Raw genomic sequence first — 143,085 nt, forward strand, 5'->3', positions numbered from 1 at the left:
GTGTACATCCATCAGCGTGCCTGGCTCAAACATCAGTCAGCGGACTTGCGGTGAATGTGGCCCTTCATAGCTTTAGCAATGACCTCTTCCTTAAAGGAAAGACTTTGCAGAATAGAAAGGCACATCAAACAAATGGAAGAAAGACGGAACATGGATTCGGTCCCAAAGACGGATTATTGTGATTTTTTTTCTCCTTTAGGATACAAATATGTCTATTTGTTGCCTTCTTGTGTCTGTGCATTCAATTACTCATCAGAATCCTTCTGTGAATCCTTCACGTAATGAAAACTTGACCTTTATGAGAAAGGAGTAGTTCTGTTTTCCAGTGAGGAGAAGCAACCTCTAGATGTCCTCAATATCTGTAGGAATAATTACAGTAGGCCTTTCTACCATCGGTGACCGCAGTGAAAATGATAGATTGAGGGGAACACACTACTTGGACAGGCCCATGAGTAAATGGAAATATTGTACGAGAATGAGTGCATACTTTTTTCCTTCATCCTGGGCCGTTAGAGGTGATGTTTCTTTTTTTTTTTTTACAAACCAACCTCTTTTTTTTGCTCTTTCCTCCCTCCGATTGAACGTGTATGTACGTGAACGGGCAGGAAATGCCTTACAGCTCCCGTCAGCAGAGGAGAAACCCGTTAGAGGTCAAGGGTTGCAAGAGGAAGGCAGCAGGCATATATCAATATTCATTTCCTTTTCTGGTACATTCACAGACCTCTTGCTATTTTCACTCCTTTATAGAGTGCGTTATGGATCATTAGTTCCTGCTAGCTGCCTGTTGACAACATTAGCTGCTCTAATGGTCGTCTGTGGGATTCTCAGCACTGTGTTCTCCCTTTTGGTGTGTGCGTGTGTGTCACTTTCATCTGGCTCTGGTGCTGATAGATGGTATAGACCAGAAAGAGGCCAGTGTGAGAGAATAGGAAGGCTTAGGCCCACTCTGGTTATAATTTGACATCCACATAATTTCTTCATTACTGGACTCATAAAAGTATATCGTTGTCTGTTATAAAGCACCCTAGATAAAAAAAAATGCAGTTGCAATGCACTATTATTAAGTATCCACAGTTGTGAGTGCGGAAATTGATATAGTATACTTAGAAACTTTTTTTCCTCATTATAAGGGGCAGCATTTAGACAGCCAGTTTACCAACATTCAGGGGTTGACATTGGACTGAATCTCTGTACTGTCACTGTGCAAACAGCGGGCGTTCTGTTGACTGGGACATAAAATAGTGCTGTTGGGTTTTGGGTTTCCAGAGCGGGATCAGGGCTGCAGTATATTGAGTCCATGTGGGGAGTGCGTTTTTAATCTGAGCCTTACCCACAGTCCTTCCTGTTTCTAATTTGGCGCTGCAGCGGTTTTGTCCCGAGGCCAAGAGCTTCTCTTCCACAGAGTGTCTATTTCCTCTGAAGTGAATAGTAGCAGGTGTGCTGGCCCGAGATCCCTTGTAGAAGTCTGCTTATGAATGGCCCACATCTCAGTCTTTCTCACCCGTCTTTGTTTTCTTTTTCTTCTTTCTTTCTTCTTTTTCATTCTGCCTCACATTCTTTCTCTTTTTCACATTCTTTCATCCTTTCTTTGCTGTTATGTCTTCACCACTTGGTGGTCAATCCTTTGTCTGCCTCATCTCTTCTGATTTTCTTTCATTCCTCCCATTTGCTCTCTTTGCTTCCTTCAAGATCAAGGTGTAGTACTTTGATAATTCATAAAGAGGCAGCTTGTGCTGATGAAAACAATAAAAGACAACAGCAAGAACAAGGGCAGCACAATCACATCAACCGGGCCAGACATCGGACATAATAAATCACATAAAACTGTCAAAACATTCAAATTAGATTTAGAATTTGGTTTATTGGAATTACCTTTGTTGTGGCAGTCATATAACACCTTTAGCAGTTACCAATAACTATTACTATCCCAAATAAACTTAACACATACATTAATGCACATAATACATTTATATACGCAGGACAAGGAGGAGAAAAATGTGTGTGAGTGAGCGAGACACTCAATTTTCCACACATTGTAATCAGGCAAGCCTGATCACCAAGAACTCATCCAATCTGTGAGCAGAGGAGACATGCTGTCATGCTGCTTCAAGGAGGCACTGCGATTGGAATTAACCTCTAGTGACCTTCACTTCTCCTCCCCCCTTCCCCAAAACACACTCCCTAATGAGTTGGGCTTGAAGGGGTGCAGCCTTTGCTGTAAGGCAAATAAATCCTATCAAGGCAAAGTCATATTCTCACTTACCTCTGAGGAAAACAAGGCAAAAGAAACCATGTTGGTTGCCAATGATTTGTGACTTAACACAGGGGTGAAATACGGCCATGAGGAAATGAGAGTCTAACCAAAGGGTTGTTTAACTGGAACACATGAACTCTTAATGATGTTTGTGTTTATTCAATTTTGCTTCCACATCTTTTGCCAAAGTAGAATTTGGCAAATGAGGTTATGAGGAAGGTTGTAGATTCCGTTCCCAGAGATTGTGAGTCCAACAACACTTCCTAGTACGTTAGACCTATTTTATGTATAGCAAATAATAATCCAATTCATAGGATCTGTATTTTGTGGGGTGTTGCTTATCTGTAAACAAAAATTATCAACATTTTAGAACTTCTTTTAACCCTTGGCACTATGTCACCCATAATTAATCTATCCCATTTTAATGTAGGTCGTTTGTATATTGAAGAAGCAGCCTTTGACCCTTTGGTAACAATGGAAGGTCTTCAGCCTCTGTTCAGGCCTCATTCCCCTTCTGCTCTTCTGATTCTCTGCCAATTCTAACCACGGGCATTTACGTTTCCAGCCGTGGCGTTTCCGGCATCTGCACACGCTTGTGTTTACACAGGATGTTCAAACTTGGAGCAGATTAAACAAATCCAATTTGGAGGCTGAGTTCAATCACCTCCTTTATTTCAACATTAAGTAGATGAAGCTGGGGGACAGATCATCACTACCATTTCCAAGAGGATTGGGTGGGGGGAGCGATCTGTACACCAGTGAGTCCAGAAAGTATTTTGAGTGTATTTTGAGTGTATTTATATGCGGATACATGTCATCCGCTAGTTCCCACAGGCTTGCATGTGGTTGGATTTGCTCAGTGTGGTGTGGGGTATTTTTTCTTAAAATCTCCAGCTCTTTCTGGCTGAGAGTTGTGGGCCTTCGAAGAGCCCATGGGTAGTTTGGCATTGGTTCTTTTCCCACACTTATGGTGTAAACGAAGGCCTGGCTTTGTGCTCACATGCCCAGACCAGGCACACGTAGCACAATTCAAAGTTATGAACATTTCGTTTTGCCAGGACTTTTTCATCTTACATCAGATAATCGCTGATTACTTAAACTCAGGAAACACAGTATAGGTCAGACGCCAATCGTGCCAAGTTCACTTTCTCATATGAGAGAGTAGACAGCTTCACAGTTTTGTTGAGATTGGTCCACAGGCTTGCTGGCCCAATTCTTCTGTTGAAGCCAAGCTTCAGCTGCATGGGTTCAGGATTGGGATGGGAAATGCTACACAAAACTGGACGGTCTCTGACCTTTTCACAAGTACAAAGGGACCTTCTTTGTGTCCAGAAGAGTCATTTGTTCAACAGGATTTTTAATTGCTACTCATTCAAAAGAAAGTCCTCAGTTTTGGCTGGTGTTTGTGTCCTCACCTGGGTCCTCTTTCGCATATAGGAGGGGTTTAGACCTTCTGTGGCACCTGTTTGGCTAGTGTCTGGCTGCCCATCTGCTCCTAGCTAATGCAGCCATCCCACTTCTATGGCGCATTCAGGATGGCTAGCTGTCCGCCTAATTGTATCACATTTTACAGGCTTTGTCCCGGCATTCCCTCGCCAGCTAAAGGTTGCCGAAATCTCATCCGCCACATCAGAGGGGCCCTATTAACCCCTGACCCCTGGTTGGTGTGTGTGGACAAGGTCGCTCCTCACACCCAACTCCGGGCCCATTAACACGTCGCCCCACAGCAGAAAAACTATTTTGACGGGCTGTAATTGGCGCTAAGTGATGGTGGACAAAGGCCCCCTCTGTGCTGCATGCTGGACTGAGCAGTACTGACCACTCTCTGAGCTTCACGCTTGACATTTCCTTTCTGAGTCCGATGTGAGAAGAGAGGAACTGGGGAAGCCCCTTCCTGCACCACCACCTCCTCCATTTCTACATCCCTTCAGTCCCTTCTGCTATTTGCCGTGGCGCTCCTTTGAAAACGTGAGATAATGAGGTTCTAGTGGAGAGAGCTGGCCGGAGCAGAATTGCATGGTCCAGATCTGTGGAGGCTGATTAATTCAATGGCGGGCCATTCCTTTCAGAGCTAGCCTAATTAGTTTATGTTAGCTGGGGAAGGTCAGGGGACGTGTTTGACTGAGGCCTTTTCTTTAAATGCCACAATGGTGTGATGATCTGTGGATGCAGGTGCAGCAATCGGCTGCTTTAATGTTGCTAAGCTGCTTAGGGTATTGCTTGTATGGCTTAGTTGCAAACTGGCAGAGGTCATTTACTTGAGAGTGTATGACATTTATAAACTAGTCTCCAGCCATTTAGTTGGCTTTCCACATTCATTAGTCATGAACTCAAATGTTATAACGCTCTACAAATAACCAGGGAAAAACCCTCAGTATTGTATGTGGGATAGCGGTTCAAAGTCTGAAAAGATGGAAAGCCAGGACTTCCAAACAACTAAAGACTGCGAAGAATCATTTTACTGGTAGTCTTGGCCCGCACTATTGTATTTCTAACCCAGAGTCCACCCAGTGAATTACAAACCACTTAGAATGAGTCACTGTGTTAGTATATGGAAGTCCCTCATCCTTCAATCTTATCACCCTTTACCTTGACTGAATTCATATTTATGGCACTCAAATGCAAATCCCTTTAATGATTGACTGTGATCCCAAATTCCCCCCATGCTGTGTACAGCTTGTGTCCTTAGCAACACTCCAAGAAAGCCCAGCCAGGCTTCTCTCACACAAAGCTGTATACTTAAGACAGGTCTAACTCCCTTCCCCATAGGCCATGCCATGCTCTCATCCCCGTATTTAACAGCCTGACGTCAGACAGGAGCAGAGGAGGCAGCAGAGGAGACTTTAATACTAAATCTCTCCCCCTGTCATTACCGGCCTATGTGACCGCCTATCAGAGGCCCTTGAGTGATGTGGGAAACCCTGGGCCCTGTCCTCCCAACCCCTGTAGGCCAGGCCGCCTGTTCTGTCCAAACCAAACTGAAAACTACAGGACAGGCACAGCTAGGGTTGACATCAATGAGGCGCCGGGCTCTTTATGCCCACTCTGTGGTCAGGAGGAGAGAAGCCTGGATATTAATCTCTCCCTCGCTCTCGTCTTTACTCGCATGCTTTCTTCCTCTTTCCACTTCTCACCACGCAAGCCGTATTTCTGGGCTCTCCATCCCATTAGGGCTAAATCAAACGAAGGCAGAGACTGTTCATTTTGATAGCTGTTGCAATTGCAGTTGCAGCTGGAGGAAGTATCATCTAAAACACTGACACTGTGGATGGGTGTAGGTAATTAATGATATGGCTTAAGCCCACTTCAGAGTGATGAATGGTCCCAGCAGCTTAAGCTGAGATCTGGGTTATTCTTTATGTTAAACTCCCCATTAATAGTTGTCTGGACTGTTTTGTTTTGCTTAAACCTGAATAAGTCAACCACACCTTCCTTGACACTCAAGACCACTGGATACAACCACATTCTTATTAAATCCACTCACAGATCACTGACATGTAATGGTACCATAAACCACCAACAGCATTAAACTGATTGACTGACTGCATATTTACATATAGTGAAAATACAAAAATCCATATTACAACTAATAATTCAGCAAGTCTTATACTGAGCATATGACACTTATATAATATAGTCTTGATTTTTCCAACACCTGTGAGGAGGAGAAAAAACAACCCCAAACATGCCAACTCACTCAGTCAGTCAGTCCACCAGCCCATGTGATGTGGGTCTTTATGAGAGGACACCTGCAGTACCCAGTGTCCCCAGTCAGCTTTGTGAAAGCCTCTGAACTGGGTGGGGGACAGAGGGCCAGACCCAGGTTTGGCCCCGAAGGCCTTAACTATCACTCCAGTCCACGGGTTGCCTTTGGCCTTGCTAACTGTTCCATGAAATGGGCCCCAGGAACAGTGCAAACCTCCCAGAAACAGGCCGCTCACTGTTAGCCAACAGTGCTCCCTTTGTGTGAAAAAATGTCAAAGCTGGCCCTTTTCTGCACTGGTCGTGCCTTTCTTTTGAGCCTCAGCTGTGAGCAAACAAAGCTGGCTTAAAAGGTTTGCATGATGGTTAGCTAGCTAGCTGGCTAGTCGCGTTAGTGTTTGTGTCAATGAGCGCAATGGAGTTTGTGTTTCCTGTGTTCTGCAGGTGGGGCTTCAATGGCTAATGAGAGAAGACCCAGCCAATGCTTGACTGATGAGGCCGTTATAAAAACCAACAACCATATTTTATTATGGAAAGTGGAGAGTGGAGCTTAAGGATTCATAATGTGATCCAAATTAAACACTCAATGTTTTAGCAGTCTTTGGGATAATTCTTAGTTGAAATGGTCAATGCCAGCAGGTAAGTGGGCTACAAGCCTTCCAAAAATATCTAACTCTAACTCTGGTCTCTCATTGAACAGCATTATCCTCCAATGTTGGCAGGCTCAAACGGTTGTTTACGGACAGCACTATTGGTAAATACAGCAGTAACGGTCCGAAAAAGGACAGAATAATATTCCAAAAATATTCCTACAAGGACTTTACTGTAACATTATCTGTCACTCAATATTGTATTTATAGTCTGTGACTTATCCAAACATATCTGTTTTTAATTCATCACACTGTAACATACTGTATATTATTTTGTACCTACTCAACAGTGCGTTTATAGTCATTTCCTTATACATGATCAGGATAATATTACTGTTATATTGTTATGGCTGTGTATCCTTGTGTCTTTTATTGCAGTTTTTTTTTTAATCCAACTCAGTCTGTGCATCCTGTCTAGAGTTTTCCAAATAAAGAGGAAGATATTTGTTTACCAGATGGCTGTCACAGGTGGTGAAATTTTAATCAAACTGGAACACTGTGAGTGTAAACATGGCACAGCTACGTGTAGTTGCCAAACCCAAAATTGCGGTAATGTACAGCAATAACGAGTGATTGGGTTAGCTGCTATTAGCACTGTGATTGGTGTTATGCACCAATTCCATATCCACCATAATAATGCTGGCCTTTCTTTATTGCTCTACTATAAATTTGAGTAGAGAAAATAAATGAATACTTGAACAGAAGCATAAATCATCCTCTATGTATCACATTGCAGAGTCAAACATAATTACTGTTTATCTCAAATTATATTTATTGTGTTGCCAGAGCACAACATGTTCTGAGGAAACAGACAAAACATTTATTAAATGCTATTTGTTATGGGGTTTTATCTGTGGTTGAAATGGTCCACCAAGTCACCACAGCTTTGGGTTCACATGCATGAACTCCCTAGAAGATGTGCTCACTTTTAAGGCTATGTGTAACACCAAGAAGCTAGACACCACTACAAAAATGAGCAATAGCTACAACTTTTACAGCAAAGATAAATGCTTCAAGCATATTTATTAAAGAAGATAAACTTTGCTAAAGCAGATGTTTTCTTTTTTTTCCCTTTTGGATGGAAAGGAAAAACAGTAGCACTTGGTTTAACCGCGTTTCACTTTGCATAATTGTTCCCAAGGTTGCTGTTTTTTTTACTTCTAGGCTTTCTGTGCCAATATAATTCAATTTCTGTGGCCAAGCCAAATATTTGCAGCACAGCTTACGCTTCTAAACTGAGCTGTAGTTTTGGGCAGAAGAGGTTTGCCTTTCCAGCAGCACCGCATAGACAAGGCAATAAACAGACTCACTGCTCACCAACAACAACTCTGCTTCTAATCACACTGTCAATCTCATTACTTGCTCTGTTGTGCAATAAATTATTCAGCAAGTGACGAGGTCAACACACAATCTTCCTTGCATTGAAGTTTTATTACACTTCAATCTACACCTTGCATCGCACTGAGCTATGTGCTAAAGGGCTTGATAGTAAATCGACTGTTTACAACTTCTTAGGAACTGATGACACAAACTGGAGGGAGTCAGAGTCATTTACAGTTAGTTCAATTCCCTGCTGAGAGGCCCTTCTAAATGCTTCTTCCACAGACCTTGCTGGGAAATATTTGCAATGGTTTCCATCCAGATTTGGGTCACTCGGTTCCACATTCACTGCACAGGTGAGCTGGAGCAGGTTTGTTTGGCATTGGTCATTGGCTGTCCTTTCCTTTCCACAGGGCTGGGAAAGCAGCACCACGTACAGCTTGCGACAACAAGAGATGCTTTTGTCCATAGCTTACCACGGCGAAATGACACCGCTAAGCCGCCTGCTGCCAATGTTGTCCAGGTCTCCCAGGACAGTCCCCGGGGGCTACGAGACCTGCTGCGAGCCAGTCCAATAGAGGCAGAAGGAGAGTGAGAGCCCTCAGGAGAATAGGTAACTCTGTCAGCCAGCCGTGCTGCTGCAGCATGCAGATGAAAACAACCTCTTTCACATGGAGTGTGTTTTGGCTTCCAAGGCTGTAATCATGGATGATTAGCCTAAGAACTCAATTCTGAGCGGAGACTATTCCTTATTCCTGTCACACTAGCAGAAATTATATTTACCAAACACTTATCCCAACTGTCCCAAGACGTAAAGGGGGACTTGACTGATCAATGGAAATCAGGCAGGTGTGTGATATTAAATATTAAAATATTTTTTAATATAAATATTAAAAAATAAAGTACACCTTGTTTCAGAATGTGTGACGTCCAGGCACACACAGGTGCTCTCTTGACAGGTTTCAATTTAGTTCAAGGTGTAAGGGAGAAAGATTTTTGAAAAAAAGCTACATTCATTCAGATCGTTCTTTTTTTTAACATCAATGCATACCATCACAAATGTAAAAGTTACGCCTTTATATTAACGTCTTACTATTTTCCTTTAAAAGATAGTTTTTTTTTTACCATTTGGACATGTTTAGAAAGTCTAATCATATAAAAAAGAAATGGGCTGGCACTTTTTAAATATAATTTACAGTCACTCAAACTGTCAAAACCAAACCAAACAAACCAAACCAACAAAGTTGTTTTACAGACGGAAAATCCTCTTTGAAAACTTAAATCACTTTACATTAAAAATATACTGTACAAAGTTTTTTTTTTATATATATAATTTACCAAAATACATCAAAATGAACTGAGAATATATTATTCTGAAATGCGTACAAAGAGTCTTCACTGGCCTGTAGTTAATGACTCAAGCAGCGTGACACGTTACGAGGACTGATGTCACCCGTGGCCAGATCATCACCCCACAACAGGTGCAGCCTGCTCTCTTCCCTCCTCATCCTCATCTTGCTGCAGCTTGTTTTCCTTCTACATGTGGAAAACATCTGCATAGGTGGTCCCTCTTTCTTTCTCCCCCCCCCCCCCCCCCCCCCTTCTCTCTCCACCCCACTCATTTACTCCCACTCCTCTATTATGTCTCTCTGTCTCCTTATGTCCTTCCCTTCTTATGCCGGAAAAGGGAAGTGCTGATTGTAAATATGGAGAGGTGTCAGCGCCAGAAGAAACGGGGCCGTGTATTTCTGGATCCAAGCTGCGAGGTTTACCGAAGCATATTTTTATCATGAAAAGCCAACATGGAATGGGACGGCCATGCGCAGCTGCTGGTCTAATTTGCTCTAAGCATGTACAAATAGGACGGCCCACACAGACCATAAAAGTGGAGTGGAGGTTTTGCTCAACACGGCACTTTTGTCTGACCAGAGGCTAAGGGACGCCTTCCAAAGAACAAACACATCACAAAAGAAAAGAGAAAACACAGGCACACTCACTTGATAGTTTGAAACACAGTAGAATAACTCAGACGAGGGTGGACTACTATTTCATGAATAGCTTATGATAATATAATACCATTGTTCATTTTTCAGGAAGTGTGTGTCCTGAAAAATATAACAATGTAATATAAATATTCTTTGTTTAAAATTTCTAACTTCCTATGCTTGCGATACTATTTTTTATTTAGAGTCAAGGTCAGTGGCTGTCAGAACATATATATATCAAACCCTTATGTATATATTTTTTCAACAAATTCTCAAGGCTGTTTCCCACCTTCAGAGCTGGACCAATGTCCCTCCTGTTCGTTCTCCATACATTTTATTGCGCCATGGAAAGTTTTATTTGCTCTTGAGCAATTTGTTCTGGAAACCCCCTGTAGATCCTATGAGTACTGTACGTTTGTACAAGTACACATAACATGCATGACACAAGCGCGCGCACACACACACACACCTAAATATGTCTGAACCGGGTTCCCCTTTAGACACCAGATAAATAACTAACTTCAAACAGTAAACTAGGTGCTAATGAACTGGATCCTGACAGGGTTTGCTTTCCGCAAGCACAGACCCACCCCACAATGGATCCATTCACAGGATCTCAGCCATGGAAAGTGTTGGTAAAGTAATCCCGCTAGAGTTTATGCGACCTTTTCTAACTCTCAGTACGTCTTTCTCCCCTTAGGCCTTTAAGGCCTGGCCAAAAACAACACTGACCTCCATCAGCTGATACAGGCAGAGGCTACTCACATTTGCATGTTTCAAAATGGCCCCCATTCACAACCAGTTGGCAAATTGATGGGGGGAGGAAAGGAACACAACGCCCCGCTTCCTCTTACGGCGTACCTGTGAGATCAGTCACAGCGACTTCAAGGCCGGTGTCAAGGCTTGTTTCTTCCCAGTCGCTCTGTAGCCCAGGACACAGCCGGATGGTATCTCACATGTGGCCACATCACCCAACATCCTCTGCATGCAGGACCTGCAAGAAAAGGTGGTATTTTTTCTTTAAAAGAATATGGGCAGTGTTCCCATTGTGTCTCTGTGTGCTCTGACAAACCTAATAAAAGTCACGGCATTGCATATGGCTTTATTCCATACATTTGATACTCACACAGGAACAAAAATGTCATCTGCTTCAAACTATCATGCACACCTGCTAAAATTGACAAAGAAGGATAGGTTTGAGCGACAACATTTCATCATAAATTCTGCTAACAAAAAGGACAGTAAACTCCTCAGGCTTAATATCTGAAAAGGCCATCTATCTGTCTTCAGTTTTGGACCAGCAGAGTATCTGTCTGAGGTGAATGATCACCTTCCACATGGTTGTGCTCATCTATATCTTTTATGTTTCTGGGCAGCAAAGGGATGAAATACTGCCAGTGACAGGTAAAACGATACTCTGTAATGGAAGTTGTTTTACAGTAGCCACTTCAGAAAGAAGTGCAATATTTAAACATGTGATATCCTGTTCCAAACCACGGTTCAGAACAGCCTCTCCTCTAGATGTGAGGGTCACACTGCACTGACAACCTGTATTTATGGCTATCTGACCTGACAACCCAATGAAACATTTTATTTCTATCAGATGTTTCCATGCAAGGAGAAGTGAACTGAAAAAGAAAAAGCAATATCAGTCCTGGTGTTTGCTACACTTAATCTGTCGAATGGGAAGTTCAAATGTAATTGAAAATGCATGACCTTTCTGCATTTTTAACTTCTTTTTCAAAAACTTTTTTGTGTTCAGAATTATTATAGCATTTCTCCTGGCTTGGTACATTTTCTTCAATGGAAACATACACAAGCATGGACGTAAGACGCCATTTACTGAAGCACTTATCGCTCCACCCTTATAAATAAACAATTAATTTTAGAAATAAAAGAGCCTTTATACTGAGTCTTCACAGCAGGGCAAGGATTACACAGGCTATCTGAGGAGAGGTCGGTAATATTTAGGCTAATACAGGCGCTCTTGTCAACACATACCGCCGGTATTTAGTCAATCACTCTGCTCTAGGTCATAGATCCTCTTCTGACCATCACACCTGTGTGCTTGACTCTCATCACGACAGAATGTCAGATCATACTGACATTTTTAAAACAAATAACCTGCCAGGTGCAGGTTGTCCTTTCTTGAGTTTTATTATTCTATTTGAACGGGAACTGGAATGGAATTTCATGGTGGCTATGGAGGTCAGTGGTTTAAGAATAAATCAAATCCCGCAACAAAAACAATAAAGTAAGAAACCGTACAAAGGATTTTGACAGCCTTGAAGGGTGAAAATGAAGGCGCAACACTTTGCAGGGCATAAGGCAGTGTAGCCTTTTCTCCCCAGAGCCCTGTGCTGTCAAGAAGCTCTCTTCCAGTGCTGCTTCTCAGGCCTCCTGACCCCCTCAGTCCTAGTCCCACAGAACAAGACCCGAGGTTTTGTTGGGTTGTAGAGGTGGGAGCGTCCAAGGGGATGTAGGGGCTGAGGTGAAGGGGATGTGGAGCGCCGAGGTGAGCAGTGGTCGGTAACCTTATGAAAACAACACCTTTGAACAGTGTTTACCTCTGAACCCGTATTAAGTCATGAATGAGGCCTCCATCGACACGTCAAAGAAGGTGGTGAGGTAAGTTAGTTTCTTGTTGCATTCATTACTCCCTCTCGCCTATCCTACCTCCCCACTACATCCCTAGAAGAACAACCCCCCACCCAACCTCACCCCAAAAGCATGGAGCTCAGCAGTATGAATGGGGCATTGTGATGCGTCTCCGTCACGGCAGTGAATGTTTTCACTTCCATTTGATCCGTCGGCGAGGCTGCTAATTGGGTAAGCGTGTTCCCAGGTCACCAGGAGGTTTCTCTTTCCATAAATACAGAAAGTCGGCGAAGGCTTCTACAGATGTTGTTTCCCACCCGCTTCCAAGTAGGTTCAGACCAGCTTCAGGCAGTAGTTGTAATTTATTGTGTCTAAAACCACAGTCCAAAGATTTTCCCTCGCTCTCTCCTCATCACTCTAAAGACTGCATTTTATCATTCTCCCAGGCATTCTAGTAAAGCTATGTTCATATTTGTGCTTTCCTTCGGCTTGCACTGTGTGTGCTATGTTGCCATTAGGGCCACAGGTGTCATGATGACATGGACAGAGTGTTACTTTTGTCTGTACTCCATCCAGGCCTGACAGCTCCAAATGATGTTATTTTCCATGTGTCTGTCCACCAATGACACAGTTTATGAAGCTCAGGGTTTATTTGTTTGTTTTTGTCATGGAATTTACATTTCCTGTCTTACACAAGGACTCAAGACGACCTTGTGTGCCAGCAGTAAAGACTGAGTTGGAACAGAGAGCTTAGACTGACTCGCAGGCATGTTTGCTACACTTAATCTGCAGGGTGTGGTCAAAATGATCAAGTGGTCAAAGAAGCTGTGCTTCAACTGGAGCGCGGAGGTTTTAAGCCCTCGTGTTGGCATGCAGCCACCATGCTGAAGTGTCCTTACCAATTTTAGGGCTGTTCTTCTGCAGCTGACTCTGGCATTGGTCCTCCCTGGATAAACAAATAAAGAGACAAGTTCCCCACTTGATCAATAAAGTATGATATCATCCTATCAATAAGACGTCCTCTAAAATGGTTTGTGGCATCGTTTCATAATCACAATCTAGAAAGTCAGGGCAGCTAGTGATATGACACTAATTGAAAGTGTCATATCACTGCCTTTCATTAGTATTATCATCGTCCTTTAAAGGCAAATGTTCATATTGTGATAACTTACGACAGTTGGTAGCTCCTGTTTTCTTCCAGTGAGATAAATATAAAATCATGAAGTGGTTTATAAAGATGTTTTTCATTTCAATACAGAGTAAAATGTTTCCATTTAAGCACCTTTTTGGTTCAGTGCATGCCAAACACGCTTATAAAGAACTACAGAATAAGAGCAAACAGTGGTCCATTTCTAAGCCAAAGACACGAAGAGCGTCTTTCTCTCAAAACTGGTTCACAAATTTAGGATCTTTCCCTCCTCCAATTCAGGATGTGTGGACTGTGGTCTAATGGCGCCACTGTGTGGCAGCAGCAGAACGTCATTAAAGTATAATGTTCACTAGAAGTTATAGGATGTCCTTTACTTATCAGTTGATTGATCTCTGCAGGTGAATGTAGTAGGATTTCCTGAATACAAAACGACTGAAGCTTACAGTATTTATGAACATGACTGTGATGTGACTATCATTTTCCAGTTTCAGTATGATTAATAACTAATAGCTTATTACCCATTAAATGACAATTTAACTAAAAACGTATTTGTCAACCAATATTTAAATAACAGACTTGACTTGCTTGACTAAGAAGAGGCACCCATAATATCATTATCACATTTAAATAATACAAACTTATTTTCTATCCCTGTGTCGCATTCTATTTTTTTCCCTTTCTACAATTTGGAGATTACGATGAGAGTTAATGCAGACATGGTGGAGAGGTGCATAGGAAAAGGAAATCACACAAAAGAAAGCGATGTATGTAATTCAGGCAGTTGATACCTGAAGAAAATCTATTATTGAGACATTGCATTTTAAATCAACCTATTCAGTGCAGAAATAGATCACTTTCTTTCATACCTTGGAGGGTGTCTTTCATTCTAAATACAGAGTTATCTTAAAATGCCCCACCTCGCCATAGTATGTATTTTGCTCCAGCCAAGTCAAAAAGATACCGTATGATCTTACAAATGAAAACCACGGGGTGGCAGGCTTCACACGTGGGCTCCCCTCCTGACAACGTGTCTGTAACAGAAGAAAAGTCACATCACGAACAGACTGCTGAAGAAAACACACCTACACATTAAAATCTACAAAGTTGGCTATAACTCAGTGTGGCTGACTGGTTGTCAGTAGAACGCCATCTGTACAAATGATAAAAATGCTAGCCATCAGTTTTACTGTGTTATTGTAGTTTCATAAGTTGCAATATCATTATATGGAAACCAACTCAAGTGATTCATCTCGATTTACTCATTGGGCAGGGTGCGGGCATTAAATAAGGTGGGCTGATCCGTGTGAGGTAAACCATTATTCATCATGTTGTGAGCCTATCTCTTTAAATCCACTTAAACAGGAGCAACAGCCCTGCTAAGATATTTTCACTACTATAACTATAACTATTTTGAATCCCTTTGAAAGTATCCAAATGTAATCCCTTTAGGATTTTTTGTAGTTTGTGTAAACAGGTCAACATCAGATTAAAATGTTTTTAAAAAATGTACTTGCAGATTGTATAATCTACTATTGTTTGTTACTTTCTTAAAGGGGTATCCCCCCAATGCCACAGCAATCAGTAGTATTTCCACATGTTGATAAGTGCTCACTCCCAATGACAGGTAAGCTGACCTTTATGTGTAAAGTTGGAGGACTTGCCCTTTAATATGTAACGTTATGTATAAGTATGTATGCTAATGTAAATATGCATTCACAAATATGTCCAGTTACTATCAATCCATCAATCAGTGGTTACCCAGTCCCATCCAGCCAATGACAACCAAAAACAATTATATTTGTATTATACTATATAATATATATATATAAATAAAATGTATATATACACTGTATATAATATATATATATATATATAAATATTTATTTATATATATATAATATTTATTTATATATAATATTATTATATATATATATATATATATATATATATATATATATATAATATTTATTTATATATATATATATATATATATATATATATATATATATATATATATATATTTATTTAAATATATATATATATATATATCATATTATATACAGTATATATATAATTATATCATTATTATTATTATTATTATTATTATTATTATTATTATTATTATTATTATTATTATATATAGTCTATATTGGGCTGAACTACTAGTTAAAATGTTGCTTTTGGTCCAATTGTTTCTCATGTGGGTTCATTTAAAATGTCTGCTACACTGAAAGCAACTTCATACATAATATTTTGCTTTTGTAATGCTAAATACTCATTAATGTTACATTAGCTTACTGCTACGTTATCATTTAGTTACAAGACAGGCAGCATTAGCATAAACTACGTTGAGCATGTTTATGTTCGCTCATTTCTGGTACTCGTGAGGGAAGAGGAGAGTAGCGTTAGCTCAGTTACTCATAAAGAGTTCATTTGCCCTTTAATATGTAACGTTATGTATAAGTATGTATGCTAATGTAAATATGCATTCACAAATATGTCCAGTTACTATCAATCCATCAATCAGTGGTTACCCAGTCCCATCCAGCCAATGACAACCAAAACAATTATATTTGTATTATATACTATATAATAGATATATATAAATAAAATGTATATATAGCACCTGTATATAATATATATATATATATATAATATATATATAGTTAACTATTTATTATATAGTATACTATAAATATTTATTTATATATAAATATTTATTTTTATATTATCTATATATATATCTTATATATATACATATATACTATATATATTATAATATTATAATTAATATTATATATCCTCTCTATCTCTATATATCTATCCTACATCTTTATTATCTATCCTATTCTTATCTCTACTCTCTATATATCATTCTCATATCATATTATATACAGTATATATATAATTATATCATTATTATTATTATTATTATTATTATTATTATTATTATTATTATTATATATAGTCTATATTGGGCTGAACTACTAGTTAAAATGTTGCTTTTGGTCCAATTGTTTCTCATGTGGGTTCATTTAAAATGTCTGCTACACTGAAAGCAACTTCATACATAATATTTTGCTTTTGTAATGCTAAATACTCATTAATGTTACATTAGCTTACTGCTACGTTATCATTTAGTTACAGCATTAGCATAAACTACGTTGAACATGTTTATGTTAGCTCATTTCTGGTACTCGTGAGGGAGAGGAGAGTAGCGTTAGCTCAGTTACTCATAAAGAGTTCATTTGCTAGGCATTTGAATAACTGTGCTATACATTTAACTAGCAATGATACAACTTACTAGCCCTGCAGCAGGCCATTTAATTAATTATATCCTAAATATTAGAAATCGTGTGAACAACGGGTTGTGAACAAACCGACCGTTACCGACTCACCCACCTCCTCTGACGGTACCACCTCCTGCTTCTACCTGTCTGAACGGGGCGTGTTTTATACCCGAAGGAGCCTCGTTCCTGCTTCATTCCACTTCACAAGAAATACCTAGGAATAGCTCATCGGCAGTAAACTTTGAATCAAGGTAAGAGTGGTTTCAGAGTCTTTAGTTTTTTATGGGCCATTATCCAACTGGGATTGAATAAAAAAAGACTTCTCATGACGAGAAAAAAAATCACAACTTGATTGGGAATGGTCCAGTTGGGACTTGTTATGTAGGATATCTGTGGTAGGCCTACATAGAAGGAAGTTCATGCTTAATTTTCAGGACTTTATTGTACTTTTCTAAACTAAGGCTGGGCTGACACTGTAACTATTGTATTATGTGAATACTAAAACTTAACAGTAGTGTTGTTTATGGCTCAAAAGTAACCATTTGCCAAGTTAATTTTACAATAAGAGCGGTGCTTAAGTCTCTTATCAAAGTAATATGTGTGTAGTTGTACTGTAAAGAAGAGGTTGCTCTGTTTCCAGTGCTGCATTCCTCTAGTTTTCCAATATTAACACTTAGATTTACACTGTTTATATTGGCTAACTTTTACATGTACAAATTACATCATTACTCCTTCATTCACGATTTGTTCTTTTTTGCTGCTAGTGTATTATTGTGGGAGTCAATTCATCACGCTCCAACATATCTCAACAAGCCTTCCCTCAGCAGATATGCAAGCTCAAACGTTTGACTGTACCCTACAGCTGCATAGGGAGGGAGCAGCAAAAAGAAAGCAGAGTGTGTTCATTAAACCTAGCCTTGCGGCAACATAGTTTCACACAGTATACATTTCCACAGGGCTACCCAGGACAAATGAAACTATCTCTATTGATAGCCTCAGTCTAGACGTGTGTGTGTGTGTGTGTGTGTGTGTGTGTGTGTGTGTGTGTGTGTGTGTGTGTGTGTGTGTGAGTTGGCATCTCTTTGTTCCCCGCACCTTCAGAGTTCAGATGTAAAATGAAGAGAGACTGGTGCAGTGTGTGGAGATTGTTGTTTTGCCTGGTCTCTGCTCCACCAGATTCGTGTCCCTGCTCGTCACACATTCCACAGCTTTACCCTCCCTGCTCCTCCTCCGCTCGTCTCCTCTTTCTTACAATGTACCTGCCTGATGTCTTTTATCCATTCACTCTTCTCTCATAATTAAAATCCAACACATAGTTCTGCCTTTCTGTACAGAGCCGTACTGCTGTGTTATGTCTGCTGTGTTTACTGTGTGTTCTGCGGTCTCATATATTTTTCCTGCTGGCACCAGCCTGCACATCAGTGTGTTTGCGGGTATCTTATTTATAAATGTATCGGCTGAGAGGAGTACTTCAGGGGCTGCGGTATTATTGCAGAGATACTGCGGGAGAAGCATCATGAAAATCTGGACAACAGAGACACTGAGAGATCTGTGTTTGTTAACTGTTGGCCAACTTAATTTGGATGTTCCCACAGGATGTTGAGAAACACTTAAGCCTCTGACTCATGTTTTTTTTTTTTTACCAGATGTGTCCTAATCTTAAAAACAAAAGAAAGCAAGAAAAGAGTCAACACATTTTTATGGAATCCCCTCAACATATGATTAATTAGAGATAGTGGGAGGTCCTTCCAATATTCCTTGTGTTGTGCCTCTTTGATGGCCATATCTACACCTAGGAGCATCCCGTCTATCATCTATGCACCTCTTTCTTTCCAGAACAGGACCATGATCACAGCTGCAGAGTATGGAGAAACATCATGGGAGCTGTCCGTGCAGGTGGATCAGAAAGCTGGAGATGAGTCCATGAAATTTAAGCTGAGGGTAAAGGGAGACTTGCACATTGGAGGCCTCATGCTTAAACTGGTGGAGAAGATCAGTAAGTGCCTCAGATTGTTAAGAAACTGTCGGAATGTAATCTGTCACACTCAATTTTGGTTTGTTTGCCTGGTAAAAGCATACATTTACTTTGTTTTAAGTACAGTGCCTCCCCTGCTGCCACAACAGGTCTGTTAGTCAAGCCACACCCTTGTTTGCCCTGCAGCGTAGGAAGGTTCCTACGCTGCAGGGCTATTGTTTTGCCACAAAGCATTGGCTTGTGTAGCCGAGGGGCCAAAGTTCAGCCAGGATCTGATCTGATATCTCCTTATATAAATTCAGAGGAGCTTAGGTAGTATGAAGGTAACTGTAAGGTGGTTTAAAGAGCATGAGACATAATAGATGACTAAGTAGCTTGTCATCAACAGACGGATTTTAACACAGCACCATAACATGATGTCAGGTAGACTCATAAAACCACACTTTAATCATGCTCAGCCACCCACACAACAGTACAGAGTACAGGAAGTGCAAGATCCTTTAAAAAGGTGAGATATGACAGTAACATGGTAGTGATATGTTTTACTCAATGTGTGTGTGTCCGCAGAGGCTCCTCAGGATTGGTCAGACCATGCCCTGTGGTGGGAACAGAGGAAGTGTTGGCTGCTCAAAACCCACTGGACCTTGGACAAGTATGGAATTCAGGTAATTTAGTGTCCAAAGTGATTTAATCGGTGATTATAATTTTGCTGGTCTTTGATAAGTTATCATTGTAATATCTTAAATACAAGAATCTGCAAAAGGTTATCCATTTGAATGCCAATGGCACAGTAAAGTACAGTCAAAGCCATAATGATTTAATTATGTATGTGTGTGTGTGTGTGTGGGGGTCCTTAAGACAGGAAGATCCATCAGTGGTTTAATTTGTCAACCCAGTCCAAACCATTAGTTGGCTCTGTAATTCAGAATGAAATAACACATGTTGTACCGCCAAGCACTGTTCGAGCTCTAAGAACTATACAAATTATATTTCACAGTTAAGAAAGCAATAACAACGATATTAAGGCTGAGGAAGATTAGGAAAACATGTACTCAATGAGTGCAATGAATAAGTTCCCCCTAGAAATCAGGCTCACTGCCTCATTTTTGGGTCCATTACATTACATTACATTTCAGGTCATGTAGCAGACGCTCTTATCCAGAGCAACTCACAGTGAACTAACTACAGGGACAGTCTCCCTGCATGTGTGATCATCACACCCTTTGTTTATGTACAGACAGACAGGGAAGTTCCCCTAAGCCCAGCTAAGGTTGCAAAAATCTCCAAATCAGCACAATAACAAAGGAAAGAACATTATTATGGATGTTGCAGGTGTGCTTCAAAAACATATTTTTTTCTACACAGGCTGATGCTGACCTGCGCTATACACCCCAGCACAAACCCCTATTGCTGCAGCTTCCCAATATGAAAACCATCAAAATGACCGTCAGCTTCTCCAGTGTGGTCTTCAAGGCGGTGGCAGAGATCTGTCGAATACTCAGTGAGTTTCTTTGTCCTTTCTTGTCTTAGACAGAGACATCTGTGATTGATGAAAAATTAAGACTCACCTTCCTTCCATATTCTCCCTGATCCGCTCACGTCCCCTGTTCGCTCCCTCTCAGACATCAGAAGATCAGAGGAACTGTCCTTGCTGAAGCCTCCAGACGATCCCTCCAAGAAGAAGAAGAAGAAAGGCAAGAACTCAGCACATGAGGACATCTGGGACATCGATTTACTTGGCGGGGGACCTGGAGGCACAGGTACCGTTTCTTGACGAGGCTAAAAACTAAAGTTTCACAGCACAGAAGCAGCGAATCTGAGTTCAAAAGCACTCTGCAGCAGCTCTGAAAAGATTCAGGCTAAGAAAGAAATGCATCGGCTGGAAAGAAATAGAACATTTATATTAGGTTATTAAACCTAGCCTTCATTATTTTTGGTCTGGTGTAGAGTAAGCTGTATTCTAATTGTGGCCTCCACAATAATATTAACTTGTTGCATGAATTATTAATGCTTTGTATCAGTTTGTTTATTACAAGGAAAACATTTTCTAAAAGTACAATTTTACTCATATGTGGCTCACAGAAGACTTTTTAAAGATGAATTGATTTAATTGGAATTATTTGATAGATTTTAAACTAAAGTTGAATAGATGTTTTGCTGCTTCACATTCATTGCTGGAACAGAGGCATCGTTAATGTTATTAGTTACTTACTGTGCTTCGTCTCAAAATCAGCAATGACTCAATTTAGGTGAGTAGGATATTCATTATGTCTGTAATTCGATACAGTGAGATTAATCTCCAGTCCTAGAAGGGATGGCATCTTTATTTAATAAGTTACTTCTGCTGTAGGAGGAGGAGAAGAAATGAGAACATTCTCTGTATAGTGCTGCGGAGATCTGACAGGCCTCAGTTTTCATCAGTGAGATGTGAAAGAATTCTTCAGGGGTTTCCCCAACACGCTCTCGCTCACTGGTACACTGAGTATCCATCCACGCCATCCTAAAGATCACAACTGTTGATTCTTCTTTGAAAATGTTTTGCTTTTAATACGGTTTTTTTCCCCACCTCCTATGCAAGTGAGTTTATCTCAACTTCAGAGGGTATAATGAATTATTTTTGGCAAACCTGATTTTATTAATTGATCTTCCATTCTCTTTGAACAAGGCCCCATGCACAGTAAGACCATGACAGCTACGTACGACCCAGAGAACGGCATGCCGGTGTCTGCCACGAGCCTTTGGTTTGGAGAAAACCCCCTAGCCGAATCCCAGCCAAACCTGCCGCCTGCTGAGCTGGCCAAGATGTACCAGCCGCTTGAGCTGGTGAACAAAGCAGTCAACAATGCAGGGTACATGAAAATACAGCTGTTGTTTTTTGTTTTTCCTCGTAGATTTGAGTGATATTTCTAAACACTGCCCTCCCTTATTGGTTGTTGCTAATATGATTGACAGGTGGTTGGACTCGTCCCGTTCTCTTATGGAGCAAGACATTCAAGATGAGGAAAAGCTATTGCTTCGCTTCAAGTACAATGTCTTCTTCGACCTCAATCCTAAAGTGAGAGACCCCAAATATATCCCTCGGGGGAAACAAATTCGACTTGCTTTGAAAGTTTTGAAAATGATTAGCGTGCATGTTTTCGTGTTTTAGTATGATGCTGTCAGAATAACCCAGCTGTATGAACAAGCTCGCTGGTCCATCCTGCTGGAGGAGATCGACTGCACGGAGGAGGAAATGCTGATGTTTGCTTCATTACAGGTGAACAACACGCCATCACAGTTATGACACAAGGTTCTGTATGTATAACAGTATGCAGAGTCAATTCTTCAAAGCTACTGGACAGTGAGATGAAAGATATATCTTTAACACTTGAATGCATGTTTTCATTTAAGAATTAAAGTATCTTTTGGAACTCCTTATTTCAATTTGCTTGGGATCATGAACCACAGTTCTCAGAGGGGGCACGGTAAGGTGGACTAAATTAGCTTTAAGTACAGTATATGGGTGTCTTATACTCTGAATAGTATCCATCCGGAGAGCCGCTTTGGTGTCTAAATCCACGCAAGGACGTGTCAGGACTTGTGGAAAATCCCACTAGAGAGAGGGAGCATGGGAAGTAGAGGTAGAGAGAGAGAGGTATAGGAAAAGAGATTGAGTAGCGGGAAAAGTAGTAGAATTATAATTCCCCATCAGAGAAATGTGCTCTAAGGAACTAATCATTACCATGATAACTGTGGCAAAGTTTGAGCTGTAAGGACATTCAGGCCATCTTGGATCCGTGAAAGCTGTTATTTTGCTTCTGTTGGGACAGTGATTCAGAAAAAGCAGTGATTCAAAGAGAGATGTTGCACTCACCTTCACATTGGTGCAATGGCTGGCACACAGGGCTGTGCCCACACCTCCCTGACTCATGCCTTGCATAACCTCTTAAGTCACATTGACCTGTACTTGTTGAAATATTTGATCATTAGAAAAAAGTCAGTTGGAAGTTGTCTACTTATGGACAAAAACAAATCTTTCATTTCATTTCATTTTCAGTATCACATTTGTAAACTGACCATGTCGAGTGAACCACTGGACATCTCCAATGAACCAGAAATAGATGAAGTAGAAGCTGCCCTGTCCAACTTGGAGACGACCCTAGAAGGCGGACTCCCAGACCGAATTCTGGTAAACATATTTTTTTTAGACACTTGAGTGGATATTAAACGTAATTTGAAGGTGTTCAGGTCCGTTACAGTAGAACATCTGTTTTTAAGCAGGAGTGATAGGTAGGCCTCCGATGATTGTATGTCTTAACACGGTGATGTCAGGAGAAGACACGGGATAATTCACAATTGTTTGTCCCGCCCCCAGGAAGACATTACAGACATTCCAGAGTTGGCGGATTCCCTCCGGCTGTTTAGGTAAACCCCCCTTTTCTTCCTATCACATGAAGATGTCATTGTTAATAACTAAAGTACAATCTCAAATACCTCAATGTGAAATGGATATTTTACTGTCCTTTAAACCCCCCTTAAAGAGATAGTTTGGATGTTTTGAAGTCCATAGTCGGTGTATTACTTACAGTACATGGCGATCGGCATGCCCCCCCCCCCCCAGTTTGGAGAAACAGACAGGAGCACAGGCACAGCAGCAAACCAATATACTGCTGTTTAGCCACTTAAAAGAAAATATTATTTTAAGTGTACGCTATATTTAGAATATTATCACCGCCAAAGCCACCAGACTCTATCGACAATAACAGTCATTTTACGTTGCAGAACACGGGGTCTGCTAGTCTACCGCTGCCTTGATTAGTTAGTTCATTGTGTTATTGTGTGACTTTGGTGAATCCAAACTAACCAAAGTCACACAATAACACAAACAAACTTATTGATCAAGGCAGCTGTGTTTTTTTTATCAATGGAGTCTGGTGGCTTTGAAGAGAGCGTTGATGACGGCTCCTGTCAGAAAGGTTGTCTGACAGCAAGGCAAAACTATGAAAATATTCGAAATAGCTTAAACTGCAAACTTGTTTTGGGTGGGCCTTTCTTTGAGGTGGCTAAATTGTGTTTTGCTGCTGCCCCCGTCCACAGCAGTACATTACTTAGCTTCAGCGCTGTAACCGGGGGCGTGCCGGCAGGGGTATAAAGGTGAGTTGTATTGCAGGCAAAAATCAATTAATTGTTTTTCTTTCTTTCCGTCTTAAATCAGGCCCAAAAGACTAACTCTGCGGCCGTACAAAGACTACTGGTTTGTATTCAAGGACACCACCATCTCCTACTACAAGAACAAGGAGACGTCCAGTGGAGAACCCATAGAGCAGTTTCACCTCCGAGGTCAGTGAAGAAGAAGGATGTGAAAAACACTTTTCACTGTGTTCTGCATTGTTGAGGATTATTAACTCTCTGTGTAAGCATTCCCATCATGTGTGATTACGTGTTTGAAGCATCCCCGTGAGCACGAGCAGTGGTGTTCTCTTGTAAGCTTCCACAGTACCTGCAGTTTTATTCTGTGATAATATTTGCAAATCTGTTGCATCACTCCACCCTTCTTCTGTAGTTAAATTCAACACTATCTCTTCCTCTTCGTTTGACAGGTTGTGAGGTAGTCCCTGATGTCAACGTGACAGACAAGAAGTTCGGCATTAAGCTCCTGCTCCCAGTTGCTGACGGGATGAATGAGGTGTACATCCGATGTGATAATGTAAGTCCCCCCCCTCTACGTCCCCACGAGCATTTTACTGTGATAACCAGCAATTCTGCCTCTTTTCAAAAATCCCTCTGAACCGTGCAGTATATAAACATGTGCTCATATTGTAACTCTCCTGTAATTGCTGCAGGAAACGCAGTACGCCAAGTGGAAAGCTGCGTGTATCCTGGCCTCCAAGGGCAAGACAATGGCATACAGCTCCTACAAGTCAGAAGTGAGGAATATCCAATCCTTTCTGCAAATGAAGAGCCTGGCGCCCCCTCCTGGTCAAGCAGCTCCTGACCTCGACGCCATGGATATGAACGCCGAATGTTTTTTCTCCCCACGCTACACCAAGAAGCACAAGACCAAGCAGGTCTGTTTAAGGGCTACGTAAAATATACTTGACTTTGCCAACAGCGTTACAGCACTGCTCTCACAAACATATTTTCTAAATCTGCTTCTGATTGTTTGAAGCTAACAACACGTATCCTGGAGGCCCATCAGAACATAGCACGGCTGTCCCTAATGGAGGCTAAGATGCGCTTTATCCAGGCCTGGCAGTCGCTCCCAGAGTTCGGCATCAACTACTACATTGTCAGGTACGGTGCATATATTTAGGTATACAACTGGTGACATATTAGAAGATCAAAATGTTGTTTCTGAATGATAATTTGGTTATTATTTTATTTGTGCTTCAGATTCAAGGGCAGTAAGAAGGATGAGATTCTTGGGATCTCGTACAACCGCATGATTCGTATCGACATGTCCTCTTGTCTGCCTGTCACCACCTGGAGGTTTGCCAACATGAAGCAGTGGAACGTGAACTGGGAGATAAGACAGGTGAGGGATCGTGGTGCCATATAATGTGATTTCAATTCTCTCCTTTTTTGGGGTATTGCCCCCTATACAGTATTACTTCTGAGACATGAATCCTTTGTATGTCATTCCAGGTCACCATAGAGTTTGACCAGAATGTGTCAATAGCCTTCTGCTGTTTGAGCTGCGACTGCAAGGTGGTCCACTGAGTTCATCGGCGGTTACATCTTCCTCTCCACAAGATCTAAAGACCAGAACGAGACGCTAGACGAAGAACTGTTCCATAAACTAACTGGAGGCCAAGAATGAGGAAAGCTACAAGCTTGTGTTTCTTATAGTTGTTTATTTACGTATGTTACAATGTGAAAGTAAAGCGTTCATCTACTGTAGCAATGGTAAACCTAAACACTAAATCACTGCCGAAGAAAATCTAATACTGTAAATTTAACATTTTTACTCACAGAATAACAGTAGCATCACAGTTTCCTCATTATACAGTTATAGCAATTTACCATGGACTAGAAAAATAATGACATTCATGTAAATATGTAGTCAAGATTCTCTCAAAACGTGTATGCATTGATATTTGTAAGAATTCAGCTTTTTTTCAGGTGAAGAGATGTCCTCATTTCAGGCAGAACAACATTTTGTAAAAACCATTAAAGGGTGTTTTTTTGTATTTCACTTGTTTCACATTTGTTCTTTTGCTGCAACACAAACAGAACTGAGTTTTCACATTGAAGGTTGAAGTCATCTTAATTCATAGAGACATTTTATATTCTATGCTTAAAGAAAACAGAAGTCATGGTTGATTTTTCTCATTTTATTCATGTTAATTTTACTATTATTATTATTATTATTATTATTATTATTATTATTATTATTATTATTATTATTATTATTATTATTATTATAGAATGCATATACAACCATACCCACAGTGAAAACTGCTGCCACAAAGCCTGAATAGAGAAGCTTCAAATTTCACAACAACTTTGAAAATGTCTTAGATTCATGAAGAATTACATAAACTGTGAATTTAAACTTGCTTTCAGAAAATATTTCAAGGCAACTACATACTACAGTAATGCCAAGTTTGATATAACTTTAATAAAACATATGTTTGGCCTGAAATCACCATGTATCCTTTGAAAATAACATGACACATTTGCAATATATTGATACTATTTGCTGTTTGGTCCTGTCCACTAATATAATAAGAATATATTATAATTAATATCATCTCAAATGAATTCGCCAATAAAGCTGCAGCCATATACATCGTTCAATCTGTATGTAAAATACAGTAACATGTACACCATGATGAAAGTATGTCACATTGCAAACCATCCACACCTTCACTCATCTAACACTGCTGCCAAATTGCACACAATAAGTTAAACATTGACATGGACATAACTGCACACAATATAGACCTTTTATTAGCACTCGCGCTGTGTTTAAATTATGTGCTTTTTCTAATTGTGAAAGTTCCTGTTTTAGCGCCCCCTTCCTCTCATATCTATCGACGAATTCACGTTCATCGATGATTCTGAAATCTGAAATATTTTTCCACAGTCAACGCACTTTGTTACTATTGGCCAGCAGGCTCAGCGACGCATATCCAGCCAATCACAGAGCGCTATGTAGAAGCATGGCACGCTTTACAATCTGCAATTGATTAGTCGTCCTGGGAAGCTAGGGAAATGAAAGCTAACACGTGGAAATAGTGATTTGCTGTATTTTGTTTCTACTTCAGGGAGGTTTAGTGCCTTATTGAACCGTGCCTGGTCAACAGCGACTCCGTATAATTCTCTGAAGGTGACAATTACCTCTCAGCTGCCTGGTGAGCTGGTTTAATCCGCTATATTATGGCGGACAACGTAGACGATGATTCTCTATACAGAATTAAAGAGGGTGACTACGTTGTTTTGAAACGAGGAGATATCTTCAAAGCTGTGCAAATTCAACAGAAGAAGTAAGTAAAAACTGCAAGTAGCTAAACATAAAACCCAAAATGTGTACCTCTCATAATTTTGATTTCACGAGAGGCACAAACTGAGGCTAGCTAAACCATAACTGACATCTCATTAGTGAAATATTACAACAAGTATATGCGGGATGATTTTGTTGTTGTTTATTTCTGTATGATCTACTTACAGGAAGGTGGCTTTTGAGAAGCAGTGGTTCTTCCTGGATAATGTTGTGGGACAGTTGTATAGCACCACATTTGAAATTGTGTCTGGAGGGATCCTGCAGCCACGGAAGCCCAAGGACACAGAGAGCTCCACCGGTGTGTAACCTGCTGTTAAATATCACACACCAATCCATGTTTGAGTTCTACAACACTTTTTATGTCTCCAGGGCATTATAATTTGTGATGCATGTGTTTTTTCAAATTTGCATGCATGAATATTTTGAAGACTATTACAGGCTGTTACTCTTTCATTTTCGCCTTGAGTAATCTTCTTTTATGTGTTCATCCCAGATGCAAAGGGGGCAGGTACAGACAACAGAAACATTGTTGACGATGGAAAATCACAGAAGTTGACCAGGGATGACATTGAGACGCTCAAAGAGCAAGGTCTGAAGGGTCAGGTATGTAATAATCTTGCATTTACATACATATATGGGAAAGTATGACAGTAATGCCAGGTGTTGGGTCTGTTTGCTAAAGAATAATGTGATTAATATTTTTTTATTTGTTTTTGGACATACAATTTCATGAAAAACAAAAATGAATGGAGCATGCTAATAAGTGTTGTCTGTGTAGCCAAAGTCTTATGTAGCTTATTCGTCTGTGCCATTGAAATCCATTGTTGTAAAAAGAAAAACTATTAAAAGCACATAAATCAGTGTTTAAGGCATGTCCCTTTATTACGATGAACATCGTAGGTAGATTAAATAAATCCACGTACCTTCTGCACACAATGTTTTTAATACGCAGCTGAAAATAGTCCCCAATAAATGCACCATCAAGTCCTATTTGAGTAAAGTTAGCTAAAGTCGGCAGCGCCCAGCTATTACATGGAAAATAAGTTAAATATGTGTGACCCATTGTTAATGATGTAAGTTTTAATTTGGAACCAGTGCGCTCGGGGCTGAGTGCCACAGGCAGAATAGGGAAGACGAAAATGATTGAGAGATCATTGCAATGTTGTTTTTTTGTCTTGTCATGGGAACCTTATCTTTTAAATGATCAGATAAAATGTTGAAGTATAACAGAAGAGAGAGACCAGAGATAATATGTGTGTGTGCTCCACAGGAAATCATTCAGCAGCTTATAGAGAACAGCTCAACATTCAAAAATAAGACTGAATATGCCCAGGATAAGTACATCAAGAAGAAGAAGAAGAAGTGAGCCACTTCCGATGATGCACCCACACTTTGTTTCAGACTTAAAATAATGTAGTGGGCTTTAATTAGTTGTTCCCATTCCTGTGCTTTTCCAGGTATGAAAATACTGTGATGATTCTAAAACCGTCCTGTCGCATCCTGGCTATGATGTACCACGGCCGGGAACCAGGGAAGATCTGGTGAGTCAGCACATGGATTAACAGCGTGTGTAAACGTTGTCTTTTTCAGAGCATAGAGAGGAATCTGTATGATGTGTATGTTTTCCTCTGATGCAGCCACCTGCGGTACGACACTCTTGCCCAGATGTTGACTCTGGCAAACATCCACGCTGGCAGTAAAGTGTTGGTGTTTGAGACTTGTGCTGGCCTCGTGCTGGGATCCGTCATGGAAAGAATGGGGGGTACGTCAGTCCGGTGAACTGTTTGACCAAATGATTATAAACTTTTTCTATCCAAAGAATGTCTCTTTTTTTTTTCTTCTGACCAAAGCCTCTTCTCTCCCCTTTGTTTAATTACCCTGTCTTTCCTCCTCATCCAGGCTATGGCTCAGTGATCCAAATGTACCCAGGAGGTGGGCCTGTTCGGGCGGGTGTGGAGAGCTTTGGCTTCCCTTCACATTTTCACGATATGCTGCATGAGTTTCCCATCTGCCATGTCAATGCTCTGCTGGCAGGCACTCTGGACACTACTGCCAAAGATCCCAGTGCTGGTACAGCCTCTCGCCTTTTTCTTTTTTTAATCTCTCCAAGAGTGCTGCTAGTCCTGAAATGCTTTAGAGTACTAAATGTGTGTCCTCTGGTGGTCATTTTATCATCATGTTTTACCTTTTTATAAACTACTCATAGACTAAGATTCTGTGACACTTCTGTGATGTAGATTCAAAGCAGTCCAACATGGCTGCAAAGGAGGAGCAAAACCAGCCTGAGGCGGAGCGGCAGGGCAGTCCAGAGGAACAGAGCATGGAGACAAACAGTGGCGCTGATGGTAGCCATGACCCCAAGAAAGAAGAGGAGGAGAAACGCAGGGAAGCCAAAGTATGCCCACCATTCACTAACCCCATTTAGGACTACTTCATTTGTACTTGTATGTTGGATCTTAAAGAAAGTCAATGTCCTGACGTCATGATTTTGTTGTGTTTTTAGGCTGAGGAGAGAAAGGTGAAGCAGGAGGAGAAACGGAAGAAGCTAGCAGCTGCTGCTGCCCTGCTGGAAAGCAGGAATGCCGACGGGTTGGTGTTAGATTAAGATTCACATTTCTGTTCCTCTAAACCGCTCTGCTCCTTTTCAGCATCGGCCTCTTTCCCTTCCACCTCTGCTTAATCACTTGTGGATGGTGCCATGTAGTAAAAAACAGTAATTAAAATAGATCTAGAGGGAATAAAAAGTGATGAATGATTTCAAGTATTGTTAAGTATGTCCATAAAAGTCAGGATAAACCAATTGCCTTCCTCTGAGCTCACACGCGATGATCAGCACACAGTGCCCTTGCAAGGTGAGCAAAGGGATTGCTTTCCTGTCATATGAAATGAAGGACTTGCTTTATAGCTTTTTATGATGGATGGATGAATTAATGTAAAGGTGACATCCGAGCCAGAGGTACACGTATTGATCTGATTAGCCTATTGACTTTCCTCAGAGTCTTCTCTACACCATAGCAGCTATATCGTAAACTGTACCTCAGAGCACAATTTTCCAGCCTGTCCTAAATCAGCCTCTTTCCCTGGCTCTTATCCAGCGTCATAAAATCTGAAATGAATGTCTACAATAGGTACTAAATCCCACGTCTATCGGTCATAACTCGCATACAGCACCGACGAGTTAAATGCCGATATTGCCTACTTACACATTTCCAATAACAAAGTGTACGGTTTACAGTGTATTTCATGTTTGACAGGTTTGCCTGATCATCTATTTGTTTCCCACATGCAGGTTGGTCATAGCCAGCCGGTTTAACCCATGTCCAGTCCTAATGGGCCTGCTCAAATTCCTCTCTCCCTCCAGGCCTTTTGTAGTCTACTCCCAATACAAAGAGGTAAGCTCATCCTGACTACTGGTATTTACCGTGTGTGTGTGTGTGTGTGTGTGTGTGTGTGTGTGTGTGTGTGTGTGTGTGTGTGTGTGTGTGTGTGTGTGTGTGTGTGTGTGTGTGTGTGTGTGTGTGTGTGTGTGTGTGTGTGTGTGTGTGTGTGTGTGTGTGTGTGTGTGTGTGTGTGTGTGTGTGTGTGTGTGTGTGTGTGTGTGTGGCAGTCATCCTCTTAATGCTGCTTTTGCTTCTCTTCCCGCTCATATGTCTGCAGTCTCTTATCGAGTGCTACACAAAACTCAAGGAACACGGCGGCACGGTCAACCTGAAACTCACAGACACCTGGCTCAGACATTACCAGGTAACATTTAAACACTGAATTTTGTTTGAGTTGTTCTTTGTCTATAAAAAAAGAATAATAATTGGATGATTCAAATTATTAGGAATTAAATGTTCTGTCCATCCACTAATTGTTTCAGCCCTAAATAAGTATTTCATTTAATGCTAGAAGAAGAAAGTCCTTTCTGTCCTTTGTATTGGTTGAACTGTGTTGCACATATTCCACATATTCCACATCAGCATGACTTATTTGTGATAAGATGCTTCTCACCCCCTGATCCTTTGTTACCGAGACTCTCTACCGTTTGCTCTCGGGGCCTAATGTTTTTGTTGTGTGTACTATGCAGCAACTGGATGAAAACAATGTGTTCGCATACTCTCCCACCTCAGGACCAAAGTGTTATTTCTCAGCAGCCCTTCCTGTAGAATTAATGTCTCCTGACTGTATTTCTGCGTCCTCTCTCTAGGTGTTGCCTAACAGGACACATCCTGTGCTACTGATGAGCGGGGGCGGGGGCTACCTCCTCTCAGGAACAACGGTTGCTGCGGACCATTCCAAACCTTCAAGCTCCCGGCAAGATGGGGAACCAGCGGAAAAGAGACAGAAAGTGACAGACACTGAAGGATGAGCAAACACCGCGGCATCAAATCTTTTAAGGGCACATTACCAATGACCTGTAGGGGTTTTTCCTCCAGCATTGACTTCTCTTTCTGCTGAACTGATTTGACACATCTGAAATAAGGGAGACGGAGTGTCTGGTTTGCATTCATCAGATTACTTTCTCCCGTCTTGTGTATTCAGATCAGTGCAGAGGAAGGCGTAATGCGGAGGAGAAAACTTTCAGCCAGTTAAGGGCAGTATGAGCTCAGTGTATGTGTTGCGTAAGGAACTGCTGAAATGATCTTTCTTGTGTTGAGAGTAAGTGACAGAGTTGTGTCTTATGCCTCTAGACCAGGTGTACAAACATTTTATTTTCTAATTAAAGCTCTCCAGCTATTAGTTTATACATTTTTTTAATTTTGTAATCCCTTCTGAAAGTGCCATTTGTTTTATGATCCAGCTGGGTTACATCTGTATCTGCACAGAATAAAAAATAAAGCAGCACTCAATGTGTGAAGACTGAACAAACTCTTCAGAACACGATTTATTTGAATAATTTGTCTCAAGATACATATTGTAATCTCATCATTTCTCTCATATATATATATATATATATATATATATATATATATATATATATATATATATATATATATATATATATATATATATATATAAACAAACAAACATCAAAACCATTCCCATGCGGATTAATTTGATAACATCAAAATATCACAAATACGATGATAAACTGTTTTTGGCAAAGCTCCAGGTTTTTTGGCAGACATTTTTTGCACACTAAATTAGCTGACGAACAGTAAGAGAGCAGCTTTTATCCACTGATGGTGTCCGTCCTGGCTTATGCGCTCTTGTCATGCAACTTGGCAGCGATCTTCTGCAGCTCTGTGTCCATCGCTGCTAGGTTTTCCAGCTCCTTCTCCTGAAAAACAAGACGTTTAATACATCAGCAACTACATACCAACACTTTATATTATGACATTTGAACAGTTTTTTTTCCCCCCACACCATTTATGGAATAATTTATCGTAAATTGGGTTTGTTTACTCAAGTCTGTCTAATATGTGCACAGTTTTCATTTATGTGAAACATTCCCTTATTAACCCTCGAGTCGTGATGCTGTAGAACTGAGATTACTGCACCTCCTCTTCCCAGAGTTGTTTTTCTGATTCTACGTGACGATATAGGGAGGAGGTCTCTACAGGCTGTACCTCTCTTTTTTTATGGGCAAATTAGGACTTTGATTTCTCTGGGAGGTTATAACTGAGATTCTTAGTGTGATTAATGCAGCAGTGATAAATAGCCGGACGTGGAAATTGCACGGGGACAAGTGTTGAAGCGAGACGCCGTTAAGTGATTTGAACATGGCAATAAAAACTCATTCTAAATATTCAGGAATTGAACGAGTCACTGCCCATGAATGTAGCGGTTGCATTTCTTTCCTTTGCAACATGTTCATGAGGGACTGTTCTTGATGTGCATTTGCACAGATGAATATTCGCTGACGTTCTGTGGTTCTGAAGGCTAAACCCTGACATCTCCATGTCGACTAGAGATTTCCATAATAAGCATTGCACTTGATGTGCGTCATGGCTTTACTGGGTCAGCTATATATAAATATATAGGCAAAGAGTTTTATGGATTGTTTTACATTATGGATCGCAGGTGATTTTAAACAAATTAATATATTCTCGATCTGTCAGGGTGGGTTTTTGGACTTGAACTGTGATTTTTAAGATTTGCATACATTTTTTAATTACCTGTCTGAATGGCTTCTGCATATTAATATATGAGATTCTGTGTTGCACAGTAAATTACTGTATGATAATGTATTTTCACTTCAGTTGAGTGTTCTAGTTAACGCATAACAAAGTGAACATGACAGCTAATACATCCTCACATCAGACATAAAGGTCATTTGTTTTTTGCAGTTTGCGGAATCATTTGTTACCTCCTGCGGGGTGAGTGCTCTCTGGTGCATGCTCCTCTTTGGCTCCTCTTGATTAGAGTGGTTGGCCAGATGGTTTATCTTGTAGCTCAGCAACTTGGCCAGTTCATCCATCTGAACATATTAAAGGCAAAAACAGAGTATGTCTAAACTGTACAATGAAGACCAAAATAAGCATCAGGGATCAGCTAATCAAAACTTTACTGCTAAGTATAGTTTATTATTTAGAAAACCTATTTTGATAGGTTTTGAGTTAAGACTAATTAATATTACAAACACGAGTTGAAGATTTAATAGGCTCGGACAAGACAAGGACATATTAAAAAAGTTGAGATTTCCTCAATTGGCATGTGTATGATGTCTATTCTAAAGCAATTAGCAACAATATTTCAGTTTCATATGGTATATGCAGGCACAAAAACAATTCTATCACATAATGCCTACCTTGTTTGAGGTTGCAGCATGCTCATCTGAATCCCTTTTATACCATGCAGGATGGTAGAAACCTCTGAAAATCCAGGGATTGCGCTTCTCTGCCGGATACCTGGACAATGGAAGCAATTAGATGCTGTTCCACCAGCACAGGTGCACTAGTAATGTAAAGGTCAATGTCGAGATGTTGGGCTATTTTGCTTCCATAACATGTCTTCTTTCTGACTAGTGGAAAGAAAACATCCAAAATACACATTTAGGTGGTTTTACTTTGTCTATTTGCATCTGTAGATTTCTCCTAAATTCCCCAAAAGTTCCCTCCAACGGTAAAGCCTAATCTGCATATTTAAACATATAATTTCAGAAAACCTGTAACACAAAAAATAATTGTTGACTGGGAAAGTTTCATGGTGGTATATATTAGTTGGAAATGTTACCCTATTGATTGGAGACTGACATTACTAAACTCTGCTGTGTTTTGTGCTCTTGGGTGCATAAATGAAGAGTAAAAATCGATAGATATGAAGAAAGATAAAAGTACCTCATTGCTTCGTCCTCTTCCTTTCCCGGCTCCACATATTCCTCTGAGTCAGCCCTCTGTTCTTCCTCTTCTTCTGATGAGCTTCCGCCACGCTTGTGAAATTTCTTTTTATGATGGTATCGATGTGTCGGTTTCCATATACGCTTTTCCATTTCTTGCTCATCTTTTCCCTGTCTTTTGTCGAAGTCCCAGTACTCCTGGCTGCGTTCCCCCTCTGAAAGCTCGTCGTACCTTTTGTTTCTCCTCTGGTGGTACCTGCCGGCCCTCCACTCTCTCTTATCTCTTCCAGTATCAAAGTCCCAGTACTCTTGGCTGCGTTCTTCGTCAGGCTGCTCCCTCTCTTCTCCTAAAGAGTCCTCATCTCGTTTGTGTTTCTGTTGGTGTTGATACCTAGGCCTCCAGCTGTTCCTCTTCTCCCGCTCTTCTTCCTCTTCGTTCTCATGTCTCTTCTCCTTCTCGTCACCCAGACTCCAGGATTCCTGGCTGCGCTCTTCATCAGGTTCTTCTCGTGCTTCTTCTGAAAGTTCTTCATCGCGTTTGTGTCTCCTCTGGTGGTACCTGCCGGCCCTCCACTCTCTTTTATCTCTTCCAGTATCAAAGTCCCAGTACTCTTGGCTGCGTTCTTCGTCAGGCTGCTCCCTCTCTTCTCCTAAAGAGTCCTCATCTCGTTTGTGTTTCTGTTGGTGTTGATACCGAGGCCTCCAGCTGTTCCTCTTCTCCCGCTCTTCTTCCTCTTTGTTCTCATGTCTCTTCTCCTTCTCGTCACCCAGACTCCAGGATTCCTGGCTGCGCTCTTCATCAGGTTCTTCTCGTGCTTCTTCTGAGAGCTCCTCATCGCGTTTGTGTCTTCTTTGGTGGTATCTTCCAGACCTCCAGGCCCTCTTGTCAAGACCCCATGATTCCTGGCTGCGATCGCCATTTTCCTCGTCTTCTGATGGTTCATCACCACGTTTGTGGAACTTTTTCTTGTGGTGGTAGCGATGTGTGGGCTTCCATATGCGCTTATATCTCTCCTCCTCATCCTCGTCCCCGTGCCTTTTGTCCACATCCCAGGACTCTTGGCTGCGTTCTTCGTCAGGTTGCTCCTTCTCTTCTCCTAAAGATTCCTCATCTCGTTTGTGTTTCTTTTGGTGTTGATACCTAGGCCTCCAGCTGTTCCTCTTCTCCCGCTCTTCTTCCTCTTCGTTCTCATGTCTCTTCTCCTTCTCGTCACCCAGACTCCAGGATTCCTGGCTGCGCTCTTCATCAGGTTCTTCTCGTGCTTCTTCTGAAAGTTCTTCATCGCGTTTGTGTCTCCTCTGGTGGTACCTGCCGGCCCTCCACTCTCTCTTATCTCTTCCAGTATCAAAGTCCCAGTACTCTTGGCTGCGTTCTTCGTCAGGCTGCTCCCTCTCTTCTACTAAAGATTCCTCATCTCGTTTGTGTTTCTTTTGGTAGTACCCCGGCCTCCAGCTGCTCCTCTTCTCCCGCTCTTCTTCCTCTTCGTTCTCATATCTCTTCTCCTTCTCGTCACCCAGACTCCAGGATTCCTGGCTGCGCTCTTCATCAGGTTCTTCTCGTGCTTCTTCTGGAAGTTCTTCATCGCGTTTGTGTCTTCTTTGGTGGTATCTTCCGGCCCTCCAGGCCCTCTTGTCAAGACCCCATGATTCCTGGCTGCGATCGCCATTTTCCTCGTCTTCTGATGGTTCATCACCACGTTTGTGGAACTTTTTCTTGTGGTGGTAGCGATGTGTGGGCTTCCATATGCGCTTATATCTCTCCTCCTCATCCTCGTCCCCGTGCCTTTTGTCCACATCCCAGGACTCTTGGCTACGTTCTTCCTCTGGCTCCTCCCTCTCTTCTCCTAAAGATTCCTCATCTCGTTTGTGTTTCTTTTGCTGGTACCCCGGCCTCCAGCTGCTCCTCTTCTCCCGCTCTTCTTCCTCTTCGTTCTCAAGTCTCTTCTCCTTCTCGTCACCCAGACTCCAGGATTCCTGGCTGCGCTCGTCTTCTGGGATTTCTCTTTTTTCCCCCACGGATTTCAGGAGAGCCTCGATGTCTTTCACATCTGCTCCCTTTGCCTCAGGCTCCTCGGGGTAACCTTTGGCCACCTCTATCATCCCCGCCGCACTCTTCTTGTCCAGTGGGGCTTGTTTAATCCCTATGACAGAACAAAAGAAAAAGCAAAAGGGATGTGAAGATCCACTAAGTATAGCCATTAGTTCAAATCCCATCCTATATTTGATGATTTGATCAATGACATGTTTGATGTTTAGTTTGAATTAAATTACTAAATGTTTCTTATCTTTTGCATGAAAGCTGTAAGCAATCTTAATAGCTCTATTTTTGTCACCAGTTTTTTTTTTTGTGTTTGAATCTACCAGCTCCTCAATGTCTTAGCGTCCATAGTGTTGCATCAACAATGTCCTTAATGCTTTAAATATGCCTGGTTACTATCTCCATGCACAGTGAAAAACTCTGCTTGTGATACAAACCTGCTTGGAGAATGTCTTTGCATTCCCGGTCCAGCTGGGAGTCCGGTTTGGAGAGAGCTTTGGACAGGACTTCAACCAAACAGCGTGTGACCTGCAATAAACAAATCAACTAAATATGTAGCTCTTTGCTACTTTCATTTCTGCATAGCTGCTGTTTTAAACTTGATATTTAAATTGCATTAGAAAAGCATACCACATCTTCTCTCTGCCCTTCTTTTCCTACTGGAAGCGATAGATTTTCTAAATTAGGAAAAATTTTAAAATGAGTCAACCTGCACAAGGATTTCATGCACTGAAGTAAGAAAGTAGTCGGTGTCTCTGTCCATGGTCCTGAAAAACTAACTTACAGTACTCTGCAAGTAGAACAACATCACTTCATCACCTACCTGTCAACAAAGCTGCCACAGCAACAACAACATAGATAAGTCTCATCTTGGCGAGATGAAGGTATATCCAAGGAAATGTGTGAAAAAGCAACAACTCCAGTCCCTCCGAAGCTGCAGGAGAGAGCTGCGCTGACTGGGTGCCTGCGCTTCTGAAGACTGGAGCAGAGGAGAGCCTCTAATAAAGAGAGGAGTGGGCTGTAGGAGCGTGGGAGGAGGGCTTTGGGCTCTGTTAATGTCATGACTCATTAGACCTGCAAAGAGAGTGAAATTTGTTGTCAATGTCGATATTTTGCGGAAAGTGAATTAATTATTAGTGTCACAGTTTATTCAAAAGAGGGTGATAATTGAAACAGATTTAAAAGACAAATTAGGTTGATGTGAGAGTGTTTGTGTTTGAGTTGCCTGAGGACAGGGACACACACACACACACACACACACACACACACACACAGCATCAACAAGATTCGTGCATTCTTCTGCAACCCGATCCTAAAGCCCTGCAACAATACTTTGTAAAAAAGAAGATTTTGTCAGAGAGAAGTTGATTGAGCTCAGCCTACAGTTTGTTTATGCTGCTGGTGTTGTTATCCTTCTACTGAATATTAAATAAACTTCTGTTTATTGCAGGTCTACTGTATTGTATTGCATTAGATTGCAGACAGATTCATGATATTGTGCCCTGTTGTTAATTCACTTTGTCTTTCAGAAGAGGCTTTCCCCAGTCTCTGGCTGAGGTTATGTAATACCTCTGTATTATCAACTGTGAGGTTGCCCTACATTTCATGTTTGCTTAAATGATTGAATGAAGGCTCATTCTATATAATCCATTCCATAATAAAATTAAAAAGTTAACCAACCCTGCATCAGAATTTAACCTAACTGACTCCTAAATAATTAATTCAGCCTTCAGCACGTCCCGTCCAACTTCCCATGGGAACCTGTGATCTTCAACTCCAGTAGAGGAACATTAGTTAATGGATAGTTATTGTGGTTAACACTCAAGTACATCTTATTGCTGTTTCTGCCTTGTGTTCTTATGCCTTATTCATTAATCCGGTGACAGGAGTTGCAGATTTACATTGTTGATTGTCTTAAAAAGAACACAGCTGCAGAGAAACAGAAACAAATGTACTCATTGCAATGACAAGTGCAATGATTTGTGTGGGTATGCGTAAGCACAGTTATCTGATCTTAATTTCAAACTTCTTCTTTTGATTCCCAATTGTCTATGAAACTAGGCAATGCATGAACAGTATTTCAATCTATGACTGCTGCCGTCTTCATAACAAACTCTGGATTGGGATGAGTGTGCTCAACTCAGTGTGGCTCAGAACATTTAAACTGACAACTGCTGGCATCGTCTTTTTGGCACTTTGCATGTTTGTTTTTTCTTGTACAGCAATTAGTTTTTCCTCAGTGTGTGTAAAAAGTGACCTGTTTGAGACTTAAGCGATGTTCTACCATAGACAAAATGATGATACCTATGTGTGGGCCCCTGTATGCTTAAAAATGCATGATGATACAAATGTTTACATGTGATGATAACACAACAAAACTTGACCTTATATATGGCTAAGTACATTCAAATTCAATCATATCTTGAAACCTACAAGCCCAGAAAGTGTAACAGCTGTGAGCAAAATGAGAATCATGCTCCATAAATCGGCTCTCTCGTCTGTGCCTCTCGTGCCTACATGACTCGTTACTGACATCTATCTTTGTTATGCAGACAGGCTCAACTGTGGTAACTGAAATAATTACTGGACAGTACTGTATTGTACATTCAAACAATACACTACTAATCCAAAGCAAGCAGTGAACCCAGTCTTTTGTGCGAATGAAAGATTTTTCAATTTGACATGTTTTATGTACAGAGCAGCAGCAGTGTGACAGCGCTGCAGTTTCCTGTGCTGTACCCGGGGAGGAAGTCATGTCTGTGACTGAGGTTCAGCGCTCCACAGTGAACTATCCAGCCACTAGATATCAAAAGCACTGAAGCACTAAATTATACAAGCCCAATGCTCTGAACAATGTGTGTATGTCCAAGAATGCGTGTGCACTCACATGTGGCGCTGTGTATGTATTTTTTGTGCCCTTACTGCTATTCCTCCAGGCCTGATTAATATTTTAGTGAGCCATGAAGATATAGGAGCTTACAGGCAGCGATGGGGGGGATTTGAGACGAAACTCTCGATGGTGTTCAAACAGTCTCTGTGAGCACGACTCAGAATGGTTCCTGTCTGCAGTAACACCACCCCTTTCATCACAACTATTTACATGCAAGAACAAAAGGCGAGTGGCTCATGATGAGCACAATCCAATGAGCTGCATGAAAGCCTCGTCTGGGCTTTGATCGTTGTTGGGGACTAGCTTTATGTTTGGCTCAAAACTACTGAGAGACTTTGATTGTTGATATTCCAAGATCAAGAGGGGAATGTGTGCGGTCATCTGTGGTGGTCAAATGCACTTACTTTTGCTGATGTCTGTCTGAAGTGTCATTATTGACTGACATTATATAGAAACGAGGGGCAGTTTTATTTTATTTTTATTATTAGTAATTTAGCACAATCTAATGTAAGATGTAAAGCAAAGTTCGCACCAATTAGCAAACATTCATCCAAACCTAACTTGAAATATGATATCATCTTGAATAATTGCTTGATGAATTGTAACAACTTTGTGGATCCCCAACTTTTCATCTAGTGCCGTCATAAGTTAATAATTTGTCCAATACTTTGACCAAATACCTGCAAAACAAATGACATTTCCATCATCCTCAACTCTGGCCTACTTTATGCTAATTGGCAAATGCTAGTATGCTAACTAACTAACAAACTAGCTAACTAACTAGCTAACTAACTAACTAACTAACTAACTAACTAACTAACTAACTAACTATCTATCTATCTATCTATCTATCTATCTAACTAACCATAACTAACTAACTAACCAACTAACTAACAAACTAACTAACCAACTAAGATTGTGAACATGGTAAACATTGCTTGCTAAACATCAGCATGTTAGCATTGTCATTGTGAGCATGTTAGCATGTTTGCATTAGCATTTAGCTCAAAGAACCACTGTACATAAATAGCCACTAGCATTGCTGTAAAATTCTTGTTGACACAGGGACCCTATTTAACACAGGGTGTCAAGATTAAATTAGGAGGACCCACCTTAAAATCTTTATCATGTCAGTTATTACTGTGCTTTAGTGCAGCATATTCCCAAACATTGTCAATAAAATTAGAAAAAAAACACATGACGCATTATAAGACTGCATGGAGCTTTGGGGCCCCTGGGGTTCTGAGGCCCTGTGGCAGTCGCCTGCTCTCTCCGTTGGTAATCCACCTCTGCCCATCCATTAGCTGTTTGATACTTGATACACACTGCAGAATCAGTACCTTTCACTGTAGGTGAAGCAGTGTTGGACAAGTAATAAACTTTAATAATAATAAACTTTATTTGTATAGCACCTTTCATACAAGAATTGCAGCACAAAGTGCTTCACAGCAAAAACATAATAGTTAGTACAAAATTAGACAGAATAAGAGCATTTACAGTACATTAATAACAGCGTTGATGTAAATGAGTGTGAAGTAGCGTTAAAAATAGTATTAAAATAGCAGAATTAAAATAGTATAAAATAACATTGGAAATCATGCCTAGTTTCCGTATCTGTGCCGTACTTAACGACCCTCCTGCCGGGAAACCACATTCATCACACCATTCTTGTAAATGTTTTAAACTATCAGAGCCATATTTTGAAAGCATGAGATCAACAATGGGCCCCTGTGGCCCTTCAACTGGTTTACTCCCTTTGCTACCCATTCTTGGAAGTTTTATGAAATCTATCGGTTAAAGCCAGTTTTTCTCCAATAATATTCTTTAATCTTTCACTTTTCCACTAATTGTGTAAAGAAAATGCAAACACATTTATCAGAGAAACTTCCTCTTTTTCCCATGGTAACAGTCTATTTGATCTCAGGTTTTTCAAAAATACCTAGTTACCTCTACACATTCAATGTTAAACCAGTTATAGCAAAAATGAACAGTACAGAATGAAATAATTTAAATTAGTTTAAAGTGGCATAGAGTAGCAGCATTAAAAATTGTATAAAATATCACCATTAAAAGTGAAGAGATAAATAGCAGAATTAAAATAGTCTTTACAGAATAAAAGCATTTAGTAAAATATCACTATTAAAAGGCTAAAGTAAAGAGATATGTTTTTAGCTTGCTTTTGAAGATATTGAGGCGAGCTTGCCTCCCTAATGTCTGCAGGTAAAGTGTTCCATAGCTTTGGTGCATAATTACAAAAGGCTGCATCCCCAATTTTCTTTTGGATGTTTCTGGGAACATTTAATAAACCAGTAGTGGATGATCGTAATGTTCTTGGGGGCACATAGTTTATTAGAGAGTTGGCAGTGTAACTTGGTGCGGTTCCGTTTAGGGCTTTGTATACAAGAAGGAGGACCTTAAAGTCAATTCTAAAAGTTACTGGAAGCCAGTGTAGAGCGGCTAACACTGGACTGATGTGGTCTCTCTTCTTGGTTCTAGTCAGCAGCCTTCGCTACAGCGTTTTGGATGAGCTGAAGTCTCTCCGTTGTTTTTTTTTGGGAGGCCGGTAAAGAGTGCATTGCAGTAATCGAGTCGGCTTGAGATAAAAGCATGGATTAGATTTTCAGCATCCTTTTGATTTATAAATAGTCTGATTTTAGCTATATTTCTAAGGTGGAAGAAGGATGTTTTTGTCACCTTGTTTATGTGGGATTTAAAGCTTAGATCTGAGTCTATGATAACACCAAGACTTGTGACTTCAGGTTTAATCAAAGGAGTAAGTTCCCCCATGTTATTCAGCATCATCTCTCTTTTTGTTACAGGACTAGTAGGATTTCAGTTTTGTTCTCATTTAATTTTAAGAAATTATTGCTCATCCATTTATTTATTGCTGACAGACAGGTGGTGATGGAGTTAATAGCTGTAGTATCATTTGGTTCAGCAGAGATGTACAGTTGTGTGTCATCCGCGTAGCTATGGAAGCACACATTGTGTTCTCTAATGATGTCCCCCAGTGGTAGCATATATAGGGAGAACAGTAATGGACCGAGGCAGCTCCCTTGTGGAACTCCAAAGTGGGCATCATGCTTCTCTGACACATGATCTCCAAGCCTGACGAAATACTTTCTCCCTTTGATATACATTCTGAACCAGTTTAATACACAGTCAGAAAGACCAACCAGTTTTTCTAGACGATTAATTAGGATGTCATGGTCGATTGTGTCAAATGCTGCGCTCAGGTCTAGCAGGATAAGAATTGAGACCTTGTTTGTGTCAGAGTTTAGTCTGAGGTCACTAATTATTTTAGTCAGAGCAGTTTCGGTACTGTGGCATGCTCTGAAGCCTGATTGAAATTCCTCCAGGATGTTGTTTTCTTTAAGAAAGGAGTTTATTTGGACCGAGACTATTTTTTGTAGTATTTTGCTGATGAATGGAAGGTTAGATATTGGCCTGTAGTTGGTCAGCGTATTACTGTCTAGGTTAAGTTTCTTTAGCAAGGGTTTTATAACGGCTGTTTTGAAGACGACTGGGAAGATGCCCGTTAGAAGAGACATGTTTATAATATGTAGGACGTGACTTGAAATGCTGTCGAATATCCACTTGCTGTAGGTATCGGGTCAACACAAGAGGTGGAGGAGTTACATTCCATCACAGTTTTATGAAGCTCAGTTAATGTGATGCAGGTGAATGTTCCCATGGTTACATCACAATGTTGCAGATGTTCTCTGTGTCTGCATCATAAGTGATGCTGGCTCTGATTGAAGTTATTTTATTATTGAGGAATAATGCGAGTTCTTCACACTGATGCAGAGGACTGCGGAGGGGTGGGGGCAGTGTTCAGTAGCTGGTTAATAGTCGAGAATAGTATTCTAGAATTTCCAACATTCTCTGTGATAATCTTAGAAAAGTCATCCTTTCTTGCCAGCTGCATTGCTTTACCATAGGCAGCCATGGATTCTTTGTAGATATCATAGTTAACTGTGAGCTTAGTTTTCCTCCATCTTCGTTCAGCTGCTCTACAAGTCCTCTTAGTGTGAGTAACATTGCTGTTGTTTAACCATGGGGAGATTCTGTCAGTGGATTTCTTTTTGACCTTTAATGGAGCAACTATATCCAGGGTAGATGACAAGGTGTTGTTCAACCATGAGATTTAAGGAGCAGTCTGAGCATGACTCAAATGATCTCATGATGTTAGAGAGTGTAAGAGTGAAGACAATGGAAAGTGTGGTTCCAAATGATCCATGCGGGTGGCATTACAAAGCTGCTTGGTTGTTTATGTGTTCTCCAAACTGTAATGTTATTAGCAGCAGAGTGCTCTCTTCATCTTAAAATGCCTGCACAGGAATAAAATGGCCCATCAAGAGGATTCAACTCTGATTTATTTAGGATTTGAATGATTCTCATTACCAGACAAACAGGTGATGGCTAATTATATGTGTAATTCTTGATCCTTCTCAAATCCTTTATCTCTTATCTATTCTTTCTGTTGTAAATTCGAATAAGATCCAATTTCATAATTTAATATACTGGGAACAACCTGAAATGAACTGTGAAGAATAAAAGTGAAAATCAATGAATCTTAAGACTTTCTTTTTGTTTGGAAAACTGTCCGTGTGTTTGTGTGTGTGTGTGTGCAAACTACTCGAGGAACTCAATACCCCGAGTCCTTCTGCCATCACCCATGAGTATTTTATTTATTAATGCAGACTGTGTTTTAGTAAAATCTTTTTCTTTTAAGGTGAAGATGTTAATGAGTTCTTTGGGGAGAAAAGGATGATGAGTACAATTGAGGAAGGATAGATGTGAATAAATTATGAATGGGGCCGAGCAGGCCAGTCTTTATGAATATTGTGATAACTCTAAAAGATTATTGTTCTTGGCGGAGTAATGGCCATTAAGCCAGTTAGCTGCTTGGGGGACTTTGTGTGGTACTTCAAAACTGCTGCTCATACGGGTATGGCTACAGTTCAGTGTAAATACATGACATCGTAACGGTAAAAGAGAATTTGGAGGGGAAGTTTTTTGGTGCAATGTGTTTGATTTCAGCAGTCAATGGTCACATGATCATATTTGGCTACATACCCGTTTTCCCTACCTCTGTAATACCATCATCCCTTACTGTACTGTAGGACCAGCTCATTTAGTTCATGTGGTTAGCTGTTCACTGTGCTAATGAAACTCACAGTGTTATGAATGATGAGTCGACATTGCTCAGCACAGGGAGCACAGTTAGAAAATATATCAGCCTTAAGAATTTCGCCAGAGTTTGACACACAGCATGGATTAGTTTGGGTGATTTTAAAGCACTGTGTAAAATACATGTTTTATGTCGTTCTGGAGGTTAACTTTGTTCAAGGAAAGTAATGGAAAACGACCGACTTGTGGTTATGCTCAGCCAACCAGTCCAGTTTAAATCCATGTCTGTCCAAAATGGACGACGTGGAGGCTTTACGATGGCCTCTAAAAGGGTATGATTTATCCCTCATATTAAACACGATGCACAATGGTTGCTATAGTTCCATGTTTGTTTGTGTTGTGATTTTGCTTTTGCAATTTCCATTTCTATTTCGGATCATAATAGGTTTTGCTTTATTCAATTGTTTATGTTCTTTTAATTTTAGGCTGTTTTTCAAAGTTCTGTGCAACTTGCTGGTTTGTGTACACACAGGTATCTCTACAATATATACTAATATCAATGAACATTTGGGCTAATGGCACTTTGGTTGCTATAAAATAACACTTTATAATAATGGTACAAATCATATACCATTAAAGCTAATTTGGTTGCATTTCAATAAAGCATTTCTTAGTGGATAGTCTATTAATTGTGAACGAATCACATAAAGTCATACATACTTGATATGATTGAGTGACTGGATTCATACTATATCCTACATTAATTAATGCATTAAATCATCTGGAGTCATGCATTAGTTAAACATTAGTATATAATCAGTACCCTTATCATAAAGTATTGATGTGAAATTGTCTTTTTTCTTAAAATATACCAGTAGTCAAAAGTATAACCTAGAGGTAAAACTCTTCTCTCCTGTTTCAGTTTATGTTTGATCTATTTTACTTTGAATATGGCAAGGCTTGCTAGCTGTGCAGTTTTTCTTCACTTTCTTTCTGCATTTTGAGATGCTGCCCTCTATAAAAGAGTCCAACAGTCAAAAACTTACAAGCAAACTAACACACTGTCATCACATATTGATTTAAATGTTGCTAAACTCTGATTGGTTCATGGAAATCATGACTTCACCTTTCATATTAATGATTGAGAAACATTGCTGCTCTTTCCAAAAGTATTGCTGTGTCTGTTAATCAGTCCTTCATCCCCCCCCAAACATAAACAACTGAGGATGTTAACAAACCTTTTGTACAGAACCTCTGTAGTGAATGAAAATGTAATGGGACAGTATTGCAGCATATGCTTTCATATCCTTACTTTTCATCAGGAGTATTGATTTTGACGTGTTAAGGCGAGCTGGCCCCTGTCACACAACTTTGTCTGCTGGCCTCAACGTGCAAGTGTGAAGAAGAGATCAATACAACATTTCCACAGGGGCCGTCAAATGGTTTATTAACCTGTGAGGCTGAGCTGACGATTGCTTTGTAAAACTATAATCATCATCATTCTCTAATGAACTGTATTGTATGGTATGTTGTTTTGCATATTGATGGCAGATTGCATGTATTTGCACACAGATACGTCTCCAAAGCCAAGGACGTAACACCTTTTTGTTATGAGAGGCAATATAAGAGGATGAAAGTCAAAGCTTTCAAGTATTTCCTTCCTCCTTTCCTTCACTGTGTGTTAGTAAGCTTTTTGTTCTGCAGTTGTCTTTGTAGACTTGTGACAATATGACTTCAATGTGTCACATGAAAGAGCGCACAAGAAGACGTCTTCATTTTCTTAGTCTGTTTGTTTTTCATAGGAACAATAAACAATGGCAGAAATTACATTTAAACTTCATTGGAAACCTAATGAGCTTTTCCATTAACAAAACACACATTTTTATAGCTACTGCACAGACAGGCCTGTGTCTACTCGAGTCTGAGACACCGTTTCTTTTCGCTCCCTTAAATCACATTTTAGCACATGGCTTTTCATGTCATTGTTGTTTTCCCCCCGACTAATTGCCGCAGAGGAAAGGCACCTAAGACACGCGTACTGGAGTACTCCGATTTACTGGCAATCGTTTCGGTGGTCTTGGTTTGTTTTGGCCCTCTGTTTAAACACTGGGGAATATCTTTCAGTGCATAATTAGGAGTGCAATTATGGATTAAGTACTTGAAAGCCTCTTGCAAAATACCTGCAGGAACAACTTCATCTAAGAAGCGTTCTTAACAAAACATGCACACAATATATAAACATTGGTTGCAAATGACTGCTAACTTTATCACGGCTACCTATCATACATTAGACAGAGACAGAGTGATATAAAGTCTCTCACAGTGACACGATTTTAAAGATGATTGATGCTGCCTCGAAGCATCTTCCCTGCTGTGACCTTCAGCTCTTGGGTTAAATTGACACTGATGTTAAACATTGTTCACAGCGGTGATAACATCAAGTGGTATGGAGTCAGGATGGAGACAGCACAGGGAGAGAAACTGGATTACTTTGTTTAAATCCTTCCTCGGGTTCAAATGTTTAGAGGTTGTCACTTAGTGGTTTAGACTGACCGACAGATCCACGGCGCCTCAAGGGCAACTTCTCAGTGACATTCAAATGAGCCCTGCTGGTTTGAAAGGTAACCTTTGTCCAGGATTTAAATAGCAAATCTTATTATGCCAAGTAGCTCACGTTCAAATACTTTCGATTCATTTAATTAAATGTGTTTTTTAAGCCTCTCTGTTTACATCACATATCACTTTCAGAGGACCTTGTTTGCTTCGAGTCTGACCACAGAAACGGGATCAACACCAAGTGGACATCTGTCACACTTGTTCTGCTCATTCAACGAGGGAAGCGAACATGTTTGGTGTGCAAATTGATCGCTAAATATTCAAGGCACATGAGTGACGCTGATATCTGTGATGCTGCTTAGCCGAGGCTGAATTAACATTTGCGGTCCCTTACAAAAACACCCACATGTACAAAATACACAAATCACATCAGAGATTGCGAGTGTGTTTTGCTGCTTTTCACACAAATCGCTTTTCACTTGGACATAAAGGGAGAGATACTAAAAAACATAGAAAATAAGGAAAGAGATGACTAAAATCAAGAGAAGTATTCCGAATAAAAAACAGAACATTTTGTACATTTCCTGTAAAGTTTGATTCAAATGAGGGATGTTGCTCATGTTGCTCTTTGTGATGGAAATCTTGGATGGGTACACTGGTGTCAAGATCGATGGCACTCTGGGAACAAAGTTCTTCTCACTTTGACTTCACATTTGCATGGATTGGTGCTGCCACTTGTTTGCTTTGAAAAGATCTGGGCTCTTTTTTTGGTGGAGACAAGTATTAACCATGCAGCCGTTAATCTGATTTCACTCCGCTGGAGGAGTTTGGCCAAGAAACTTGTGCATGTTTGATGTAAAACTTGCAGATCGTCCTCAGGCTGAGTCCGTCTCTACTGGTTTGTCTGAGGGGAGACACGAATGCCTCCCTGCTCGCTGTGATTCCTGCAGAGATACATTAGAGTAGAGATAGCGTGGCATTAGAATACCATGAAGTCTTTGATACGATAACGCTGTAACCTCACCACACACATAAACATGGATACACGCTTTTAAAACATGTTTATTTCGTTGTTATTTTTGCACGGGCAGAAAGAATACAACCACAGAACAACACATACACTACATAAAAGTCATGAACGTTTTAAACCTGTTGCCAGGAGCAACAGCTATTATGGAGCTATTCCACCTGAGCAAGACTGGCATTAGAAAAGTTTATGCATTTGAAGTTATGAAACATACTGCACAAAGAGCGTTCCAGTCTTTTACTCCTTGTTCCCTCCGGTTCCACTGACACACAATGGCTCTTTGCTGAATACTTTATGTGCAGTGACGTCTGCTGACTGAATGTTCTTTGTTGCTTTCAAACCCCAGTGTTTACATTTCTGCATCCCACCTATCCCTGTCACAAATTGTCTATTTGTGCAAAAATGATGTGCAGATTTGTAGCGTGACTCAGTATGTTTTATATGCACCGTGTCACTTGTGGAAGTATTTTGTTTTACAGTTTGCATTTGCATTTGCAGCAGCAACTCCTAAGACAAATGCCTCCGTAGGGAGAGCACTTCTTTGTTCTAAAGAGCAGAGAGCTGAGTAAGAACTCAAAGCAGAGTACACTATCTCCCCAGAAGTTGCTGAAAAATGAACCGGCCTGTTTTATAAGTCACAAAATGATTAAGCGGCTTTATCTATGAAAATGGCACAGGGAGTTAATGATGTGCTGCATCACAGTTAATGATATTAAAGTTTAATGTTCTGCAAAGAGCGTCCTTTACAATATAAATTGACTCCCCTTTTTAAGTAATGCAACTTAGGGGCTTAGGGGAGCGAGTGAGTCGGGCTGTCTATGACCTGACATCAAACACCACTCTGATACCCAACGTGATGAGGGGAAGCATTACACTTGAACCTGTCACTGTCCTATAATTGTTAGCATCCTTTCTGTTATAGAACTGGAGGCTGTGTTTCTACATGATCATTTCCCATGATGCGTTGCAGCACCTGCCTTGACACGTTTATCAGCATCAAGCAGAGAGATCATATCAATTCTCCACATTGTCTTCCTGCTCGGAGTGAGCGAAACATCCTCTCTTTGAAAGCCTAAATCTCTTTATCTAACCGTGCTGTCCACTGGTTATGACAGTTTGAGGTAAGAGCTTAATTCAAACGCCGATCAAACGAACCATCAAACGAAAAGAGTTCTTCAGTTTATTCCTCAACATGAATTGATGCAGACTGCTCTTGTGTAAGAGAAAACATAACTTTACCATTTCTGGAGCGAATTAAGAAAACGCTCCATCCGACCACCCATTCTATTTTAATCTATCAATCTTTTCAAGCAGCCATTCTACATTCATATGTCTCATCAATGCTACAAAGGAACTTCTCAACTTTTCAAGACATACACACCCAAAAACAGAGGGAACATAAAACCACACACACACACACACACCACACACACACACACACACACACACTCACACACACACACACACACACACTAGCTACTGAGAAGTCAAAGGAAGTCATAAATTTAACCCATTTAGTGAGTTCTGGTGTTTTTGTGTTTTTTTACCTTCACAAAACAAGTCTTAATAATAACAATAATAATACCTGTCAGTACCAATTCAAAATGTGCTTTGGTGACACCCTGTGGTAAAAGTGTTTTACTTTATTATTTACCCAAAAGACATCATTCAGGGGAGTTGTTCTATCCATTCACCAAGTTTCGCCAGCACTTCCTTCCATAAGGAAAGATTCACAGAGCATTCCCATATAGCAGGTAAGAATGTCTCCTTACCGTTCCAACACTTAAAGTCATCCACATCCTAACGACTAGACCCATGTTATACATGTTGTTTAGTTGTGTGCTTACTTTATCCCAAATGAATCCCAACAATTTTCAAACCCAGAGAAATTCATAATTTTAATCAAGGTAACGGTTTGTTTCGTACCCCCTTTGCGCTGTGTTGTGGCTGTCTGCCAGAAGCTGTCATACATGGACTTTTTATTCAGTTTCAAGCCACATTTAAGCGTGTTGTGTTTAAATGTGGCATCTTTATATAAATCATTAATCACACATATACAGTATATCTCAAAAGTGAGTACACCCTTTAGATTTTTTGCAAATATTCTGTTATATCCTTTCAGGGGATAACATTATCCTACTGAAACTTTGATATAACTTAAAGTAGTCAGTGTGCTGCTTGAATAACAGTATAGATTTATTGTCCTTTGAAAATTACTCAGTACACAGCTGTTAATGTCTAAACAGCTGGCAACAAAAGTGAGTACACCCCATAGTGAACATGTCCTAATTGTGCCCAATGATGTTGTTTTCCCGCCCTGGTGTCATGTGACTCGTTAGTGTTACAAGGATTCAGGTGTAAATGATAAGCAGGGCTGTTAAATTTGGTGTTTTGGGCACAATTCTCTCTGAATGCTGGACAACATGGCACCTCATGGCAAGGAACTCTCTGAGCGGCTGAAAAAAAGGATTATTGCGCTTCACAAAGATGGCCTTGGCTATAAGAAGATTGCCAACACCATGAAAATGAGTTGCAGCACAGTGGCTAAGATCATACAGCGGTTTTCCAGGACAGGTTCCACTCGGAACAGGCCTCGCCAGGGTCGACCAAAGAAGTTGAGTCCACGTGCTCAGCGTCATATCCAGAGGTTGGTTTCCAAAAATAGACGTGCGAGTGCTTCCAGCATTGCTGCAGAGGTTGCAGAAGTGGGATGTCAGCCTGTCAGTGCCCAGACCATACGCCGCACACTGCATCAAATCGGTTTGTATGGCCGTCGCCCCAGACAGAAGCCCCTTCTGAAACCGATGCATAAGAAAGCCCGCAAACAGTTTGCTGAAGACAATGAATCCAAGAACATGAGTTACTGGAACCATGTCCTGTGGTCTGATGAGACCAAAATAAACCTGTTTGGGTCAGATGGTGTCCGGCGTGTGTGGCGGCACCCTGGTGAGGAGTACCAAGACAAATGTGTTTTGCCTACAGTCAAGCATGGTGGTGGCAGCATCATGGTCTGGGGCTGCATGAGTGCTGCCGGCACTGGGGAGCTGCATTTCATTGAGGGACACATGAATTCCAATATATACTGTGACATCCTGCAGCAGAGCATGATCCCCCTCTCTTCGGAAACTGGGCCGTAGGGCAGTTTTCCAACATGATAATGACCCTAAACACACCTCCAAGATGACAACGGCCTTGCTGAAGAAGCTGAAGGTTAAGGTGATGGACTGGCCAAGTATGTCTCCAGACCTAAACCCAATTGAGCACATGTGGGGCATCCTCAAGAGGAAGGTGGAGGAGTGCAAGGTGTCCAACATCCGTGCGCTCCGTGATGTCGTCGTGGAGGAGTGGAAGAAGATTCCAGAAGCAACCTGTGCAGCTCTGGTGAATTCCATGCCCAGGAGGGTTAAAGCAGTGCTAGATAACAATGGTGGTCACACAAAATATTGACACTTTGGGCACAATTTAGACATGTTCACTATGGGGTGTACTCACTTTTGTTGCCAGCTGTTTAGACATTAACAGCTGTGTACTGAGTAATTTTCAAAGGACAATAAATCTATACTGTTATTCAAGCAGCACACTGACTACTTTAAGTTATATCAAAGTTTCAGTAGGATAATGTTATCCCCTGAAAGGATATAACAGAATATTTGCAAAAATCTAAAGGGTGTACTCACTTTTGAGATATACTGTACCACTCCCTGCCATCTATCCCAATTTAATGAACTTTTCCCTATCTGAACCTGTCTGTATTGAGATGTCCCCATCATTTTACAAAAACCAGACCACCCCCACTGGAAGTGCTTTATTATGGGGTTTCTTCTTGTGTCTGTGACTGTATTTTATCCAATCCAAGTGGGAATCATAATCTGCATACATACAGTATAAGCACACACAAGTACATTTACCTTACTTGGCCTTTCCTCCTTTCTTATATCAGTCTGATTCGCTTAATTATTAACATATATTATATAACTAAATGACAAATGAGCTGAACCTTGTCCAAAGATGAACATGCATTAGCAGCAGAAATGAGTTACCGGTGGACTACATTTGTTCTTCCTGGTTGTTTTTCCACGGTTGTCTTTTTTTCTCCAACCATCTCTTGTTAGAAGAACTCCACCTCAAGCTACAAAACACGTTTTATCTTATACAGACAGGAGTTTTAATGGCTTCACGGAATGTAAGTAATGGACTCAACAGTCTTTTTTTTTTATTTAAGTACAATTATTCGTGTAAAATATACCATATTTTGGCATTTTTAGTATTTTATTAACACAGTCAGCAAGCATTCAGGAGAAAAACTGCTTTTGAGTTCATAAATTGTTAAATAGGGAGGATTGCACTTTACTGAGAGCTGATTAATCCTGCAACACAAGTGGAAAAAGATTCAGACAAGTGGGAGTATTTTAGGGTTAGAAGTTATGCAACTTTTACCTGTTACAGGACAGTCTAATATCTATATGTCGTCTGTGATATCTATCTACATGAAATGTCCGTCTGTTTCACGACACTTTGAAAATCAAACATGTTTTGAATGTTTTTATGGTGCCACAGATGGATGTCAATCATCAAAGAGGAAAGGAGGGAAAGACATGTGGGAGAAGCAGTGTAACAGAGGAAGACAGAAATAAACCAACGTATTGTGTGACTGATGTTCCGCCCTGGTACCTTTGTATTTTTCTGGCCGCTCAGGTGGGTGTGACAAGGAGTTCTCTTTGAATGTCTTGTGAATGTTTTGGTGGCTGTTGAACCCACATTGTAAGTGGGGCAGTGAAAAGGGACATTGTACAATGTTTTATACAATGACGTTCATGTCTTCTTCATAGGTAAATCAGCAAACAGGTCAAAAAACTAAGCAGTCACAGCAATGCACATGTATTGTGTTGATATTCATGTGTCGTCATCACAGTGTGAACATCTCATGGAATCGGATTTTTTCAATTCTGATTTTGCTCATGCGGGTCAGTTCAGAACCGAGACCAGTTCACACTGGAATTATAAAAAGTAAAGTGAACAGCCAAACAAAAAATAAATTGGATCTGAGCAATAAATGCAGAATTGAGCACAAAGACTTTTGTGACTTCATGTTTGTGACCACATAAAGTGTTGAGGTGGTCGGTCGTTAACGCTGATAAATCACACATGATTGGTGGTGGCATAGATGTGAAATCAGGTGCACTGCTCTGTTTTTGCTTGTCCCTTTAATTACATATTATAGCTGTAAAATAGTCTAAATGCAGAGTGTTCATTATTTTTGTCTATTGACATACTGTATGTGGCATAAACCAGGATTCTTAATGTTGTAGCCGATATTGGTGACTGCAACTATACATCACAGAATATTTTGAAGAGGACACACCAGCAGAAACTGAAGTAACAATATTAAGTAAACTGCTCAAGTTTATAATAACGCCATAACACATTCCTGACCAGAGATAGAGACATACCAACATTGAAACAAAGAAACTGATGAAAGTAAAAATGTACTTTAATCGATATGTTACGCTAACATGTTTTAATAACAGGAGGTTTTGCTTTAATATGATCGGTTTGATATAGGAAATACTTGTCTCACAATCTTCCCTGGTGCTTCTTAAACTCTCAACTGGTGAACGATGCATTAATCTATTCAAATGTTGTTTGATGGGTAAACAGTTTTAATAGTTTAGTTTTGTAATTATTAGTTGAATAAACATTTAATTTATAAAGAACTTGATCCTGTGATTTGTGTGTTTATGAAATATCAGGTCCCTGTACATTGGACCAGAACTCTGTAGTAGCCTTCAAATTATGAGAGTACGTGAATTATATATATATATATATTATATAAAGCTAAGTGTTTCTGATAGTTGAAGTTGAGTCCCATCACTCTCCTTCAACTTTTGTACCAATTCATGTGTTTACACTACAGAATTTTGACTATATATGTTGGTATTAATTATAGAATCTGCTACAAGCAATTCACGCTACCATGTGGCGTTTGTAGGGGTGTCAACAATACCGTCAATTCTTCACTCTCATCCCTTTTCCTCTCCTGCTCAGCATTTCCTGACAGCATTTGGTTCGATCACCGCCATCCCCCTCATCCTCTCAGAAGGTCTGTGTCTTCAGCACGACAGCCTGACCCAGGCTCGCCTCATTAACACCATTTTCTTCACCTCTGGCCTGATCACCATTCTGCAGGTCACCTTCGGTGTCAGGTAAGAACGGTGTTTCTAGTTCATTCCGCCACTAACCATCCTGTAAGGAAAGATTGGCAAGATAGTTGAGTTAAACTCTGTATACATAAGTTAGACCCTCAATGAGACCCTTCAAAAGTTGAAAACTCACTACTATAGTTACTCTGTCCATAGGGGCCGTAGTCGCCGGTTAAAGACCCCGAGCGGAACCAAGTATGGAGTGTGGACTGGTACTTTGAGAGGTACCAGTTCCCCCTGGGCACTTGAGCAAGGCACCGGACCCCCACACTGCTCCCCTGGCCATGTATATATAATAGCTGCCCACTGCTCCTAATACTAAGATGGGTTAATTGTAGAGTCTAAATTTCAATAAACAATAAAAAGAGGATTCAAAATCCTCCATTTCATAAGTAAGTCTGCAGACGGGCCAAAACACAGCTTGGTACATGTATTCTGCTGAACATGATGCTGTTTAATATTTAACTTTGTTGCTCATTTTGACCAAATACCTGCAAAACTGATGACATTCCCATCAGCTTCAACTTTGGGTTTAGTGTTAATTAGCAAATGTTAGCATGCTGACACAGTAAACTAACATGGGGAACATACAAATATGTTATATATGTTATATATGTTAGCATGCTGACACAGTAAACTAACATGGGGAACATACAAATATGTTATATATGTTATATATGTTAGCATGCTGACACAGTAAACTAACATGGGGAACATACAAATATGTTATATATGTTATATATGTTAGCATGCTGACGTTAGCATTTAGGACAGCCTCACTCTGGTGTTGTTTTGTATACTATCACATCAGTAGACATGTGGCATTCTTTAACTGCTTTGTCTAACTGTATGAATTGTTTCTGTTAATGTCACGTAGGCTTCCCATCCTACAAGGGGGCACATTTATTCTGGTGATCCCTGCCATGGCCATGTTGTCCACACCAGAATGGAAGTGCCCAGCTTGGACCCAGAACGCCAGTTTGGTCAACACCTCCTCACCTGTCTTCATAGAAGTGTGGCAGACCCGCATGAGCACAGTGAGCCAGCACAAACACTGTGCATTCACAACTTTTGATAAAAAGACGTGAAACAGCACCTCTGTGGAGCTCGTGATTAATTCAGTGAGCTAGAAGTAACCAATCACATTGGCCAAAGTGAGAGTGGTGACGTTGATGCTAATGACCTGGATTATTATGTTTCCTGTCCGCAGCTCCAGGGCTCTATCATGGTGGCCTCTCTCCTCCAGATCCTGGTCGGTTTCTCAGGCCTCATCGGCTTCCTCATGCGCTTCATTGGCCCCTTAACCATTGCCCCCACAGTCTCTCTCATCGGCCTGTCACTGTACGATTCAGTCGGAGACAAGGTTGGCAGCCACTGGGGCATCTCTGCTATGTACCTAGGCACTCGCTGCCATGGTGATTGCCTCTTTGCTCAGTTGGAAAGGGGAAATGTCAGTGGAGATGAATCGCCTGTTTCAAGTATGATGTTGGTCTCTCATTTTGCTCCATCATGCTAATGACAGTTCTTCTCATACACACAGGACCACAGTGCTGATCATCCTGTTCTCCCAGTACCTCCGTCTCATACCGATCCCTGTTCCTGCATATAGCAAAGCAAAGAAACTGCACACCTCAAAGTTATATATCTTCCAGATAATGCCTGTATGTTATGTTTATGCATGTATATACAGCCTACTTTAAACCATTTGTTGTATTATATGGTACCCGGAAATACTGATAATGCAACTAATACTAGATAATCATTAGATTCTGCTGGGGATTGCGGTCTCATGGTTAGTATGCTACCTCCTCACCATCTATGATGTCCTACCATCGGATCCATCCCATTATGGCCACCTGGCCCGCACTGATGTGAAGGGAGACGTGATGAACGAGGCTTCCTGGTTCAGGTTTCCTTATCCTGGTAAATCCACAAGAATATTATCAACCTACCTAATCTGTCAAGAGGTATAGTATAGTTAATGGCATGTAAGGGATGGCCAACCTGGTAGTTCACTTTTATAATGTGCAAAGTGTAATTACAATCACCAGAAGTAAAAAACTAACATCAGGCTATACAACTACAGCACATTGCATGACTTAAAACGTCACTAGCACTGAGTAGATGAGTTTCCGTGTTCGGCGTAGTGACGTTTCGAGGTTTTAGGACTCATTCTTGAAGAACTCCACTGCTAAAAGTATTAAGATGTTTTTACTTTTTACAGTCAACATTTCTACTACTCATTCAGGTCAGTGGGGCATGCCAGCTGTGAGCCTGGCAGGTGTGTTTGGCATGATGGCTGGAATAATATGCTCCATGGCAGAGTCTGTTGGCGACTACTACGCATGTGCCAGGCTGTCAGGGGCCCCTCCTCCCCCCAAGCACGCGATCAGTCGGGGCATTGGGGTTGAAGGGCTCGGCAGTTTGTTGGCAGGGGCCTTTGGCACAGGCAACGGCACGACCTCATTCAGTGAGAATGTGGCTGTCCTTGGTATCACAAAGGTAAGATGTGATATAGACGTCCGAACCTACAGTTTAACCTTCATTTACACTGGACTAGCGCAGTGGCGGTTCAAAAGATGCCGGTGCGGAACAGGCGGATTGCTTGGCCTCCAGTATTGAGAACAAGCAAAACTGTCCTATTTTAAACTTCCTATATTTGTGACAGGTGGGCAGCCGAATGGTGATTCTTCTGAGTGGAGTTTTCATGATTTTGATCGGGATGCTGGGAAAAGTTGGAGCCATCTTCACCACCATCCCCACCCCTGTACTGGGAGGTATGTTACTGATCATGTTTGGAGTCATAACTGCAGCAGGAGTTTCTAACCTTCAGGTAATATACAATTTCATATTCAGCCACATTGTTTCCAAATGCTTTGCTACTATTCAGAATGTTACTAATACATCTCATTTTACAGTCCACAGACATGAATTCCTCCAGGAATATATTCATTTTTGGTTTTTCCATGTTGTCTGCACTCGTCATTCCGAACTGGATAATGAAAAATCCTGATTCCATAAACACAGGTATCTAGCAGGAAATGTCATTACTCTTAACTTTATTAGGACAGCAAGTGATGCGTATCCATCTGAAAGTATTTAGCCTGTATTGCACTAATATTTATTCTCTCTTGCCCTCAGGTGTTACAGAGGCAGACCAAGTGTTGCAGATATTATTGAGCACACATATGTTTGTGGGAGGGTTTCTTGGCTTCTTCCTAGATAACTCAATTCCTGGTAAGTGAAGTGACGTGGAAGGTTGTTATTGAATCAAATAGCATTCAATGCATTTGAGTGTAAACTGTGTTATTATAAAGAAAAGTGTGGCCTAATCGTTTTTCTTATACCACTGTGTCAGGGACCAAACTTGAGCGTGGCCTCTTAGCCTTGGACAAAGTACATTGTGAGGACTCTAGCTACACCTTGGGAACTGAAGAGGTGTATGACCTCCCCTTTGGCATAACCTCTTGGCTCTCTTCCCGATCTTGGGTTCGTTACGTCCCTTTCTGCCCATGGAAGGATAACAGATCTGAGTACAGGTCAGAAGCAAGCAATACACCACAAGGCAGAGGGAGAGAACAACTGCCCAACGGCACAGGGGTCATTGAAGAATGTGCTCTATAAAGCTGAAGCAGTGGAGGTGTCATAAAGTGAAAGAATGTCAATCGTATCTGCCTCTTGTCTATTGTCAGGGGATCTTTACACTAGCTTTACTTGTTGTAAAGGCGATTACAGTAAGTGTATGTATGTTTACTGTCCTACATATAGGAAAACGGGTTTAAATGGGTAAATGAGTAAATGGGTTTACTGACTACGCAGAGAGTAAATAAAGAAATCTGTGTGAACTGAAGCTCTCACATTCTGTCGACACCAATTAAAAGAGTACTACTAAACTACTAAACGATCAAAGTGCTATTATGTTCTACTGTTACTCAGAATTCTTCCAATAACGCACAGCCGGTCACACACACACACACACACACACACACACACACACACAAACAAACAAAAAACTAGAATAATGCGTTCTTCCTTCTCCTCTTTCAAAGGAAATTAAATTTAGCCAGTGGATAAACGTATTATCACACAGCCCTATCTTCACACTGATCTAGGCAGCTGCTTAAAAAAACCCACCGCAGCAACCCTCTGGCTCTTATTGTGTTTCCTTCTGTAAAAGCAAACCGAGATAACGCATCTTCACAATCGTCCTCTTTGCCTTCATCTCTCCCTGTGTGTATTCATTTCCTCTGCCTTGCCAGCGCTGACAGGCAGGTGGGAAATGGTGTAATGCTTTGATCTGTGGAGACATCAGTTTTCCCAGAGGCACAATTGGACTCCTGGTCAACGGTTGGCTGCACACTCTAATGTCATTTCAGGAAGGTACAATAGCACGGATGAATTTGCTCTTTAAAATCTCACCTTTTTCTTTACATGTCTTTTTTTTTTTGTACGTCACTAAGAACGCATTACAGAATATCCCATTTTGAAAGTTGATGTTCTGGAAAGTGATTTTGCGCAGTGATCCACTATGAGTTTTATGTAACTCTGTGGCACCGATCCGCATTTCAATGGGAAACGATAACTCAGCAACTCTCTGTTCATCAAAGAAGGCTTCAAATTTACCAGCACCATATTTGTTTCTGTCTGTGAGACTTCAGCCTTGAGGAATTGCTTTTATTTTCACTTTTTTTAAATCCACTTCACATCATTAGTCTTCCTCGGCTTTAAGGCACTTCATGAGATCTATTGTAAGCTCTTGAAAGCCAAGTTTATCTTTTGGACATAAATATTACTGCAAATGGAGTTAGGAGACCAGGGAGAGACACAAAGAGAAAGCATGGGGGAGAGAGATTGTGTATTCATGATGGGGATTATACTGCAGACACATGTGAGAGACTGAGTCAAACACAAACAGGGTAAATAAAAAATATATCCCATGAAAGCACACATTTACTGCACACACATTCAGTCATAGGACGGATTGTTATGTGAAAAGTGTATGCACTGTAGTGGCTTTATAATACTTCCTTCTCATATTAACGACTATATTTCTAAGAAAAGTCATTTAAGCATCAAAATACAATGTAGTGCAAAAACATCAATAACAAGGATGTATCCATAACCGTTACCCAGTAACACTTTTACAACATGTATGTGGATATTATTGATATGCTCGTAATCAGTACACGAGTTCTGGCAATATGCCGTAGGACACTTAGTGTTATGCACTCACACAGCCAACATGTGACAATAGAAATGCTAGATTATTCAAATAGTAAGTCAGGTTAAGTCTCGGGCTCTTTCAGTGAGCCATAAGAATCAGGTCTGTTCAACTGCTGAGCGCAGTGGAGGGCATATCTGATACTTCAGTTCTCGGAAAATACTGGATGAATCAGCACATTTAGGGTAAGGCTCTTACGATTAAGTTCGATCTGAGCAAGAATATTGTGAGTATTGCTTCCTATGCTGAGGTAAGTCTCATAAACTCCACCTAAGAGAGGAAACTCAGACACTGGTTTCACATTAAACTCTTGAATCTACCTTAATTATGTTATTTGACTGGAGGTTGAACTTATTTTTTACAATGTGCCTTCTAATGTCTGCCTCAAAAAATATCTGTGCTTTAATATGTTAAATTCTATATTGCTTTTATGATTATATGTACATACATTTGTGGACATGGCAGCAACCCATCCTGTCATACTCATCATATGTACAATTTTTCTTGACTTTGATCAAGTTCTGTATGATGTCTGGATGCAGCTCAAGATTTCTGCATTCAGTGTTTCTAATATTATCAATTATTTTCAAGGTTAATTTATTGTCATTGTACAACACAGGGTTGCATGACTTATCTTAGTTATTTGCATTTGTAGAATACTTCCCCCTTAATTTTTTCTTCATATTTCATCATATGCGTACATTTATTACTTACATATACTTTATGTGCAGAGTTTTAATTCACGTTTTAATGTATCTACCTAACTTGGTATGCCTTAGTCTCCCGTGTTTTAGTGTTCTTATATCAATATTGGGATCCTAATGTAATCCTGTTAAGGACCACGGAATGAAAAAACATAGGATCCAAAATACACGACTCCACAAAGTGTCTGACGTACAAACAAAACATCTTTTAATACAAAGTTTACCCATTAACAATAACCATACACTTGACTAGATTTAACCAGACAAACTGGCACAAGACAAGGGGCGACAGGACTATTTATAAATGAGGCAAGGGGACACAGGTGACAACAATCAGGGGCGGGGCAGACGATCACAGAAGCGGGAAAACACATGGCGGGAAGTTAAGTGACCTGGAACAAGAGGGAAAGGTAAGTTTCAAAACAGGAAGTGAACACAAGACATGACACAAGGGAGGTGAACTCTACAAAATAAAACAGGAACACAAATGCAGAGTCATGACAAATCCATTGAAATGCACTAACTAACTAACAAACTGTAGAAGATGCAAAAGATTTAATCATTGGATGTTTTGTAGTAATATCCCAGAATAAAATTGAGTGATGTGTCTTTACTACTAAAAGAGATGCTGCATCTGTGATTCCATCCATGTGATCGATGTTATGACTGTTAACTAAAGTTCATCTTGTTTATAGAACACACCAATTGCAATTGAATAACAATCTGTGTGCTTTATCAAATATACAACGATACAAGAAAATTGATGACATTTTGTGTTTGATCAGTAGCACCGACAATAATTTAGGACAACTATGAATTATTCAAGAGGAATCATTTGGTTCTGTTTTGCCACCTGATGTAGCATCAACTGATGACTGTTACTCCATAATTAACCTACAAAAAAGACAAAGACATGTATATACAGAAAAAAACCCAGAAATTAATGAGCTTAGCAGGTTGTGACTCTGTAATGAGAGCACTGCTGGGTGCTGAGAAATAGCCTGAAATATTCATAATGCTGCAGTCTCTCTTCACTCATAATAATTTCTGTTTCCATTACTCTTTCATCAAGTTCTCACATGCCTTTCTCAATTCTTCCTTTTTTCTTGCAATCTCAAACCACTTTTCGGCGTTGATCCTCTGTTACAGCCTTTGCCAGACACTGGCAGCAATTTAGTTCTACAAACTCTTCATGCTTGAAACATCCGGACCAGAACAGAGATTTTCAGCCCTTTCCCAGGTCAGAATGATAATTCTCTCCCACGCTGAGACCTGCCCCTGCCTCATAACATCTGGGTCCCATTGGTGTTCATTAACACAGCCAGACAAGAAGTGAAGACAGCCTACTCTAAAGAACAGCTTATCCAAAAATTAAAAATATAATCATTCTCATTGTACTCATTAGTACTCCGCAGTGCCTTGTCCAAAACAAGAGGGACCCTGAAATACCTGATTCATCAAAAGACTGTATCATGCTTTGTTTCCATATTCATATTCTTATTAAAGACCTATTACGTTTCAGAGATGAGACGCAATGTTTTTGCTCCTCGCCTCTCTACAGCATGGTGTATTATGTTCATTTGAACACTAGAGGGGGCTACAGGCTAAACTTTAGTTTTCAGTCTATAGTAGATGTCAGCGAAGAAGGCTCAGACTCTGGTCACAGCTTTTTCTTTTGCAGATAAAAATGGAGGAAGGATATTTAACTAAGTCTAACATTGGTTTTTATTGTAGAATGGGCTAGTGTCTATGTGAAGGTGAAGGTGTGGATGCGAGTTAAAAAGGCTACTGATCCCTGTCTGTCCCAGTCAGCCAAAACATGAAAGATAATCCTGTTGACCTTTTGTCTAACAGCTGTGTCACTTTAACAAGTATTTCAGTTACACAACTTGACGCTTTCGTGGAATAGGTCTTTCCTCAAATAGGATTCTTGTTATTATATAATAAATCAGTCCTAATATTTAGGACATTGTGTTCTTTAAGTAGCTTTCAAGAACATTACCTCCTACTTAAAGGACCACTCCTGCCTCCTCTTCAAAATTCAGTCATATGATTACCCAAGTTTTTGCAGGTTTATCGATCGTATGCGCACACCTCTTAATACCTTGTTGCCATGGAAAGTAATTTTATTTAACGTATTTCCCTCCGCTGGATTTGCCCGTGTACTGCGGCCAGCAAACAGCAACATCAGGTCAGCAGCATGGCAAACACCTCCTAAACTTCTACACCGTTAGATTAAAGCCTGCGTGTTAATTCGTTATTATTTTATTATCTTATTATTTTCGACCCATTTGGTCGTAAATGTTCAAATGGACCTAGTAACAACACTATTTTAATGTAGGCTATGACTGTTATTTTACTCCAGAAATTGACATACAATAACAATGTAAGTCTACTGAAGTAATATAATTAGGCCCTACAATCTAATATAAAACTAATAAAAGAACCGTGTCTGAGGTTTGTTGCTAACCAATTCGCCAAACAGTATTAACTGCGCCGCTTTTACTCCCATCTGTTCGACTAACTTCTTGGCAGCCCGATATTTTTTGAAAGGTAAGACATTCCTCTTTGTTTACCATTATTCGAGGTCGAGCACGTGCATTCAGCTCGATTCCGAGGGCACGTTAATGCAGCACAACAGACCCGCCACGAATCCAGAACAGGGCGGTATGAGCCAGCTTCGTCAAGCAGCCAGCGGAAGCCAGAATACAACACGTCATGTGGAAATGATACATTCAAAATAAAAGTTCTAAATACCTGTAAAGGGGGAAGAAGTATTTTAGACAATATCTAGTAACATTGAGCATTTTGAAAATACTGAGGCCATGCCCCCAGTGCAATTGAACCTACCTAAAAATATATTTCACCTTCATAAAATCTGTGAGTCTTTTAAAAAGACGGAAAAACATGTTTTCTCAATGTATTTATTCCATGATTTCTGTGAATTGTATCCCAACGTCACAGTCTAAATTATCTTTCAAAGATACTATGCACTAATTGCAGTGGAGGATACTAGTAAACTTTTCAAAAAGATTTATATTATCAGGTACTCATTTTCCCAGAGCCCTATGTTCAACTCTCAACTCCATGCTATGTTCCCATTTAACAAGTTCCCACAATAGCCAAAGTCATATTAAGAGAATACAGAGCTGGGGGACATCTCTTTCAGGTTCCCATTATGTGTTATGTAGAGCTGGGGAGCATAAGACCCCGTAAAAGCAAGCAACCTATTTTTGGCAGAAACAAATGCACCCACCAATGAAAATGGGGGCTTCATGTGTGTGTAGCGTATGCTATAATAAGAATGTATTTGAAAATACATTGGAGTCCCCTTTTGGTGTTTTATTATTTATTATAAAGGTATGGTCATTAATATAAATTGTCTTATTGTTTACTACAAATTCTCCCTTGAAATATTAACTGTTTAATTTATTGCTACATGCACCGAAGAATGTTGGTCAATAAAGGTTTTACTTTGAAAGTACACACCGGAAGTTTTGTTTATCATTATTGGCAAACTAGATACTTGGTAGTATGTTCTTTGACTCATAACCAATGTGTAGCCAGCTCTGTTACGGTCAGGTTTTTACTGTTAGATTGTCGCTATAGTATTATACCTTTATTGTTGTAATTGTTACACCAGGCGTTATTTGTGTCCTAGGAATATTTTTTATAGTTATGGTAAAGATTTAAGGGTAAATCGCTGGCGCTGAACCAGCTGGTCCGATATGCTTTCACTTAGACTTTCTGCGGGATAACGTAAGGCGGACCTGGCTCACTGAACCCTCCATCTTAAACTGCCCAGGCCCGATACGTTCTGTTTGCTGCCAAAATCCAGAAGGTAACGTTAGCTGTCAATAACCATCTGTTAGCGAGGCCGTAGACGAGCTGGTGGTTAGCTAGCTACTTTACTTTAGTCAGAAACCAGTAAGATGAGGATACTTCTCATAACAGCTTATCAAACAAAGCCAGAAGTCACATGACGTTACTCGCACTCTGCATAGCATAACTGTTATTGAGTTAATAAAATAAGACCGTTAAAAAAAATAACGGAAACAATGTATTAATGTCTTTCAGCTTGTTCCTGCCGCCAGTCTTTCTTTGTGCCTGTGTCAACTATGGAGACCACTCAGGTGACTTTGGCTGTCAGAGGAGAAACATCCGCAGGTATGGCTGCTTAACTTGCCTGGAGACACAACTTAGGATACAGACATGATCTTTATTAACGTACATTTAGAAATAGCTCTGTAGTAAAATGTTATTATTTGCTCTTTCATAGCTGATCTATTTGTGTAGTGTAGCATTGCCAAAACATTGTACTATCTTTCCTCAAATATGGAAATCATTGTTTGAGTTGTGATGTGTTCGTATATAAACACGTTTTCACACAGTTCAGATAAATTCCTGCATCTAAACATTGTAGTTAAAACTTTAAAAGGTTGTTTTAAATGTAAACATATTTGCTGAGGTTACATGAAGTAAAAGGCCAATTTGAACATTTCTAGGGGAGGTGATTGCAGTTGTTGGGAGTTGTGAAGCCCTCGGAAGCTGGGGCCATCAAAGAGCTGTGATCTTACATCCACATGGGAATGATGGGTAGGTTACATTACATGTGTAATCACTTATTAAAAACATGTTTTTAAATTATGACATGATGCATTTTTCTACTACAAAAGGCAGTACATGGTCTGCTTTTCTTGCTATTCTGTCTGATTTAAAATATGAACGTATATGTCGACTCCCTGACAGAAATGTGTGGACTACAACGATCACTGTGCCTAAAGGAGTTGTGTCCAAGTACCGCTATCTCAAGGGCTTCTTTCTGGAGTCAAAGGTGAGCGGAGTCTCCTGTCCGTAGAGTGGTATAGCTTTAGAATGACTGATTGATTTACTCTTTGATGTCAAAGATAATCTTTTGAAAGCAGTATTGGCTAAATATAAATATTGTTAAATTCAAAGACAAAGTCAATTCAAATTAATCTTTGCATGATTTGTGATGATTTCTGGATTTATTTCAATTCATACTTTTCCTGTCGCAGCTCATCAGCAGGAAGGCTGAGAACAGGTTCTATTAGTTTGATTAATCAACTGACTTTGAAATAGTTTGTTGGAAAACACGGCTAATGCTAGGATCACTCACTTTACATACTTCTAAGTGTTATGCCTTAAGGCCAGTGTTGTGGAATAGACTTCCTGTGTATACTCTACAGTAGAGGTAAACAAACACGGGCAACCCTTCCCAGAAAAGAAAGAAAGAAAATATTGAATCAGGCTCTCTCTCAGTATTACTTCCAATTATTCTAGGTGTGTTTATTTTTTCATTATCATGGGTGGGGCTCCCATCACGTGAGATTAAACGTCTTTGTGCGATGCTTTGTAAACTAATTGGCTCAACGTTCCTGTGAGCTGAAACTTGTCTTTGGATTTCAACAGTTGATGCAAGTTTAATTAAGTTAACGTTTGCCAGTGTGGTGATTTATTGGTGACAGTCTGTGTCGTGCGTCCAATTTCCGAAATTGAAATGACTCATGAACATTTCTTAACTTAATGCACCATGTTTTTTCATAGCTGTAGAGTTGGTCAATGATGGGCGTCTGTTTCCTCCGAGTAATATTGACTTTTTTCTATTTAATAACAAGATGTGATGCTGCAAACATATTGCGTCTAAAGGTTGATCATGGCTTTGTCACAGATGAAGAGAGCAGCTTAAAGTGTAACTGAAGCCATTTTTCTTTTCTTTTTTCTTTCACTAAGAAATTCACTTTTCAGAAGTCAACCCATGGTGGCTGACTGCCCCAGCGGGAGATTGGTGACTATACCAGCTCTAAATCCTTTCTCGTCGTCGAACTGGCGGCTCTGAGACTGGCAGACTGACAACTAGTTCAATGTATCTGATTTGAAAACCCTAACATTGTACCAAACATTGAACTTGCAGAGTGCAGGTGGTCCCTTTCAAGTGATAGTCAATATGTGGGAGACCCATCAACAACCCCGCATGATGAGCCCCACAGGTATAGAACATCAAAAGATGGTGCAAAGTGTAGTTGGGTTCGGTAAAGTGCGCCATGCTCAAACCCCCCTATAGACCCCCCCCCCATTCCCTGCCTGAGCACGATATTACAGTTGTCCATTAAAACTAAAGTAGGGTCAGTTCCACTGAAGACACAAGGTTAGTATTTCAGGGACAGTCAAGTCTGGCTTTTGTTATAATGTTTTGGGCAAAGTGTATGTCAAAGTTAACATACAGTGTTTATGTTTTGCCAAAGAGCAGGGACAACACTCTCTGGAATAATCTATAGCCATAAAGGAAACACTGCATTGCACTAGATGTCGTGACCTGATATTGTAGAGCTCTCTAGTTAAATCACCATTGTGTTGGCCTAACACAGGCAGAGCTCATTTAACTTGATGGGTAGAATAGTTACAACCATATCTGCACCCGTCACCCCGTCCTAGTAAACCACTTGTCCCCCCCCCCCCCCCCCCCCAAGAATAAGAATTTGTTACAAATATGAAGTTACTTTTTATATTCAACTGTAGAAGTGTTTTGTTTGAGCTCTGAGTAAACATCCTGCTAAATTAGCTTCATAGACATGCGCATGCTCAAGAGTCGTAGTTAAAAGATTAATTTTTTTAGAATCAAATGTATTTTATTGCTCAGTTGCTTGAAGTTGAGTCAAATCAAATTCAGAGCAAACTGAGAGTTTCCTCTTTTTGCACAGGACATGCTCTGGTTTGATCTGACCTCAACCTTTAACCTCTGTGTACTGTTGATATTGTTCTATCATGTTTCTGATGCGCTTCCCCTTTATTGCAGCATCACACCAGCATATTGACGATGGACAATTTGGAATTCACAGTAAGAAAAACTATTATACCACCACTCACTGCGAACACTCAGGCTTTCATCACTGAATTGCTTGCTGGTGTGAATAAAGGAATACTTAACCCACAAAAAAAGATCATTTGTGTATCAGTTACTCTGTTACCTTGAAAAACACTTTGTTTTTCCTCACATGCCTCCACGGTGAATGAAGAAATCAAAAAATGGAGAACAGTGTTGATGAATGGCTTTTTTGTTAAAACCTTACTATTTAAAAACACTTCCCGCACTTGCACAGGCGCGCTATCTTTCCGTGCGAGTCCGAAATGTTTGAAATTGTAAGGTTTTAGTGAAAATGCGGCCCCCGTTTACTTCAGTTCAAGACTTTTGGACCTTTTTTGATTCTTCGTTCACCACCAAGATGAAAAACAAGTTTTCTTTAAGAATTCAAGGTAACACGGGATGAGTAATTGATCTGCAAATGATCGTTTTTGTTTGTGAAGTATCCCTTTAATCCCTCTGGGAAATGTAAATCCCTACAGACCACGCTGTAGTCCCTTCCTCTGTTTTGAAGTCATTCTTTACTAACGGAACAAACGGTTGTCCCCTCCCTGCTATTGTCGCTGCCACCATTTCTCTGGTCAGCAGACAAAGTGAATTTATGTTGCGTCTTCCCTTTTTGTAGACGGGGTGACTTGTGTTGACTCTGGGTGGCTCACGTGCCAAACAGAGATTCGCCTGCGTTTGCACTATTCTAAGACGTCTCCAGTGTCCATCACCAAGAAGAAATTCAAGAAGTCTCGCTTCAGGTAGGCATGACACCAAAGTGGAATATAACACCACCGAGAGAAAGTGCTTCTTAAAAAGTGACCTGAGACGGATCAGTGGGTCATTACAGAGCTGCTGTTACCGAAGTGTAACAGAAACCCTGCGTATAAGATGAGAGTAAACCGTAATGTCATCACCACGTCTGTATTTACTTAATTGTTCCTTTTACCTCCCGATACAGAATCAAGCTGACATTAGAGGGCTTTGAGGAGGAGGATGAAGATGAGGAGGAAGAGAAACTTAGTCCGTCATCTTTGCTCAAGGAGACCACCACTCTGGAGATCAGCATGATCAGTGCCAACGGCTATAAGTCGCGCCACTCGCAGCCTGAATGTGGGTATGCAATGGAGCCCTCCCAGTGGACCGAGTACAGTATCCACACCATGGACCCATACAACCTGGAGCTCACCTTTGAGTTCTTTGAGGTAATAATTATGGGGAATACTGCCTCTAATAAACTAGATAAACCCATTTATTGATAAGCAATAACAGTAACTTATCAGGTATCATGATTAGAGTGATCTGTTTTCATTTGATTAGTATTGTTCTAACATTATACATTTGTTTACAGGAGGATATGGGTGAGCACGTCGTCCAGGGGGATGCTCATCCAGGATTTGTGGGCACAGCTTGCCTCCTCTCCTCCTCTTTCGCAGAGAGCGGTAAGGACTTCGGAGTGGCCACACTTCCCATAATGGGTCGAAATTCCAGACAGACCATCGGAAAAGTCAGAGGTAAGATTTCCAGACTGGCTGTCAATGATCTGACTATGCAATAGGGAGGGAGGAACTGCTTAACCCTTTCTTTTTTGTTAATATTGTTTTGTTCTAACAGTGACCTTAGTAGTGTGTGGAATGTGGAAATACATGTTGACCTACCATGAAACTCTTTTCTAGTGGATTACCTGGTGATTCGTCCGATCCAGGGATTGCAGTGTGACATGAGCTCCTCCTTCACCAAGTACTGGAAGAAAAGAAGTACTCTGGATGTGGGCCACAGAGGAGCCGGCAGCTCACACGCTGCCAAGTGAGTCATCACAACAGCGCTTGACTTGGCACAGGCAATAGAAAAAAGTTTTGAGTCAATTAGTACATCGGTACACCCTGCGTATGTTAATAAATTATTATTGTGTTTCACAGGCATCACAGAGTCAGGGAAAACACAATTGCCTCATTCAAAAGCGCTGCCAACCATGTGAGTTACTCAGATGATTGAAGCACAAGTAAATATATACCTTTGACATCCTAACGTCTGCCTTACTTATGTGTCAATTATGTACTTGTAGGGTGCAGCCTACGTAGAGTTTGATGTTCACCTCTCCAAGGATTCAGTTCCTATTGTATACCATGATCTGACGTGCTGCATATCCACCAAGAAGGTAACATAAAGGCCCGTCTTATTTCATGATATACATATGAAAATGACTTATAAAGTGTTAAAATCTGAAATGTTATACATCTCCGTAGGTAGTTTTTATTTTACCTTAACTAATCATGGCTTTATTAACATACATTTATAAAAAATAAATAAAAGGTAAGCATATACAAATGTATGTCACTACTTCAATCAATTAATGTCAATCTTTCTATCTCCTTGACAGAAAAATGACAAGACGTCTCTGGAGCTTATTGAGGTTCCAGTCAAAGACTTGACTTATGATCAGCTGCAGCTTCTGAAGGTAGACGGCCAAAACTACGCAACAAAGACCCAAGTTTAACTAAAACCTTTATTATGCTTTAGATAAAAGTTGACAATGTTAATATAAGTTGCACCTTTTCCTGCTGTGAGACGTCAAAAAGTCCGTTGCCTCGTGCTTCTCCTACAGATGGGACATTTGCATCTTCCAAATGAATATTAAAAACATCTTAATCTGGAAGTGATATAGAGTCACACACTGGAGCTGTGGCTTCCATCAATGGAGCATTTTCTGGGATTAGTGCCTTCTAAATGGGCAAAGCTTTATAATATTCCCACAAATGAATGTTAAGAATGTAATCAAAATATTATATCAAACATATACACTTGAGGCACTGCAACCAATTCATTATTAAACCTGGAACTGAAACTAATGTGTTGAAAATGATTTGTTGACTATAAAGTAAATAATATATGTTTTGTTTTGTTGCACAGCTGGCCCGTGCAACTGCGATAAAAGAAAACGATGACAAAGGTATGCACCTATTGTTTGTGTTCTTTCACCACCGTGTGCCAGAAGAACTTAAAGCGGCACGACGTGCTGAAAATCATTTCAAGTTCCGTGTTTCATACAGTGTCCTAACTTACAAACTGTAGATCAGAGGACTGGCATGCACTTAGTTTTGATCAAAGGTGGCTCTGTATGTATTACATCACAGCAAAGTGGTGTAAGATGAATGTATACAAGTTATCCGGCAGATCATCTGTGTGATGTGCATTAACAGTCATCCGTTTGGATTGTCCTTCAGATCTTCTGGACGATGAAGAAGAAGTTGATGAGCATCAGCCGTTCCCTTCACTCACACAGGTAAATTACTTTATGTTATTAGTGGTTGTTTATCCTTTTTTACAACTACAAACACAATAAATGAGTCTTTCTGCATGTCACAGTAAAATAAACTGCATGCTTCATACCTTTTTTTTCTTTTCAGATCTTCCAAGCTATTCCGGAGCACGTGGGCTTCAACATTGAGCTCAAATGGATCAGCCAGATGAAGGTGGGTACACTTAGTCAACAGGGTTAATGATACACACATTTGCTCAATAAATGAAGCTTAAGGGATCTCCAGTAGAATAAGAAATACAGCTATTTAAATGTTAACTTGCTCAAACATAGCGTATAATTAAATGTGAGATAAAAATGTTGATTTTCATGATAATTTTTCATGACTCATGTGATTTAATGCTTTTTATTTACAGGACGGGTCATGGGATGGCAACCTATCATCCTACTTCAACATGAATACCTACCTCGACATCATTCTGTCCTGTGTTCTGCAGAGAGGCGGGAAAAGACGCATCGTCTTCTCCTGCTTCGACCCAGATATCTGCACCATGTAAGCACGGTTAGCCACTGAGGATAAAGTATGCCCAGATTAGGCTGTACAAATGCTTAAAGATTCTTAGTCTTAGGCTTTCAAGTAAAAATGGAATTAGCCAGTCAAGATGCTTTGTTTTACAGGATCTTGACTTGCTAATTAAATATTTACAGGATGTAATTATAAATGCAGTGCATGTTTTGCTGACATCTTTTTCTTGTCGCTTCCTCAGGGTGCGTCAAAAGCAGAACAAATACCCTATCCTCTTCCTGACTCAGGGAATTTCAGAGAAGTACCCTGAACTGATGGACATCCGCTGCCAGACCACTCAGATCGCCATAAGTTTTGCCCAGAGTGAGAATATCATGGTGAGCAGTTGATACAGAAAATCCATTACTTAATGTAGCCACTGAACTTTTCAGACTGTATAACTGTTTACATTTGGTAAGCACTACTTCATATGTAATAGACGACCTAGGCAGGAATTGGCGTGAGAAACGCGTTCTGCACTCTTACCAGCTAAAGTGAAAATGTAATCATTTCAGTACTAGTTGTGGTGCAACCATTGACTTAATCGGGAGTCTGTTACTGTACCAAAATACTGTTTTAAATGTAAAAATAGCTGGTTTTGTACATGCTCCCTTTTTAACAAGCATTGCTGCAGTGCCCTTGAGTAAAGGACTTTGATAAAAATAGACCACCAAGTCGGATAGAATAGCTCTGTGTCAGCTGTCTTCAAGACATACTGAGTGGTTTTAGGAAGTGCTGAAATTGACTCCAGACAGGTTATGCAGCATAATCTGACGTAACCAGTTTTGTTGAAGGCTCACAATGAGCTGAATTTGCTTATTTGCTATGAGTTACATACAATCTTTACGAGCAATTTCATTTTGAGATTAACATAACACAATGAAACCACTTGTTTTCTCACTGGACTTCCTTGCCTGCTCTTTTAGGGGATCAGTGCCCACACTGAGGAGCTGCTGAAGAACCTTTCCTACATTGGGAATGCCCAGTCTAAAGGCCTGGTGGTGTTCAGCTGGGGAGAGGACAACAACGAGCATGAGACCAGAAGGAAGCTGAGAGAGCAGGGAATTGACGGGCTCATCTATGATAGGTAGGTTAAAACACAAGAGGCTTATGTTTTGGTGCCATGTAGGTCCTTGAGACCTCGACAAAAAACATTTCTGTAGATGTTCAGCATAAAGCATGTTTGTGTTCCAAGCTGTTGCTCCACACCCCGTGCTGTAAACTGTACAGTACACTGTGTTGTTGTGTCTCTACTCATGCTGAAGTCACAGTTGTTAAACTGGTTGTTCTGTTTTCTAAATGTGTTTACTGCAATGTCAACACCGCTCCTTGTTATGTCATTGTAACCTTTCAAGGCCCTTCCTATCAGCACAGTTCTTCAGTGTTCAGGGTTCTATCGTCACGCATTGGCAGATATGTTAATCCCTTGGCATCTGCCATAGCTGTTCAGTGGAACGCTTTAGTTAATCATTAAACCTTTTGTTCCTGAATGTGAAACTTGTACACTAGACGTGCCATTGCTGTTACATAAAACTTGGGTTTTCAGCAGGTTGAAAGAGTTTCCGGTGGTCATAGAAAAAATGTTTGTTCTGCCGTTTCAGTTCTGTGTTTCAGTTCTGTGTTTCAGTAAACAGTGCAAACCAGTTTTCTTCTCCAGGCTGTTGTTGTAACTGTGCCTCTTTCTTACAGAATTTGTGAATGCTTGGTGCCATATTTTGACTCAAGTTCTGCAGATTCCAGTAATGTCTCTCTGGTTCCTGGCTGTGTTTTGTTCATTTACTCACTCTACACCCTTTGACTGTTTTTTGGGCCCCCTCCCCCTCTCATTGATACGCAGCAGGAACAAAACAATGTTTCTTGACAATGATGCACGACGGTTGACTTCTCACATGTCGACGCCTCAACAGTACAGTTCTCGATGTTTCGGTGGCAATGATTGTTATCTTTTTGGATTGTACTATACGTGGGGTTGTTTGATTGGTCAACAGCCATGTTTATCATTTTCTTGTGTATTGTTTTGGATACTCCATGAAAGGCCTCCTCATTTTATGCTTTGCATGATACTCAGTGATATTCAACTTGAAGCAAGAAAGGCATCAAGAATGAATGGCTTGTGACGTATTGGCTTCTGGATCAACAGAAATATTGATATCCATCTGCATTTTTATTTGCTAGTTTTATTGGAATTTGCTTAAAGACGACGTATGCAAGTCACATAGCACCAAACCGCATTGACAACCATGCATACTCACTATGTGTAGCTTGTAAATGTCATAAAAGTGAATGGAATGGATGATATCAAATAACATTGATCCAAGAAAGACCTGCGTTGAAGCCTCATAGCTCCCCACCTCCAGATGTCACAGCATATTATTATTATTTTTATTTTTTTTATTGAAGTTGTACATTTTCTATCATTTGCACATATTAAGCTTGTAAATGATCTGCTTGTACTGCAGTTTGGCTTCTTTACAAAAGGGTTGATTGCACTAGAACGAAACTAAAAGTTTAAAAAGAGGTCATTATGGAGAACAGTCAGCCTGGGAAGTGCGGCTCACTGGGGAACACTTATGCAATGTCATGCAACACATGAATGACCTTTGTCCTACATACTGTATAGAGTAAGCCTGCATAGCTGTGCTAAATCTACAGTACCTCCTATGGCAAAGAGGTTATAGCTTATTGGAACAATGCCATTGTCCATATAGGGTTGGAACAATGCCTTTTGTTTTCCATACTGGTGAGGATGTTGGCCATGTGATTTCACCTGGTAGCATGAACTCGCTGGCATCCAGTGCAATCATCCCCCTTACCAAAAGGAATGCATCCAATAGCACTGTTTCCATTATCACTGTTGCAGGAACAAATTGTTTCTACTTATTTTAGAGCAGAACTGGAGTAGTCTTTATGTGTTTGCATCTTGCCTGATTGATATTTATTGTTTCACTTATATCAGATAAAACTTTAAAAGAATTTGAATTATTCCATAAATCTGAATTATAGTTTAGTACTACCATAGATTTTGTTCCACTGGAGTACTTGGTAGTACTGGGAAAAAAATTTACATTATTATTTAGCAACTTTCAGTGTATTGTGATAGTATAATCATATCCCAAAGAGTTTTTTTTTTTTTTACAAAATGAGCAGCATACACTATCTAACTGAACAATGTCTCCTTCTTTCCCTTTAGTATCTGTGATGAGAAGGGGGAGGAACCAAACATCTTTCAGGTAGAGGAGCAGCACACACTGCAGGAGGTTATTACAGACGAGACCCGAAACAGCTCCACATGTTCCTGCTACTCTTTTCCCTGCTCCATGGCTCCCTGCATTGCTTCCAAGGCCCGTTCTGGCAGCGCCGAGTCCGATTCCGGCCTCAGCTCTTCTTAAATGAGATCTTACAAACAAACCACAGATTCAAACTATTGTCTTGCATCTTCACAAAGGTTTTTGTTATTTATGCTTTCTATTGAAATAGGTGGAAGTTTTGCCAAAACATTGTAAGGCAGCCATGTTTATATTTTTTCAGAATAGTCTTTACACAGTAGTGGAACATTGGGAAATCTTTCATGACGGTGGATATTTATTTAGCTAGGACGTTGCATAGCTTCATAGTCTAAGTGCTCAAATTTGAACGCATATGATATTTTACGGGTGAAACAGAACTGCAAAATTAAGTCGTAAAATTCATAATGATGAAGCGTAATGCTATTTTCTGTTTCTGCTGTAATGTCTTTTCTGTGCATGTAGCCATTACTTTAAAAGTGTTATTTTTATTGTCTCGAGTCTCAATGAGCAATTGCTACAGGTTGCTATTTCAGGTTCAGCGCATAAATCATTTGGGAGGTGCAGGTTCGCATTAATAAATGTGCACCTCTTTGTGGATAGTCTAAGGCAAGTAGAAGAAGCCTGCATGAGTGATTCATTTCCTTTTCAGTGGACAGTTAAAAGCACTCCTACTTTCTACGCCAACTGCTTATTGTCTTTGAAGAACTCATAGCTATTGTATTGTAAATGACATTCTGGATGCACTATATCCTTAATTCTTTCTATCTACTTGATTTGATGAAAAACAGACGAATGTTTCAGTTGACAGTGCACATGCATACCACAGCCTTAAGACGGGGGGGAAGGTCTTTTCCTGTTATAAAACCGCCAATACCTCACTCTGAATCCATTAGTGTGAGTACAGAATGGAACACGTACTCCCCCCATATGTCCTTTCTATAATCCTATTTAACTTCACAACACACATTCTTTGTATTGCATGGAAGATATTTTTTTGCCACGAAGAATGCTTGAAGTAATTCATCATTTGCATATTGATATGATTCATTAGTATAATGCAGCATTTTGATCACAGCAAAACAAATCCATTTACTGTCTGTATATCGATTTCATGGCACAATCTCTTAACTACAAACTAATGATTGAGTCGTGCATGGTCTGTATATCTGTATGAATCAATGAGTCCAGTGTGTAATATTAACTGCCACTTTAGGGCAGAAAGGTGTAAAAGGTAATGTAAATAAAACCTATATTTGTTTATTTGGTCTTTGACTTTTTTTCTTTCACATCACATGAGGTTTTTTTCTTTCTTTTTTTTTGTATACATTTCTTTTTGCTTCAGACTCGTGTTGGGTTTGTGATTGCCTTTCAAATGAATCCAGTAAACTGCTAAATGATCAAGATAATATTTATTTAAAGTGATGATGACAGCATTTCAATAATGCTCTCAGCCGAGTCCACAGTCCGAATCAATAAAGAGCCAGTTAGCTGTCTGTTGGTAAAAGTGAAAGTGGTACAGAAACATGAACATTTTGCTATATTCTCTTCAGAAAGGCGTCGTCTTCTCTCATTGGTCCACGTTGGCGCGGTTACGCCCCTTGGTGGGCAGTGTTGTTGTGGCGAGATGGAGGTATAACCTGAAACTCTCTGAAGAGAACCTACAGTGCTTCACATTCATAACTAATATAGTGCTCATTATACATTTGTGCAGAAATACATGTTGTGCAATAATACATTTTGATTGAGGTGGACAAGTACATGTGATAATCATCAAGTGTGAATCAATACAATCAGGAGTTTATTTACTTCACACTCGTCTTGCTGGAAGATGGTAGTTGATTCCTTGAATTGAAATGATCCGCATTTTTCTTTTACTTGAAAGCGTCACAGTAATACTACTGTGTCACCATTATCAGGACACCAAGATATAACAGTTTCAAGCTGAAACTTTCAACTAGTTCTGACATAGAATTACACAACATCTGAATTATTCACAAAAATAAGCTATCAGAATCAGAAATCCTTTATTTGTCCCATGACGGGGAAATTTATGTTGTTACAGCAAAGAGCAAGAGAGTAAAGTGGCACGTACACAATTAAACAGAATAAAATACAGTAACAGTAATATAAGTACAGAGTCATTGGAAACAATTTGTAAGAGTGAATATTGCACAAGTGGTAATTGCGGAAGTTATAAAAAAAAGTGAATATTGCACAAGGCATTGATAATTGCACACAGTGTTGGAATAGTCTGTTCTTGGTGTGGTGGTGTACCAGGGGTCGTGGTGATTGTACAGTCTGACCGCTGCAGGAAGAAAGGACCTACGGTATCTCTCCGTGAGACACCGCGGGTGAAGCAGCCTGTCACTGAAGGAGCTGCACAGTGCAAACAAGGTGTCCTGGGTGGGTGGGACATGTTGTCCAATAGAGAGGACAGCTTGGCCGTCATTCTCCTGTCTCCCACCACCTCAACAGTGTCCAGCGGGCTCCCCAGGACAGAGCTGGCCTTAACGAGTCTGTTCAGTCTCTTCCTGTCAGCAGCCGAGATGCTGCTGCCCCAGCAGACCACTCCATAAAAAATAGCTGATGCCACCACAGAGTTAAAGAAGGTCTTAAGGAGTGCCCCTTGCACTCCAAAAGACCTCAGTCTCCTTAGCAAATAAAGCCTGCTCTGTCCCTTCTTGAGCAGAGCAGCAGAGCAGAGTTATCTGACCATTCCAGTTTATTGTTCAGGTGAACGCCCAGGTACTTGTAAGATTATTCTGACAAGAATAGGTTCAACATGTTTCTGTTTCTAAATAGTCATGTTAGTGCCGGTACAAAGGTTTGGCTTGATGTAATGATTCCTTTTGTTACATAGTACAATTTCAAATTACCAGTAGGTGCACCAGTGCGAGATGTCAAGGTGTGGGCCTTATTGTGCCACTGACTCACAGGCATTGCACAGAAATATTTAAAACTATCAGCAAACTACCTAAAAGCAACAAAAGCAAAAGCACTGTTTCAGAATGAGCAATTATTTTAGATTGCTTTATAACATTGTTGTATAATTATTACTGACCATTAACATGTAGCCTAAGCGTGTTTTAAAGTTGTGGTAGTTCGAGGTGGTACTTATTTTTCCAACTTTATACACTTACTGCAAACTGGCTGTCATTAATCTTATTAGTAACACCTGTGCTACACCTGGCCAGAGGCCCCCCCAGCTGGCTTCAGATAGCTTAAGCCAGAGGATCCCCCAGCTGGCTCCAAATAGCTTAAGACAGAGGCCCCCCAGCTGGCTCCAGATAGTTTAGGACAGAGGCCCCAGAGCCTCCCCAGCTGGCTCCAGATAGCTTAGGACAGAGGATCCCCCAGCTGGCTCCAGATAGCTTACGCCAGAGGATCCCCCAGCTGGCTCCAGATAGCTTAAGACAGAGGCCCCCCAGCTGGCTCCAGATAGCTTAAGCCAGAGGCCCCCCAGCTGGCTCCAGATAGCTTAAGCCAGAGGCCCCCCAGCTGGCTCCAGATAGCTTAAGCCAGAGGATCCCCCAGCTGGCTCCAGATAGCTTAAGACAGAGGCCCCCCAGCTGGCTCCAGATAGTTTAGGACAGAGGCCCCAGAGCCTCCCCAGCTGGCTCCAGATAGCTTACGCCAGAGGATCCCCCAATTGGCTCCAGATAGCTTAAGCCAGAGGATCCCCCAGCTGGCTCCAAATAGCTTAAGACAGAGGCCCCCCAGCTGGCTCCAGATAGTTTAGGACAGAGGCCCCAGAGCCTCCCCAGCTGGCTCCAGATAGCTTAGGACAGAGGATCCCCCAGCTGGCTCCAGATAGCTTACGCCAGAGGATCCCCCAGCTGGCTCCAGATAGCTTAAGACAGAGGCCCCCCAGCTGGCTCCAGATAGCTTAAGCCAGAGGCCCCCCAGCTGGCTCCAGATAGCTTAAGCCAGAGGATCCCCCAGCTGGCTCCAGATAGCTTACGCCAGAGGATCCCCAGCTGGCTCCAGATAGCTTAAAACAGAGGCCCCCCAGCTGGCTCCAGATAGCTTAAGCCAGAGGCCCCCCAGCTGGCTCCAGATAGCTTAAGCCAGAGGATCCCCCAGCTGGCTCCAGATAGTTTAAGACAGAGGCCCCCCAGCTGGCTCCAGATAGCTTAAGCCAGAGGATGCCCCAATTGGCTCCAGATAGCTTAAACCAGAGGATCCCCCAGCTGGCTCCAGATAGTTTAAGACAGAGGCCCCCCAGCTGGCTCCAGATAGCTTAAGCCAGAGGCCCCCCAGCTGGCTCCAGATAGCTTAAGCCAGAGGATCCCCCAGCTGGCTCCAGATAGCTTAAAACAGAGGCCCCCCAGCTGGCTCCAGATAGCTTAAGCCAGAGGCCCCCCAGCTGGCTCCAGATAGCTTAAGCCAGAGGATCCCCCAGCTGGCTCCAGATAGCTTAAAACAGAGGCCCCCCAGCTGGCTCCAGATAGCTTAAGCCAGAGGATCCCCCAGCTGGCTCCAGATAGCTTAAAACAGAGGCCCCCCAGCTGGCTCCAGATAGCTTAAGCCAGAGGATCCCCCAGCTGGCTCCAGATAGCTTAAACCAGAGGATCCCCAGCTGGCTCCAGATAGCTTAAGCCAGAGGCCCCCCAGCTGGCTCCAGATAGCTTAAGACAGAGGCCCCCCAGCTGGCTCCAGATAGTTTAGGACAGAGGCCCCAGAGCCTCCCCAGCTGGCTCCAGATAGCTTACGCCAGAGGATCCCCCAATTGGCTCCAGATAGCTTAAGCCAGAGGATCCCCCAGCTGGCTCCAGATAGTTTAAGACAGAGGCCCCCCAGCTGGCTCCAGATAGCTTAAGCCAGAGGCCCCCCAGCTGGCTCCAGATAGCTTAAGCCAGAGGATCCCCCAGCTGGCTCCAGATAGCTTAAGCCAGAGGATCCCCCAGCTGGCTCCAGATAGCTTAAAACAGAGGCCCCCCATCTGGCTCCAGATAGCTTAAGCCAGAGGCCCCCCAGCTGGCTCCAGATAGCTTAAGCCAGAGGATCCCCCAGCTGGCTCCAGATAGCTTAAAACAGAGGCCCCCCAGCTGGCTCCAGATAGCTTAAGCCAGAGGATCCCCCAGCTGGCTCCAGATAGCTTAAAACAGAGGCCCCCCAGCTGGCTCCAGATAGCTTAAGCCAGAGGATCCCCCCAGCTGGCTCCAGATAGCTTAAACCAGAGGATCCCCAGCTGGCTCTAGATAGCTTAAGCCAGAGGATCCCCCAGCTGGCTCCAGATAGCTTAAAACAGAGGCCCCCCAGCTGGCTCCAGATAGCTTAAGCCAGAGGCCCCCCAGCTGGCTCCAGATAGCTTAAGACAGAGGCCCCCCAGCTGGCTCCAGATAGTTTAGGACAGAGGCCCCAGAGCCTCCCCAGCTGGCTCCAGATAGCTTACGCCAGAGGATCCCCCAATTGGCTCCAGATAGCTTAAGCCAGAGGATCCCCCAGCTGGCTCCAGATAGTTTAAGACAGAGGCCCCCCAGCTGGCTCCAGATAGCTTAAGCCAGAGGCCCCCCAGCTGGCTCCAGATAGCTTAAGCCAGAGGATCCCCCAGCTGGCTCCAGATAGCTTAAGCCAGAGGATCCCCAGCTGGCTCCAGATAGCTTAAGCCAGAGGATCCCCCAGCTGGCTCCAGATAGCTTAAGCCAGAGGATCCCCCAGCGGGCTCCAGATAGCTTAAAACAGAGGCCCCCCAGCTGGCTCCAGATAGCTTAAGCCAGAGGCCCCCCAGCTGGCTCCAGATAGCTTAAGCCAGAGGATCCCCCAGCTGGCTCCAGATAGCTTAAAACAGAGGCCCCCCAGCTGGCTCCAGATAGCTTAAACCAGAGGCCCCCCAGCTGGCTCCAGATAGCTTAAGCCAGAGGATCCCCCAGCTGGCTCCAGATAGCTTAAAACAGAGGCCCCCCAGCTGGCTCCAGATAGCTTAAGCCAGAGGATCCCCCAGCTGGCTCCAGATAGCTTAAAACAGAGGCCCCCCAGCTGGCTCCAGATAGCTTAAGCCAGAGGATCCCCCAGCTGGCTCCAGATAGCTTAAACCAGAGGATCCCCAGCTGGCTCCAGATAGCTTAAGCCAGAGGCCCCCCAGCTGGCTCCAGATAGCTTAAGACAGAGGCCCCCCAGCTGGCTCCAGATAGTTTAGGACAGAGGCCCCAGAGCCTCCCCAGCTGGCTCCAGATAGCTTACGCCAGAGGATCCCCCAATTGGCTCCAGATAGCTTAAGCCAGAGGATCCCCCAGCTGGCTCCAGATAGCTTAAGCCAGAGGCCCCCCAGCTGGCTCCAGATAGCTTAAGCCAGAGGATCCCCCAGCTGGCTCCAGATAGCTTAAGCCAGAGGATCCCCAGCTGGCTCCAGATAGCTTAAGCCAGAGGATCCCCCAGCTGGCTCCAGATAGCTTAAGCCAGAGGATCCCCCAGCGGGCTCCAGATAGCTTAAAACAGAGGCCCCCCAGCTGGCTCCAGATAGCTTAAGCCAGAGGCCCCCCAGCTGGCTCCAGATAGCTTAAGCCAGAGGATCCCCCAGCTGGCTCCAGATAGCTTAAAACAGAGGCCCCCCAGCTGGCTCCAGATAGCTTAAGCCAGAGGCCCCCCAGCTGGCTCCAGATAGCTTAAGCCAGAGGATCCCCCAGCTGGCTCTAGATAGCTTAAAACAGAGGCCCCCCAGCTGGCTCCAGATAGCTTAAGCCAGAGGATCCCCCAGCTGGCTCCAGATAGCTTAAAACAGAGGCCCCCCAGCTGGCTCCAGATAGCTTAAGCCAGAGGATCCCCCAGCTGGCTCCAGATAGCTTAAACCAGAGGATCCCCAGCTGGCTCCAGATAGCTTAAGCCAGAGGCCCCCCAGCTGGCTCCAGATAGCTTAAGACAGAGGCCCCCCAGCTGGCTCCAGATAGTTTAGGACAGAGGCCCCAGAGCCTCCCCAGCTGGCTCCAGATAGCTTACGCCAGAGGATCCCCCAATTGGCTCCAGATAGCTTAAGCCAGAGGATCCCCCAGCTGGCTCCAGATAGTTTAAGACAGAGGCCCCCCAGCTGGCTCCAGATAGCTTAAGCCAGAGGATCCCCCAGCGGGCTCCAGATAGCTTAAAACAGAGGCCCCCCAGCTGGCTCCAGATAGCTTAAGCCAGAGGATCCCCCAGCTGGCTCCAGATAGCTTAAACCAGAGGATCCCCAGCTGGCTCCAGATAGCTTAAGCCAGAGGCCCCCCAGCTGGCTCCAGATAGCTTAAAACAGAGGCCCCCCAGCTGGCTCCAGATAGCTTAAGCCAGAGGATCCCCCAGCTGGCTCCAGATAGCTTAAAACAGAGGCCCCCCAGCTGGCTCCAGATAGCTTAAGCCAGAGGATCCCCCAGCTGGCTCCAGATAGCTTAAACCAGAGGATCCCCAGCTGGCTCCAGATAGCTTAAGCCAGAGGCCCCCCAGCTGGCTCCAGATAGCTTAAGACAGAGGCCCCCCAGCTGGCTCCAGATAGTTTAGGACAGAGGCCCCAGAGCCTCCCCAGCTGGCTCCAGATAGCTTACGCCAGAGGATCCCCCAATTGGCTCCAGATAGCTTAAGCCAGAGGATCCCCCAGCTGGCTCCAGATAGTTTAAGACAGAGGCCCCCCAGCTGGCTCCAGATAGCTTAAGCCAGAGGCCCCCCAGCTGGCTCCAGATAGCTTAAACCAGAGGATCCCCCAGCTGGCTCCAGATAGCTTAAGCCAGAGGATCCCCCAGCTGGCTCCAGATAGCTTAAAACAGAGGCCCCCCAGCTGGCTCCAGATAGCTTAAGCCAGAGGTCCCCCAGCTGGCTCCAGATAGCTTAAACCAGAGGATCCCCCAGCTGGCTCCAGATAGCTTAAAACAGAGGCCCCCCAGCTGGCTCCAGATAGCTTAAGCCAGAGGATCCCCCAGCTGGCTCCAGATAGCTTAAAACAGAGGCCCCCCAGCTGGCTCCAGATAGCTTAAGCCAGAGGATCCCCCCAGCTGGCTCCAGGTAGCTTAAACCAGAGGATCCCCAGCTGGCTCTAGATAGCTTAAGCCAGAGGATCCCCCAGCTGGCTCCAGATAGCTTAAAACAGAGGCCCCCCAGCTGGCTCCACATAGCTTAAGGCCATGAGTTGATAGAACCATGAGTTGATAGAAAACTAAACATATAATTACAAATGAGCAAAACAAATGAGATTTTAATTAGATTTATTTCAAATGTAAAACACATAAAGAAAACAAAACAAGAATATGCAGCAAACTTATACATTCAACTCTCAATAAACCTAATTATGTATTCCTGAAAAGGAGTAAGAGGAAGGAAATACTTTTTTAAAAGAATATATTTGATCAATAAACGTTATGTAAAAATGAGGCAATCAAAACAAGAACAACACAATCAGAATAAAACCAAAAAAACATCCTTCATATGCTGTATGTGAGCACAGGACAGACGTGCAACCGATGCCCTGATGAGATAAATCCTCACATTATCCAATGAGTCTGAAAGGCTGTCCAGGTCCCTCCCTGGGCTCAGTCCATATGAGCAGCGCTGATAACGGCCCTGTGGCAACACTGCACCCACAAGTAGCAGTCACAGTGCCAAGGTCTTCATGCTGATAAACAAATATTGCACATATAAGCATGTTTTGTTTCACCCCAAATACTGCCATGGTTCTCAGCCATAATTAACACCTATTTACAATCGTTAGCCCATTCTGAATGTCTTGCCTTCTGCGCATAAGGCAGTCAAGCTTCTCTGATTTGTTCTTCTCTGCTGTCCTTTGTGAATGCTGCTGCACATTATTATCCAAGGTTTATATGTAATCTTGTGTCGCTTCCCTTCCTTTTAGCCCAACACTTCACGACAGGGGGTCGACAAAGTGGGATTAAGCAACACTTAATGGCGACCTACAAGATTACACTTGGTGTGATTTCTTCCCCCTCCACAAAAACACGGGATGATCATTTGCAGCTAGTATTTCCAGTCTGGCACTTGTATGACACATTTTAAATGTACAAAACTAAGACACCATAAAGGATTAAAAATGAGATGACAAATGTATTTTCTTCTTCTTCATAGCAGTTTATATATAACAGACATTCATGGAAATATACACTGCGCCTTTAGCTTTGAGTACGGCACGCATTCGCCGTGACATCGTTTCGATAAGCTTCTGCAATGTCACAACATTTATTTCCGTCCAGAGTTGCATTACATTTCCACCAAGATCTTGTATTGATGATGGGAGAGAGGCACTAGGCATTATGGGTGCATCACTCTGGAACAGGGTGAATCTGGATTCATCAGACCACATGACCTTCTTTTTGCTCCAGAGTCCAATCTTTATGCTGCCTAGCAAATTGAAGCCTTTTTCCCCCCGATTAGCCTCACTGATCAGTGGTTTTATTATGACTACACAGCTGTTTAGTCCCAATCCGTTGAGTTCCCTTCACATTGTGTGAGTGGAAAATTGTTACTTTCACTATTAAACATAGCTGTGAGTTCTACTGTTGATTTCTTACGATATGATTTCACCAAACGTTTAAGTGATCTCCGATCACCATCATTCAAGAGTTTTTCCGACCACATTTCTTCCTCGAAGATGATGGTTCACCACTATCCTTCCAGGTTTTAATAATGCGTTGGACAGTTTCTTAACCCAATTTTAGTAGTTTCAGCGATCTCCTTAGTTGTTTTCTTTGCTTGATGCAGGCCAATAATTTGATCCTTCTGAAACTGATTCACATCCTTTCCACGACCACAGGATATGTCTTCCGACATGATTGTTTAAGAAATGAGAAGCTACTCACCGCATCAGCTCGGGTTAAATAACTTGTTGCCAGCAGAAACATATTAATCACTGCAGTAATTATCCAATGGAAGGTTTGCTTAGTGAAATCCAGATGGTGACTTTTTTTTGGACGGGCAGTGTATATCCACGGTCAAGTGCAATAATCATAGATAGGGAGACCTACACCGCTCCCTGTCTCTTTCATTGATGTTCACGCTCAAGCTAAATATACACAATATGATTGCCTTCATCATTCATTCTCACAGGCATGGGTACCTACTATATCTCTGTAAAGAAATGAAGATGTAGGATAGAAAGGACAAATAAGTTCAAACCATGATGAAGTGATATACATCCATACATGGAACATGGAACATGTTTCTATGCAAACCCACTTTGACAACATGAAACATTTTTAATTCAACAATTCAAAAATGTTAAATTTTTTTATCAACATTAAAATTCAGGCGAGACAATTAGCCTACATTTAATTTGATTGGGGGCGGTAAGGGACCTGGATAATGGATAGGGCGGCGCTGGCCCGACAAAGGTTGAGAACCACTGGTCTAAAGGTTATGATTATCCTACAGGAAAAAATAATCAGTGAAGCCTCCCGATTATCACATGCACACTTAAGATGCAAAAGGATCGTCCTCTACTTTGAGCACAAGACGTAAATCCATCCGAAAACGTGTTTATCTTAGTCTAGCAAAATCAAATTGAAATCTGCAGTTAGGAATGCTTTTATTTACTTGCAAAATCAGTTTTAAACAAAAACAAGCTAAAAAGGCAGAACAAACATTATATTTCAATAAAGATACAAAAAAGATTGAGTTCATTATACCTGTATAAAAAGCTTATTTATTTACAGGAAGGTTCTGTTCCCTTTTTGGCCCTAGAAAGTTGCCGTAAATCAGATTGCCTTAATCAAAATGATTTTAGAGATAATCCTGTCTGTGCCAAGGGTGGTTAGGGCGCCAGCTGCTGGGGAGAGATGGGAGTGTCCCAGCTGGAGGCCAGAAAGCTGAACGGAATCAGGTAATCAGTCACATAATAAAAGCATGGTGATGGCCTGGTTCTGTTCTCTTGCAGTAGGCTGGGTCCCAGACAAGGAAGTCGAGCTGGGGAGCCAGGAGAGCAGGAGAGCAGGAGAGCAGGAGAGCAGGAGAAGCCCCTGTCTGTTGCAATCATTGTTATCATTAAAGTTCATATTGAGTTACACCCTACAATAAATGTATGTAAAGTCACTATAGCTGCAACCATTAGTCGACTAATAAAAAAGAAATCAGAGAAATAATAATAATCAAAAATTGGTAGCTAGTATCTCTCTCTTCCTTTTCATGTTTCATGTTTAGCTATTCCTCTGCCTTCTTTACTGATAATGGTACAAACCCCAATTCCAATGAAGTTGGGACGTTGTGTAAAACGTATATGAAAACAGAATACAATGATTTGCAAATCCTTTTCGACCTATATTCAATTGAATACACTACAAAGACAAGATATTTAATGTTCAAACTGATTTTTATATCAACAACACCCAGAAACGCCGCCGGCTTCTCTGGACCCGAGCTCATCTGAGATGGACTGACGCAAAGTGGAAAAGTGTGCTGTGGTCTGAGTCTACATTTCAAATTGTTTTTGGAAATCATGGACGTTGTGTCCTCCGGGCTAAAGAGGAAAAGGACCATCCAGATTGTTATCAGCGCCAGTAGCGGTTCTGGGGGGGGGGGGGGGGGCAAGAGAGGCCAGTACCCCCCTAACACAGAGCCTGGACCCACCTGTGGCCCCCCCTACGAACGAAGATTGTACAATAATAAAAAGTAGGCTACCGATTCTTTTTTTGTGACGATATGGCGCTGACGCAAAAGGCGGAACAAATGTGCCCCACCATTCTAGTCGGACCCTTTAGACCAGTGGTTCCCAACCTTTTTTGGGCCAGCGCCCCCCTATCCATTATCCAGGACCCTTTTTGGGGGGATGTTGTTGTTGTTGTTTTTACCTTCAATTTCCCTAATATGCCATGTACCCAGGGAGCAAAAAAAGGTTAAAGTGTTAAATGCAACGGTAAGAAGTTTGAGATTCAAACTTTAATCAGTGTCAAAGACTGCAGCCAATCAGAAATGGGTCAGACATTCAAACTTTAATTGGTGTTAAACACAGCAGCCTCAGAAATGCGACACAATTTGCACACCAACAAAGGAACAATTCTGAGGGTACTGCAAAATAGCAAGGATTCCTCTTAACTTTAAAAAGAATAAGCTAACTTGCTTTCATAGTTAGTGTGAGCCCTGCACTTGGTGTTTCTCAGTCAGTTTCTTCACTGCGGATTGCAGAGAAGTTAGTTTCAGCCGTAGTGCGCCGGAGTCCATCAAGTCCAAGCGATTTCGATACTTGGACTGCATGTGGAGGACCTGGCTGAATCCCTGTTCAACCAGATATGTTGTGGGAAAGGAAAGAAGAAGCAGCTTGATCTTCTCCCAGAGAGCCGGGTAAAGCTCAGCATATTTGACCCACATGCTGCCCCAGTCAGAGGTGAGGAAAGTAGCCTGGGCCTCATCGTCGCATTGAATGTCGATAAGATGCTCCTGGATTGCGGGCTCGCATTTGTTTACCACGTCTGCCTGAAAGGGCTGCACCACCCAGATGGGAACATCGAGGTCCAGGAGGTCCTTGAAGCGGATCTCCATGTCGGCCTTAACCATCCTCAGGTGGTCAATGTAAATGAGGAGGCGGTCATCGGTAAGTGCTTCAGACACCTGCAATGAGTATAACCAGCTAATTTTTCTTTATGGAGACCATACGATTCAATTTTATTGTATTGCTTGTTCTTTGTATTTGTAGTGCATATATAGGCCTATACAGGGTGCAATTGCTAAACTATTTTTAACAAAGTTTTGTCAAAACTGTCACTGTCAGCGGTCGTGATTGTGCAACAATAGAGCTGAGTGTTTTAGCACGCCTGGCCGACTGTTGCTTTCCATGTGACTGAAATCATTATTTAATTCTTGCATGTTTTGTTTTGCATGACTTCAGTTCATATGTTTCCACATGAGGAAAGGATAAGTCAGTGAAAATATCACGCTAGAATACTTGATGAGTAAGAAAATATATTAAAATATTTGTTAATTATGTTAGGTTTAAGTTCCAAAATTGGAGATTAATTTTCCTGAATAAAAACATTTCATGATTTTTTCACATATTACACCATGGGCCCATATTTTAGACTAGTCAATATAAACAAATAAATAATAAACAAAAATTCCTCAGCCATCACCTTACTGTTGGAGGCCCTATAGTGGACATCAGCAGGGCGTTGTTGTCTGAGGTGGTTGTCTCATCCAGCTGAATGCTGAAATAAGAGTCCTGCAGGATGACACACAGCTGCTCCTCTGTATCAGCGCCCATTTCATTAATCCTGCGTGCCACGGTGTCATTGCTGAGTGGGAGCGATTTCAGCACATGTGTGGGATCACGCTCCATCACCGTAGAGATGACCTCTTTGATGGCAGGGAGCACCAACTTCTCTCCGATTGTGAACGGCTGTCCACATTTAGCTATGAGCAGGGAGATGTTGTATGACGCCAGTAACCCACTATCACTCTGGCTGGTCTTCCTAGAGAAGAGACTGCTGATGGTGCTCCTACCATGCTTATCTTTAAGGGCCTGGAAGAAGGGACGCTCCTTGTCTGCTTTCTCCGGGTGCATCTTGATAAGGTGCTCCTGGAGACATGAGGGTTTCATGGCCATGATGGAGTGCCACACTCCATCAAGAGTGAAAGATTGGAAATATATTAAAAATAAAAGGGAGGACTTACCTTTGGTCTACCCATGGTGGTAGCACATGACTTGCTGATGTCATTTCCTCTGTGTCATGTGACTAACAGTTTTTTCACCTCCTCTGCCAAGCTAAAAAGGTTTCAGTAACAGGGTAGCACGCATGTTGTGGGACACACTTTCAGTGTAAAATTACTGTTATTCATTTTTTTTTTATTATTTAACAAATTGATTTTACCATTACAAGACACATATATTAATAGAAAAATACCAAAAAAAAGTAAATAAAAACCCTATTTTAAATGTTATATTTGACATGCAAGTTGGTCACCAAGAAGCTGGGACAAGAGAAAAATGCTATTTTAGGGGTGTTTTTAGGGTGTTTGATATTTAAAATAATATTTTGAAACAACTTTTTCTGCAACTTTATATACATTTTGTCTCAAGACAAGTATATTTAACACAACAAGTGAATGGTTTAGCTTTTTGGGCATGGATTATTAGACTTTTTATATGGGGGACATGAAATGTCCTCCAATTCTGGAATGACCCAGCTACTGTAGCGGTTAGCAAGCAAGCCCTCTGTAGCCATAGTAACTCCTATTAGCTCTCCCCCGGCAGTTCCCAAGCAGCCGGGAGACTGGGTGACTGTCGGAAAGAAGTGCCACATTTAACCACAAACCGCTTCCTGTTTCTAACAGGTTCTCCCCACTCAGCGAAACACCAGAGAGAAGTGTGAAGTAAATAAACTCCTGATTGTATTGTGTCACATTTAATGATTATCACATGTACTCGTCCACCTCAATCAAAATGTATTATTGCACAACATGTATTTCTGCACAAATGTATAATGAGCACTATATTAGTTATGAATGTGAAGCACTGTAGGTTCTCTTCAAAGAGTTTCAGGTCTACCTCCATCTCGTCACAACAAGACTGCCCACCAAGGGGCATAACCGCGCCAACATGGACCAATGAGGGACGACGACACCCTTCTGTAGAGAATATAGCAAAATGTTTATGATGTTTTGGTACCACTTTCACTTTTACCAACAGACAGCTAACTGGCTCTTTATTGATTCGGACTGTGGACTTGGTGTGTGAAAGTGTCGGCTGAGAGCATTATTGAAGTGCTGTCATCATCACTTTAAATAAATAAGTATCTTGATCATCTAGAAGTTTACTGGATTCATTTGAAAGGCAATCACAGCGCCCTTTGGGCTTCAAAACCCAACAGAAGCCAACTCTGGTTATCGGTAACTCTATTCTGTGATACGTGAGGTTTGAGAAATAGTCACGTGCATGGGCATCATTTCCACTGTGGACTTTTCAAAATCCCATTTGTGTTACCCCCCACTTTCCGTTTATTATTATTTATTTATTTTAACCGCAAGCCATCATCGCCACGGAAGAGCAGGACACACAGCCTGCCTCTGTGGACGCGCTCGCACATTCTAAAAATAGCTCACTGAATGATGATGATGAGGAGGTAATGCGGTTGTGGCACACAACAACGATGAAACGCCAACAGCAGCAGCAGAATTACTCTAATGCAGGGGTGGGCAAACTTTTTGGCTCAGGGGCCGCAATGAGTTTTTGACAGACGGGCAGGGCGAGCGTTTATATGAACTAATATACATTACAAGTAAAAGCCATTACCAAAAAAGTAAAGAAAACTTACATTTAATTTCAGTGGGAACAGTGTTGTTGGTCACCCATTTTTGACAGTGCATCAAAGTTTGGTCTCAGTTTGGTTGTGGTAATTCTCAGGACAGATCTTGAGGTGTTCATCAGTTAACTGGGATCTGTGGCGTGATTTGCTGATGTTCATCACGTCTGCTCACACACGTAGGTAGAACCAAACAACACCAGCATCCTCTGTGCCATCCTCCTAATGTTTGGAAACCTGGCTTCTCTTAGTGAAGCATAAAACTCATCCAGTTTAAGGGAGTTTAACTTCTCCTTTAAGACAGAGTCACATTGCAGATCAATCAGTTCCAATTGCAACTCTTGCGGCACTGTTTCAGAGTCTTGTGACAGGGGACATGACACCAGCTGAAGTGACTAATCAATTTTTTCAAAATCAGAGAACCGACGGCAGAATTCTCCGTGCAGGTCGTCCAGTGATTTGCTTTATTTCTTCACATGTCGAGGGGCCTCTTTCAATGTCGCTAGTGTGGGGAAATGAGCGAATGATTTGTTTGAAATTTGTCTGAGAATAAAGTCAACTTTGCTTTGAAGGCTCTCACATGTGTGTACATTTCGTGCACAAATTGATCTTTCCCTTGTAGCTTCATGTTCATGTTCATGTTCATGTTCATGTTCATTCATGTGTGTCAATGTGTCCACAGCAAAAGCAAAATCACAAAGCCAATCTGCGTCGCTCAGCTCAAGAAAATCCAGTGCTAACGAATATAACTTAAATGACTCAGCTTCTTTGTTTAACTCGCTGGCTAAGTCTTCGTCAATTAGTTCCACACGGCGAGCCACTGTTCTGTTCAAATTTGTTTTTGCTCTCTGGACCATACCTGTCAACATTAGAATTTCAAAATAAGGGAAATGTTTTGCCGGACTCCGCCCATACTTTAACAGCTCTCAGCCACCAATGTAAACGTAAACACATAAGGGACGGGTATATACATTCAGGAAATACATGTTTATTTAAAGTATGTATTACTTGTACAGACATGTTTATAAGATTTATGTATTTTATACATACACTGCGACTGAAATCATCGCAGAAGCTACATTATTTTTAGCGCAAAGCATTGACATCCTTCCCTCAGCTCTGGTCACTTGGTTTGCCTCTGAAACAGTTCTTGTCACACATGAAGTCATTGACAGTGTATGTTTCTGTGCCTCTTGGGCGTGCTTGTGCTTGGATGATTGTTCTTGCTGACTAACATTGCTTATTCCGCCGTGTGCGATGCTAACATCTGAATGGCACACTTTACAAAAAGCACAAGTTTGCCCGACTCTGCTTTTAATAAATAAGGGAAGGGCTCCTCCCATTTGTTCAGGTAGTTACATAAAGTTTTAACTTGTTTGGCAGGTACAACTGCGTCTCCATCTATCTCCCGTTCACTGTGACTCTCATCATATGTTCTTGTCTTCTTCACCTTCTGTGTTATTATTCCTGTTTTCTTCTTCTGTGTGTTTACTGGCAGATAACGTTTTTCAGCTAATGTTAAACATAATACTGCCACCTGCTCTACCGGAGGACACTTTACACTTTTTTTAATTAGGCCTTTTTAAATTTATTTTTGAAAGGTTAAAAATACGGGATAATTACATGAAAACGGGAGAAAAACGGGATGGAAGTAAAAATACAGGATAATCCCGGGAAAAACGGGAGGGTTGACAGGTATGCTCTGGACACAAGATACCGACTGTCTCTACCATGCATTCTTTCAAAAACTCCCCTTCGGAGAAAGGCTTGCTGGCCTTTGCTAATTTGAATGCTAGCAATGACTTGCTTTGGTGCTTGACTCTTGAATTGCAGTTTGTCGGAGAAAAATATTTAGCTGAGTCTGTAAATTGGCTGCCAACCTCTGAGCAGTAGCCACCCGTTCTTGCGTTGACTGTTTGCTAGCGTAGTTAGCAAGTTTGGTGGAAAACTGGCGGCTGATATTATATTCAAATAAGACATACGGTCGCACTTTGGTGAACAAATATTTAGATGTCCACTCTTCATTAAACACTCGGCACTCACGGTCGACTTTTCTTATCATTGGTCCACTCATTGTAACAGAAGGGCTCAATGTGAGGGCAAAGGTGAATTGGAGAGAATAGAACAGACTCCAGCAAAGGTCAATTGTGTCTGGAGTGCGCCATCTAGTGGGAAACGCGTGTATTGCAGGAAAAAGGCAAAGTTAATGTGGCCTTTACCATAATTTGGACAATTTTGTATCAATATTTGATAGGCCAGATTAAAATGCCAATGGGCCGTGTATGGCCCGTAGTTTTCCCACCCCTGCTTTAATGGCTTGGGTGAAAAGAAAGAAAGGAGATGTGAGTTGGTTAATTCAGTAAATTATGTCAGGAAATCATATTTTCTGTCTACACCTGTTGATGTTCAGCTAATGCTGGATTTGCTAGCTTGATGCTACCGGCAATTACCGGCAGTAACTCACCAAGTTGATGAAGTGCCTCCTAATATTTCTCGTCAGCAATGTATGACAAGCAGACTCTCTGGCTCTTAGTTTCATGTGTGACTCACACACACCAATGGCTCAATATGATCATAACGCGATTGCTTTCATATCAGAGATCAGATGATGAGGTGGAGGGGCTTCAAGACATAGCGGGTAAGGCAGAGAGAAGCAGCACAGAGTGCAGCAGGTATGTTATGTGCTGTAGTCAGGGGATTTTGATTGGTTGACAATGAGAGGAAGAAGTGTACATGATAAGAAGTAAATACAGTTTGAATTAAAGATAAAGTTGATTTAAAAATAAAGTAGGCTACACTAATAATGATACAACCAACGTGATTTATATATGGCTCCAGCTTATTAGCATTGTTGTGCCTGTGTCTACTTCTTTCATATCAGAGATCGGATGAGGTGGTGGGGCTTCAAGACAGGGAGGGTGAGACCGGAAGAAGCAGCTCAGAGTTGCAGGTATGTGCTGCATAAAGGGCCAGGTAATGTATTTCAATTATGTCTCATGTCAGCAACAGGCTAGCACATTTTCATATTTCATAGGAGAGACCTGAGGAGACAGACACAAGAAGAGAACTGCAGGCAGGCAAGCAGAAAGCTGAACCCGACCATGCTGACCTAAAGCTCATTGTAGTGCAGCAGCGTGGTACTGTGAATTTCCTTTGCTCCACCACAGTCCAAGAGTCAATGGAATCTTGTGTTTTTTCTGTGCTCAAGCTTTTGGGCATGAAAGATCAAATTTGGCCAAAAATGCAGATCCAACATTTTTCAAAACCGGTTTCTGAAACTGGAAAAAGACAACTCAAAATGTGCAGAACATGTCCAAAGCAATGCACACAAAGTTGCCGTCACTACCCACTGCCAAAAAACTAAACCAGTAGATGCCCAGTTATCTTCAGCCAAAGCTGCACAGCAACAGGAATCAAGACGGTGTCTCTTGAAAAATTGTGGGCTCTGAACATCTCTTGGCACGCCAGGGAGCTGCTCTTAGGGGCCATGCAGCTGAAGAGGGAAAATAAAAGTCAGTTACTGAAAGTAAGATGTGAAGATGACCCTGGCTTAGAGAAATGGCTGTCAACAAGAAAACATGATTACACATCCCCCAAAATCCAGAATGAAATTTTAAATCTATTTGCAAACAGCATAATTAGGGAAATCATTAGCTCAATTTACAAGCTGCCTCTCCTCCAGTATTCCATTATTATTGATGGAACACAGGACATAGAAGGAACTGAACAGGAAGCCATACGTGTCAGGTATGTAGACCATGATTTGGTCCCCCGTTAGGCCTTCTTGCTATTTTACGAAGTGTCAAGCACAACTGGGAAAAACTTAGCAAAAGTTGCCACAGATGTGTTGCTGCGCTTGAATCTTCCGCTGTCTGGTCTGCGTGGACAGACATATGATGGAGCAGCAAACATATCAGGCGACAGAAAGGGAGCACAGGCCAGGATAAGGGAGATGCAGCCATTGGCTTTGTATGTACACTGTGGCGCCCACTGTGTAAATCTGGTCACCCACGCTGCTTGTACAGCTTCAACACTAACATCTGATGCCCTGGATTGGCTCCACAAACTTGGCTGTCTGTACTAATTGTCGGGCTAATACAAAACTAAATTTGTGAACATTGCAACCACAGCATCAGGGACAGTTAGCAACCTGCAGCCCTTGTGTCAAACAAGATGGACGACCAGGTCAATCTGGTCTGTGCTACGTCAGTACGAGTCGGTGCTACTCATCTTAGAGGACGTGGCCCAAACAGATGCCTCAAACACTGGTGTGACTGCAAGAGGGCTGCAGGAGAGATTCGGAAGAGTGTTAGGACTCATGCTGGCCACTGAAGTAATTCAGGAGTTGGAGTGCCTTAATTGCACACTGCAGAAGTGGACAGAAACAGTGTCTGGTATGCTCTCTGCAGCAGATTGTGTGAGGACCACCCTGAGGGCAAAGAGAACGGAGGAGAAGTTCCAGGAGATATACAGCCATGCAACAGAGAAGATCAGCAAGCTAAATATTCAGCCCATAACCGTGCCCCACATCCACCAAAATGCTTAATTGACAATGACACTACTGCACACATACCCACAACCCCAGAAGAACACTACAGAGCTGACTTCTTCAAGGTGCTGCATACTGTGGACATGCAGCTGAAGGAGAGGTTTGATCCAAGTGGTCTGAAAACATTGGCGAAGCTGGAGGAAGTCCTCCTGACTGGGGAGCTGGACACCGCAGTGGTGGAGCAGTATCCTAAATTAAACCAAAGGTCAGTGAAGGTGCAGCTGAACATGTTTAAGCTCCAATACCCATACAAAACCACTTCAGAGGCTGCAGCTATTCTGAGGAATCAGTCGCCTGAAGTCCGTGGCCTTTTAAACCAAGTAGAAGCACTTATATGGCTTCTTATGCTTGTCCCTGCAGCCTCTGCTGAAGCAGAGAGGAGCTTCAGTGCTCTGAGGAGGTTGAAGACCTGGCTGAGAAGCACAAGGTTGCAAATTCGCATGAACAATGTAGCAGTCTGTCACATTCACAAAGAAATGCTGGATAAAGTCCGCAGGGGAAACATTTGCCAGGAGTTTATCCTTGCAAATGAGTAAAGTGAGGAAGCATGTGTTTGGTTCTTTCAGGTGAGAAGAGGAGAAAGGACAGTATAGTATACATGGAGAGATGGGATTGAAGGGATAGATGGAGGACGATGAAAAATGTTCTTTATATTAAAAGTTTGATTATTTGTCGTTTGCCTTAAACCTTCAACCTAAGCCATTTGTTTTTTGACCCGTTTGTGGTTCGTCTGGTCATATTTTGTATCAATAGTTATATGACCATAAATAAGTGGAAATTGAATCTCAATCTCAGCTTTTTCTTATACATATTTTAGTACTATTCTTTCTGGCAGAATAATTATTTTATAATAAAGTCCCTAGATGTTTGTAGAAATGCAGGAAATGGGATTCAAATCGAGAATCTTTTTCTGGTGGAGGACCCCCAGACCCCCTTGTTTTGTGTCCCCCCCACTTCTCAACCTACACCTTTGGAAACACCTAACGTACACTTGTTAGTGGTAATGTTGCTTCTTTAGGACTTTTCAGACAAGATATTGCATTTGATCTCTGCATATAAGAAAATCAAACTTGATTTGATAGTGTGTCAGATTTAATGGGGAAGAAAATGAATAAAGGGTAAATATATTGTCGCGATTCGTCATCAGACAAAAACATATAAAAGATAGCTTTAAGTTTCACTGGGAATTGTAGTTTCTTATTCCTTGAAGCCAACTGCGTTTGTCACGTAAAGCACTCAAACTCCCGCGATACCACGGTACTCGGCTAAGCCACTAGCTGGTGCACGCCTACGCTGATTAAACCCATCAACTGTAATCCTCACTGTACACAGCGGAATCATCTGCGGGTATTTTCTGCCTCACTATACATTTGTCTCAAGTAAAGCAAAGACATGGACAACTCTGGGAAGGAGAAGGAAGCGATTCAGCTAATGGCCGACGCTGACAAAAAAACCAAGTCCTCTGGCTCTTTTTTGGGAGGGATGTTTGGAGGGTAAGACAGCACTGCACCAAAGAACAAACAGCTAGCACGCGTTAACTGTTGGTAGCAAAGTTGGCACACAGCCGACCTTAATGTAGACATACATTCCAGCTATTCTCGATATATTAATTGGCAAGATATTGTAGTTTAGTTAGATATTAAACCAGTGCGACGACACGTGACATTCAGTGTAACAATTCCTGTATGTCAGTTAACGTTAGCTAAGTTAGCTGTCAGCATCATTGTAAACAAGCCAACACGACTCTCACCTGGACATAGCCTTAGCTTGGAAGCTACGCAGCAGACTGTTTTTAATTAAGGTTAAGATATCTACTTTATTTGCTACTTTTTTATATAGTTCCATCTATATTTTGATTTTTTTTGTATAATATTGTTATACTGCCCGAACAGTTGATTTCTTTATGACTACATTTAATTTAAACTGCAGGAATTTATTTCTATATTTAAGTAACGATACATCACCCAAACACATTGTCTTTAGACCAGCTTCAGACCTAACGTCATTATCCCTGAGGTAGTGCCCACACGGTTCAATTTGAATGGTTACTTTCATCAATGCACTCATCAACATATTAATAGCCCCTTTTCACAGCAGCCATTTTGACATGCATTGCAAGTTAAACACAGGTGTAATTAATAGCATTAATTATGGCCCTGTTACATTTAGGTGTACCAGTGCCCTGGTATTGTGTATGCTTGCTCACTGCCATGGCTGTGACACACTAAATAGAACAGGGCCATAATTATTTTTTTATATCAATTACACCTGTGTTTACTCTGCAATTACATGTCAAAATGACTGCTGTGAAAAGAGCCTACTAACCCCCATAACACATAGACCCAAGGTTTCAGCTTAAAAGATGAAGCAAACCTTAAATATAGATGAACCTGGAGAAAACTTCCCTGTTCTTCAATATAAATGCATTCTTTCATTAAAAATAATGTGATTCTCGTTTCCCTAGCGGTTGTCCTTACAAAGGTCTACAGACATTTTGATTCTCATCCAAAACTTATTGTCTACCAGTGACCTTGGGGAGATCGTTAATATGGTTTTATTTAAATCTAATGAATGCCTATTTGAATATTTAACTGCAATAGAAACAAGAATGCAAAGGAAGGCTTTGTATACATAGGCCCAAAATACAAAAAGCCAGGATGTATTGTCTTGCGTGACTCAGTCTTTTTTCCAACGCTCTGTCCGAGGTGACCCCCAGATGTTACTAGTCGTCAGTTATTGTGCGTGATGATTCTTGGCAGGCTTTATACTGGTAATTCTGTGACTGACCAAGCGGTGATGTAATCCTCTGCCATGATTGAATGGCCAGAGTATTATTACAACTCCAGGGAGGTCCCAGGGGTCCACTTCTTGTCATGGAGGGAGGGAGAGCTATAGTGCTTATGTAGAAGATTTATATAAGACAGTCCACCAATCTGAGCATTGCAGCTCCCTGAGAAATGCAGCAACTTTGCTTGTTACACAGTCCATCACCCTATGGTGCCATTTAGACATAGTTTATTAGATATAACTTCAATATGTAGGTCAGACTGATGTTGTTTTAACCTTAATATGCCATGGAGCCTCTATGAAAATGTCTACTATATTCAATTGTGTAAATCTGTTTTCTTTTTGTTTCTTTTCTCTGTCTAGAGGACCTCAAAAAGTGGAGGAAGCATGTGAGATGTACTGCAGAGCGGCCAACATGTTCAAGATGGCCAAGAACTGGAGCGGTGTGATAAGCTGTTTTCTACTAAAGATATATTCACCATATCAATTTCAAAACACTTGAGAAGCTGTAGGATTATGTGCTGATCTTTTGGCACTATAACTGCAAGCGCAGCACTTGTGAAGGTGCCACAAGTAAAAAAGAAAAGGAAAAAAAAGGTGGAATTATGTGCATAAATTAGTATGTGTGTGTGATGGTCTCTGTCCTTCTCTTCTTTTCTTTGTCTCCAGCTGCTGGGAGTGCCTTTTGCAAAGCGGCACGTCTCCATATGCAGCTGCAGAACAAACATGACTGTGCCACCAGTTTCATTGATGCAGGAAATGCTTTCAAGAAGTCCGATCCTAATGGTGAGACCATGTGGAAACTCAGATCCAAACCATGTCTTACATTTTAGTGCTTGAATTTTTACTTCCCTTCCCTTTAAATATATCTTTTCACTGTTTATGTTATGAAATGTGTACTCTACAGTTGACAGTTGTTGCTGTCATTTATCACATCCATTAACATTTGGTTTACCCATGGCAGTTCTCACAGCTTTGTCAGCAAATCAGTGAAGTTTACGACTAGGTCTCCAGCTATGAGCCTGTAGTTTATAACCTTTTTACAATCTGCTGTGTTTGATTTTCTGTTAATATCTGAAGCAAAAGATGAATCACAATGTGCTGGAGTTATTACCCTTGTTATGGAGTTTACCACTAGTTGGGTTATTGTGCTCTTTGTACTCTCAATGGCCTCGTTTAGTATTCTCCTAATTATAGATGTAGCAATGGGTTTATTGGATGGTAGCTGGCTAATGTATTTGATTTGTAGAAGAGGAGGGTCATGCTTATGGTTTTGTTTTGTATTACACCTGACACATGAGAACATTTGATTGTATCATTCACATCATTTCACACTGTTGAAATAACACGGCATGCAGATGGATACAGAACGAGGTGCTGTGCAATGGTCTGTTAGATTTTAACAAAACTAACATGATGTCTAATTGTTCCCTCCTCTTACCTTTATGCTGCCAAAAGAGGCAATCAAGTGTTTAAATGCTGCCATCGATATATACACAGACATGGTAAGATCACAGGGTAAGATGTGAATAGAAAGTGTCCATCTATGTTCTCATTCAGAAACTGTAAATTTGGCCATATCACTTTTATTTTTATAGCTGAGAAAGTTTAGTTGTGACTTATATTCTCCTTTGACTTCCAGTATTAGTCCTGATATCACATCATCTAGATCAGTGGGTGTCGCCAAAGCTTCACAAGAGTCGCTGGGCCTTCTTGATTGTAAGGGGTAGAAGAAAAGTTGGCACACAGTTGGCCTATATCTCTGGATTTCATTCATTTCTGTGAAGAAAACCTCAATGAAATTGTTATTTTTAAAGTTTGGATTATTATTTGAGATATAAATGTTTTTCCGCAGGATAAGGGCGCAGTTAAGACCTGAACTCATGCTGCTTTAGTAACCGTGCCTTCACTCTCTGCTAAACAGCCTGGTCATGCATTAAGAGATGTATGCAGGTTAAACAAGCAACTAGCTTACAGAACAATGGCCAAGCATCAGGTAGAAGGAAACATTGAAAAAGAAGCCTATTAAGTATATATGATTGTTAAAATAAAAACATAATACAGACAGAATTGTATTAAACATTCCTAAAAATAAGGAGAAAACGGATATCTGATGCAATTTTCACAGGAAGTAATCGGTGCAAAAGTTGCTACGTTTACACAACCTTCCTGCAGTTATTGCGTTCACTATTTGTGCTAACTGTACAGTTTATCTGTTGTTTCTCCATTAAATATGAAATATCTATAAAATATGTCACTTCAGGGGGTCGTTAGTTTACTCAACGATAGAAAAGGACTCCTTTAAGGGAAAATGTTGGGATCCACTGATCTAGATGACTGAAAATCTTCATACACATGGATGTTGTCCTTGCCTTTCCCTCCACTCCCAGATTTTATTTTTGGGCCCATATCAACATATTCATCTTAGCACATATATTTGTTTGTTTAACACTTATGCCTTGATCAAATTGTCCACTTGTTACTCCCTTTAGCAAGGAGTATTTTCAAAAGCTTAAACCTTGTAGACATGGAACCACAGGCTTCTGCTTGACCTCGCCTCTCTGCACTGAGAATGTAACGCAGCAATTTAATTGACTCGAGAGGCGTCTGTGGATAGTTCCAGTTAGTAACGATTTCTCTTCTCCTCCAGGGAAGATTCACCATCGCAGCCAAACACCACATCAGTATCGCAGAGATCTACGAGTCTGAACTGGTGGATATTGAAAAGGTAACATCACATAACCAGAGGTTACATCGTCTGTTAATACTTATCATATGAATTATTAAAACTACGACTATATGGCATATGTGTTTTGAGGAACACACAAGTATTTTTTTCTTCTTATTTTGTAAAGGCTGTTGCACATTATGAACAAGCAGCAGACTACTACAAAGGGGAAGAATCCAACAGGTAATATAAAAAATACTTTATATTCAGTCTTTTTCCAGCTCTGAAATCTCTAAAACTGATCACTGATCACCCCAAATAGTTAGTGATATGAAGACATGTTGTGTTCACACTGTGTAGGTGTTGTACACTGATTTTAATTTTTCTACAACTTCATGGAAAGATGAAACTCATTAAGAGTAGAATGGGTTTGTAAAGAATAACAAAATAGATGTTTATATAGGACCATATGGCTGCTACAGAATCAGAAATGCTTTTGTTCACAGGAGCCTTTTTCACATTTTGACTGTAGCAGAGAAAGCACAGCTGTCACTAATAACATTAACAAGCGTACGCAAGTGAGCCACCATGCACAACACTGGGGCGCAGAACACTCATAATAAATGACACCGGTGTGTTTCGCTGCTATGACGTGTCAAATTAGTGAAAATATCCTGTCTGCATAATTACATAAGTTTGCTGCTATTATGAGGCAACATTTACCAGGTGTTTGTATGAATATCAGATCTTCTCTCCCATGGCAGTGAAGAGGTTGCAGTATTTTAAAAGCTGTTAACCTTTATTTCCAAAGAGCTTGTGTATATTTAATGTTACAAAAAGTCAGAATGTGTAACCAGGGGTGGGGAACCTTTTTCCTATCATGGGCCATTTTATTTTTCACAACATCCTTCGAGGGCCATACTAATTATTGAACTCGTAACCTCTGCAATTTCTTTTAAGACACAGCCCATTCATTTCACTCTTCTTTTATGCTGTGCAAAAAAGCAACTTGTTTTATCCATGTATCTTTCTGTTTTATCAGAAAACAATCCTTTATTAGTCCCACAACGGGGAAATGTATCTTGTCACAACAAAAGAACATATGAAGTAAAAAGGCAGTACACAATAATTAAAGAGAATAAAAAGTAATATAAGTACCAAGTGGTTGATAGAACATAAAGTGAGTATTGTAAATGTCAGTGATAATTGCACAGCAGTGGTGGAATAGTCTGTTCTTGGTGTGGTGGTCTACCTCTCTATCTCTCCATGTTTGTATGTTCTGCTCTGCAGAGAGCTGCTTGTTGGGCCAAACTCCGCCGAAGAGCGTTAACTTTATCCAAACGCACTCGCTCTTTCAGCTCGTGCAGTTCAGCATGTTTCGTGGTGTAATGACGTCCTCACAAACTAGACACACTGGCCTTTTACTTCCACAAAGAAATAATCATTTGTCCATTTCTCCGTGAAAGTGCGACATTCCGCATCCACCTTTCTCTTTTTTACACTCGCCACGCTGCGTTCGCTGATGTCAATGACAGTCTTGTTTAATATTGAAGTTTCTTTACATGACGTGACCACGTGATGACACGCTCCAGTCGTGTTGTGTTTAAGGACCCCGACCGTGGCCAGGAAAAACAGTCAATCGCCCATTTAAAATATTGCTGTCTAGATTTTTTAGTTTTTTTTCTAGTGGATTTGTTTGCGTGTGTTTATGAATTACCTCGAGGGCCGGATCAAATGGTCTCGTGGGCCGTATACGGCCCGGAGGCCGGAGGTTCCCCACCCCTGGTGTACACGCATCCCATTATTTCAAAATGAGATTTCTCTGCCTCCTGCTCATAAGTAACTAGTATGAATCAAGAGTTATTTAGTGGCCTTATTCACATAGACATGTCAAAGAAGGAAAAGCACAGGTGTAAATAATGAATGAATGAAACTAAAGCAGCCACTGTAAATGTAAAACATCAATTTTTATTAAAGGTGTTTATTAATCAGTATTGTGCAATTTCCCTTAGCTCTGCCAACAAGTGTCTGCTGAAGGTGGGGGCTTACTGTGCTCAGTTGGAGCAGTACCACAGGGCTATTGAGATCTACGAGCAGGTGTGTGCACTACTTGTATTTGCATGTCATGCTTGCACTTCCTCAATCAATACTGATTTGGCGATGCTGACATTTCAAATACTTTTTGTACGATGTGGATGTATCTAGGTTGGAGCCAACACAATGGACAACCCATTGCTGAAATACAGCGCTAAAGAGTATTTCTTCAAAGCTTCCCTCTGTCATTTCATTGTCGACGAGCTCAACGCTAAGGCGAGTTTATACCTTTGTGGTTCAGTCTCAGGATTTTGGACTGGCAGTTGGTTTAACATGCTGTGTCTCCACAGCTTGCTATTGAAAAATACGAAGAGATGTTCCCGGCTTTCTCAGACTCTCGAGAATGCAAACTGTTGAAGGTAACTCGATGCTAAGAACTTGTACTTTTTTCCTTTTTAATCTATTCAGTTTCTATGAGTTACCAACATTTCTTTTTTGTCTTTACAGAAACTTCTTGAGGCTCATGAGGAACAGAACAGTGAAGCTTTCACAGAGGCAGTAAGTCTTGTATACCCTCGGAAAGTTCTCAAGTTTTGAAACGAGGCTTTTGGCGAGCACATGAATCCCTTTGCTTCTGCTGCTGTAGTTTTGTTGGATCCCTTGTGTGTTCAAGAAAGATGAAAACTGGAAGTCAGGTATCTATTCAGTCTCCCAGGACCTGTGTGTTTATATGGAACTGGTACAGACTGACTGAGTGTATCTATATATAGCTGAGTACCTCAAAGAGTTCTCAAAGTTAACTTAAAGTCAGAAAGTGAAGAGTCCTCATCTACAGTATGTTACGTACAGCAAGATTTTCATGTCAGAGGTTTGAAGAAATGCATTGCAATTTCTACAGGTGTGTTAGTTTATACATATGCAATGCTGGAGGAAGAAATTGAACTGTATACTGTGTAATTTCATCCAAATGTAACCAGTAATGGTAGAGTAAAAGTAATTTAACACAAAAAAAAAAAGTCCTTAGATAAAAGTAAAAAATGTCTGCATCAAAAAAACTGCCATAAATATATAATGTAAATGTTCCCCTTTCACTCATCATAACTACCGAATATTAATTCGTTTTCAGAATTCTGACCTTTTTAACCAGTTTGTCTTTTTTTATGGACAATGGAAGTTTCTTTATATTCATTGCTAGGGGGATTTCTTCCAGTCTGGATGTGTCGATGATTAGCAACATTGATTTTTGATGCATTTTTATTTTTTTGTGCAGGAAATCAGGAAAATAACATGTATTTGCCCCATAGGTCAAACATGAGAAAATGGCACAATCTGTTGCAAAATACAACAAATTACAATTTGAAACCAGGGCTCTAGATTGAAAGCCTGATATAATAACACTCCTGCTCTTATCTGTAAAGACTGTGGGAGCAAATGTGGTATTAATTAGTCACAATTGGGACATCTTTGTCCTTAAGGGTCTGAGTGTCTGTGTTTTGGCTACACAGTTTATTATAGACTTATTATAGGAGCTGAGGTTGAACCTCAAATTCTAAGAAAAAAAAAACATTCATGACAAAATCCCATATTCATAAATGCGGCCCAAATGATTGAAAAATGTAAAAGCCAAAAATGTTCCTCGTAAAGCACAAGTGTTAAACTGTGAGCAGAATTTTCAATTGTAATCCTAATTTGGGGGAAGAAATCTCATCTCCGTGTCTCTTGCCCGCCTGCAGATCAAGGACTTTGACTCGATCTCACGTCTGGACCAGTGGCACACAGCCCTCCTACTGCGCATCAAAAAGACCATCCAGGGCGATGAAGGGGACTTGAAATGAAAGAAACCTGAGGGTAGAAATGCAGCACAGAGGGACAAATCCATCACGCATGCTTTCACACACAGACCCACACACACACAAACACTTTCACTCACCTCACTATGTATAGAATCTGGAGAGAGTGTCTGTTGATGACTTTGAATATCTCACTGCTCACTGCTCCACTGTCAGAGTACTATCTTTGCTTTCCTTACGAGCATATCTGAATCTAGTCAGACTGTAAATCCTCTCGCCCTCACCTCTGTCTAGAGGACTGCTGCATACCTTTTCTGCTGAAATCCATCCTGGGGGATTTCAGAGCGGTACATCGTATTGAAACGGATGTTAGTATTGACAATAAGCACTGCATGTTTTGTACAGTTATTGTTTCCTAGTCAGATACAGCTTGTTTTTTCAAATCTAGTTTATTATATATTTAAACAATTATTTAAATGTTTCAGTTTGTTCTCCGTAAGATGATTGTGTGTATGAATTTGAAGAACACACCATTATATACATTTTTTAAAGTAGGTCAGACATTGCAGCCACACAGCGATTTAGTTTCCTTTTTATCACCAATGGGGAGAGACTCTTCTTGAAGAAGGGCAATGATATGCACCCAGTGTAGACTGTTAAACATTAGTATTTAATCGCTATTGTTATTTTTTCCCACCACGCATTCATACTTACATTACTGCAGGATCTTTTATTTTCACTTTAGGATTTGTTCATGTAGTAATACTTTGAATGTTTGAATCTGTAGGCTGTGATTTATAGTTTGCCTGTGAAAAAATGTAATTTTGAATGAAAAGCACTGACATGGAAACCTTTACACCTTATTTTCAGGGCAGTAATCTTGGGGGGGGGAAATGTGCTTCATTAGTCACTCATCTCATGCTGTGTTGTGATGTGAATGTATCCTTTGAAGGTTTAATACAGCAGTGCACCTTCCAAATGGCCAGTTGCTAAAGCATGTCATTGTGTATAGATTAGCGTTGTTACATTCACTAGTGTGAGCCAGACCAAAGTTTTTACAAAAGGGTCAAGTCCCCCTGCGTATCCAGCTTCTTCCACATGGAATGACAATGGACCTTGGATATGATCTGTATGCTAGTGCGAATGGACAATAATAAAGATATTATAATCCCAGCTGTGCTCTCCTGCCTTTGACCTTACCTATCAAACAGTAATGTTATATGTAATAAACTCCCAAGCTTTTATCATCTTTTCCAACATGTCATGAGGCACATGTAATTTGAGTGGGATTATTTCCATTAAATGTATTCATTGATTTAAATGACAAATACAATGCTTGTTGCTATTGTTTGAATTAATAATCAAATTCATGTTCCTTTATTGATCTATTAGGTTCCTCTGTGTGTTGTTTGTGTGCACCGTGTCCTTTCATAACAGTGATCCAATGTCACTGTGTTTAATGTGCATTTCTTTTCTCATGCTCACGTGTGACAGATTGATATGATTCCCTCTTAGAAAAGGTCCAAATTGACAACAAAATGTACATTTTCTTTTCAGGCCCTTGAAAATCAGACACTAACTGAAACAGCCTGATTTAAAAATTCCAAACTTTTAACATTTAGAAAAAAAAAAACCTTTGTCATTGGAGCCTGATAAAGTTTGAAACACAGCTGTGGGAATATGGACATTGTTACAAAGAAAGAAAAGTGCCAGAGTTTTGAAGGATTTACGCTACTTCATTTACATTCACAGCAACACAAATCGTCAGCAGAGTTGTAGAGAGTATGCCGTTATTCCAAAGGTGTATGAGAAGCTACTTCAGGATTCACTGTGGCGCTGCAGTGCAGCTGCCAAGGTCTTCTGCCAAGGTTCCCACACATCGAAGTTGTAACTCCTGCAATACATAATGTATGGGGAACAGATGTCTGATATCAATTTGATCGGTACATCTTACTGAACCTGATGTGATTTTTGGCATCATATGTAATGAATTAAACATTTACAGTCAAGCCGGAAAGTTTGCACACCCCTTTCACCTTCTCCATGTTTTACGTTATTTAGGGGTTACATATCTGTACACACCCATAGCCTAATACTTAGTTGATGCACCTTTGGCAGCGATTACAGCTTCAAGGCATCTTGGTAAAGAAGCTACGAGCTTTGCACACTCGTTTCTGGAGATTTCTGCCCATTCCTCTTGGCATATCCTTGCAAGCCCCGTCAGGTTGGATGGGGAGCGTCGACACACAGCCATTTTCAGCTCTTTCCACAGATGTTCAATTGGATTCAGGTCTGGGCTCTGGCTGGGCCACTCAAGGACATTCACAGACTTTCTCCGAAGCCACTCCTTTATTCTCTTTGCTGTGTGCTCCGGGTTGTTCTCATGTTGGAAGGTAGACCATCGCCCCAGTCTGAGGTCCAGAGCGCTCTAGAGCAGGTTTTCTTCAAGGATCTCGGTGTACTTGGCTGCATTCATCTTTCCCTCCATCAGGACTAGTCGCCCTGTTCCCGCTGCTGAAAAACATCCCCACATCATGATGCTGCCACCACCAGGCTTCACTGTAGGGATGGTATTAGCCCGGTGATGAGCGGTGTCTGATTTCCTCCTGTCTGTTTCCAGACGTAACCCTTGGCATTGAGGCCAAAGAGTTCAATCTTTGTTTCATCAGACCAGAGAATTTTGTTTCTCATGGTCAGAGTCCTTCAGGTGCCTTTTGGAAAACTCCAAGCAGGCTGTCATGTGCCTTTTACTGAGGAGTGGCTTCCGTCTGGTCACTCTACCATAAAGGCCTGATTGGTGGAGTGCTGCCTGGATGGTTGATCTTCTGAAAGGTTCTCCCATCTCAAGGATACACGTCAGAGTGACCCTCAGGTTCCTGCTCACCTCCCTGGCCAAGGCCCGTCTTCCCCGATTTCTGAGTTTGGCCGGGCGGTCAGATCTAGGAAGATTCTTGGTGGCAAACTTCTTCCATTTACGAATGATGGTGGCCACTGTGCTCTTTGGGACCTGTAAAGCTGCAGAAATGTTTCCATACCCTTCTCCAGATCTATGCCTTGACACAATCCTGTTTCTGAGGTCTGCAGATACAGATATTTTTGCTCTAACATGCACTGTCAACTGTGGGACCTTATATCGGCAGGTGTTGGCCATCCCCAATCATGTCCAATCAATTTAATTTACCACAGGTGGGCTACAATTAAGTTGTAGAAACATCTCAAGCAGTATCAGTGAAAACAAAATGCACCTCAGCTCACTTTTGGGTGTCATATCAAAGGGTGTGCACACTTGCGTATGATATTTTACATTTTGATTTTTAATAAATTAATACAAATGTCTAAAAACCTGTTCATTATAGGCTATTTTGTGGAGAATTTTGAAACAGAAAATGAACTCAATCTATTGTAGAATAAGTCGGTAACGTAATAAAACATGGAGAAGGTGAAAGGGGTGTGCAGACTTTCCGGCTTGACTGAATGTTCAATATATTTGTGCCACATTTCACCCTATGAATTATGAGATATGTACAATATTATTTAATTAATCACACTAACATCTTTGTCACATTTTAGTTTTTATCTCTGAAATGTGATGTGAAAGCGCAAAGTAATGATGAAACACCACATGGTCAGAACACATTCACACATGAAATACAGTGTTTCCCCTAGGTTTACTGCTTTTTTTTGGGGGGGGGGGGGGCAGATTGCGTGGGTGGCGCGGGAAGATTGCGTGCGCGGCGCGGTTTCTATTTAGTTATCCCCTCTCCTTTCTTCCGCTCTGTAGATGTGTGCGCACGTGTAGATGTGTGCGCACGTGTAGGTGTGTGTGTCAGCTGCGAAGCCCCGCCCTTCGCAAAACGGAGCCGAAGGAGAGAATGTTAAAGCGCAAAGTAGACAGTACAAACTGAAACGTGCACATAAATTAGATCAATAGCATAAGCGTTTAGTTTATTTAATAAAAGAGCACCTGTGAATGTGAAAAGTGAGTTGTGAATAAAAATATTATTTATTTTGAAATTCGAGAAAAAAAGAAAAGAAACACCTTGAATTTCAGAATGGTAGGGGAAACACTGAAATAACATGAGAAGCGGGGTTCAAATAGGATTTGAAATTCCACATACATTTTCTACACAGCATCTTGAGCTAGGGGATCAACTAAAGAGTTATCTGCTGTCCTCTGCTCTCCATCACTTGTGACAGCAGCTGTTTTTTCTTTTTCACAAACCTCGTCACCGATAATCACAGTCAGAATATCAGGCTGCGAAATATCCACCTTGCAAGTGTCCTTGGTGTCTAAAACTGGAGCCAAAATGGTCTGTGAGACAGCGACTTCCAGGACAGACGACGTAGAAACAGTTGGGATCTCTGATGGTAACACGTTAACAGAAACAGGAGCTGAGAGAGTGGGCGTAGAAAGAGAGGTGGAGGCTTCAGAGCACATCGACAGACTGTGAGTCAGGGACACCGGTATGGAGAAGGGGATGGCTGATCCATCCAAGGAAATGACGCTGGCCCCTGTGCTGTCAGTGGTTACAATGGGATGGATCTGGGTCCCATGTGGGATCTCAGTGTGGATGACGGTGATCCCCCCGAGGGTGCCGTGGCTGACCAGAGCAATGGCTCCATGGCTGGTCCATTCAGAAGGAAGAGTGACTGGTTCAGACGGCATCAAACAGGAGTCGGTGTAGGTTTTACCAGGAGCGCCAGCAGTACCAGAACCAGCAGCAGCAGCAGCAGCAGCACCACTTTTTCTAGTGGTGCTCTTTTTCTCCCTTGCTGCTGCTTTTTCTGTCTTTCCCTTAGAGGGAGATTTGGGTTTCTTGTCCTCCACATTTCCCTCCAGCACCACAAGGTAGGTTTTCCAGGGAGCATCCGAGTCGTGAATCTGAATGTTTAAAAAGCTCAGGTTATATTCACAGCATTCTGATGATGGGTTAAACACACAACAAATGGAGGTGATAAACATGCATTGGTAGTCATTGAACAAAAAATGTATGCCCTTATTAGGAATATTTCACCCATAAAATTACCATTTGTATATCAATTACTCACCCCGCGTTACCTTGAATTCTTGAAGAAAACGTTTTCTCTCGCATGCCTCTGCATACGACTGAATAAATGAGACCTAGATTATACTGCAAGAGGGGTGTGAGAGTTTGTAAGCGGATGTTTTGATATAGTTTTACTGTTGTTAAACGTAGCACCCATTTACTTCAATACATTAAGACTTTTCTAGGTTTTTTTGTTTCTTCGTTCACCGTGGAGGCCTCCAAGAAATTCTTCAACAACTCAAGGTAACACGGAGTAAGTAATTGATATACAAATGGTAATTTTGTTGAAGTATTCCTTTAACAATACCCCTTTTTGCTCATGGGTAAATGAATCCTGCCACAGTACAAGCTTAACCAACAGTGTACCCGTACATTTGAAATGACCCTATATGATAGTAACCACTACAGTAAGATAAGCACTGCTCACCATAGTGTGCCTACGAAGGGTGGACTTGTCTGTAAAGGTGCGTCTACAAAGCCCACACATGTAGGGCTTCTCTCCTGTGTGAATACGCTGGTGCCTCTGGAGGGCATTGAGCTGGGTGAAGTGCTTGTCACAGTCTTTACAGCTGTACGGACGCTCGCCTAACAATCAACAGAGAGGGAACAAACATACGCCAGAAAACACAGTGTGTAAACAAACAGAACAGTAAGGAAGAAAAGTGGGTTCTCAGCTGTAAAGGTAGATTATGCCTCCGAATGAACGAGAATAAATATGTCAATGATTTATACCTGTGTGTATCTTTAAGTGCTGGTGGAGGGAATTCCTCTGAGCGAAGCCTCGACCACACTGCTCGCACTTGTATGGCCTGGACCCCGTGTGGATGTTTGAGTGGTGCCTCAGGTATTCTTTAGATGCAAAGCTTTTCCCGCAGGCCTCACACATGAAGGGTTTCTCTCCTAACAGGAGAACAATATTTACAAGAGGCTCACTTTATAAAACACTTTTAACAGAGACAGGGTTAAAGAATGCAGAAATCTAAATAGTTTTGAAATTAAACAACTCTTACCTGTGTGTGATCGCTTATGATAGGCCAACATGTGCTTCTGAGTGAACCGGGCATCACACTCGTCACATGCGAATGGCTTCTCTCCTGTGTGAGTCCTGCACATAGTAAAACAAGTTAAGTCATTATTTCTCTCTGGCTTTCAGATGTTCTAGCTAGTTCACATTTGATGACAGACAGGGACCATCCTGCCTATCTCTAGCATCTACAAACCTCCCACTCCAATTTATCATCATGTTGACCATCTATCGTCAGCGAGCTCCGTACCTGCGATGCATCTTGAGTGCAGAGTTTTGGGTAAATCTGGACCCGCAGTCGGTGCACTCAAAAGGCTTTGCACCCGTGTGTGTCCTCTCGTGCAACAGCAGGGCCGTTTTGGAGCTGAGTGCTTTTCCACAGTCAGGGCAGACATGTCGCAGATTGTTACGTTCATGTACCTGAGAAGCAGCAGGGAAGTAAGACAGAAATGATCAATCAGGGGAAAACATGACGATAAATGTGACACTTTGGAAATTATTATTATTATTATTGCATAATTATACATAACATTGAGTGTATTTTATCATGTAAATAGCACTGTATATGCATTTTAGATACAGGAAGTGTGTAGAATGTAATGAATCCTCACCTGTCTTTGATGGCGGACAACATCCTTCTTTCGTTTGAAGGTCTTTCCGCAAGACTCGCATGCAAAAAGCCTCTCATTACTGTGGACGTGCTTTTCATGGATCTTCAGATTGCTGCGGTTAGCAAAGGTTTGCTGGCAGGTCTCACAGCGATAGATGACATCTGCTTTCACCCCATGGTACGTACTGGCCAAGAGATCAGTAACGGTTACAGTAAAATCAGAAGACAAATGGCATTGATGATCGTCTGACCAAGCTCAAGCTTTTGAATTGAATTTGCCTCAAAAGATTTACTCCCGTTAACATCGTAGAGCTGTGGTAGCACGAGCACGGCGCTATCGCAACTAAGCGAACCATTTGTGTATGGACACATTTCAGTATTTAGTAACTTATTGCTCAGTTATCCGCATAAGCTTTTTGTATTTTTAAAAGGCTGGGTGTATTATGAACGCCTACTAAAACAATGATAGAAGGGTATGAGACCAACAATAGCTTGCAATTGCCCTGGAATTAATCTTGTCATTTACTGCAAACCTGGCCAAATACCTGCAATACAAGATTCAGTTCAGATACTTTAGGGTATCTATGGTTTCAACCAATAAAATAAACCCAGGAGCACTAATATGTCCTACCTGATGTGCTTTAAGTAACTTCTCTCATAGTGGAAGGTCCGCTGGCACTTGTTACACTGGAACTGGGCCTTGGATGTTTTTTTAGATGTCTCCTTGGACTCTCCCCCCTCGTCCTCTTCCTCGTCCTCCTCTTCCTCCCCCAGAGATAACAACAAGGAGTCTTCAGGATCACTACTCTGCACATATCCCTCACATTCCCAATCATCCGCATCAGAAGCTGGCATTCCCAAAGATGACTTGTCCACATCCTCTGCCTGAGCCTCCGCGTCAGTCCTGTCCTCCTTCTCCTCTGCGTCTTCATTGATAACTTGGTTTTCATTTTTAAGGTCAGCCCCTCTTTTAGTATTCAAACGACTCTGAAGGATTTTCTGACCAGTCAACCTCAGTTTTAGGTTTCTTAGATGTCTTTTTTCACCCTTCACTACATTCTTTTGATTTAATCTTTTTGAAAGTACTTCTTTCTTGGAGCTCTGTGGAGAGAGCCGCCGCTTTAGAAGTATGCTTTTAGGCTGTATCTTCCCTTTTGTCCTTTTTTCTTTCTCGGCACCGTGTAAGTCACCTTTATCAACAAATTCTGATTCAGATGTTTTATTTGTAGGTTTTTGTAGGATTCCAGCACTCATAGCCTCACCACAAACCTCAGACAGATCTTCACAGTCCAAAAGTTGTGCCGCTGCTTGAACATCCCCAATCTTGTCTCGGACAACTTCAACTTTACCAGTGTAAACAAATTCCAAAAACTTGGAGAAATCATTAGAGTGCATGTTGGAGAGTAATAATTTGTCTCTGGTAGCGTCCTGCGAGAGAAGGATCTTCTTGAAGTAGCCACTGGACGCTGCGAGCATCAACTGGTGGGCCTGAAACTCCTGCACGTCTCCCTGGTAGTCTACCTGCACAGTAACATCACTCAGCTGTCCCTGCAGCCTCAGCTGATGCAGAGAGGCCAGGATGTTTTCATGGTGGCACTTAGAGGTGAGCTGGACCACTTTGAGCACCATCATTCATTTGTGCTGCTGAGAAAAACAAAAAGAGGCAAAGTGTGAACACACACATTGTACATTCTTTTTCATAGTTGGGACCATGGAGCTACAATAACACTATATTTTTAAAGAAGCCCGTTTGTGGTTTTTGTGCGTCACCATGCGTCAGGATACTTTTAGAGCAGTGAACGTTGCGTATAAACTAGCTAGTTAAAATCCGCTATGAAGTCAATTTCCTTGCTCAAAGGCAAAAAAAAAAGGCAGCTAATATTAAGCCACATACATCGCAAGTTCGTTAAAATACTATAACCTCTCTAACATGAGGTGAAAGGTGAAAACCCACCAAACCCTTAATATCTAAATCCTAACTGCAGTGGAAACAGACTGTTGGGATATGTTTGTGCTTTTGCCGTGATAACGTTATCAGGGTTAGTAACTGCTAACAGTAGCATCACAGACGCAAGCTAGGTTAGCTAACGTTGACTGTAAACAAACCAAACAAACTGCTTGGATATGCGATGATACGAGTTCAATATACCGCACACTGAGCACGGGGCATGAGGCAGGCAGCGAGCTACACAACACGAAGCAAGTGTTCTTACCGTAAGGTCGGTAAAATGGCAGCCCTTCACAAATGTTCACCACAGCGGAAGGTATTTCCTGTATAAATTGCTCCCGAAACCGACATCCGGTGCCGAGGTGGCTGACTCAGGATCAGTCCTTCATTTATGGTCGATTTTAAAGTTTGAATCCCTGAGCACAACTACTGCTCCTGGATCATTTTAGCAGATTAATTGACTACAAGCGCATAATGTTGTCGCCCGAAATATAGCGCCTCTGACATTAGTTTAAACGTTACATTTGAGGCTTTATAGGCTTTACTGTTAAGCTAGTTTAGCTAACGTTAGCTTACAATTTGTAGTTTCTTGGCTTTGCCTTACTTCTGTTCTACTATTTTTGTTATCAGGCGTTGAGCAATAACGTGTTGCACTTATATTGCTACTGTTATTGCCGTAATAAGGATTTAATTTTAAGTAAAACTCTGCTTCACCTATTTTCGCAAGCTAAGTGTAAGCACCTATCTTGTGAACGGGGTAGCCTACAGGTATACAGCAACTGTAACACTAGTGTTACATTTTTAACAGTAATTTACGAAAGTAATGACATTACCGTAACTGTGACACCAATAACTGGACTGGGCGAGAGTTTATTACTGCAGGACTGTCTTGTACCCACACTGGGGCGCCATTGCACAGAGGGAGGTGACATGATACAGCAGCTCGTGTTTAATTAAAAAGGACATTAGCATGCACCTTCAACAGCCACATTTGCATTTTCTTAAGCATTATCAGTGTCCACACTGACGACTCTCATTTAGCCGATAGTTTTACTAGGCAAACCTACTCATTATGTATTAAACTAGCTGCTTAAAAAGTAGTTGTTTAGTGCCCATACAGTAGCCTAACGTTAAGAGTCTGTTTTAGTTGTATGAGAATGGTTCCAAAAACAATACAAAATCGGCCAGCACGCTGAAGGATTTAAGGTAATTCCTTTACATTCAGACCATCATAAATCATCTACAGAGTTGCAAAAAATCATGCTGTCATTCCAAAGGTGTATGGAAAGCTACTTGAGGATTCACTAGGGTGCTGTTCTGCAGCTGCCAAGGTTTTTTTTTCTCCTTCCAGAGGAAATCCATATACCTTACATTTGTCTTAATGAATTCTGCAAGCTAGCAATCTGCTCTGTTCCGGTGACTCATACTGCTCTCTGGACCGAAGCGGTGCAGACCTCAGCTCTGACCTGGAACACTGTGTCCACCTGACTTTTATAAACCTACATGACTCTGCCACACACAATAACGTATTTGAAAGATTACACTTTTCATACAACTGCTCCTTCCTGGTTAATCATTTTATTATAGACACACAATATCTGCAGATGTAATGATCTGGAACTGCTCCTGGTAATCAAAAGTATTTGCATAGCTATTAATATGGTGCAAAGTATTATATAGTCATAGCATTTTCATTGTTCTTGTGCCGCATACTGTAATTTGACATATACTGTATACAAAAGTTCAGCAGGGTCAGGTTCTGAGTAATGTTGATGGTAATATTAAACCCAAGTTGTGGTGTGTGATGTTGTCACAGGATGCTTTGTCAGAAGGAAGATATGGCAGAGAACCAGACTTGAGGTTTCTACATGTCATCACTGGTTGACATGTGTAATCAAGGGGATGAACATATACTTCACTGAAATAACAAAAGGTCAAACAGTCATTTCAGAAACATGCCATTTTAATCTACTTTCAGCAGTGATACTGGTTGACTTTTTTAAATGACTGCGGGGCATTTTGTGTTATTCGGAAGTGCACAGTTCAGCTCGGGGGGAGAGAATGTGGATGTCAAGACTACAGCCAAAGGTTCAGATGTTGCCAGTACATGGCATGCTTGATAGCCAGCTGCATTGCCAGTCCTTACAGTAACACAATTAAATTCCCATGGATACATCATCACTTTGTCAGTGAAGAAGATGAGCTGCAAATGCTTGCTGAAAGGTGACGGGCTCAGCAAACAAAACGCTCTGCCGACGTCGGGTTGTGTTTGCTCTGCTATGGGTAGACTCCTCAATGCGACCGAAAATATCCGTGCTGACGTTCCACAGCGCACAAACAACATGACAAAATATGCACTGTGTGAGAGAAAAAGTCAAACTCAAACCCAAGGCCAATTTTAATTTGAGGCTACAGAGCACACACACTGAAAAGAAAACACAGCAGAATTGAGGAGTTTGGTGGTGATGGTAGTCTCTGGGCTCGGTTTGTGTGCTGGAGTCGTACAAACACTTTAATTTGGATGCAGTGAGGGTAGGTCAGTGTCCTTGAAGGACCTCTGTACAATTCCTTAACAGGGCTGACTCATAATCCCAGAAGAACTGAACTAGTGATGGTAAACACTAAAACATTACAGTACATGGAAGTCCAGACGGTGGTGGTCCAAAAATAACCGCAGCCTTCCCTTTGTGCTTGTCCATAGAACCACACAGCTGATGCCAGACCAATCAAAAACCAGTCCAACTCAGTTTTCTGTGGTGTCTTTAACAGAAAACATCTTTCATGAATCTATTTTTTAATGCTCTTATACTTTCAGCAGGCATCCTTTTCTTTTCTTTTTATCAATGGTGTGTTCCTAGTTTGACACTAAGGATACACTTTATTGATTGTATGCCGTATTGGAGGGTGCTTTTGGTTGTTTTAGAAAAAGGGAATGATCTCCATGCATGATTTTGTAAGGTAGTAAGTTGGGCAGGAGTCAAATAATGTTCATGTTTGTGAAGTCCTGTCAAGGCCAAGGTTCCTTTGCCAGGATACACATAGCAGTCCAGACCTGTCTCTGGTAGTCTCTCCTAACACTTCAACCTAACTTCTTTCCCCCCTCTCTTTCTTCACTGTTCACTGGCTGGATGCCACACCACACCACATTCAGTCCAGAATGTCACTGGAACCCCTAAAACCTCATTATGTAACATCAGGACATAAGAAACCAATGATTCACAAACAAATTGGTAAAAGACTCTTAGTGCCATAATGTGGAAAAGTGTTTTTTCTTGACTGATGACAAATACTATTATTTGCAGAAGGACACAGGCTCACACAGGTCCACATATTATCATAAGCAAGCAAAAAATATATTTAAAAAAATAGTTTCCACCATGCTAGTAGCATAGCATAGCATATTTATAGCATAGCAGCATAACATTTTGTACAGATATTCATGTTGCCCAGAGGTGACTTTTCTTCTAGCGCCACCATCAAGTTAAAGTTATGTTAACACTTTCTATAACGGCCCTCTTTAATGCATTGTAAACATAGTTAGTATGCATTCTAATTATATTTTTAAAAAGTTGCCAAACTGGAATACTCATGTTCTGTTGTGACTCGTTAAACAAATACATTTATTTTACGTTTGTGGTGTTGTTCTTGAAGAAAAACAGATCAGCATGTTAGCACAGTGTTTGTCTTCAGACAGCCTCACAGAGCATTGGCTGTAGACTCTTAGTCTTCTAAGCTTTACTTCACTGCAGTTTATTCCAACAAACAACTTCACCTACATGAAATAAATAGGGTGCAAAAATAAACTAAGAATGGTATCTGTCCTCTCCCCCTCAAATAGGCTCCATTTCACCAAACAGAGATCTTTTTCTTCTGGTTCGGAAAATACTTTCCTTTCATTGATGAAAAGATATACGGCATTCAGAGATGAAATTACTTTCCAAATGGCCTCTGACTCACCATCTCTATTCCCAGTGCTCTCTCGCCCTCACCCCCCCCCCCCCCCCCCCTCTCCCTTCCTCATCCCCTCATCCCCTCTCCACCTTCACTCGTCCTTGTCCATGTTCTATCTATTGTAACTGTATATGGCACTTAGCACTTCAGACGGTAGACAAAGCAGCTCAAGGACAACCTCCCACTCTTGTGATGCTCATAAATAGACTATTTGTCCAGGCTTACCAATCACCTTACCCACTGAGCCTGTGTGGGTGCTTGTGGACATTGTGTAGCTCGCACCAAAAATAGATCTCCATTGCTGCTGCGTGAGGGTGGATTCGGGCCTGCAGGCTGCACTGCGAGAGACCAGTTTGCATAGGGAAAAGGGATTGTTGTGCCTTTTGAAAATGAACAATAATGACTCACTTAGTCTATCTCTGTATAATGTGTGATTTTATCACCCGTTTGCAAACTGTAGAGCTCTAAAACAGGTGGTCTCACCTCCTCAGAGCTTCCCAGAATGCAACACTCTCCTAGACTGTGTGGGACATGACCGTCAGCACATTCCTGGAGAGCTGGATCCCCAGAAGCAACAATTCCTCCTTCCTCTCTTCCCTCCCTTCCTTCCTGCCGCCCTTGTGTCCTCTCCTTCGCTTCCGTGGATTGCATCACTCGTCTGCCTCCTGGCCTTTTCTGCTTCGACCCTTTAATCACATATGGCACAGACACACACAAAAGTAAATGTGTGCACACCACAGACACACACAAATGCAGACACACACACACACACACACACATTGTGGGTAGAAGGCACCCTCGTCCGTCCTCGTACTGGTTTTGTAGCTTCGGTTGGAATTTTATGGTTGGTTTGAGCGGAGGATTCTGGAGGCTTTCCAGCTGCCCTCCAAAGACTCCGCTCCTTTCTTTCTCTCCCTCCAACTCTTTGTTCCTTCCTTTCAGCTTTCCTCTCTTTTTTCCTTTCCTTCTCTCTTTCCTCCCCCTTCCCTGCTTCACCCGCTCGCCCTCAAGGTCAGAAATATCCTGTGGTTTAGGTTTGATCCCCTCGGATATGCCTTCGTTCTCTCCCTCTCTCTGTCACTCCCTTCCTTTCTGTGTGTTCATGCTCACACACACACACACACACACACACACACACACACACACACACACACACACACACACACACACACACACACACACACACACACACACACACACACACAGACTTACTGTAAGCATACTGCCCTAAGCATTCCCATACAGGAAACACATGCTGGGATCAGCATAGGCGGGTCTGTGTGTCTTGTAACTACACACACTCCCTCCCACCAGGGGTCAACATGTAACATTGTCTCTGAGTTCTCTGAGCTGAAGTCTTTATCACTGAAGACCTTATCCAGCTTAAATCTGATGGTTCAGTGACAGTGGATAAAAGAGACTGATCCTCAACTTCTTCCATGGCGTCACAGTGAGGGGACTGCACTGACCGCAGCCAGGTTAACTCTGTTGCTCTGGGTTCACCTATTCTCCGAGTTGTGTAACATGGCAGAGGTCCAGCACTTGTGTAATAACAGGGGCCTTGGCTGGCTGAAAGAACACTAGTTCAACCAGTCATTCATTCATATCCGCGTGTTAATGGAGGAAAACAAAGTCTTGCCCAATTAAAGCCCTGATCCCTGTGTCTCTCGAGTGTAAGCATCAGTCACGGTTAGCAGATGTTGAGTTAAGCTTTTATAATACTCTAAAACTTAGGATTTTGCCATGAAACAGGTTTTTTCCCATTACATTTTGTTTTTTTGGATCGCTATGTGCATAACACAAACATAGAGAGAGCTAAATACTGACCTTAGATCATCAGATATTTGCTCTTCACAGGGCCCATAGAGATTTCATGAACCAGCTCTCATTTTTCTTGACGAAAAGTGAGCTTGTTTGATATTGCAGTAAAGAGGGAACATGGGTGGGCATTATGCATAGCTTGAATTCCTTTTTTAAACATATGGGACTTTCCTCATTAATTTGTATCACCACTTTGCACGTACACGGGCCTCCTGGCATGCCGAACACTCTGCTGATATATCTGGCCTTGAGCTGAGTCAATCACTTACTGCGACGGGAATTTTGACAGGGATTGCCGTAGCACTGTTTCAGATTGATGCTTTAACAGGGAAGAAGAAAGACTCTCCCAGTAAAATAAACTACGAATAGTTCTCGAGAAACACTGCACCCTGCTGCTTGGTTTCAGCTTGTTGACACAATGGCTCAAGACAGATTGTTTTTCAAATACGCAACAGGTTGTCAAATATACAGCGTTAAATTAACTTCGGGGTCGCCTCCCAAACGTCTGTGTTCTCCATAATGCATTTGTCCATTTTCTTTGGGTAGTCTCCCAGAAGTGAAGGAGACCACAGATAGGAAAATACCTGAACCATGAAAATGTGAAATGAAGCCCAACCATACAGCTAATTGCCTCGAGCCATGTAATCTAGCTGGCCTTTAAATATACAGTAAGATGGCTGGACTGTTTTTCTTAAATTATTCTCGTCATAGCTTAATTCTTAGTGTTGTTTTAAATATACATTGCCTTGCTTTATTTACCATTTACCATTACTTGCTTCAGAAAAGGGCTTTCTCATACTGGGTGAGAAATAGATGAAGATGTTTTGCTGTAGTTTGCACTGTGTCCAATCCTTCAAGTAAGATCTCGAATGCTGACCTATTCCCTTTTGACTCTTTGTTGATCGCCACAAAATCCCCATTATCCCAAGAAACACAGCTTGGCTTTAAGAGACACCATTTTCTTTTTGTTGTGAACCCCTCGCTCTCCTTTAACAGCCTTTTGAAAATGTCCAAAAATGGAGAGGAGAGAGGAAAAAGTGCATGGGGGCAGAGGGGGGAGGGGAGGATCTGACAGGCTTCTCCAGCGATGAGACCCATGACTGACACATTTACTGTGGAACAAGACATCTATGTGAGTGTGTGAGGGAGATAGACACAGAGTGAGAGGACGAGATAGAAATAATGCCTCTCTCTCACACACACACACACACGCACGCACACACACACACACACACACACACACACACACACACACACACGCACGCACGCACGCACACACACACACACACATACACACACATAGACAAACGTCAGCAGAGTGTCTCTTTCTTTCAGCTGAGTGAAGTCACGGGACTGAAGCTCCAGTTCACTAATTTCATTCCATCCTTTCTGGAGAGGAATTTCGCAGGGGCACAGGCATCTCTCAGCAGGACTGCCGTCTCTTTATACCGTGACTGTAAGCCTCGCTGCAGACACTAATGTGTCACTTTTTCCATAATGAGCTCTCATTTGATCTGCTGCCATCGAAATGGCCTTCCATCCAGACAACTGTCAGTGTTTGTCCATATTATGGAGATAACAGGGCCATCTTCTGAGGTTTGGCCGTGTCAGATGTGTGTGGAGGAGATTGTCAGAGAAGAGGAGAATGATTCATTGTGTTGCTTTATAATTGAATGATCCAGCATTCATCGTGGGCATGATGGTGAGATCATCTCCCACTATTAGGCCTCGAAGCTGGACTACAGGACAGCGGCGTTGTGCACAGACATTTCAACGACCATACCAGTGGTTGTGCATGTGTTATCTTATATGACTATGACTATTTTCTAAAGCAGACCATAAATGTTAAGATGGATATCCCACTTTACAGAAAGTCACTGGTTTCCATTTAATTTGCCACCATGTGAAAGTAATTTAGAAGCAGCTTGAAACTTTATTGAAACAGCATTCAATCACCCTAGAGTACACCTTTACTCGCCTTTATTTTTTTTGTCAATGTTACTTTTACTTTCAGGAGCTTGAGATTTGAGAGCCGGCATGAACCTCAGAGCACAATTTATGTTTTCTTTATGTTGATCTTCTTGATTTGATTTCCAAGTGATAGTTTTTGAATCCCTTGCTTTTCTGACTGGAAATAATGTAAATCTTGCAATAAAGAGATACATCTGCAATTAAGTATTGCAGTTCAAAAAAGTTGGCGGTGTCACGGCCACGCCTCCTGTCATTCCTTGTGTTTTCCCTGTGTTGCCTGCTTGTTTCTCTCTCTGTGTATGTGTCTGTGTTGTGGGCGTGTCACCCCCTTCACTCTCCCTTGATTGCAGTTCAGTCAACTCACCTGCTCCAAGCCTCACTCCTGCCATCCATTGTTCTCCGTCCTCCGTCCCCTTTCCCTGGAAACCCCTTCAATAAACCTCCCACCTATTGCTCCAAGTTTGTGTCCTGCGTTTGGGTCCTTCCCTTGTTGCACACGTGACAAAATAATCTAGTCACCATGGATCCAGCGGATTATGATGTTTTGAAGACTGCAATCTCCAACCAGGGACAGCGTTTGGGTCATCAGGAGCACACGCTGCAAACCGTTGTGAATCAGTTGAAGGACATCACCTCCACACTGGCAACGCTCTGCTTCCAACAGACCCAAGCCGTGGCAGCAACCTCTGCTCAGCAACCAGTAGCTGCCCAACAAGCTCCTCATGCCTCTCCAGTTTCTGAGCCTCACATCCCACCCCCATCCAAGTATTCTGGTGACCCCAACACCTGCCATGAGTTCCCAACACGGTGTCAGCTAGCTTTTGATGCCCAGCCATCCCGCTACAGCAGTGAGGTAGCTAAAGTAGCTTACATTGTTAATCTGTTGGAGGGAGCCCCACTTAGCTTGTACAATGCCCTCTATGTGCAAGGCTCCACCACAGCCCAGTCATTTGTAGCTTTTTCAGCTGAATTAAGCCTTGTTTTTGACCACCCTGTACGGGGGCAGCTCGCAGGTCAACACTTAACGAAACTGCGACAGAGCAAGCTCAGTGTCCGTTTGGCAGTTGAATCAGGCTGGAATGATTCTGCCCTTATCACTGCATTTCAGATCGGGCTTAACAAGGATATTGGTCAGGAGGTGGCTCTCAGGGAGGAGGTTAGGTCCTTAGCCAAAGCTAACAGAGTAGCTATTAGGATATCTGACCAGGTTACTCAGTGGTGCCTTGAGCCAGAGCCCCCTAGAGCAGCTGGCTGTACCTTGGGTTTTTTTGGGGGTGCCAGTTCTAACCCTCAGCCCGAACCGGAGTTCATGCAGTTGGGTTGTGCTCGACTGTCTCCAGCTGAGAGGCTCCGAAGGATGAGAGCAGGGGAGTGCCTGTACTGCGGCCGGACCAGCCATTTCCTGGTTTCCTGCCCCTTTCAGCCAAAAGACTAGGCTCACCGGTAAAAGTGGGGAAACTGGCGAGTCAAACTTCTTCTCCACCCTTCGAATGCCTGCAGTTTCACGCCACCCTGTGTTGGAATCAAGAGTCATTACCCTTGTTGCCTTTAGTGGATTCTGCTGCGGATGAGAATTTCTTGGACAGTAAGTGCACAAGCTGGCATTCCTGTCAAATCCCTTGCTTCCCCATTCAATGCTAATGCCCTGGATGGGAGACTTCTGGCCAAAGTCACACTCCGGACCAGTCCTGTGCACCTCATTCTATCTGGTAACCATCATGAGCTGATTGAATTCCACCTCATCTCCTCTCCTCATGCTCCTATTACTCTGGGACAACCCTGGTTAAAGCGTCACAACCCCCATTTTCCAGTCAAAATGGGGGTTGGGGGTTGCAACGTGCTCTCGCTTTGCCTCCCCATCTCCCCTATGATTGTGCCATTGACTTACTCCCTGGTGCTCCCCTACCTTCCAGTCGGCTATACAACCTCTCACGTCCTGAGAGGGAGACCATGGAGAAGTACATCAAAGAATCCCTCGTTGCTGGCATTATTCAACCATCCTCTTCTTCTATTGGTGCTGGCTTCTTTTTTGTGTCCAAGAAGGATAAATCCCTACGGCCATGCATTGACTTCCGAGGGTTGAACAACATCACCATTAAAAACAAGTACCCGCTACCTCTGATGAACTCAGCTTTTGAGCCTCTCCATGGTGCCACATCTTCACCAAGCTGGATTTGAGGAACGCGTACCACCTGGTTAGGATTCCGTGAGTTACTGGCTGTCAAACTAGCTCAGGTGGTATGGAGACACTGGCTTGAGGGAGCTGAACACCCATTTATTGTTTGGACTGATCATAAGAACCTGGCCAAACAGCCAAACGTCTAAACTCTCGCCAAGCCTGCTGGGCGTTGTTTTTTGGTCACTTCAGGTTCACTCTTACCTACCGCCCTGGCTCCCGGAATATTAAACCTGATGCTCTCTCTCGCCAGCATGTCTCTGAAGAGGTCCCCGCCAGTCCTGACACCATCCTCCCTACCTCGGGTGTTGTGGCGGCAGTTACCTGGGAGATTGAATCCTTGGTTTAGGAGGCTCAACAAACTCAGCCCGATCCAGGTATCGGGCCACCTAACTGTCTGTTTGTTCCTAACTCTGTTCGCTCCCAGGTGCTCCAGTGGGGACACTTGTCCCGGTTTGCCTGTCATCCGGGGATAGGCCGCACTCTGTCCCTCCTGAAGAGACATTTCTGGTGGCCCACTATGGACGCTGACACACGTGCCTTTGTTTCTGCCTGTACAGTGTGTGCTCGTGGAAAGTCCTCTCACCGCCCACCTGCTGGTCTGCTCTGCCCCTTTCCCATTGCCAGCCGTCCATGGTCCCACATTGCCCTCGATTTCGTCACGGGTTTACCCCCCGTCCCAAGCAGGATCTGGAAGCCGCTCTTCGCGGTGTCACCGCCCGGAATCCCTCCTCCTGGATCTCCCAACTCGCCTGGATTGAGTATGCCCACAACTCTCTGTCCAGCGCTGCAACCGGTATGCCTTTTGAAGTTTCCTTGGGCTTTCAACCCCCCTTGTTTCCCGCTCAGGAGGATGACATTGCAGTACCGTCAGTCCAGGCTCATCTCCGCCGGTGCCGCAGGGTTTGGAGGGACGCTCGGTCTCTGCTGCTCCGCACTGCTGACCGAAACCAGCGCCTCGCCGATCGCCACCGGATCCCAACCCCCACCTACGTACCAGGCCAGAAAGTTTGGTCAACTATTGTCAGGAAATCGCTCAGGTAAATGAAAGCATGTTTTACAAAGCTTTCATTTGAGGGGTAAGGTTCCACTAAACTTTTAACCACAATTTAAGCTAAATTCACATACAGGCATTGCACATCTGATGTTGGCTAAATAGAAATGCAACAACACCATCAAGTATATCAAGATTAATGTGTTGCCTAGGGTTGGCCTGTGGGTTTAATGACCTGTTAATCATCTTAAGTGAGTGATAGCAGGTTGTTGTTTGGTGCTTAAAACTTTGCTGGTAGGACAACCATCATTTTGTTTACATTTTTTATCATAGATGATACCCTTAAGCACCACGCACAGTCACGATAGAGAAGGATGCAGTGACGAAGGTTCTTTGTGAGATACACAAGAATGTCCCTGACCTCCCTCGAGAAGACATCTGTATACTGTGTGTGCCTACAGCACAGACTGTCCCTGATGTTAACAAAACAGTTACTAATACTGACAGAGCTTCATAGATTAACTCTGAGATGAGAACTATGCTGTACTGCTGACCTGCTGACATAGTATAATATCTAGCAGCCTTTCACTTGTTACAACAAACAAGAAGATCATTATAGTTGGAGATTAGTGAAGTCAGATCAAGGTTTTGATTATACTTCCTTGGTTGGACGCGGTGACATTGGGATTACATGTGTGTTTGTAAAGCGGTAGCAGAAGTAGTGCGGGGGTCACCTTGACTTTGCCACTACAGTGCAAATCAGTAAGTTAGAAAAGGGCAATCTTTTTCACATTTGTCTTGCGAGTCTCACATCAGGGCACAGAGAAGCAATTTACCCTCTCAGAATTGTACAGAGTAAATACACAAGCTGCACTCATAACCTCGCCTCCTCTCTCACTCCCTCCATCCCTCCCTCCCTCCCTCCCTCTCCCCCGCCGCCTTCCTCTGTGTGCATGAGTGATAAAAGGCACGAGGAGGGGAGGAAAGACTACTAGGTACACAGGTAGATGGACAAAATGATCTAGTTTGCCTCATTAGAGAAAAACGTTATGTTCCCGGCGATCCTCGCAGAGCATGGTTGTCGTGGAAACCAAGCAGCATTGTCGCAGACTGTTTCCGCGGGGTTGTAGTCTCTCCACATTTGCTCTTCATCAGGGACACTCAGATCACTGATGTTTTACACCACGAGGCTATGACTCATACACATCTTTTTCTTTTGGCATCTGGAACAAAAAGGGGTGGGATCAAAACACACACACACACACACACATACACACAGTTGGATGCACACATGTATACTCCAAATATACTCTGAGCATATGATTCACAGAACTGTACTTTTAAATCTATTAGAGAGCATACACATCATGGGCTTTTAGGTTACAAAGGTTTTTTGCCTTTTCAGAACATGACAGATGTGCACCACACCATGTCGTCCTCATTTCTGTGTGGTTATCTTTGTGTCTGTCCGCCTTTGTGATCTGGGCTGTTTCCCCCTCATTATATATCAGGTAGATTATGTGCTTTAATCACCCTTGAGTCTCACAGATCGGCTGATGTGCTCAGTGTGTTTCCTACTTATCTAGGTCACCAGATGTCAAAGTCTGGGCCTTGTAGAAAGTCAGCATCCTGAGCACCGGGCAGGGAGAGGAGATGACTGATGTGGAGGAGAATTCCAAACTTTGTGAAGAGGATAGAATCTGTGGAGGGGTTGTGAGAAAGATGCAAGTGTTTGCCAAAGATGTTTCAGCTACACCGGGTGATTTCTATTTGAGTTGACGATAGGAGCCCAGCTTACTCGGACCGGTGTAGGACACACAATCACATCCACACACACCCGGAGGTGCAAGGTAAAACTAAGTGATGAGTGACCCAGTGTCTCATCGTTCTCCTGCCATTGCCTACAGCTGTTTCATCAAAGCCTCTCTTCTGGCACCTCTTCATGCGCCTGCCTGATGCACACACACGCACACACACACACACACACACACACACACACACACACACACACACACACACACACACACACACACACACACAGATGCACGCACACGCATGCTTGTCTCTTAGCAATTTATCTTTCCTGCCAGATTGATCTGGTCTCTTATCTCTTCAATCTTTTTTTAACTTGGATGGACACACACACACACACACACACACACACACACACACACACACACACACACACACACACACACACACACACACACACACACACACACACACACACACACTCCCCCCTTTCTTCCTCGCTCTCTTTAAACGGGCATTAGCTACATATGGCTTAACTACATTCTGCATTCCACATATGGATCTATGGACGGAGGATAAAAACATGCTCAAGACATTTGATGTGGATCTGTGTCAGAGAGAAAGCCTTTAATCATTACAACCCCTCTAATGCAGCATCTTTCCTCAGTTCCACCTCCTCCTCCTCGCTTATAGATCATGTGCTTTCAATGTTAATCATTCTCAAAGAATCCATAGGTGATGGCTCATATATGTGCATTTCATAAATCTTCTATACATACACCAGGTGTAATATTGTATAGTTTAAAGCAACCAGGTGAAATAATTGTAGAGTTAACTATAGTATACTCTGTATTCTAGCCTTCTAGTCTTCCACCAGCAGCATCGTAAGCATCCAAATTTCTCCAAATTAAACCCCATTCCCATTAAATCCTGGTTTCTGGTATGAATGGAATGCTAAGGGTTTTCCTCCCTGGCTTTGCTTCATGGTTGCAATGCTGAAGGATAAACATGTTAGCTGTGATTTTTCAAGCTGCCTTTTATTTGGTCCACTATTTCAAGACATTTTTCAAGCTTTTACTGTGTTTGTGCAGGGAGAACATAATTATTGCAAAAGCTGACCCAATTCTTCAAAGAAACGCACTTATTTCATCGAGGTAAATATTCTGTTCTCTTAAATCAATCCAGTAAGAATTTAGTATAATAACTCAGCATAACACCTTTAATTGTCAAGCTTCAACACCACCTGACTCCTCCGTGTGTGTATTTTTAGCATGCACCTGTCATTTTGACCTTGAAAATGTTGCTTTATTTATTTATTTGTTTATTCATTTAGCTATGCTGTAGTTAGTATGTTCAAAGCTTAATGTTAATCATTATATTTAAATACGGTTACTCCATTGGGATTTAGCTCAATTAAAAATATGAAATCGGTGTGATTTCCATTAATCTTCGAGGCAACATTTCTTTGCTTGTTTATATTACAAAGTCATGAAACACAAAATAATAGGACTGTGGAATACAACGACATGACATTGACCTAATGAAGAAGGTCTGGAGCGCTGGCACGCATGCAGAATTTTGCCTCTCTCCAAAACCATCTGTATCCATCTTCCAATGCATTAAATGAACTAATGAGGTGTGAAACTGGCTGTTAAACTGGCTGATTGCGAAGTGTGTGGCTGCTCCCATAACAGAACAGCATGTAACATGTAAAGGCAGCTATTTTGCAGCCAACTTGCAAATCAAACATCAATTAACAAGAAAGTCAGAAAGTCTTGTATGAATCTCACCGGAGTCTTGAGCTAAGCGATGCATTGCTGATGGGTTTCCTGCCTAACTGCTTCCAACCAGCCAGCCGCTCCCTGGCAAACCAGCCTGCGTATGACTCATCACATGGAGCATGTGATCCTTCTCTTAATGCACACACACACACACACACACACACACACACACACACACACACACACACACACACATGCGCGCATGCACACGCACATGCACACGCACACGCACACACACACACAGTCACATTTATTTGCGGGGGGCTTTCTTCCCATACAGTGCATTAAAATAAATTCTTGACAAGCATACAGAAGAGGGAAGCCCTTTGTGTTTGTGTGTGCGCACATGTGCGTGTGCATCTATGTTTGATAGTGTTTGTATTATTGGCAGAGCAAGTGGATGTGTGATTGGGAGTGTGTTGATTTTCCTACAGGGCCACCATTTGATGAGGGATGAGTCATCCAGATGGAGACCCCGAGGAAGACTTGCAGGTTGGTGAATCACATGGAATGAATTTTTTTTTTACGTCTGTGTGTGTGTTCGTGCCAGTATATACAGTATATATTCAAACACTTTCAATACATATTCAACGTGTGTATATCCATATGAATGTGCATGTATGGACAAGTGTTAATGAGGGCCTATGCAAACATATGCTATCATTAAAAGTGTGTGTGTGTGTGTGTGTGTGTGTGTGTGTGTGTGTGTGTGTGTGTGTGTGTGTGTGTGTGTGTGTATGTGTGTGTGCCCGAGTGTGTATGTGTATGTGTGTCCTATGGGTAGACGACTTGCTTTGAGATGTTTTTGTTTATCTTCCTGCAGAGTGGGGCGAGTCGGTATGTGCATAATCAGAGAAATGCCACAGGGAATTGTTGACTCCATTAATCCAATACGCATGAGATGAGAGCGTTCCTCCTCAATCCCCACCACACGCCCCCAAACTCACACTCTTATCAGCCGCCTGAAACAATATGAATGGCATAATGCAACATGGATGCAAGCATCTGCATTTGTGCGCAGATGTGTGATTGAAGTGAGCTCATTATTTTCTTGTCAGATATGTCTATACCTGACAAGAAATGAGTGCAAAAGCTCTGCAACAGAGAGGACTTAATCAAATATATCAGAGACTGGTGGCTCCAAATCTGCATCTTTTTGTATTATTCAAAATGTATTTTGTGTCTGCTGAGAAAAAAGCCTTGATTTTCTGACAAGACGGCATTGTGATTCATTTTGATCGTCCTGCTTTGCAACTTTCCTGAAACTGCTTTTGTCTAAGAAGCAAGTTCACAAAAAACATAGATAGAGATTTTTACAACGGTTTACAAAGGCAAGGTAAAAAAAACAGATATAAAAAAAACACAAAGCAATATAAAAAGACATGCATAATGCATCATGACCAATAGCAGCAACTTCATGTTTTGATTACACAAGCACCATTCACTAAGAATCAGAGGGGGGGCCATGTCATTGTTTTGCAAGTCTTTGAACTCAAGTTGCAATTCAAGTTCCAAGTCAACACCCAACTGGTGCTCAGTAACATTAGTTATTCTTGGTTCTCTCCTGCCATCTGATTGGATCCTGTCGAATTGGTTCAAACTAATTGGATCTGGGGAATTAACTGTTGACTTTCTGGGAATAAATGGCATTAACGTTAGTTGATTCAGGAAATGAAAGGAAAACATTTTAAAACACTTTTATTTTTATCTTTGCGCTTGGGGGAATGTGTCAAGTATTTTCAAGTCAAAAGGCCCAAGTCTAAGTAATGTGAGTCCTTGTTGTTGAAGTCCAATTTGAATTGCAAGTCTTTTTATTTTGTCAAGTCGAATCTAAAGTCATCAAGTCCACATCTCTGCTAAGTATCATTTAAGGTCAATAAAGGCCTTCGGCTATGGATATACTGTGAAGATCATAGTGTTCACAGGAGGAGTTCACAGAAGCCATAATGAGCGATCACCAGATGACTGCGGCTGTGGTTAGTCTATCTCTTTACATTAAGATGATTGATCAGCAGGGCGGGATACTCGACTGATGATGAGGACTGTTGTTATCTAGAAGAGACAACAGCAAGATCATTAATCTTCCCCCCGTGATGAGGATGCAGGGGTATGTTTTGTGTGTGACAGTATGCCCATGTGTGGCTTTTTGATAGGTGAAAGCATCACTTGTTTGTTCGCAGCGGCACTGATGAGGATTTATCAAAAAAGGGAATACTCTCTCTCTCTGGGTCTCTCTCTCTCTCTCTCTCTCTCACACACATACACACACACACACACACACACGCACACTGATTCGCTCTCCCATGGGTCACCTTGAGCTGCACAAATTGGCTTTGGTTGGTTGAGGTCTCAGCACTGGCAAATTAGTCAGGCGCTGCAACTCTTTGAAAGTCTGAACTCGACTCACTCTTCCAACTGTCTTTTCCAAACATCATGCTTTCCCTCTTTTGTTCTCTTCCCCACAGCCCCCTCCCTTTTTCTGTTTTTGCAGCAGTCTCTCGTGTTTTCTCTTTTCCTTACTAATTCCCCATTTGCTTGCCCTTCTCATTCATCAAATCTGTATCTCTTTCTCATTCTTTTTTTAATATTTGTCTCCCTTTCCCTTCACTCACTCACTCCCCCCTTTCCTCTTTCACTGCTGATGAATGGAGTGGAAAGTTCTCCCGCAGTATCACTAAACGCAGCTGCTGTGGCATTTCTTTACTCATTCATTCAGAAAGTGGTTAAATACAGTTTTGCTTTTCAACTGTTATTCTCCCTGCGCTGTTTATGTGAATGCATTACTTCAGCTTTACTTATTGTTGCAGTGAATGAGCTTATTTGCTCGGCTGACATGCAGGAACTTGGGAAAGTGCTTTCATTCATGGAAGAATGATATTGCTGTGTCACCAAAGTGGCCAAGACTATTAATTTCCAGCAAGCAACAATGTCAGTGGAAACACGCTCTCATTTTGCTACTGGCATCAGTGTGCATCTATATTCAAGTGGAGAGCGTGTTAACAATCAGGTGTGTAAATAAAAAATGCATCAGTAAAATCCCTTCCTCTATGAATGACAATGAGAAATTAGTATGTAAACACAGGATGTGAGTTTGGCATTTTGATTAGCAGCTAATGTTTACATCCTGGTCTTGTCAATACAGCACGTTGTATTCTGCATGAGATGGACTTAGTGCATTACATTGTTTTTGTTTTCACAATAATGTAAGAACTCATCATTTGCAGATGTGAATATTTAGCTACTCATTGTAAATGGACATAATTATATATATATATTTATATATTCATTGCATGTTTTCTTGTTTCACTTCAAATTAAGCTCTTCATGCTCTTCCAAATCTATACTGGAGCTATTTCAGTAGTCACACCTTAATAAGGCACAGTAGCAATAAGCCGACTCTACAACAGTGATTCCCAAGAATCCCACTTGTATTTCTGCAGTTGCCAGGGGGTAGCCAACATAAAGCAAAACTAATTCAAATCTACTAAAAACTTTCAATTGGGATTTGATCATTTGATAAAAGCTAAAGAATTTGACAAATGTGTGATGCTGTTAGGTAACGAGTAAACATTGAGTAATAGTTAGCTTAATGTGGCCTATTGCATGTCGAACTAATTAGCTTAAAATAACGAGTTAACTGTTGAAATAGTTAGCCTAATGTATTGGATGAACATTGAACTAGTTAACTAAAAGTAATGGATGAACAGCTAATGAAGTCAAAGCAATAAACAGTTGAGTAGTGGGAGGCTAGTGGTAGAATAGTTATTAAATGTATTGGACATTGGGGCTGTTTACGAATGCAAACTTGACGAATGCAAGTTACCACTTTTAAATAATGAATGTTGTTAAATGACACCCAGATAATAATCCATTCATAACCTATTGTGAACGTGACACATGGCGTTGATGAAGGGTTCGCCTTCCACAGGGCAGTGGAGGTACATGTGATGAAAACAGATTGAGACCCACTGCTGAACACTATGTCCTCTTTTTATATCTCGAGATCAGTTTCACAACATACTACAGGAGATAGCAAGAGCAACAGACTGAAGCAGTGGTCTCTTTGATAAAGACCAAGTGAGTCCTCATCTTTTGTCTTGCCACTGGCTGCGTTGGCATGGAAACCCCGGCAGAGCGGGGAACACTGTGGTCGATCATCAAATGGGTTACATGGAGAGAAAAACAAGCAGAGACCCACACACGCACACACAGACACACACATACTTAAAACTTGTGTGGCAACCCCCTTAGCATCAATTGCAGTGTTACTAAGTAAAGAAAACCCTGACCTATTTCACCACCAGGCCAAAGAATGAGCCCCTTTTGCACAACATGCTTATTTCGCAACATACTATACAGTTAAAGTATAAGCCATAGGCCATATGCTTCACTTAGTGCAAGAGTTTTTTGGAGCATTGCAGACGACTGTTTCACTTTCCTTTTTAGGTCATTATTTTTTGATATCTGAGATGGTTGTCAGTTTGGAAGATGGAAAAGCCATTTGGACGGCAGAGAAAAGTGTCCGGAGGAGCAGTTTTAAAATCAACATTCTCCTCTCTGAGGCAGCTTCAGCTTCCTGCTGGTGATGCTGAAGCAGAAGGCAGGAAGAGGGTTAGGGAGGTACCGGCCTCTCTGCAATTGCCTCCTGTTCAAGGAGAGCCCAGCGCGGTGACTCATTTCTGGTTATCAGGGAATACTCACTGCAGACAAAAGTACAGGAGGTAAAGAGAGGGGCGAAAGGGAGAGGAGAGTAGGGAGAAGAGAAGAGGAGAGGAGAGGAGAGGAGAGGAGAGGAGAGGAGAGGAGAGAAGAGAAGAGGAGAGGAGAGGAGAGAAAAAAGGCCATAATTCTTTCAAATTTATTCAGATTTCTGACTATGCCCTCCTGACCAGCTCACAGTCCGAGGCAGTGTGTACTTGGCTCCCAAAGACTTGCATTTATGGACCACAAAACAGTCAAAGATTTAGAGTTACAAGAGTTATGTGTGCCTTGGTCCACTGCCACATCTTGGTGACCTTGTAAAAGTATCTGCAGGGCAACGTGATGCAATAAAAGATAATGTTTACTGCAGCAAAATCTGTGGAGGCAAAAAAAAGAGCTCCCAACATAAAACAACTTCTTTCTCTAACAACCTTTTGCAATCAGTTGTAAATAGTGATACAAGTGATGTAAAGAGATATAAAGAATGCACACGCAGACACACATTTGAGTATGTCTGGCTGGCTGGCTCTCCTACTTGGTTTAGGGCTGGCATTCAGTTACATCATTCTTCAGAGAACGGAAGCTCAGATTACAGGAAAGGCAAACACAGGCCTCTGGGGTCTGCATGAGTGTGTGTGCACTTGCTTTCCTTGTACATGCTCCCCTTATATAACCAATCAGAATGCCCGACACGTTTTTCTCTATGGATGCGGTTTCGTTTGGGTTCAGATTTCATCATTCAATTCGACACACAGTTTCGGGGCTGTTTGTATAGTTGGGATTTGGGTGAAGTGTGTGTCTCTGAGCATTACACTCACATGCATCTCGCTGAGATATTGCTTGTTTCTGTGGTAGCGTACACTTAATTGATTAAAATATGTGAAATTTGGTATTCTACTAAAAATATATTTTGGTAATATTAGATGTGCTTAAATGTAATAACTTGTGTTTGATAGAAATCCGCGTATTGCAGCGCCAGCATGGAGGTAATACTTGAGCTAAATGAGCCAATAGTTTACGTATTTTGGGGCTTCATTTTATTTTTTTTAAGTTCGGGCTAAAGAGGCCGTTGGTGGTCCTTGCCCCTTATCTCAGAAGTACAGCCTTCACACTATTTACCGCAAAGCATCTCTTCATAATCTCAAGTGAAAGGCAACATATTGTGCTGGATTTCTCCCTCTGTGGGTATATTTATATATTTCCAGCATCATCGACAGGCAGGTTGAACAGCAGACAAAGTAGAAGTCAGGACAAAGTGCTCCACAATTCACCAAGCATCTCCTCCTTGTATTTGCCGCTGAGCGTGTGAGTTAAATTAGTGCTGTATAATTAACAAGATCAAATGGGCTCACAGAAGTTTCCAAAGTCAATTAGACATCAATAACTCCTGCAGAGACCGGTGACTGTCTCTCAATTAATAACTCGTCCCTTCTGGCTCTCCTTTACTGTCTCTCTCTCTCTCTCTCTCTCTCTCTCTCTCTCTCTCTCTGTCAAACTCTGTCAAACTCTGTCCCTCCCCCCCCCTCTTCACTGTGGAGATGAGATGGATTTCACAGTCTGTTTGAAGCTGCTTTCCCGTCGTGTGGATGGATGGATCGGTACAGTGCGTTTCTGTATGCCCCTGCTGATGCTGCCATTTCTCTCAGAGCTTCTCCAGAGCTGGCGGGCTGTCACATGTGTCTGCTGCTCTCTCTGCTCTCCGCCACTCAAAGCTTTAATGCACTGATCACGCCGTATGGAGCCGGCCCTATTGATTATGTGTGTTTCAGATCAGCGGCATACAGAAAGTGGGTCACCCAAGCACCATTCATATAACATACTGTAAGTAGACTGCTGCCCTTTTAAAATCACATTTTGAGCAATATTAATTCAGAAATGTTCACACAGAAGTTAGCGTTGTCTGTTTTGGGATTAAGGTCGGGGTAAGGTTCTCATCATACGCTAGTTGTATCCACTGAAAGTGAACCTTGAGTTTAGAAAATGTAATCACATTCATCATATTTGTTCCCTAGGTTCCTCTACACAGGAACGCCGTTTCTGGAAATGTGTAATGCTGTTGACATTTTTAAATGTCATTTTTAATGCTTTGAGCATCACAAACAGAATTCCCTTCCCTTTCATTGTATCGGGATAAAGACAGCAATCTCAGAGGCCTATATCTCAAAACCTGGACAAACAAAACCAAAAGTATCGACATGGTCAGATACCTACGGAGGAGCATTCGGGCCAAGCATGAGAGGAAAAAATGAGAGGAGGAAGATTGTCAAAATGTCGAGAATAAAGTCAAAATATGGGAAATACATTTGAAATATTGATAATAAACGTTGGAGAATAAATCAAACTTCTAGCGAAAGTTCGACTGTATTCTCAAAATGTAGACTTTATTCTCGAAATACAAAATAAATTAAAATCTGACTCCTCTCATATTTCCTCCTTGATCCTTGCTTTAACACTCTTCCATATATACCTATAAAGATAGGCAAGAACAAACTCTCAGCACACAAAGCATTGGGTGAATTTAGCTTACAGAGCCTAAAATGTGACACCTAACACTCCAAAATGAGAAGTTGTCCTAACAAAAGTCTTGCTTGCATTCACACATTGATGTGCTGACTTGATTTTTTGCCAAAACTAGGCCAACATCCCACATGACTTCAGAGGCTTGGAGACAAAAAACACATTGTAGTTTTTCTCAGCAAAGATTCATAGAGCATTACACTCTTATAAAATGTGGCTAGAACAGCAAGTTCCGCCCTTAATTAGTTCAAGAAATAGTGCACTTCCGCCCTAAGGCTTTATTAGCAGAGAATCAGATTTAACTATGATTAATCCGTGCCGTGGAAAAATTGAAGCGAAAGGGCACAGCATTCTGCACACGCAGAACTGCGCTGTAAGACGGAAGCTCGCTGAAGTCTGAAGGCTAATTCACAGGAGGGCAGGACATAAACTCCCCCCTTAGTCAGTACAGATTGAATTCACCCCTGCCTGGAGAAGATTGTCTCTCCGTCTCCTTTTTCACTGTCTCGAGTCTCCTTCACTTTCTATAATGCAATTCAGCAAGGTGACAATAATGTGGCCCACATGCAAAACCTGCTGGCCATATGCAAAACAAAGTCACTCAACTCGGCGGAAGACAAAGCTGATAAGAAGGCAGTGATGAAGGAGAGCACACTGATGGCTGGAGGTTGATACTGACGTTTCTAATTTCAATTTCCTCATTCCTTCATAAATCACACACAGAGATTGTTATCTGTAAGCCATGGCTGCCCCTCCTTGTGTTTTCATCTAGATGACCAGGTGCAACAATGTTGTTCCTCTTGGACAACTAAGCAGTTGTATTCTCCCCCCTTGAATTATGCTCTTTGTAAACGATGAACTCCCTCCCTGACTCTATTGCATCTTTTCCTTTCTGCATTTCAGTCTCTCTAAGTGTGGCCGCCGCATGACTCATGCACACTGATAGGCAGACTAACTGTTCTGTGCCACTCTGCTCCCCACTTTTCCACGAAACATCACAAGTATCATGAATTGTTCGCCTCTCCGACTCAGGCTAGGAGATGATAAAAGGGGGAGAGTAATAGATGGGAGGTGGGGGTAGATTGACAAAGCCTTAGAGACACACCGAGAAAGATTGAGATAAACTTTGACTTTTAGCTCTTGAATGAATAATCCGAGACGAGAGAAAGGCAGACAGAATTAGAGAATGGGGGAGGAGAAAAAAACCTTTCTCCTCCAGGAGTGCTGTGATGTGAGGTGAGTCGATGGCAGGGTAGAGCTCTGTTAGCAACGAGAAGGGGTTCATCAAGGCTACAGAATATTGTCACTATGTAGTGTTTGTAAGCAAATAACCCACAAATGATCCCGGGGGTTTTGCAACACCTGACTTTTTGGCCTTTTGGCTGCAGTTAAAGCACAACACTGGCATATTATCAGCTTCTACGTTGATATGGCTAATGTATTTGCAAACAGGATACGGGGCAAAATTGGCATTTGGAGTTGTTTTTTGTTTTTTTGTTCTTCGCTAAACTCCTTAGGGAAATATCTGTCTCTTTTAGCCAAATCCTCCACTAGGTTAAGCTAGTTGCTAACTTTATCAGTATATAAGTAGCATGCAGTGGGTTTTCACTGTAATATCTGTCGGCAGCAGCCAACAACTAATCAGAACCGTGAGCGTGAATTCATACGGACCAAAAAACCTGAACAATTAGTTGAACGATACTTTAAAGCTACATAGAGCTGAGGGGGACAGTTGAGCTGAGTGATCACATGTGTCATGTGTCATGTGATCCATTGTTAATTTCACTAGCAAGGACCACAATATCACCAAGATGCATTTAGTAATAAACAAATCTCGCTTGTAGTTAAATTTGAGTTTTTGAAAGTACACATACTGTATGTATCAATACATACTGTATGTCTGATGCTACTCCTAAAAGCACACACACACACACACACACACACACACACACACACACACGCACACACACTGTCGTCATAAACCTTTCACCCCTTTCTTCACCCACTACATTGCTGTTAGCACATGAGGAAATAAACATATGAAGCTCAATTTGAATAAAACTTGATACCCCACATTGTGTACTGTTTGCAACACTGCGTGACTTACACACAATGACTTTGCAATCATGTTGTCTGTGCCGGTGGTTCATTTCTCAATGTCAAATGATGTAAATCTATGTAAAGTGTATGCGGACCATCCTGGAGTGATGTACACGAGCCACCTGTTAACAAGCCACCGCAGTGTGCGAGACGACGTAAGAAATCAGAGCGTAGGCTATCAGAGGTAGCTTATCGGTAAACTCTCGGGTTTAACCGGTTTGTATTGGCAGAGAAATAATAAGACAAAGAGGCAGAGACTCAGTGAGGGATATAGTATATTACATGTTTTGTGGCTTCTTTGAAAGGATGAGTCGTTTGTACAATACTGTCACTTGTTGGCTATTGGCCATCATTTACTGCAATGCAGTATATCACCACTGCAACAGTGTATAGGAATCAAACATTTAGTTTTCTGTCCCTGTGATAAATATTGTAAACAGAGGAACTCAAATAGATTTAAAACGGTGTCGCCTCAGTGCTTCAAAAGATGTTCAAGGGGTGAATTATTCACTGAGGCATCCTGATTAAAAAGTGATTAATCAGTCCACCCAGGCCGGTCCAAATGGAAGCACAATTTTCCAACAACGAGAGGTATTAAGGTTGGTTGGAATATTTGACCACAATCTCATTATAGAGGCCAAGAGCATGTAATCTTCTCTCCTTTTTTTCTTCCCCCTTTGTCTCCCTGTTTCACTCTTTTGCTCTCTTATTCTTATGCCCTCAAATATGCAAAGGAGGCATTTCCTCCTGTGCTGTAATTAGCACCAAATATGCAAAGCAGATCAAAAGTTGGAATTTAACAAGTTTCATATTCACAACAAATTAGGTTTTTATTGAGGTATCTCCTCCCCCCAGTGCAATACATTTATGAGTTCACTCATGTTTAATTGCTAAGCCTCAAAGCAGACCACGAAACAATGAATTTATATAAAAGCCACAATTTTCAATACAACTACACCGCCCCAGTGAAAGAGTGGATTATAAAACTTGAAGATTGAGAGGTCAAACATGAGCAGGTTCTTATTTTTATCATGCTAGTGATGATGTGTAAGTACTCTCCGAAATGATTTAACCTCTGCACTGCATATAGTCTAATGACTGCAACTCAGAATCGCTCTTTCAGAGTGTCAGTCTCTGGAACCCGCATCCATTTATTAAGCTAGGCCCGCTGAGTCACACACACACACACACACACACACACACACACACACACACACACACACACACACACACACACACACACACACACACACACAAAGATGCCTCAGGCTCTACCTTCTGTTTGTGTGTCTGTGTGTGTTTATGTGCATTGCGTCTGCATGAATGTGTAGGAGCCTGCGAATGTGCGTGCACATGCACACACATGTGCCGCAGAATCCTTGTTTTCGTGTCAATGAGTACTCATCATGTCATCATGGAGGCACACATCATGTGCTCCCGAGATAATTGGCTGTTGCTGAGCATGAATCCTCAGGGTAATGCATTAACTTCAACTCATAAAGTATATTTCTAATGAGTCAAGTGCAATGTTAATGTACCTCTTGAGAGCGGCTGGGTTTCCCAGTGTTTGAGTACAACTGGCCAAGAGAAAGTGAAAAATGTTGCTGCTATTTCTTCACCGCTTTTCATCTCAGTATGACCTGGACCATGACCCCTGCAAACTGCTGGCAGGAAACGCTGTGGTTATGATGATAATTGCAAAAAAAAAAGAAACAAAAGGGAGACGGCGGGGAGGTCAACATGTTGATTTTGCACCCGCTAACCACATTCACACATACCCATTCTCAGCCATCGTCACATACAAATATGAACGCCCACTTGAGCTCATTCACGCACGCAGTCCAAACATCCATGGGATGGAATTAGCACAGAAGAATCAGTTTAACCTTTCTCCTCCAAAGTCCTGAGTTCATATCTTGCCTCTGCCTGTCTGAGTTGGAAGAATAACTCCGGCATGGCTTCCAAGAAAATAACCAATCCCCATCCAAGCGTTAAAGCCACCCTTAAAATGAAGTGGTTGAAGTCCGGTGATGTGCTGGGACAGAGGAATAATAAGAAAGAAGGTGATAATTAGTGTTCGTCATCTGTCGGGCATTTTGAAGATCAGTATGAAGCATTGCTTTGTGTCATCATGACAGTAACTTGTTGCTGATGGTTGCACATGCAGTATGTACTCGTGCATTTTTCTCTGAAATCACGGGACGTCTTTGCTGCCTTATTAGTTCAAGAAAATCTCGTCATGTGCCTTGTGTCTTTTCAGGGCTGGAGCGCAGCTTGGTGTCTGAGTGCCTGAAGTGAAGTCAGCCCTCATCAGTAACAATGAAGGTGCGGTCCCTCTCTCCAGGCAAAGCCGAGCCACCAGCCACATGTTTCTCACTCACCGCCGTGCCTTGCATCATGCCCTGATCATAGCCACAACAAAAGACATAACATTGGAAAGACAGCGGGCTGCAGAGCTGAGGGCTAAGGCAAAAACACTGCCAACACTAACCAAAACTTTTTTGATTTCCTCTGTAGCTGCATTTGTAGTTTTTTTACTAATGGCGTACAAAATAATTGATTGCCACTGTTCTGCTGGCTTGAGCAAAGCAGCTACATCATAGGTCTATCTGCTGTCAGTCTGTATCTAGACGTGATGAATGGAAGTGCTCTGGTACTCCCCCATCAGGAGATAGGCTTTCCTGTGGCCCAGTCCATTAATGCATTATAAATGAGCCAGCTAACATCTTCTGCAAGACATGTGAGGCATGTGAGACACCACAGACCAATGCTTCCTGTCTTCCAGTAAGGAGCGGCCAATACCGCGTGACCTGGCCGTCAGGAAACCATGTGACAAACAGTCCAGACCAAAGACTGGCTGCAGAAGAGCAGCTCCACACAATGTACGTATGTCTTAATGCTTAAACATGTATTTTGAATTATTTCCTTGCTTTGTTTTGACTGAAGTGCAGGAAATAAAGACGCAGTCTGCATGACATTTTCATATTAAAGGAATACTTCACCCCAAAAAGATAAATTGTAAATCAATTACTCATCCCGTGTTACCTTAAATTCTTAAGGAAAACTTAGTTTTAGTTCATCACAAACAAAAAAACTGACAAAAATCTTTTTGAATTGAAATAAATGGAGTTTACCACCAGCAAAACTATATCAAAACATCCGCTTACAAACTTACAAAACAGTATAATCCAAGTCAATTTATTTATCCAGTTGGATGTTCACTTCCCAAACACTAAAACCTTTATTTAAAACAATTCCCCATAAATAGTACTCGTACGGTAACGCCCCGGCCCAAGCGTGGAAATGTTTATGTGGATTACGCAGCACGAGTTGTGTGAGAGTTTGCAAACGGTCGTTTTAATATAGATTTGCTGTTGTTAAACACTCCCCCCATTGACTTCAATTCAGAAATGTTGTCTGCTTTTGGATTCTTTGTTCACTGTGGAGGCACGTGAGAAAAACAACATTTTCTTGAAGAATTCCAGGTAACAAGGGAAGAGTCATTTATATACAAATGGTCATTTTGGGAGTGAAGTATTCCTTTTAATTGTGCGTCTGACTTGCAAATAAGTCCCATGTGATTGGCAGACATGCCTGTTCCCTGTTTGAGTGACACACCATAATGGCTGGCCTCATTTGGCTCTCAGAGGCATATCAAAGGCTTGACTTTGGGATACTTTCTCCAGGTATCACGCAGTAAGGAAAATCCTGTCCTTTTCATCTGTGGCAAAGTTACAGTGATACCACGTTTGAAGTCTGAGCCAAGAACTCTCAGCTAAAGCACTGCTGCACTTTGAAGCTGCTTGTTGTGCAGGCACAGTTGAGAATTCATTTAATGTTCAGATAGTTTCAGTGTGTACTTGATGGGTCTAAGCATGAAAGCTGAAGCTCTGCAACGTTGGGAATCAAGATTTCTCTTTTAAAACCCCTGGCTCTGTGCTATGCGCCACCATATGCTCTCTGATGCTTAATCCTGCCCCGTGCTCACGGCAGCCGCTAGCTATCTCTTACATACATGAAGCACAAACAGAGCACGCACCATACTAGGTATATGCTGGAAGAAAGAGACAGAGATCGTGCTATGATCCACTCTGGTCGGTAAAGCCCGAAAGCAAGCACAGTGATTCTATGAAAAGCAGCAGACGTGCTACACACACGCACCACAAACACACATATAAACTCACACACCTGCACACACACGCAAAGTTGCACTGGGAGAGTGGGAGCCACAATGGAAACTCTGAGTCATGAGCACTCCTTTCACCATTCTGAACCTAAATCATTGTGGCATTGAGTCACTACAGGGCTTCCTGTGTGTGCATTTGCACTTCTGCATGTGTGAGTGTGCACATGCTCAACCTATAGCCTGCGCTGTATATTTAAAGATGTGTGCAGTTTTATTTTGTATGCATGTGCAGTCTCATCTGATTTGCAGTGTTTCCATATAGAGTGTGCTTTGAGACACATACAATATATATGACATGTGTATATGTGCTGCCAGTGTGTGTGCACATATACACATTAAGATCAACCGCAGGAGGAAACTCCTTTTATGAGAGCAGTGGAAACATACTGTACATACTGTATCCTGTGCTGCTGAAGTACTTGTGCAAGGATTGTATGAAGAGAAAATAAAAGAAGCTAACCTGTACTCTTAAAGGACCCGTGTGTAGGTTAAAGGGGATTTATTGGCATAAATGGAATATAATATACTATTCACAACTATACTTATTAAAGTATATAATTTGTGTATTATCACCTGAAACTTAGAATTGATGTATTTTTGTCAGCTTAGAATGAGGCCTTCATATCTACATAGGAAGACGGCCCTCTCCCATGGTGTCCGCCATGTTTCTACAGTAGCCCAGAATGAACATACCAAACGCTGGCTCTCAGTGTTGAAAATGAGCATGTTTATTGAACATGCTCATGTTTTTTGTGAACCGAGTGTATCCGTTCTACAGTACCCCACATGGCCACATCAGCCATGGTCTATTCCATACTCCAAAGTCTCAAAACTTGACGTGTAGGGAGACACAAGCGTGTAGGGAGAGTGAATTATTAGTGAATTATGAACGTTAACTAACTCATTTTAATCTGTGTAAACTAAACTTTGAGCTAGCTTTTGTTAAGTGTGAGCTTACGCAACACTGCTGGCTCTAAAGAGGGCCTTATGTATTCATACGTTAATTGAAGGCCACTGTAAGTTCTCTGACACCTGGAAAGGAAGCGGTGAGCGGAGGGGTATTCAGTTAGTTGCAATCTGCAACCTCACCTCTAGATGACACTAAATTGTGCACACTGTGCCTTTAAGCGTAGACTTCAGCTCAAACACGTGGCTGGTGGGCAGCTTGTCTTACAGATCAAGGGTGTAGGCAGTCAGGGATGCTACAAATAGCAACATAGAGGGGGATTTTTATTTCTCTCTTATTACTGTTTTACACATCTTTCTCACGCTCACCTTTCACGTCTCAAAACATGTTCGTCTGCATCCTTTGGAACTCTAATTTACTTAACAGCACAGTTCAGTCTCAGAGCTTCAATGCATGCTGATAGCACATAACAAGGTTGACATGTCAACACAACCCTGGTCAGCAATCACACATTTTCCACAGAGATAATGAGGGCTTTTAACATTCCTGTTGCACTAACAAGATTGTGCAAATATACACTGGCACACACACACACACACACACACACACACACACACACACACACACACACACACACACACACACACACACACACACAGTTCACGGGATATGCAGAGGGCATAATAACCTGAGATGTGTTTGTGGTTGCAGTGGCTTGATAAGCAGAATGCCTACATGTAATGAATGTGATAAGGCATTGTGCTCCTGCTTCACAGCCACGATCCGCTTCGATTCAGCGCTATCACACAGCATTTGGCAGCCGACTAGCAGTCATGGTAACATGCTTGCCACAGAATTTAAAGACAGCATTTATAGACCAGTCAACACCCAGAGATATATTGCAGCTCATAGAGATGAGAAAAGAGCTGTTGGAGTGTGCTGAAGGAATGGAAGTATTTTGGAGTTCACATTGTGGCCATCCTCAGTCATCATGAAGAAGATTTAGCCAGTTGTTGATCGAAAGTCATCTCGGTCTGAAGTGGGGCCTGGACTGATTTGAAAATCTGTAGGAGTGATTATGAGACAGGAAGGTGGGAGGCTCTGAAACTGAAACTAGTCCAAATGGAATCAAATGCATGTTCAGCCAACCGCCATCAGCCTACTGCTGGCTGCCTAATAGCTTCTGACCTTTGAGAATTAGACGGATATGGAAATTGTTGCTTAACTGGTTTTGAACACACTCATACACACACATGGCCTGCATGAGCACCGGCTCTTGGCTCTGGTGACTTTGCAAACACTGTCTATATAAATGTGTTGCAATTCATACAAGCACTAATTCTGTCTCAAGTGTAGCACACGTTGGACGTTTCACCTTATCATGTGCTTTCTAAAAGGCATGATCCACCAAAGAGAGCAGGTAGTAACTTAGCAGTTTTACTCCCCTCCACTTCAGGCAGGCAGACCTGGAGGAATGAAGCGGCTGGCTGCCTCAGATGACTCATCCCCATTGATGAGCTTAACAGCCATCAATTCCACTCCAGGGAGCAGGGCCCAGCACTCTCCCCCACCCGCTGCACTTCTGCCTGGGCTAGGCTTCCTCTACACTCCCCCCTCTCCCAGCACAAGGCCTGGAGCTTAAATTAGAGCTCTGGCAGCGAGCCATTTGACAGAAGAGCAGTGAGCAGGCAGCAGCCATTCATTCCTGTGGAAGCCTGAGTCAGATTCATTGTAACACAGAGACAGGGCTGGCTTAGAGTGGGCCTGTTAGTTTTTCCACAATGGAGCAGGAGCTAGTCCTCCTCTGCAGAATGGTTCCATCACAGTTTGAGGAAAAACTGCTGTCAAAATGAAACTCAGCACAAAGTACAGATTAGCTGATGGCTCTTCATAAGGAATCTGTTCCACGTGATTTTAAAGCTCTTTGTCATACCAAGCTAAATATGCATTATTTCATTTGACACATTTATTCATTTTTTTGCACATTAAAAGATAAAACAATGTACAGTAAAATATGTCACGTATACATGTACATGGACATTGGAGATATTTACACAAACACAACTACACACATATACATACTGAGGCATCAGAGCGGCTAACACGTGCACCCTATACACCCCGACGTTCCAGATAATCAAATCTGGCCTGG

At 41.8% G+C, this 143,085-nt stretch overlaps 8 protein-coding genes and 1 long non-coding RNA gene across 12 annotated transcripts; 5 read left to right on the forward strand and 4 right to left on the reverse strand.

Moving 5' to 3' along the window:
* The first annotated feature begins 17,064 nt into the window (after nucleotides 1-17,064).
* On the forward strand, nucleotides 17,065-26,093 carry fermt1 (FERM domain containing kindlin 1). Its single transcript, XM_029425306.1, is given in 17 exon segments — nucleotides 17,065-17,200; nucleotides 18,791-18,945; nucleotides 19,492-19,589; nucleotides 20,290-20,425; nucleotides 20,547-20,684; nucleotides 21,590-21,773; nucleotides 21,877-21,979; nucleotides 22,073-22,180; nucleotides 22,961-23,092; nucleotides 23,279-23,328; nucleotides 24,119-24,243; nucleotides 24,504-24,610; nucleotides 24,747-24,971; nucleotides 25,073-25,197; nucleotides 25,297-25,438; nucleotides 25,549-25,620; nucleotides 25,622-26,093. Coding segments are annotated over 16 exon segments (1,998 nt in total). The 5' UTR covers nucleotides 17,065-17,200; nucleotides 18,791-18,794; the 3' UTR covers nucleotides 25,724-26,093.
* A 978-nt stretch (nucleotides 26,094-27,071) lies between these two features.
* trmt6 (tRNA methyltransferase 6 non-catalytic subunit) lies at nucleotides 27,072-32,275 on the forward strand. Its single transcript, XM_029425267.1, has 12 exons — nucleotides 27,072-27,392; nucleotides 27,577-27,707; nucleotides 27,903-28,012; nucleotides 28,680-28,771; nucleotides 28,867-28,950; nucleotides 29,047-29,171; nucleotides 29,309-29,479; nucleotides 29,647-29,804; nucleotides 29,913-29,998; nucleotides 30,699-30,801; nucleotides 31,067-31,153; nucleotides 31,599-32,275. Exons 1-12 carry the CDS (start codon nucleotides 27,286-27,288, stop codon nucleotides 31,758-31,760), a joined length of 1,416 nt encoding a protein of 471 aa, XP_029281127.1. The 5' UTR covers nucleotides 27,072-27,285; the 3' UTR covers nucleotides 31,761-32,275.
* Nucleotides 32,276-32,421: 146 nt separating this feature from the next.
* Nucleotides 32,422-37,664, reverse strand: chgb (chromogranin B). Its single transcript, XM_029425379.1, has 7 exons — nucleotides 37,532-37,664; nucleotides 37,339-37,385; nucleotides 37,146-37,236; nucleotides 34,672-36,811; nucleotides 34,143-34,242; nucleotides 33,702-33,812; nucleotides 32,422-32,672 (listed from the first exon to the last, which is right to left on the reverse strand). Exons 1-7 carry the CDS (start codon nucleotides 37,575-37,577, stop codon nucleotides 32,592-32,594), a joined length of 2,616 nt encoding a protein of 871 aa, XP_029281239.1. The 5' UTR covers nucleotides 37,578-37,664; the 3' UTR covers nucleotides 32,422-32,591.
* Nucleotides 37,665-52,482: 14,818 nt separating this feature from the next.
* LOC115003928 (solute carrier family 23 member 1-like) lies at nucleotides 52,483-58,138 on the forward strand. The gene is made up of 12 exons (XM_029425866.1): nucleotides 52,483-52,527; nucleotides 52,869-53,009; nucleotides 54,360-54,517; nucleotides 55,392-55,551; nucleotides 55,725-55,906; nucleotides 56,055-56,175; nucleotides 56,281-56,437; nucleotides 56,763-57,016; nucleotides 57,183-57,347; nucleotides 57,433-57,541; nucleotides 57,656-57,751; nucleotides 57,873-58,138. The coding sequence occupies exons 1-12, from the start codon at nucleotides 52,483-52,485 to the stop codon at nucleotides 58,136-58,138; spliced, it is 1,854 nt and encodes a 617-aa protein (XP_029281726.1).
* Nucleotides 58,139-60,625: 2,487 nt separating this feature from the next.
* LOC115028865 (uncharacterized) lies at nucleotides 60,626-63,127 on the reverse strand. Its single transcript, XR_003834599.1, has 2 exons — nucleotides 63,016-63,127; nucleotides 60,626-60,831 (listed from the first exon to the last, which is right to left on the reverse strand). It is a non-coding gene; the product is annotated as an uncharacterized LOC115028865 (long non-coding RNA).
* gpcpd1 (glycerophosphocholine phosphodiesterase 1) lies at nucleotides 62,471-75,199 on the forward strand. 3 transcript variants are annotated; one of them, XM_029462755.1, is made up of 20 exons: nucleotides 62,471-62,630; nucleotides 64,517-64,606; nucleotides 64,945-65,035; nucleotides 65,189-65,273; nucleotides 66,375-66,450; nucleotides 67,257-67,298; nucleotides 67,948-68,071; nucleotides 68,272-68,515; nucleotides 68,662-68,824; nucleotides 68,987-69,116; nucleotides 69,230-69,284; nucleotides 69,376-69,468; nucleotides 69,691-69,768; nucleotides 70,221-70,260; nucleotides 70,535-70,593; nucleotides 70,718-70,783; nucleotides 70,986-71,122; nucleotides 71,337-71,472; nucleotides 72,061-72,221; nucleotides 74,325-75,199. In XM_029462755.1, the coding sequence occupies exons 2-20, from the start codon at nucleotides 64,558-64,560 to the stop codon at nucleotides 74,521-74,523; spliced, it is 2,028 nt and encodes a 675-aa protein (XP_029318615.1). In that variant the 5' UTR covers nucleotides 62,471-62,630; nucleotides 64,517-64,557; the 3' UTR covers nucleotides 74,524-75,199. The 3 variants fall into 3 exon arrangements, with proteins under 3 accessions (XP_029318615.1, XP_029318614.1, XP_029318616.1); XM_029462754.1 differs by lacking the exon at nucleotides 62,471-62,630 and adding an exon at nucleotides 63,966-64,280; XM_029462756.1 differs by lacking the exons at nucleotides 62,471-62,630; nucleotides 64,517-64,606 and having other exon boundaries at nucleotides 64,983-65,035; nucleotides 66,194-66,450.
* Nucleotides 75,200-86,329: 11,130 nt separating this feature from the next.
* LOC115003751 (SCAN domain-containing protein 3-like) lies at nucleotides 86,330-87,911 on the reverse strand. 2 transcript variants are annotated; one of them, XM_029425663.1, is made up of 3 exons: nucleotides 87,820-87,904; nucleotides 87,455-87,729; nucleotides 86,330-86,931 (listed from the first exon to the last, which is right to left on the reverse strand). In XM_029425663.1, exons 1-3 carry the CDS (start codon nucleotides 87,878-87,880, stop codon nucleotides 86,452-86,454), a joined length of 816 nt encoding a protein of 271 aa, XP_029281523.1. In that variant the 5' UTR covers nucleotides 87,881-87,904; the 3' UTR covers nucleotides 86,330-86,451. The 2 variants fall into 2 exon arrangements, with proteins under 2 accessions (XP_029281523.1, XP_029281522.1); XM_029425662.1 differs by having other exon boundaries at nucleotides 87,455-87,911.
* Nucleotides 87,912-95,441: 7,530 nt separating this feature from the next.
* napbb (N-ethylmaleimide-sensitive factor attachment protein, beta b) lies at nucleotides 95,442-104,619 on the forward strand. Its single transcript, XM_029425250.1, has 11 exons — nucleotides 95,442-95,660; nucleotides 97,318-97,397; nucleotides 97,624-97,740; nucleotides 98,413-98,459; nucleotides 99,605-99,682; nucleotides 99,810-99,865; nucleotides 101,635-101,719; nucleotides 101,828-101,932; nucleotides 102,007-102,075; nucleotides 102,164-102,214; nucleotides 103,390-104,619. Exons 1-11 carry the CDS (start codon nucleotides 95,560-95,562, stop codon nucleotides 103,489-103,491), a joined length of 891 nt encoding a protein of 296 aa, XP_029281110.1. The 5' UTR covers nucleotides 95,442-95,559; the 3' UTR covers nucleotides 103,492-104,619.
* A 2,807-nt stretch (nucleotides 104,620-107,426) lies between these two features.
* gzf1 (GDNF-inducible zinc finger protein 1) lies at nucleotides 107,427-112,832 on the reverse strand. Its single transcript, XM_029462894.1, has 8 exons — nucleotides 112,342-112,832; nucleotides 110,760-111,772; nucleotides 110,130-110,313; nucleotides 109,769-109,938; nucleotides 109,505-109,599; nucleotides 109,227-109,394; nucleotides 108,922-109,079; nucleotides 107,427-108,328 (listed from the first exon to the last, which is right to left on the reverse strand). Exons 2-8 carry the CDS (start codon nucleotides 111,758-111,760, stop codon nucleotides 107,570-107,572), a joined length of 2,535 nt encoding a protein of 844 aa, XP_029318754.1. The 5' UTR covers nucleotides 111,761-111,772; nucleotides 112,342-112,832; the 3' UTR covers nucleotides 107,427-107,569.
* Nucleotides 112,833-143,085: the final 30,253 nt, after the last annotated feature.

This window comes from Cottoperca gobio, chromosome 24 (genome assembly GCF_900634415.1).
Source record: "Cottoperca gobio chromosome 24, fCotGob3.1, whole genome shotgun sequence".
In the NCBI taxonomy this organism is placed as follows: Eukaryota; Metazoa; Chordata; class Actinopteri; order Perciformes; family Bovichtidae; genus Cottoperca; species Cottoperca gobio.

Excerpts from the sequence above, each read along its gene's own strand:
- trmt6 (XM_029425267.1), top strand. The coding sequence starts at position 27,286 with ATGGCGGACAACGTAGACGATGATTCTCTATACAGAATTAAAGAGGGT. Across the intron at positions 28,013-28,679 it reads AGCAAGGTCTGAAGGGTCAG|GAAATCATTCAGCAGCTTAT; the intron begins GTATGTAATAAT and ends TGTGCTCCACAG. Across the intron at positions 28,951-29,046 it reads CGGGAACCAGGGAAGATCTG|CCACCTGCGGTACGACACTC; the intron begins GTGAGTCAGCAC and ends CCTCTGATGCAG.
- chgb (XM_029425379.1), bottom strand. The coding sequence starts at position 37,577 with ATGAGACTTATCTATGTTGTTGTTGCTGTGGCAGCTTTGTTGACAG. Across the intron at positions 34,243-34,671 it reads GAAGAGGACGAAGCAATGAG|GTATCCGGCAGAGAAGCGCA; the intron begins GTACTTTTATCT and ends TCCATTGTCCAG. Across the intron at positions 33,813-34,142 it reads ATGCTGCAACCTCAAACAAG|ATGGATGAACTGGCCAAGTT; the intron begins GTAGGCATTATG and ends TAATATGTTCAG.
- LOC115003928 (XM_029425866.1), top strand. The coding sequence starts at position 52,483 with ATGGCTTCACGGAATGTAAGTAATGGACTCAACAGTCTTTTTTTT. Across the intron at positions 53,010-54,359 it reads GTATTTTTCTGGCCGCTCAG|CATTTCCTGACAGCATTTGG; the intron begins GTGGGTGTGACA and ends TCTCCTGCTCAG. Across the intron at positions 57,348-57,432 it reads CAGGAGTTTCTAACCTTCAG|TCCACAGACATGAATTCCTC; the intron begins GTAATATACAAT and ends CTCATTTTACAG.
- gpcpd1 (XM_029462755.1), top strand. The coding sequence starts at position 64,558 with ATGGAGACCACTCAGGTGACTTTGGCTGTCAGAGGAGAAACATCCGCA. Across the intron at positions 64,607-64,944 it reads CAGAGGAGAAACATCCGCAG|GGGAGGTGATTGCAGTTGTT; the intron begins GTATGGCTGCTT and ends GAACATTTCTAG. Across the intron at positions 69,117-69,229 it reads GGCAGCTCACACGCTGCCAA|GCATCACAGAGTCAGGGAAA; the intron begins GTGAGTCATCAC and ends TGTGTTTCACAG.
- LOC115003751 (XM_029425662.1), bottom strand. The coding sequence starts at position 87,880 with ATGCACCCGGAGAAAGCAGACAAGGAGCGTCCCTTCTTCCAGGCCCTT. Across the intron at positions 86,932-87,454 it reads CCACTATAGGGCCTCCAACA|GTGTCTGAAGCACTTACCGA; the intron begins GTAAGGTGATGG and ends TACTCATTGCAG.
- napbb (XM_029425250.1), top strand. The coding sequence starts at position 95,560 with ATGGACAACTCTGGGAAGGAGAAGGAAGCGATTCAGCTAATGGCCGAC. Across the intron at positions 97,741-98,412 it reads CAAGAAGTCCGATCCTAATG|AGGCAATCAAGTGTTTAAAT; the intron begins GTGAGACCATGT and ends TGCTGCCAAAAG. Across the intron at positions 102,215-103,389 it reads GTGAAGCTTTCACAGAGGCA|ATCAAGGACTTTGACTCGAT; the intron begins GTAAGTCTTGTA and ends GCCCGCCTGCAG.
- gzf1 (XM_029462894.1), bottom strand. The coding sequence starts at position 111,760 with ATGATGGTGCTCAAAGTGGTCCAGCTCACCTCTAAGTGCCACCATGAA. Across the intron at positions 109,939-110,129 it reads TTGTCCGCCATCAAAGACAG|GTACATGAACGTAACAATCT; the intron begins GTGAGGATTCAT and ends GCTGCTTCTCAG. Across the intron at positions 108,329-108,921 it reads CCCTTCGTAGGCACACTATG|ATTCACGACTCGGATGCTCC; the intron begins GTGAGCAGTGCT and ends TTAAACATTCAG.